The sequence below is a fragment of the Lissotriton vulgaris genome, chromosome 8 (genome assembly GCF_964263255.1).
Source record: "Lissotriton vulgaris chromosome 8, aLisVul1.2, whole genome shotgun sequence".
NCBI lineage: Eukaryota > Metazoa > Chordata > Amphibia > Caudata > Salamandridae > Lissotriton > Lissotriton vulgaris.
The window spans coordinates 798,565,839-798,710,017 of NC_141696.1; positions in this window are offsets into that span (position 1 = coordinate 798,565,839).

Here is a 144,179-nt window from a genome sequence, read left to right on the forward strand (position 1 = left end):
ATATGTTTTTCAGAAAGACACACATTCACTGGATGGTGTCATCAGTGATGTCATGAGTGATGTCACTGACCATGTCATGAGTGATGTAATATGTGACGTCATCAGCAGTGCATTGCAGGCGCGCAAGTTATAGTGAGTCCAACTAACTATAATGTGGAATTTCATTGGTTTTATGTCAGTAAAATTTCCAGCTAACTATAACTGGTGTGAAACCTATGGTTTTTTCACTGAATATATATATGTATATGACATTCATAGTTACCTGACCTAACTATAACTTACGCCCCTGCAATGCGCTGCTTATGGCCTCACTGTTACATCACTTATGACTTGGTCAGTGACATCACTGATGAAATCTCGAATGACATCACTGTTGACATCTCAAATGACATCACTGATGACATCATCCAGTCAGTGTAAGCGTTTTCTAAGAATTTATGAGTGTTAAAAATGTATATTAAGCTACTACAAAAGTTTAATTAGTAAATTAGGTGTACTACTAGTTAGTGATACTACTTTTAACATATAATATGTGAGTGGCTGTAAGTTTCCATGTATGAATGGGTGTCTGAGTAGTTATATGCATGAGTGAGTTGATGTGTGAGTGGCTGTGTGGGTGAATGAATGTGTGTTTCAGTGGCTGTATCGGTAGGTGAGTGGGTATGTGAGTGACTGTCTGAGTGAGTGACTGGGATTGTAAGTGTGCCTTATGGGTGAGTAAGTGGTTCTTTGAGTGGAAGTTTGGTTAAGTGAATTGGTGTGTGAGTGGCTTTATTGTACAATATATGTCTGTCTGAATAGCTCTTTTGGGTGAGTGAGTGGATATGTGAGTACTTGTATGGATGTGTGAATGGGTATGTTAGTGATTGTGTGGGTGAGTGAGTGTGTTATGGGTTCTATGGTTGAGTAAGTGGCTGTGTTGAGATGCTGCATAGGTGAATGAGTTGGTGTGTGAGAGGCTGTACAGGTGAATAAGGGGGTGTTTAGTAGCTGTATGAGTGAGTGTGTGACTGTGTGAGTTGCTGTATGGATGACTGACTAGTTGTATGAGTAGCTGTATGGGTGAGTGAGTGGTTGTGTGAGTGGCTTTATGAATGAGTGAGAGGGTGTGTGAGTGGCTCTATAGATGAGTAAATGGATGCATGAGTACTCGTATGGATCTCTGCATGGGTATGTGACTGTCTGAGTGGGCGTACGGGAATTTGCATGGGGATGTCAGTGGGTGTATGAGTGGTTCTGTGGATGATATCATCAGTGATGTCATTTGAGATGCTATCTGTGATGTCACTAACCATATCATGAGTGATGTAATATGTGAGGTCATAAACAGTGCATTGCAGGGGCATAAGTTATAATTAGCCCAGGTGACTATAACTGCTGAATTTTAATGGTTTGTATGAGTGAAATTTGGGACTAACTATTACGACCTTGTAACCTTTGCTTTTTTCAGTGAATTTGTAAGGTTTTTAATTCTATTTCCTCACTAAAACGTCCCTGTAATCTTCTGGGTTTTTTTCAAGAGAATTTCTGTGTTTTTTTTAACTAGTAGTCATGTTTGCAGAGTGATGGAGAAAAGAGGTGGGGCCTCTGACCAGTTCTCATCAATCGAGCTGTGTTGGAATTACTGGCGGTAACAGGAAGGGTTCTTGGTCCCCAAGGACCCTCAGCATCCAAGGGGACTTTATCCCACAACCAGAAGTGTACCAGAAGGCGCATTTGCACTGTGATGGACAAAGGGGACAGGGTCTCCGATGACCTCTCAGCCATCCCACTGTGTGGGACATGCTGGAGGTTACAAGAGGGGATCCTGGCCCCAAAGGACCCTCAGCATCCAAGAGACTTTATCCCCTAACTGGTAGTGCACCAGGAGGAGTGTTTGCAGAGTGGTGGAGAAAGGAGGCATGGACTACGATGACCTCTCAGTAATCCCCCTGTGTGGGGCTTACTGGAGGTAACAGGAGAGGTTATTAGCTCCCAAGGACCCTCAGCGGGCAAGGGGACTTCATCACTCAACATGTTATGTGCCAGGAGGGCCCTGTGCAGAGTGGTTGAGAAAGGGAGTGGGTCCTCTGGCAACTTCCCTGGCTGTCCTTTTTATTTTTATTTTATAATGGGGAGGGGACCCGCGCAGCACCCCAGGCAGATTTTGGCCCTGGGGATGCCAACTCCTGGGGTCATCCTTTTTATTTTCCTTCCTTGGCCGATTTTGGCCTCTAGGGCCCCAACTCCCGGGACCTGACCACTAACCCTAGGTGCCCCCAGGGCACGCAGTTCAATTGGGACCATGGAGGAACCAGAAGGCTCCCACAGTCCCTGCTGGGTCCCCGCCTTCTGTGAGAGCCGGCATTGCTGTCAGACATAGGGAGCTGCTAAACATGCAGCTCCCTGTGTCTGTAAGGAATTAATCTGTTTCCCTGCTCGCTTAACAATGAGCAGGAAAACAGACGAATGCTCATGTTACAGCAAGCAAGAGCATTCTGTCAGCTCTCACTTGCTGGAAGTGAAGTGTTTGTTGTAACATGGTGGGAACAGTGAATCTCCTGCCAAGTCTCCGGGACATAGCAGGCACAGCCCTGGGGTGTGGCATTCCCTAAGGTCATATATGGCTCCAGGAGGGGGAATACATGCCCCCCTCTTTTGTTGTTGTAGTGCCTGCCCCTGGGAGGTGGCAGTCCCTGGGCTGAGAAAAGCCCTGGAGGGCCCCACTCTCATTTGAAAAATAGAATTTTAGCTCTATGGAGGTGGTGGTGCCTGGGGGGGTTGTGAGTCCTCCCATTAGAAATGCAATAGCCCCAGGTAGATGGTGGTCTCCAGGGCATTGGGGGTCTGTGAGGGCCCCCAATTTCTTTTGTGGTAGCCCCAGGAAGGTTGTGGTCCCCAGGGCTGTGGGAGAAGCCTTACATTTGATAAATAGCCCTGGGGAGGCCCTGGGGAGGCGGTAGTCTCCGGGGCATGGGGGTCTGCGAGGTCCCCATTACTTATCAATAGGCCTAAGAGAGGTGGAGGTCCCAAGGGTACAGGAGGTCTGTGAGACCCCCCACTTCATATGAATGACCACATGCCCCAGGACCTGGCCCACCTGGGGGGGGCTAAACAATAGAGAAACGCGAGAACCCACCCTTCTCTTTTTTCAGTTTTCAGCAGGAGCCACGGCTCCAATGTGGCTCCCACTGAAATTATTTTTTGTTAAACATCTTTGTTTGCTCTGGGTGGTCCCTCTGGGCTCCCCAAGAGGCCTATGGGGTCAGGGTATTTCTACCCTGCCCCCTTCTATTTTCTTTTTACATTTTTGGTGAGACACAGGCCAAGCCAAGTCCCAAGATGACTGTCAACACTTCCTGGTTTAAAATGTTTGTATCCAATCAGATCTCAGCATGAGATCGGGATGGGTCACATATCCTTCAGGTCCTTATATATACAAATTTGGATTTCAATTAATCTCTAAAACTACTGAACATATTTGCACCAAATCACAAAAAGGCATTCTCTGGATTAATAACTACCTTTCTGCCAAATTTAGTGTACTTCCTTTATGAAGTTCAGGCTGTAGCTGTGTCTAAAGTTCCTATGGATTTTAACATGGGGAATATGCATTTTGAGGCTTCCCCTTTTTTCTTGGGCCCCATTCAACGGACCACCATGAAACTTTCAAAACAGCGGATAGAGTGAGGGTTATACTAGTTTTGAAAATGTTCCACCAATGAGCCCTCGCGCTCTGAGAAGGCACACAGCACTCTCCCCACCTCCGGTGTGTTAGCCTCGCTGTCACTAGCAAATCCCTCCTGTATTGTTGGCTGTATTGTATTCCTATAGTAGGATAGAGGGTCGGGATTGCAAACAGAATCACCCCGGGAGAGCGCGCTCACCAGAAAGGAAGGTCCCTTCACAAGCCTTTCCGCGCTCAGCTGCACTTCCCATCTGAGCCGGAACCGGTGCTCTCCTCCATGGCCAACAATACAGGGGGACTGAGCCTACTTAAGGTTGCAATGTACTCACTGCTCTTGGGACTGCAAATACCAGCATGCTGCTGGGAGTCAAGACTGTGCCACGCCCACTTACCGCAGTGCTTTATTCAATAAATGGTGTAATGGAGCGAGTGGTGAATTTTTTAATTACCACTGTGCTGAGTCCATGATGACGGGGCGTACCAGCCTTGAAACGCGTCGACTATGGAAGTAATGTTATGAAGGAGGGATTTGCGAGTGACATCGAGGCTTACACACCGGAGGTTGGGAGAGCGCTGTGTGCCTTCTCAGAGCACGAGGGCTCTTTGGTGGAACATATGTATATGTATATATATATTCACTTAAAAAAACCATAGGTTTCAGGCCTTATATAGTTAGGAATTAGCATTTAAAAAAGCATTGAAATTGCTCCAATATAGTTAGTTGTACTAACTATATTTCGCGCACCCGCAATCCACTGCTGATAATGTCACATATTACATCATTCATGACATGGTCAGTGACATCACTGATGACATCACCGATGACATCTCAAATGATATCACTGATGACATCACTGATGACATCTCATTTGACATCACTGATGACATCATCCAGTGACTGTGTGTTTCTGTAAAGTTTAAATATATTTTACATATTGAAGAATGAGTGGATGTATAAGTGTCTGGATGAAGGATTTAGTAGGTGTGTGACTGACTGTATGAGTGAGTGATTAAATGTGTCTTACTAAATGCATGGGTTAGTGACTAAACTGTCTGAATGTGTGCATCAGTATGTCTGTTGTTGTGTAAGCTGCTGCATGTGTTGATCAGTAGCTATATGAGTGGCTATATGGGTTATTGATTGGTTGCCCAAGTATTTGAATGGGAGACTGAGTGTGGGTGTGGGTGGCTGGGAGGTGTGTGACTCTGTGCATAGATGTGTGAGCAGTTGATTCACTAGGTGTATGAGTTCAAGAGTGCATGTGGAAACAGCTATATGGGCGGTTGACTGTGTGCATGGGTGTGTTGGTGAGTGAATGGATATCTCAGTGCTACATGTGCAAGTAAGTACATATGTAAAACACAGTGCATGTGAGAGTTGGCATATATAAATGACTATACATGAGAGCCAGTGAATGTGTGAATGGCTATTTGGACCATTGTGTACTTGTATCAGTGATTGTATAAGAGAGTAAGTATGTGTTAGTATATGTTTGAATAAGTAAGGTTATGTGTGTATAACTGTATAGTTGAGGAAATAGAAGTGTGATTGATTCTTTGCATGACTGACTAGGTGTGTGCGTAACTCCATGGATGAGTGGCAGTGTGTGAGTGTCTGTATAGGTGTATGAGTGCATATGATAGTTTTGTATTGATGAGTGACTGTATGTATGAGTGATTCTATGGGTGAATGAGTGAATGTGTGTGTAGACCTAGGAATCAGTGAGTGCGTATGTAGTAACTGGTATTGGTGTGTCAATGGTTTCAAGAATGGTAGTCTGTATTTAACACTGGGTGTATCAAAGGTTATATTAGAGTGTGAGGAGGTGCATCGTATTATCACATGAATGATATCATCAGTGTGTGATCAGTGATGTCAAATGAGATGTCATCAGTGATGTCATCAGTGATGTAATTTGAGATGTCATCAGTGATGTCATCAGTGATGACACTGACCATGTCATGAATGATGTAATATGTGACATCATCAGCAGTGGATTGCGGGTGCGTGAAATATGGTTAGTACAACTAACTACATAGGAGCAATTTCAATGGTTTTTTAAATGCTAATTCCTAACTATATAAGGCCTGAAACCTATGGTTTTTTAAGTGAATTTGCAAGGTTTTTAAAATGCTAATTCCTAACTATATAAGGCCTGAAACCTATGGTCTTTTAAGTGAATTTGCAAGGTTTTTTAAATGCTAATTCCTAACTATATAAGTCCTGAAACCTATGGTTTGTTAAGTGAATTTGCAAGGTTTTTTAAATGCTAATTCCTAACTATATAAGGCTTGAAATCAATGTTTTTTTCAGTGAATTTGCAAGGTTTTTTAAATGCTAATTCCTAACTATATCAGGCGTGAAACCTATATTTTTTTCAATAAATTTCAAAGGTTTTGTAAATGCTAATTCTATTAGTGGATAACGTTTATATATGTTATTATCCTCCTGGGACCACCTGAGCGGCCATCTTGTTTCTCAGGAGAAGTGAAGCACAAGAGAGCACAAAAAAAGAGTGGAAAACGTGAAAAGGGGGCAGGGTTGAGACCCCCTGACCCCCTAGCCCTTCTCAGGGGGTCCCAGAAGGACCACCAAGTGCAAAAAAATAGTTTTTTTTAAAATCGCGGGATACGCGCATGGTACGCGTACCCTACGCGGACAGTGCGCGTACCCCACAATTTAAAAAAAAAAATAATTTTGCCCTTGGGGTCCTTTTGGGACCCCCAGAGAAGGGCTAGAGGGTTGGGGGGTCTCTACCCTGCCCCCTTTTTGTGTTTTCCACTCTTGTTTTGGGCTCTCTTGTGCCTCAGTTCTCCTGAAAAACAAGATGGTGGCCAACACTTCCTGGTTTGGACAGTTTGGAATGTTGACAGTCGACTGCCAGACAATCAGAAACTTGCTTGCGCACGTAAGGGTACGAGCACGTACGCGTACGGTACGCGTACGGTGAGCGCATATAGATATATAATTTGATCAAATTCAATGTTCTCAACAACTACTGGAGGGATTTTCACCAAATATAGAAAGGGCACTACTGCATACCTGTCCCTACCATTTTGCCAAGTTTGGTGTAATTCCGTTCAGCCGTTCTGGCTGTAGCCGTGTCTAAAAGTCCCATAGAAAATGCCATTTGAAAAATTTCAAATTCAATTTTCTCAAGAACTACTGGAGGGATTTTCACCAAATATATCAAAGGCACATCTGCATACCAGGCCCTACCATTTTGCCAAGTGTGGTGTAATTCCATTCAGCCGTTCGGACTGTAGCCGTGTCTAAAGGTCCCTATGGAAATTAACATGGGGAAACAAGTTTTGGGACCCCCCTTTTGGCCCCCGCTTGACGAATCCCCCAGAAACTTTCAGGGAAGGAGCGGAGCGGAGCTGGCCAAAATTCTGAAAAATTACCCACAGATTCCTCAATCGGCGCCAAAGTTATTCCCAATAGAATGTTGAGCACATATAGATATATAATTTGCTCAAATTCATTTTCTCAACAACTTCTGGAGGGATTTTCACCAAATATAGAAAAGTCACTACTGCATACCTGTCCCTACCATTTTGCCAAGTTTGGTGTAATTCCGTTCAGTTGTTCGGGCTGTAGCCATGTCTAAAGGTCCCATAGAAAATGCCATTTGCAAAATTTCAAATTCAATTTTCTCAAGAACTACTGGAGGGATTTACACCAAACATACAAAAGGCACTGCTGCATACCAGTCCCTACCATTTTGCCAAATCTGGTATAATTCCGTTCAGCCGTTCGAGCTGTAGCCTTGTCAGAATGTCCCTATGGAAATTAACATGGGGAAAACATGTTTTGGGACCCCCCCATTTTCTCAGCCCCCTCTTGATGAATCCCCCCGTAACTTTCAGGGAAGGAGCGGAGCGCAGCGAGGCAAATTTAAGGAAAATTACAGGCAGATCCCTCAATCGGCATCAAAGTTATTCCCAAAAGAATGTTCGGAATTTCCTATGGTAACTAGGTCCTAAGTATATATATATATATATATATATATATATATATATATATATATATATATATATATATATTTATACCCCCAAGCCGACATCATAGGACGATAGGAGCATTGCCTGATCGCACAGACACGGGCTTCCGGATCCTTGTTCATGCTGGAGGGCATCCAAGTGTCCAGGTAAGCCTGTGAGTGTGTCAGTGGTGTTCTGTTAAGTCCTATCCAAGTAGCTGTTGGGAGAGGTAGTCCGTTTTGTATCACTTAACGGCAGTGGGATTCAAGGAGGATTAAGTATTTTCCTAAATAGAGGATGGCGGAGGAGTGGGTGCGTGAACGTGAGGAGGCTGCAATAAGTATCTTCAGTGATATCGATCAAAGCACGACTCCTGCTACTTCAGAGGCTGCGGGTCAACAACAGACCAATGGCTCAGACATGAAAACACTACTCAGAGAATTTGAAAAATTTCGCAAACAGGAAATTTCCAAATGGTGGGAGCACACCTCTCTGCGCAGATACTTGGAGGTGGGCCGAGTACAACGAGGGCTAAGAGTATTATTAGCCCCAACGTATGACAACTCAGATCCAGCCATGCTACAGGAATGGGCAGACAATAATTCCCAATCGTCAAAAAACATGCTTGAGATCCTAATAAAATATGCTGCATCAGACCGAGAAAAACTTTTAGCCAAACTAGAAACAGTAAGAAAACAGTTGGAAGAAAATCCTAACCAAGTTGAGATAAATAAATGCATGATCGAAATAAAATCCAGAGTTGCAAAATACGAGCAAACAATCAAAGACCGTAAAGCTCTTAAATACCAACGCAATAGAAATGATTATTTAAAAGGGAGAATCTACACGTTTGCCCGCAAGTTTGACAGCATAAGACAACGGAAACTACCCATACCCACCATGCAGGAAGATGCAGTGCCGAGTGAATCAGAGGTCAGCTCAGGAGCAGAATCAGACCCAGGGACTTCAGGCAATCAAGGCCAACAACGCACAGTTCAAAAGCCAGTAGAAGAATTTGCTTTTTTACGGGAGGACCGCCTGAAAACTCTCAGGCCAAGACTGTCACGCCAACAATATTGGGCAAACAAACCCCCATATCAAGGACAAGAAAGCGAAAAAACAGGAGATGGGGCAAGCACAAACACAAACCAACAACAGAAGAAACAGAAAAAACAAACATACAGAAAAAACAACAGACAATGAATGACGCAATAGAACAAGAAAAAAACACAGTCATTAACCTTTCTAATATGGCTTTGACACCAAAAGAAGAAGAAATACTGACACTTGGCCTTTTGCAAGAGAACAAACTTTGATTATACACAAACACGTATAGACCTGCACCAATTTATCAGGAAACTCAAACTACGTAAATACTTTTTTAATTCTAAAGACAAAAGCATCATCCCCAATTCAGAAGAGAGTGCAAAGGATTCTCAATGCGACTGGAACATAGTAGACATGGAATTCATCGGGGAAATGGCAAAACTTGGTGCTGGGGAGCCAACACAAATCATGGAAACACAAGAAGTTGCAACTCACACAGGTCTTACAATAGGAGGAACTATAAAAAATCTGTTTAAACCAAGATCTACATTCTATCCGTTAATGCCAAAAGATAACATCGACATTTTCTCAGAAAGAGTAATAAAAGATTTGAAAGAATTATCCATTGAAAGCAGCAACAATTTCACCAAAACCCGGCGTAACGAAAGAATGGAATACGAAAACGTTATGAAAAAAAATCAAAGACAGAAACGACATTATAGTACGCTGGTCAGACAAGGAAGGAAATGTGGTCTTATGGCCACAGGAGATGTACAATAATGAAGCACTGCTGCAGCTTTCTGACAGGGACTGCTACACAAGAATTAGTGCAACCAACATTGTAAACATACAGGACATTTACCACAAATGCTTGTATAACTGGAAATCAGCAGGAACCATTAACAAACTTGAATTTGAATTTTTGAAAAACAATTACCCTGTAACTCCACATTTGTATCTGACCCCAAAGATATATAAAAATGAAACCTGCCCCCCGGGGAGGCCAATCATATCGGCGATAGGCGGATTATTCGAGAATACAAGCAAGTATGTAGATTACTTTTTGCAGCCCATTGTGAGAGACTTGCCTTCATACATAAGAGACAGTGGAGACTTTTTGAGAAAAATATATGATGTTAATTGGCACAGTGAATATGTTTTTATGACATTAGACGTACAAAGCTTGTACACAAGTATCCGACACAGAGATGGGCTGAACGCCCTAAAATACTTTCTAGAGAGAAGAAACATTGAGTACTACCACCATGCCCAAATGCTCTTGCAGATGTCTGAATGGTGTCTAGAGAATAACACTTTTATGTTTAATAAATTGCTCTACAAACAGACACGGGGGACGGCCATGGGTACTTGCTTCGCCCCCAGCTATGCTAATTTGATTATGGGCTGGTGGGAGGAGCAAGTACTCATGAGAACATATGGCACCCAAATGTCAGAAAATGTGGCACTGTACAGTCGCTACATAGACGACATTTTTCTGATATGGAAGGGGAGTGAGGAAAGTGCGGCTGACTTTGTGGAACAATTAAATCAAAACACACTAAATCTAAAATTTACCATCACAACCAGCAAAACTGCTATCACTTTCCTAGACTTGGAACTATCAATTTCCAAAAACAAGATACAGTCCAGAACTTTTTTGGAAACCTACTGCAGGTAACACCATCCTGCACGCTTCAAGTTTCCACCCCTCCAGTCTGATTAATAGCATCCCCTATGCCGAATGTCTCAGGATGAGATGTAACTGCAGCACACAGGAGAGCTACATGGAAGCCAAACAGGGATTATTTAACTGACTCCGTACTAGAGGTTACCCCAACAGACACTAGAAACAGCAGAGCAGAAATGCAATGGAAAAAACAGGGAGAATTTAATACTCAAATCATCAGCAGAGTCTTCCCAACCCAAAAAAACAGAGGCACCACGCATGATCACAGGATATAACGCTTACCACAGTAAATTGCGTAGAATCCTCTACGGAAACTGGCCCATAGTACGCAATGATCCCACCATAGGTAAAATCTGTGCCAAATTCCCACAGCTAACTTTCAGAAGGGCCAAATCGATGAAAGAAGAATTAGTGTCGAACATACCACGCAAAGCACCAATGAAAAATCCTTGGCTTAAAAGTGCAAATGGGTTTTACAAATGCACCAAGTGCAAAGCGTGTCGACATGGTGTTAACACGAAGAAAGTTCAGTTGCCACTTAGGAAGTCTCCCCTTGACATTCAAGAGAACTTTTCTTGCAAAACAGATTTTGCGGTCTATGTTCTACAATGTAGCTGCAACAAAAGATACGTTGGCAGCACTATACACCCTGTCCACGTAAGAATTCTACAACATCTAAGGGCAATCAGCAACGATGACCCCACATACCCAGTTGCCCGACATATCAACACCTATCATGAAGGCAAAGCTGAAAACATCCAATACTTTGTGATAGATAGTGTCAAGAAAAATGTCAGAGGTGGAAATAGACAACTGGCACTCAGGAGGCTGGAATCAAGATACATTCTTTTACTCAATTCCAAGGCTCCCAATGGCTTGAACGCCGACGAAGCCCTTAGTGTGCACCTGTAATTTTGCACTGTAGCTTATTGCAGTCTCCCCTGACATAAACCCACTCTTCCAGAACATTACTTACTTTATGTAATTTCAGTTCACTTTATTCACTATCAACAACAGGTGAGAGAAGACACACATCTTGTAGTCGGCTAGTGTCTTATTAACCTCTAGTAACACCATCCTCGACAATGGACAAGAACCTCCCTACAGCCATCACCAATGGCACAATAAAGGTTGTAGTTAATGCAGATGGTTTGTTCGGGCACTAGTCCCTTGATAGCAGCAATTGGCCAGATCAGGAAAAAACAACTATCAGTTAGTTAAATACGCACAGATATTATTCCCTGACCAGTTAAGGCCTGACCAAGTTAACACTGTTTGCGCATTTATGCGCTACATTTAAGCAACATGGCAAACAACAAACCTGCGCATCGCTAGCCGATACCACACTGGGCTTATTTAATAGAAAAACACATTCATGTGTTTGATCGTTAAGGTTCTTGTTATGAAACACTCTGCCGCAATACACCTTGCAGTAAGACTTCACTGGGAAGTCGTTCTCAAAATGTAATTTGCCATAAAAAGTTATTATTTGTTTTTCAATTTGGTTTGTTATACATTGTGAAACGTAACATGCATAACGTTACAATATCCTTTTGTTAACATATGATTTAATATGTTTTAGTAATTCAACATCATGTTCCACAATGACATCTTGTTCTGAAAACAGACTCCATGAGCTGTCATGACACAGTACATGTAGTGAGACCTAACTTTTCTATGTTTATATGTTAGGAAGTTACCATGGCAATGCACTCTCTCAACTCGTAACCAATCACTTACCTTTATGTATATATGTCACTTTCACTGAGTTTGTAATTGTTGTGAGCAAGGCGGTTTTGCAGCCGAAACGCGTCAAACCATCCTAAACGGAATAAAGAAAACTTTTCCTTGATTTACAATCCCACGGTGTCAGCGCCTGTTTGTATTTTCGGATCCAGGATTGGAAATTATATATATATACATATATTATGACACCTTCCCCAGCTGGGAGAGATTGAGTCGCACAACATCACGCGGGGTTTCAAAATGTATTCAAGGCAGACGTGCATGCTATTTTTCCCAATGCATTTCGGCCACTCTCTCGGCCTTCTTCGGGGGACAAGAGTCTTTCAGACAACAATGTGCTTCGCCTTCGGAACCAGTGCTTGTTTGATCCTTTTTAAGTACTTCCCTCTGGTGGGCGTTACAATAAGCAGTTAGCAAGGCTTTCTGGTATCCGTAGGTTTGATGTCTGTGTGGGTCCGCCTTTGAAGTGCTGCCGTGATTTCCCCACACGCCTCTTTAGTGCACGTTAGGGACTCCAACCAGGCTCCAGTTCCTGGCGGCGGCCGCTGCCCTGAAGCTATACATATATATATATATACATTCCCTGAAAAAACCATAGGTTTCATGAGTGTTATAGTTAGCGGGACATTTCATTCGTACGAAACCATGGAAATTCCTCTGTTATAGTTAGTTGTGCTAACTATAACTCACGCATCCAATGTACTGCTGATGATGTCACATATTACATCATTCATGAAATGGTCAGTGACATCACTGATGACATCTCAAATGACATCACTGATGACATCACTGATGACATCATCCAGTGAATGTGGTTTCGTTTGAAATATACATATCTATTATATATATACCAATCTGTATTAAAGATTGAGTGGATATATAACTGTCTGGATGGAGGATTTAGCAGCTGTCTGACTATTTGTTTAAGTGAGTAATTAAATGTGTCTCACTAAATATATGGGTTAGTAACCAAACTATGTGAATGTGTGTATCACTGTCTCTGTTGTTGTCTAACCTGCTGCATCAATTGGTCACTTACTACATGAGTGTTTATATTAGTTATTGATTAGTTGGCTGAGTATTTGTAATGGAGACTGAGCGTATCTGTGGTTGGGTGGGGGAGTTGTAACTCTATGCATAGATGTGTGAGTGGTTGATTGTCTAGGCATATGGGTTTAGGAGTGTTTATGGAAACAGTTGTTTGGGTGTCTGAGTGTGTTTATTTGTGTATTGGTAAGTGAATATATGTGTCAGTGGTACATCTCCAATAAAGTAGAAAAGTAAAAGGCATTGTATATGAGAGTTGGTGTATATAAATAAGTATATGTAAGAGTCAGTGATTGTGAGAGTAACTGTATGAATGATTTTTTAACATGGTAACTATGATTTACTATTTGTATGTATAAATCAGGTGTTTTGTGTATAACTGTGTAGGTGAGTAAATGTAAGTGTGATCGATTCTTTTCATGAGTGAGAAGCATCACTGCATAACCGACTAGGATGACTGCTGATGTGTCAAGGTCTATATAGGTGTATGAGTACATTTGATACTGTTAACATTGATCAATGACTGCATGTATTAGTGATTCTGTGGGTTAATGGACAGTTGTGTGTGTAGACTTAGGAATCAGTGAGTGCATATGTAGTAACTGGTATATGTTAAATGGTAAATGTCGTATACTTGTACAGCGAACAGCTGCCCCAGCAAAGGGGCGTCCCGGCGCTGTATACCGCTGGGGAACCCATCCTGGCTTTACCTTTGAGATGGTCCCTCCTGGTCATCTCCAAGGTGGAGACAAGCATCCCCGGCGCTGATGGGGCCGTTAGTAGAGATTAAGCAAGCTATTGCCCAGAGTTGCTGAGTGGGACCCATGGTTGGAGTAGGCACGAGGCGAGAATTATCGAGTCCGCTGGCCATGGCCCAAGACCTTGCCGTGTCGGGAATCGAACCCTGGTCCCGGGCCGACCTCTGCTTCCGGGTCTGCCGCCTCTAACCAGTGAGCCACACGACTGTGTGTCAATGCTTTTAAATATGGTACTCTGTATTTTACAGTGAGTGATCAAAGGTTATACTAGTGTGTGATGAGGTGTATCAGATTGTCACATGGATGATGTCATCAGTGATGTCATTTGAGATGTCATCAGTGATGTCATCAGTGATGTCGCTGACCATGTCATGAATGATGTAATATGTGACATCATTAGCAGTGCATTGCATGCACGTGAGTTATAGTTTGCACAACTAACTATAACGGAGGAATTTCTATGCTTTTGTACGAGTGAAATCTTCAGCTAACTGTAACACTCATCAAACCTATGTTTTTTTCTGTGAATTTCAAAGGTTTTTTAAATGCTAATTTTTAAGTGCAATAGTCGTTATACCTATTTTTTTGTACTGAATTTCTACAGTCTTTTTACTGTTTTTTTGAAAAAAAATATTTATTAAACAACATTATATATTTTTCTGAAAATTACAACAAAAATTAAAACTGAAATATTTGTAATTATTTTGTTTTTTTTGTATTTTAATATATTTATATAATTTTATTTTCAAAATTTTTGGGGGAGTTGCGCACCCAATGGGTACCTACCGCAGTGGGTCCCCGTATTCTAGCTGCCATTTTGGAAAAGTCGTGAAGGATCCACGTATGGTGAGCGACGAGTGCATGTTTTTTTTCAGTTTTGTCATATACGTACATTGTTACGTGGTATGCGACTGGTCCGCGACTTCTGCTCCCGGGCATTCGCAACACATGCATATTACGGTATTCTAAGCTTGCGCGGTGGCGGGCCCCACGAGATGTCATATACATGTCGGGGCACGCTGGTTGCGCGACTCCCGTGAAATGCTTTATGTTCTAAAATGATATGTACGTGTCTTTAATGTACATATTAGGGCAAAAGATTATCTAAGGTATTCATAAAAATAATATATTTCTACTTGTAATAATCCTATATTATTTTTAAATATATTTTCGCAGTCATGTCGGGTGCGCGCTTCGTGAGCGCACAGTGCGCGGAACCCATGTTAGCTCAAAAAAAAGATTTGATTGGTTCATGAAATTTCCCACTGTAACTATTGAAGGACCCCACACATTTCAAAACTTCTTTTTGGAGCAGTTGATGAGAGACATCTCTTCTTCTTCCAGAGCTGGTTTTGGAATTTTTTTGGTGTTTTTAAAAAATTGCATTGGAGAAATGGCATCTGGTTCGCAAGCTCCTCATCATTCTTCAGATGAAGATATCTTGGAGAAAGATCAGCCCAAGCAGAGGGCTGAATCAGTGGTATGGACATTTTCCACCTTTCCTGCCGGAGAAAAAAAGGTCAACGCAAGGAAAGTCACATGCTTGCTGTGTGACAGGGTCCTGTCGCGAGGCAGAGACAAGAAATACTCCTGTGGAACAGCGAGTATGTATAAATATCTGCGTACCATTCACCCGAAGAATCTGGCACGAGAAGAAATGAGGCGTGCAGCAAAGAATCCACCACCAGGCATTGCTAGCACCTCCAGAGTGCCCACTTCAGTGCCACCAGTAGACATTTGCCCAGAATTTGCTTTTCTGCAGCAGCACGTCACTAAGTGCAAAACCATCATCTGTTATGGTGAACAGTCAGTGGACGCTATTTGTGCAGCTCAAAGGAACCACAAATGCGCACTTTTTTTTTTTTTGGTTTTTGGAATGATCTTGAATTCCAAAAGCTAACTGTTTACTTAGTTCCTTTCTTGTTCAATTTTTAAAGAACACCAAAAAAAGTACAAAATTGTTAAAAAACTACAAAAAAAATTGAAAACAAAAAACAGAAGAAAAAAAAGTTCAGAACTACCTTATCTGGTTTAAAAAAAAGAACTATATTTGCATGATAATGTCTGAAAGTTTGGTTGAATGCATGTGTAGAGCATGATTGACTGAAAGAATGCATTAGTACTGTATAGTGAATTTATAGGGGCAGATCTATGAGGAAGTGCTGCAGCGTGACACTGCAAGCCCTTTAGCTGCACCGCGCAGCGGCACTTCTGAAGCACATGGATGTGACATATTTACATGAATATATCGCAATTCTTTGCTCCCTCTGCACTAGCACACAAACTGCAGCCATACAGTGTCGCAGGCACCCTTGCACCATGGTGCAAGGATATCTGTGTTGTGGGGAGATTGTTTTTGTGCAGGAATGGACAACTTCCTGCACAAAAAACAATCATCACTAAAGGCATTTTCCTCCTTCAATGTGTGCTGTGGAATGCAGCATGCATTGAAAGAGGAAAAAACAAGAAGAAATAAAAATATTTCTCCTTGTTGTGCCTTGCTACACCACCTCTAGGGTGACGCACCATTCACACGTATCTACAGATTTACACTTTCTCATAAGTCTTGAGATGTGTTATTCAATGGGTGTTGTGTGGGAACAGACACAGCAAAACCCATGGAATGCCCCTTCAACGCAAAGTGTTTTGTTTGAATGGGTCGTATTTTCAAGGAGATGAAAAGCCACGCAGGGTGGCTTTTCCTCTCCTTGTAAATATGGGGGAAATCCCAGCGCCATCACTACATTACAAATAGTGACTTACTGGTAATGAAGGGGGCTTGTAAATCTGCCCCATACATGCTTAGGTATTGGCAGAGTGGAACAAAAGGAACATAGTGCTGGATTGCTGATTGTCGAACTGCATGAGGCTGACAGCAGGTATCCTAGGCTGCATGAGTACTACTTCAGTATTTAGTGGAGTGTGCCAATAGTATGTATCTGCTTAGAGGTTTGTAGGGATTGTGCAAAGAATATTGTATGTGTACTTGTTTTGGTGCCTAGGTCATTCTATAAGAACATCACTAGTAACTATAATGATGACAGTGCTGCAAACAGAGTGCTCAGTTATTTATAAGTGTTTAGGTATTGTCTCAATGCCTGAGTCATTCTGCAAGTGCATAGACAGTGACTGGATTCCTAGAGTGCTAGTAGTTGACAGCAGGATCAGTGTATAAGCGCTTATTTTCCAGCAAAGAGATTATATACGGCCATGTTTCTGTCAAGATGATTGTAGGAGTGGACACAGACTCACAGTGTGATTCCAGATAACCATGACTGTTACCAGGACTTTTGCAGGACTTACTCAGTAGTCTGCAAGGGGTTAAGGGACCGCATGCATTGTGCACATTTGACTGTACCACTGCTTGTCTCAATGCCTTAGTCATTCTGCAACTGCATGGACAGTGACTGGGTTCCTAGAGTACTAGTAGTTGACGACAAAATACGTTTTTAAGCACTTATGTTTCAGCAGAGAGATTAAATAAGGACATGTTCCTGTCAGGATGATTGTAGGAGTGGACACCGACTCACAGTGTGAATCCAGACAAGCATGACTATTACCTGGACTTTTGCAGAACTGACTCAGTAGTCTGCAAGGGGTTAAGGAACCACATACATTGTTCACATTTCACTGTACCACTGCTTGTCTCAATGCCTGAGTCATTCTGCAAGTGCATAGACAGTGACTGGGTTCCTAGAGTGCTAGTAGTTGACAGCAGGATATATTTATAAGCACTTATGTTTCAGCAGAGTGATTAGATAAGGACATGCTTCTGTCGGAATGATTGTATGAGTGGACACAGACTCAGAGTGTGATTCCAGACAAGCATGACTATTACCTGGACTTTTACAGGACTTACTCAGTAGTCTGCAAGAGGTTAAGGGACTGCATACATTGTGCACCATTGACTGTACCACTGCTTGTCTCAATGCCTGAGTCATTCTGCAAGTGCATAGATAGTAACTGAGTTCATAGACTGCTATTAGAGTCAATGCCTGACTCATTCTGCAAGTACAAAGACAGTGACTGGGTACCTACAGTGCTAGTAGTTGACAGCAGGATAAGTTTAATAGTGCTTATGTTTCAGCAGAGTGATTACATAAGAACATGCTTCTGTCAGGATGATTGTAGGAGTGGACACACACTCAGAGTGTGATTCCAGACAAGCATGACTGTTACCTGGACTTTTGCAAGACTGACTTAGTAGTCTGCAAGGGGTTAAGGGACTGCATACATTGTGCACATTTGACTGCACTTCTGCTTGTCTCAATGCCCGAGTCATTCTGCAAGTGCATAGACAGTGACTGGGTTCCTACAGTGCTAATAGTTGACAGCAGGATCAGTGTATGAGCGCTTATGTTTCAGCAGAGTGATTAGATAAGAACATGCTTCTGTAGGGATGATTGTAGGAGTGGACACAGACTCACAGTGTTATACCAGACAAGCATGACTATTACATGGACTTTTGCAGGACTGACTCAGTAGTCTTCAAGGGGTTAAGGGACCGCATACATTGTTCACATTTCACTGTACCACTGCTTATCTCAATGCCTGAGTCATTCTGCAAGTGCATAGAAAGTGACTGGGATCCTAGAGTGCTAGTAGTTGACAGTACAATAGGTTTATGAGCAATTATGTTTCCGCAGAGTGATTAGATAAGAACTTACTTCTGTCAGTATGATTGTAGGATTGGACACAGACTCACAGTGTGATTCTAGAGACTATTGACTAGTACCTGGACTTTTGCAGACCTGACTCAGTAGTCTTCAAGGGGTTAAGGGACCGCATACATTGTTCACATTTGACTTTACCACTGCTTATCTCAATGCCTGAGTCCTTCTGCAAAGACATAGACAGTGACTGGGTTCCTAGAGGGCTAGTAGTTGACAGTACGATAGGTTTATGAGCAATTATGTTTCCGCAGAGTGATTAGATAAGAACATACTTCTGTCAGGATGATTGTAGGAGTGGACACAGACTCACAGTGTGATTCCAGACAAGCATGACTATTACCTGGACTTTTGCAGGACTGACTCAGTATTCTGCAAGGGATTAAGGGACCGTAAACATTGTGCACATTTCAGTGTACCACTGCTTGTCTCAATGCCTGAGTCATTCTGCAAATGCATAGACAGTGACTGGGTTCCTAGAGTGCTAGTAGTTGACAGCACAATAAGTTTATAAGCGATTATGTTTCAGCAGAGTGATTAGATAAGGAAATGCTTCTGTCAGGATGATTGTAGGATTTGACACAGACTCACAGTGTGATTCCAGACAAGCATGACTATTACCTGGACTTTTGCAGGACTGACTCAGTAGTCTGCAAGGGGTTAAGGCACTGCATACATTGTGCACATTTGACTGTACCACTGCTTGTCTCAATGCCTGAGTAATACTGCAAGTACATAGGCAGTGACTGGGTTCCTAGAGTGCTATTAGAGTCAATGCCTGACTCATTCGGCAAGTACATAGACAGTGACTGGGTTCCTACAGTGCTAGTAGTTGACAGCAGGATAACTTTAATAGCGCTTATGTTTCAGAAGAGAGATTAGATAAGGACATGCTTCTGTCAGGATGATTGTAGGAGTGGACACAGACTCACAGTGTGATTCCAGACAAGCATGACTATTACCTGGACTTTTGCAGGACTGACTCAGTATTCTGCAAGGGATTAAGGGACCGTAAACATTGTGCACATTTCAGTGTACCACTGCTTGTCTCAATGCCTGAGTCATTCTGCAAGTGCATAGACAGTGACTGGGTTCCTTGAGTGCTAGTAGTTGACAGCACAATAAGTTTATAAGCGATTATGTTTCAGCAGAGTGATTAGATAAGAACATGCTTCTGTCAGGATGATTGTAGGAGTGTTTGCTAATCAAAGGGGGAGGAGGAAATACTGATCCTTCAGTTTCCTAATTTCTTTTTTTGTTTTATTGATTTTTTGTTGCAAACAAAAACATATTAGTTTGATTACAATTTACATAGATAGAATTCATAACAACAGGTTCGCCAATAAAGAACAAGAAAGAAAAACACAACACCGAAAAAGAAGATAAAAGAAACAAAAAACCAAAGAATTTCTATAAAAAACCAATGAGATTTTGACATAAGTAAAATCGGGAAGATATTTAAGTAGTTTCCTCATGGATCCATTGTTGTATCGGAGCCCAGATTTTCATCCCTAATTGTTTCTTCTTTCTTCCTTTTGTTGCATATATAGCAAGTTAAAAAAAAAAATTTGGCTAGTAAACGAGCCCTCCACATAGAAAACGAAGGTGGTTCCGAATTAATCCATTCCTGAGTGATACATGCACGAAATTCAGATATCATAATAAAAATCAAGTGTTGTTGTTCTCTTTCTATAGTCTCTATTTATAGTCCAAATAAAATCAATTCTGGTGAAAGAATTATTGTTCTCCCTGTGATTTTTTCGATAAATATTTGAATTTCTGATATAATACCATGTAATTTGGAACAAGAAAAGAACATATGTAATGCATCTGCTCCAATCAGAGTACATCGATTGCAGGTTATACCAACAGTAGCCCCCCATTTCAAAATTTTAGCTGGTGTGTGATAGAGATCAAACATAGCCATATAATGTTGAGTTCGTGATCGCCCTGAAATTAAAATAGAATTGGCTGTCTTAATTGATTCTTTTATCATAAGGTTGTTTACGCCCAGTTTCTCCTCCCATTTATGTTGGATCAAGGAGAGATCATCTGCAAGAAAGGTTATAAATAGGTTATAGAAATAGCCTATTTTTCTTTTCATATAAAGACTGTCTATCATCAGAATCGTTTTAAGACCTTGTCGATCATTAAGAGAGAGCGAATTTAGAAAGCTAAAGATCTGTAAGTATTTGAAATAATCATGAAAAGGAGTCTAAATTTATGTTGAAGTTCAGAAAAGGTAGATATAGTGGTAGAATTAGCCGAGTACAAATCGCTCAGGTAGCGGATACCATTATGATTCCACCTTTTCATCACCGGATCTCTAAATATAGGGGGAAAACAGTGTGGTGAGTTTAAGGGAGTATATCTTACAATCTTTGGAATCCCAACCAATTTTTTTTATAATTCTCCATGTTTTATATGCAGCAGAAATAATCTTAAATTTAGTTTTTTTGTAGTAACTTGGTTCTATTATTCTTAAAAATTGATTGTTAGCTTCCGTACCTAGTACTAGTTCGTATATCGATGGGGAGTGTGCATGTGATATGGGAGTTTTGTTGCCCACAATCAGAGGAGATATACATTGTAACACTGTAGCCAGATAATAGAATAAGAAGTATGGAACGGCCCATCCTCCTCTATTCTTTGGTAGGATCATTTTTTTATAAGCTCTCCTAATGCCTTTATAGCCCCATAAGAATCTTCCTGACATTCTTTCAAGTTGCTTAAAAAAATCAAGCGGGAATTCCAATGGAACTGTTCTAAATAAATATATAAATTTTGGGAGGATCACCATTTTTAGCACATTGTTCCTGCAGTGTAGTGATAAATGTAAATGATCTATTCTTTCCAGGGTTGAATTGGCTTTCTTCAAAATCGGAGCATAATTAAGATTAGGAATCTTCGCGATAGGTGTTGTTAGTTTAATCCCCAAATAGGTTCCTTCGGAGACTATATTATTAAGAAGCGGAGGATTTTGACCCACGAAAATTATTTGTGTTTTGGATCAATTTAATTTATATCCTGAAAAGGAACCAAAATTTGCTGCTAATTCTTCGATCCTAGGGAAAGCCCTTTCAATATCCTTGGTAACTACTACTAGATCATCTGCATAGGCAAGGGCTCTGTAGGTAATACCGCCCACCTCCACCAGAATTATATACTCATCTTGATTTAATTGATTAAGAAAGATGTCAATGTAGATAGCAAAAAGGAGAGGGGAAGAAGGACATCCTTGTCGTGTTCTTGGTTGAATAGGGAATAAGGCTGATTTTGTGGACCCAATTTTTACAGCTGAGATTAGATTTTTGTACAAAGCCTTAAAGGTGGTTACTATCCCTGGACCAAAGCCCTTTATGATTACCAGATCCCAGATATAGGGCCATGCCACCCTATCGAATGCTTTTTCGGCATCCAATAGGGTGATCCCAATTGATGTTTTAGTACCCTCAGCCCAATCCATCATAGCAATAACTCTCCGAATATGATCTGCTGTATCTCTATTTGGGATAAACCCATGTTGCCATCGGGATACAATTGTTGATATTATTTTTGACAGTCGTGTAGCTAGTATTTTTGAATATATCTTACTATCAGTATTTATTAATGATATTGGTCTATATGATGCAGGGTTTAATGGATCCTTATCTTTTTTAAGAAATGTCATTATTACTGATTGGGCCCAGGACTCCGGTGGAAAACCTCTCTGTGCCTCATGAAAAGTAATAAGTATATCTTGTTTTATGATGTTCCTAAAAATCTAATAAAATTCCAGTGGGATACTGTCAGGTCCCGTTGCTTTGCCTATTGCTAGCGATGGTAGTGCATTTTCAATTTCTTCCCAGGTAATTTCTGTTTCTAGAGCTGTTTTTTGGTCATTTGAAGGAGATGGTAGAGCATTAACCCTGGCAAAGTTCATACATTGTTCTGAAGAATAAGAGTCATCTTTATATTGATATAATTTAAGATAAAATTGGCGAAAAACTCCAAGAATTGATTCAGGGTTAAAATGTATCTGCCCTGTTTCGTCTTGTGTTGAGTCTATAGTATTGAATACTTCTTTTTGCCTGGTTCTCTTTGCAAGAATTTTCCCCGCATTTTCAGCCATCTCATATAATTGAGATCTGTAGGTTGCTATTTTTTCCGCCAGATTAGATGCAAAAGATTCATATAAGGCAGCTTTATGAATCGCTAGATTTGTTTCGATAACTGATGTTGGTTGTTTTTGAGTAATAGCTATTAATAATTTCTTTTCCCAGAGTAAGACATTTTTGTACCCTTGATCTACCTTTTCTCTGATAATTTTTTGTTTTTTAATAACATACGATAGTGACTCTCCTCTAATCCTTGCTTTAAAAGCGTCCCATATATTTTGGACAGAGGCCGTTCCTCTATTAATATCAAAAAATTCTTTTATCCATTTTGCCATCATATCTAAATATTCAGAGTCAGCTAATAGTTTTCGATCAAATGTCCAAGTCCTTACATGGGGAGTTGATATGTTAGTTTTAATTTCAATCACTATTGGGTTGTGATCCGAGATTATTCGTGGATATAAATCAAATCTATTATCACAAAGTAGTGCCTTCTTAATGAAAAAGTAGTCAAGGCGTACAAACTTTTTATGGGGAAAAGAAAAGAATGTAAACCCGGGTACTGATAAATGTTTTTCATGAGCAACATCAAATAGACCATGGTCCATTATCAAAGAACGAAGAGGTTTAAATGATTTTTTTTTTGCCCCTTGATAATCCAAGGTGTTACGTATATTCCGACTAGGGTCTAGATCAGGGGTACTCATAGTACGGCCCGAGGGCCGCTGGCGGCCCGGCAAGCCTTCCCTGGCGGCCCGCGGACCTTTCAGACATCGAACCCGAGTTTTTTTTTTTTTTTTAAAGGCTGTCTGCAACCAGAGCTCGACTCCGAGATTCTGCTGCCTTTGGGGGCCGGGCGATTTCCGCCGTAGTCAAAGTGGGGCTGCAGGGGCGCTGAGAGGTGAACATAGCCCCATTAACATGCTAATGGTCTTTTAAAGACCTGTGACATGCTTTGGTGCGGCTGTGTGCGCACGCCTGGAGTTGTCTCACATGAACACACACAAACCTGCCAGTCACACATGAACTCCCTCGTATCTGTTAGATCACTGCCCTCGTCCAGGAATTTTATCTCCCCTCTATTATGTGTATATGTGCATGTTTGGGACCACCAATGCTTCCTTATACAGTGTCATGCTAGCCTACATTCAGCACTTTCCCGTATTTTGGATTCAGAACGACATGTCCCAGGACTCGCACCATGGAGGACAACTTGTTTTGGCAGTGCCCACATAAAGATGCCACAGCAAATGTATGCTATTAAGTATTGAGACCAGAGCTTGGTTGCATTACAGCTGGTCATCACCAGCTCGATTCTGCTTTGTGCATCATTGTGACTTTATTAATGATCGTCTTTTAGCTTGAGGGCTTTACTGGTGCTTTACAGGACTTTTGTGGCCATCAGACCCAGTGCGAGGTACTCTCCCTGTGCCTCCCAATTGCCGGTACTCACCAATACAGAAACTTCAGACTTGGCAAAGACTCTCCGTACTTTGGGTAAAAGGTGGGGCCTTACCGATAGACAATAAAGTACTATATTGCGGTGTTTAAATAGTTCTGAAGACATTCCGTTTTGCCTAAATTTTTCCGTAACGTTGAAGGGGAACATTCCAGAAACTGCTAGAACTTGCCACTGAATTATTTATAGAGCTTGTTAATGGTGAAAGGAGCATTCGGAAATTACTAGGACAAAACGTTTTAATTTTTCTGAATCTTGGTACAGAGTTGAAGGGAATATTATTGAAACTTACAGAACATGTAGTTGACTTATCTAAAATCTACGAGGAGAAAAACTAATTGAGAAATGTGCTCCTTTCGTAACCTATTAATGTTGGTTTGTGAGGGAGGGAGAGCGAGGGAGGGAGGGAAAGGAAGGTAGAAAGAGGGAGGAAAAGGGAGGGAGAGGGAGACAGAGGGAGGGGGAGCGAGAGGGAGGGAAAGAGAGGTAGAGGGAAAGTGAGGGCGGGAGAGCGAGGGAGAGGGAGGGAGGGAGAGAGAGGGAGGGAGGGAGAGCGAGGGGGGTTAGAAAACGAGGGAGGGAAGGAAAGGGAGGCAGACGGAGGGAGACAGAGGGAGGAAAAGGGAGAGAGAGGGAGACAGAGGGAGGGGGAGCGAGAGGGAGGGAAAGAGAGGGAGAGGAAAAGTGAGGGCGGGAGAGCGAGGGAGAGAGAGGTGGAGGGAGAGAGGTGGAGGGAGGAAGACAGAGGGCGACAGAGAGAGGGAGGGAGACAGAGGGAGAGCGAGGAAGGGAGGGAAAGGGAGCGAGAGGGAGGGAGAGCAAGGGTGGGAGGGAAAGGTGGAGGAAGGGAGACAGAGGGAGTGAGACAGAGGAAGAGTGGGAGTGAGAGAGTCAGAGTGAGTGAGACAGAGGAAGAGAGGGAGTGAGAGAGTCAGAGTGAGTGAGACAGAGGGAGAGATGGGGAGAGATGGAGAGAGAGGGAGTGAGAGGGAGACAGAGAGTCAGAGGGAGACAGAGAGTCAGAGGGAGACAGAGAGTCAGAGGAAGACAGAGACAGAGAGACAAAGAGAGGGAGAGGGAGAGGGAGGGAGAGAGAGAGAGAGAGAGAGAGAGAGACAGATGTGTCTATGCCAGGTCTGGTGGGTCTGGTGGCTCAGTGGACTTCGTCCACTCTAAGGACCTATGATCAACCTCCACTGCAAGGACCTATGATCAACCTCATGGTCACAGTTTTTTTTGTTGCTCCAGCCCCGCCCCTTCCCCACTGACCCCGCCCCCACCGGTGCGGCCCTCGGACACAAACCAGACTGTAAATTTGGCCCCCGAGAGAAAGTTTGTGAGTACCCATGGTCTAGATGAAGGTTGAGATCGCCGCATAGTATTAGCGATGGAGCCCAGTTAGCTAATTCTAAATTTAAAGAGTTCAGTATAGTTGGATCGTCTAAATTTGGGGCATATACAGCACAAAAAGTCCCAACTTTACTGTTAATTTTTACTTCAGCAATTGCCCATCTACCATATTGATCTGCCTTACTTCGGATAAGAGTCCCTAGACCTTTTCTAAATAAGATTGCCACTCCTTTTGTCTTTGTACCTTGTGATGTGCATACTATTAATTTCATCCCCAGGTCTTCATACAATCGTCTATCATTCCACATAATATGTAATTCTTGAATACATAAGATATCAAGTTTCATAGTCTGTATAATTTGTGCAGCAACTCCCCTTTTTTTATTATTTATCCCACATATATTCCATGAACATATTCGTAATTTCTCCATTTCAGTAGATATTTTTCATTTTCCCCCTCAAAGCATAGCCTATATAAGGTCGAAGTGAAAACATATACTCCGGTACACTCCAGCAATGCAGCTTATATCTCAATATATATCTCAGAATATCGTAGACATTTAGAGAACAAATAAAAACGAAGAAAAATTTCCATATAGACAACTTTAGGTAATTTCTGATTTTGTTTGCAACCCCTTTTCCCCTCCCTACCCTCCGAGAGCTCGGCCCGAGCCCACCCACCCCCTCTACTCCCCCAAACTATCAGGGCAAAGGGACTTACTAGTCCCTCGCATTGATGATGTGATAGGCGCTTAGTAGCTCGCGTCCCGTGGCTCCACACCATGATTATTGTTCCATATCAAATCGAAATCAGATCAGACCCAGTATCTAAACAATGTATTAGAAACAAAGAATATAAGAATATAAGACCGTCGTAGAAGCAGCCAGAGTCAAGAAAACAAAATAGATACTGGTTACAAAAAAAAAACATAAGCGCAAAATACCAAAAAGAAACCAGAAGTTTATCTCTTCTCCAACCCTTGAGATATAGAAAGGTATTGCACTTATATTATATTGAAAATATTGGAACAAATTGGAACATTAAACTTACAGAAACCGCTATAGACTACACTAGACCCCCCCTTTATTTTTTTAGGATACAGTAGCATTTTCAGAGCGAGACTAATAGGTCTTTAGCTGCCCCCTCTGAAGTTAGGAAATAAGAGCGCTCTTTATAAATTATTTTAAGTTTTGCAGGGTTTAGCAGAAATGCCTGTACTCCTTTAGCCTGAAATAAAGGAATGAGCTGGTGAAGCTGCCAGCGCAACTGAACCATAGCATGACAATAGTCAGGACGCACAAAAAATTCTATACCTTTACCCTTGCGCTTTCTATTTGGCCTAGCCAAGTCATAGAGGGCTTCCCTAGCTAGAAAATTATTCAAGGAGATCAGAATAGCATGTGGTTTAAGAACTGAGTCTTGTCAATTTTTTGGGGAGGGAAATCTATGAGCCCTCTGAATTTCAGTCTCCCATCTCCATTGATTTAGATCTGGGAAGGCTTCTGAGAAAAGTTCTGTTATATACTGCCGAGGATTTGTCCCTTCATTCCCGTCCGGAACGCCAAGGACTCGAAGGTTGTTCCGGCGTGATCTATTTTCTAAATCGACAAGTTTCCAGTTAATTTCTTCCTTTATTCCTTCCATTGCCTTTAATTGAGAATTTTGCTGAACCATTGAATCTTCTAATTGAGAGATCCTAGTTTCTGTTTCAGTTACTCTTGGTACTGTGTCATTAGATACTTTCATCACCTTCCTCAGATTATTTTGCAATTTCCGTACTGCCCCTTGGGTACGAAGATTCTCTGCTTTTGTCTCTTCTCTATGGTGGAGCATAACTTGATAAAGAACTTCTAATGTTATCTCCAGTGTTTCAGATCCTTCTTTAGTTACTTTAGGCGTGATAGAGACAAGAGGAGGGGTAGGTCCATTATCATCTTGCCTTAGTCTATTGGGAGACTCTTCCGGATCCGAATCTTCCGGATCACTTAGATCATTTTGTCCCAGGTCAGAAAATGATTTTTCATAATCTTGTAAGGATTGAAGCCCCCTGCTGCCTCCATATCTTCCGTGCCATCCGAATCTAAAGCTTGAGAAAGATCGGTCATGGAATAAAAATTTCCAGCAGGGTCTGTAGAGTCCATATCTTCTGCTAAGTTTGAAGGTGCTGAATCCAACAGTTCTGATACCCCCGAAGTTTGATCATTTTCCACGGTAGTTACGTCGTTAGTAGATAACTCAGTAACATGTGATTGTTTATCTTTAATTAGATTTGAATTATCAGGACTTTTAGAAAGATTGGCTGTAGTAACCGTTTTTTTCATAAACATCCCTGGTATTTTTGGAATGGCACCCTGCCTACAACTCCCAGAATTCACCGCATTTGAATTTTGTATATCGGATATTGCAGAAACTTCTACAGGAGCCGCGGTGGAAGAAGGACATTTTTCAGTCATATTTTGAGTCGTATTAGTACATGGAGTTTCAATAAGTACCTCATTAGTTACATTAGTTGCATTAGTTGTACTCACAATGCCAGAATATGATGAAACTGCTATTAGCCCCATTGACTGAGTCGATTCCTGTGCAGCCGCGGTAACCGCCCTTGTTTTCGGCTTTTGTTGTCTTTGAACGCCAGTTGTTGGATTTTTTGGTGCCATCCCCGGTTCAGAAATTGGAAAATCCTGTTGCTCGATTCGATTTCGCCGGTAATGCTGCTTTCCCCGTTCCAACAGCTCCGGGCGTGTGTTCGGATCAGGTGTGCCGCTGGAAGGGGAAGGGAGAGAGAGAGTTGGGCGTAACCACGCCGAGCGAAGAGAACGCGAATAGCTTTTCCACAGGTCGAGTCGCATAACAGCCCCCGGGACAGAATCCAAGTCCGTAAGTCTTTGCTTTATTTATCAAGAGATGTCTAGAAAATTTTTACTCCATGGAGCGTAAGCACCGCGGTACAGGATCAGTACGCTAGCGGAATAGCTCGGAGTAGAACCGGACGGGACGGGAACCTCCTTCAGCGCTGCTCACTCGGACACTGCTGCGTCTGCCATCTTGCCCCCGCAGTTTCCTAATTTCAATCCAAATAATCAATGGGGAAGGATCAATTTTCCTGCATGAACCAGGGTATGCAAGAGAAAGGTAAAGTGTCTCTGATAAAAAACCCTCATGCACGTGTTGGGAAGTGTGGGTAGCGGTATATCTTGATTCTCCGCTCTTCATACACGTATGTGGATAATCATAGGGTTAGTATTTAGGTATGCAGCCTCCACCAGGAGTATCTTACCCATGGTAAAAACAGTAGTGACCCAGTGATGTGGACAGTGTTCAATTAAAAATACCCGTACAACCAGATATTGAACTTTATTAATTCTGGGTTTGGGTAGCCCCTCTAGGGGAATGCTCCAAAAATAGTGTGTTCTGTTGAAAAGGTTAGGATTTCAGAACGCACTGGCATTTAGTGAATAATAAAAATGGCCGAAATGTTTCAGCCCCATTTGCCGGAATTCGGACTTATGGCTTTCTTCAGGACCAATCGTGGTGAGTACGAGTGGCGCAAGTCTACAGTACTATTGCAATTAAGTGTGAGAAAAGGGAAATTATCAACCTGCTTCTTCTTAATGGTCTCAATGTACCGGTGGAAAAATAATGTGAACAAATAAAATAACATAAAACAAACATGGGTAGGGGTAAGTGGAGACACACAAAGTAGTAATTCACTACTATTCAGGAAGTCAATTTTGACGCAACTTAAAATGACAATACTTTATAAGCCCCCAGTAACTGGCAGTGTCAACTCTCTCTTTCTCCATTCAACTCTCTCGTGTTCCATGCAAAGGATTTTGGTTATATTGGTGTTGCTATATTCTTTTGTGGTCATGCAGGATCAAAAAACTCACTCGTCTCTAATCAATCACAAATGCTTTTCTGATAGTGTTCATATTCTGTACAGAAGGTAGCATTCGCATGCGTGCATAAAGGTATGCTAATTGTGTGGTCATGCAAGGTCAATTTTTTCATGCGCTGTTGAAAAATGTATTTACAAAGCCCTCAGTATTTAAAAAAACCGCAACTGATAACATGCATTCTCATAACACGTGTGAAGCTGCTAGTGCGAGTGATGTTGCAATTTCACATACCTGAAGTGTAGAGAACTTACACCTCCTTCGGGTATTACAATGGCTTCCAGGGGGCTAGACCCGAAAGAGAATTGAGTATTTTAGTTTCAGATATCAAAATACTTGCTGTTAAGTCGGGATGTCTCAGCTGATGCCGTATACCTAACGCTCCGCTCCTCGCGCCTCGCATTACGCTGAAGCTGCCTCTTGTTACCCGGAAGTAGCCGTGCTGTGCTACCGGGTTGATTTTGACCGCTCAATGATGATAGAGCTAGAGATAGGACTAGCGGAATACGCGCTAGTTCATAAATGTAATTGCACCTTGAATGCTTATGTATAATAATAGTTTATAAGCGAATCATTATTTAAATGATCGCATTTTTCTAAGAGTAAATTTGTGGTCAATTTTAAAAAAGGTTCCAGAAACGAGTTTCTTGTATCTTCCATTGCAATATTAGAGCGAGGGAGGGAAAGAAAAAGAAAAAGGACTTGCATGCAGATGTTTTTTTTTTAACCTTTATTCATGGAGAAATCAGGAAAATACATCCCTTACATATGAAACACATACATACATAGTACAGATCTGCAATGGTTGAACAATACCGAGTGGCTGTGCTATCGGACCCAGCATCCATGTCAATACACAGTATCACATCCATATTCATAGTACGCATTGTGCAGTAATGCAGCCATCGTGAAACCCGGCAGGGGCCAGCAATTATAACATTGAAGTCATGTTCAGTGCAGCATGTATCATAGTAGAGCACCCAGGCAACGTGATATCATCATGTCTCTCAGAAACACCATCCTGTCTTCATCGGATAATCTTACATAGTCAGAACAGAAGCAGCTCCGGCCTCAGCAGGGTAAGCAAAAGCCCCCAGTCCTCATCATATGCTGGATCCAGTTATATCTCCCATCGGCATGCAGTGAGTACAGTGTAACATACCCAACCTTGTGTGGTGTGGGGATCAGTCTATGTGCGTGATGATGACACCCCCGTGCCAACTTAGAACGCCCGCAAGGGGTACTCTACCCGTGCTCCGACCCACAGCGCCTAGGGAACCTTCATGTCGCAGCTGCGCAGTGAAGTGTGTTGTCAGTAGCCCCCTCAGTGTTCCCAGGACAGCCGCATAGCAGTATTATGTCTACACCCGATGCACAGCGGTAGGGCAGGCAGGGTCCCACCCGCTACCCCAGTGAGCTGTAACCCAATCCCTAGCCAGGTCCCTGTTCAGGACTCACCTCTCAAACTATCGTCATCAGAACTCCCACTCTGGTTCGCTTGAGACAGCCAATAAAGCTAAAGTGGACTCCAGATATCCCTAGGTCGACAACGCACAGGCATAAGCTCAGCATAGATATTGTGTTGGTCCTGACAGTACGTCATATCATCAATCCATTCCTTAAACTTCGGAGCCCTGCCTCTCCCCCATCTGCAAGCCACTCTCCTTTTTGCCAATAAGAGTGCTACGTCCACAAATCTACGAGAGGCCCTAGGGACATCTTTAGTATAGCCTAGTATCATCGTAATGGGATCCAGTGGAACCTCACCGTCAGTCATGACTTGAAGCGCCGCATGTACCTGGGTCCAATACTCCTGAACCGCTCCACATTCCCAAGCAAGGTAGAGAAATCCTGCTCCTTCTGCGCGGCAACGAGCACATCTGTCATTATCCGCTAACTTTAGCCTCAACTTCCTGACCGGTGTAAAATAAAATCTCTGTACAAATTTGTAGTGGATAATTTTGAGTCTGCAGCTAGACGAAACGTTCGCTGTGACGGAACAGCAGTATTGCCACTGTTCGTCAGTTACTTCAGTGCCAAGTTCTGCACTCCAACTAGCACGCGCTCGGGGTGCAGCAGACACTCTGCGATCTGATGTTGGTGTACAGCTTCGACACCAGGTGTCGGCCATCCGATATCAGTAGCACATGCAGGGGTAGTACCACACCCGGCTCATCTGGAAAGTGTGGGAGGATCTCTCGCATCCCCTGTCTAAGTCTAATGAAATAGAAAGTCTCCAGTGGCGTCGGGGAACCCCTCTGAAATATCTGGTCTTTAGTGCGGAACTGCCGATTGGTGAACATATCCCCCCACGTGTTCAAGTTGATGCGTTTGCACATTAAACGGAACCCAGGTTCCTGCAACAGGGACAGTTGCGGATGGTACGTGAGCGACATAGCCGGAGAGTATAGCAAAGGGGCGTCAAGGGCCCGTGTCACTCTCCTCCAGGCGTCCACAGTGCACGTAACTGTGGTAGGTGGCGTCTCAATGTCTCCTGTTCTGCCCTGTAGCATGCCGTTGAGCGGGAGGGGGTGCACAATCCATTCCTCGGCCGCAACCTGTGGCATGAAGGGCTCAGGATGAATCCAGTGATATGCATGTTGCACCTGCGCGCTCATGTAATAGGTTTCAAAATCTGGAACGTCAAACCCGCCTTTGTCATATGGCTGCGTCAGGGTGGACCAGGGCAGCCGTGGCTGTTTACCCCCCCCCAGAACAGTCTCAGTAGTTCTGTCCGCAATCTCTTGAAAAGATATGAGACCGGGTAGTAGGGTACATTTTGAAAGATGTATAAAAAGCGGGGGAGCACCACCATCTTTATCAATGAGGTCCTGCCCGCCATTGAGAGCGGCAGGGCCGCCCATCGTGTTACGTTATCAGCCAGTTGGGAGATAGCCACACCATAGTTAAGTCTAATCGTTTCCTCTCTATTGAGCAAGATCGTGATGCCAAGGTAGCGTACGTCCGAACTGCACCATTCCAGGGGGAAGTCTAATTGGAAGTGCTGCAACGCAGCCGTGAGGGGGAAGAGTTGCGATTTCTTCCAATTAATGTGTATTCCGGACAGCCTGCCAAAGACAAGGAATTCCCGTAGCAACGGGTTGAGATTCTGTTGTGGGTCTTTCACATAAAGCGTCACATCGTCAGCGTAAAGCGATATCCCTATCTGCCTCTGGAAGCAATTGAATGCGCTAAGTTTGTGCAACTGCCGAATCCGGCACGCCAATGGCTCAATTGATATGGCAAACAGGAGGGGAGACAGTGGGCACCCCAGCCTGGTCCCTCTCGTGATCGGCATTTGGGAGGAGAGCACCCCATTAATAACAAATCTGGCCACAGGTGCGGTATATAACAGCTCCACCCATGCAATGAATAACTTGGGAAACCCCATCCTGCCCAGTATGGCCATGAGGTATTTCCATTCCACCGAGTCGAACGCCTTAGTGGCGTCAAGAAATATCGCAGCCATCGGTATCTCAGGGGCTATGGTGGGGATGAGCGAAAATAGGGTGCGCAGATTGTGCGATGTGGCCCGTCCCGGCACAAATCCAGCCTGGTCCGGGAGCACTATTGTGGTCATGAGTAGTGACAACCTAGCCGCCAACACTTTCGCCAGTATCTTCGCGTCGCAGTTAAGGAGAGATAGTGGTCTGTAAGAGTCAGTATCTAAAGGGTCCTTGCCTGGTTTCAACAGCGAGGTAATCGCCACCTCTCTCATCGACCCCGGCAGTCTCCCTACCTCCAATGATTCTTCAAAAACTTCCTTGAGGACTGGCGCCATCGTGTCCACATAACATTTATAAAATTCGGCCGGTAGACCATCTAGCCCTGCCGCTTTTCCATTGCTCAAGGACAGTATGGCATCCCGTATTTCCTCCACCTCTAGAGGACCTCCAAGAAAGGCCCGGTGACCATCTGTGAGCCAGCAAAGTGCAATGTCATTCAGAAAGTCCCCGAAATCCACTTCGCCCTCCTGCTGTGTGGTGTACAGTTGCTGGTAGTGATCTAGGAAAGCCTCCTGTATCCCCCAAGTGTCCTGACATCTCTTGCCCTCCTTAGTGGTGATTTCTAGAATATGAGTGCTGAATCGCTGGTGTCGGGTGATGGCAGCTAGAACTTTACCTGGTCGTTCCCCTTCACAATACCTCCTGGCTGTCCAGTATTTTCCCCTGAACTTCACCTCCCTGGCTGCTTCCTCCTCAAACTCCGACAACTTCTCCCTGAAGGCCTGCCTTAGAGCCGGATCATCCCCCCCAACCATTCCATCCTCGAGAGCCTTAAGTTCCGACTCCAATCTGGTCAGTGTGCGAACTATGTCCCTCAATATCCCACAGCTTTTAGCGATTGTTACCCCCCTTATAGTGACCTTAAATGCCTCCCAGATCACCTCAACGCTATCCACCGATCCCTTGTTTCTTGGGAAAAAGGCCTCTATCTCTTCGCCAAGCTCAGTCTTAAAAACCAGGTCAAGTAGGGCCGATGGGAACAGACGCCATGGTGGACAAACCCTATTCAACCCCGGCACAGCTAGTGTAAGCAGGACCGGGCAGTGGTCTGAGTATGTCCTTGGCAAGTGTTCCACCTTGTGTATTCCACCCCCCAGCCCCGCGATATAAAGCAATAATCAAGACGTGCCCATGTTCGCGCATGTGCTGTGAAATGAGTGCCCTCTCTGCTCTCAGGATGGGTAAACCTCCAGCTGTCTAATAAGCCCGCCTCAAGGAGTATCCCCTGTAGTGCATCGCGCGCTTGGACATTGTACTGTCCGCTTCCTTCTGACCTGTCTGCGCCCGGCCTGAGTGCAAGGTTGAAATCTCCACCCCAGAAAATGTGTGTGGCATCAATTTCGAGTATGTGCCCCCAAAGCGTCGTGAAAAACCCTGGTGTATCAACGTTGGGTGCATAGCAGTTTACAAGTATCACAACCTCCGTACCCAACCTCCCCCACAAAACAACGTATCTCCCCTCAACATCCAACTTCGCCCCAAGTTCCTGAAATGCAAGTGATTTCTTAATCAGCACTGCTGTCCCTCTAGCATATGTAGAGTATGATGAGAATTTCCTAATGAGGGCCCATTTACTGGCAAACCGGGGTTCACTTCGTGGACGGAGGTGGGTTTCTTGCAATAAGGCTATTTGCACCTGATGACGATCTAGATAGGCAAGTACATTCCTACATTTCCTCGCATCATTGAGGCCCCGCACATTCCAAGAAATCACTGAAATTCTATTCAATGCACTATCCCCCATCATACCAGATGAGACTCAAGTTAGCCAGCCCTCTCAGGCATCCAGCCCGCAAGCCACCAACAGCACCAACCAGCCGCGATGTGACATGCATCTCTTGCAGTTTCCAGTCTGTACCCCAGCATGATCTTTGAGAAACATCCCCCCCAGACTCTCCATGGTCAACTCCTGCAAACCAACAAAAACGGAGCAAGCATGCCCCACTACGAGACAGCACCCTTGCCCCCCCCCCCAAGAACAGTCAAACATCCCCCTGCCCAGGCCTCCCCCCTCCCACTGAAGCAACCTCAACTTGCCAGCACTCCATCCCCACCCTCCGCCCCCAGATCCCACTTTCAGAAATAACAGCAAACAAAGAGGGGAACTCCCTTCGAGGGACATCCAAGGTGGGCACCGACTCACCCCCACATCTCCGTCCTGCCCCCCACATCTCATAAGGGAACATTTGGAGAGGAGGGGCGGTGCCTGGCTAGCATCACCACCTGCAGTGGCATACCCGTCAGTAGCCTTTCAGTCTCTCATGGCTCCTCCTGTCCAAGAAGAACCACAGTATAGTCTACCTGAGTGCGCCGCTGCAACACCATGCCAGTACAGTCTGTTACCAGGACTCAGCTTTCTTCTTGTTCCGCTGAATGATCCTCAGCTTCGTCCTCGTCAGCATTGCGCCACCCACCTCCAGTTCGCCTCAGTTTCTTGACGTAGTCCTCCACTTGTTGCGGGGTCGTGAAAAAGTGTTGCGTGCCCTGATGAGTGACCCTGAGTTTGGCCGGATAGAGGAGGGCATAGTCTATCTGCATATCTCTGAGCTTCCGTTTGACTTCGAGGAACTCCCTACGCTGCTCCTGCACGATGGGGGTGAAGTCCGGGTATATCGAAAAATTCACTCCATCACATGACAAATGTCTATTCGCACGCGCCGCTCGGAGTGCAGTGTCGCGATCTTGGTAGTTGAGTAGGCGGGCAATTATAGGCCGCGGTGCGGCTCCCGGCTTGGGGCGCGGACCAAGGGACCGATGCTCCCTCTCAACAATGAATTGGCCGGAGAAGGCGTCCTTCTCCATACGACCGGTGTTGGTCGATTCCGGCACACCAAGGACCCGTATGTTGTTGCGCCGACTGCGCGCCTCCAACTCCTCATTTTTCGCAGCGATTACCCTCAATACATTGTCCATCTGTGACAGTCGCGTTTCATGAGACACAGTTGTGTCTTCAGTTCCCGAGATGCGCCTCTCCGCCTCAACCAGGCGCTCCTCATGCACTTCTATCTTTTGAGCGACGGCATCCATCCTCGACGACAGGCGGTCTACCTTATCGACAATAGTGGCGAAGCCTTGTCTCATCTCCTCCATCATTAACCGCATCTCCGGGGATGGCGACGTCGTAGAGCCGGTTGCAGTGGCGGGCCCACGCTCTTCTCCGCTCTCAGCAGTGTTACGCGTGACTTTCTTAACAGCGGCAGGTTCAAAGGACAGTCTCGGCTGCCTATTATCTTGTTTCCCCATGGCGCCCCTTTTATAGGGCCTGAACGCCGCCGGTGAGATACTGCCGGTGCAGTCCTCCCTACTAGGTGAGGTGTGTGGTTTCAGGTCCAGGCGCAATCTCTGATGAAGCTGCTGGTCGAAGGTCCCTGTGGAAAGGGCTGAACTGTGCGCGTTGTTCCCAACTCGAGCAGCCCTTTCTGTGGCCACAAGCCCTGTCACAGGATGATTGCAGGAGCCCCTCGTGTGCAGTGTCTCGAGTGCCAGAGAGGGATCTGTGACAAGCCCTCGCCGTGCACATTCACCATTGGTCGTCCTCGCAGCGTGGGTCCACCGTGTGTGGTCAGGAGGGGCGCTGGGCAGTGCTAGTACGCTCTCCTTCCCCCCCCCCCGCCGCCTATGACAGGTCTGCGTGCAGGGGAAATTCACCGCAGCATCCGCCAGTATTTCGGGGTGATCCGCAGGTCCCTCTCACCAATAGGTGTAGCGCAGCTCTCCGCAGCAGTCCCGATGCCCCCGAGCCGCCAGTCGCTCCGATATGCCACACTTTAAGGGATCTCACAACAGCCTGGATACGGTATTCCGCTCCTCACAATTCGGGCGGCTGGTCTCCCACAGAGCGGCCATCGGTGTCGGCAGGGGACAGCAGTCAGGTCCACATACGCTTGCGGCCCCAATCGAGCAGCTCCGACACCGCCCGTATACCCAGCGCGGGCCCGCCTCACCAGCGCCGTGGCGTGTGTCCTACCTCCCCTCGCAGCTCTGTCAGGGAGATGCGGGTCTCGCTCCGTGGGATCGCTCCCCGCCCAGGCCTCTTGCAGAATGAAGGTCGGAAGGTTCCGATCCCCCGTGCTGTCCCACAAGGTCCGTAGTGCAGGCCAGCAAGCCACGCTCGCCCCCCCCCCGAGGGCTCAGGCCAGGTGTCCTCTCCCCGCGTGTTGAGGGGGTGCTGGGTGTATTAGTAACGGGGGGGTGCGTCATACCTTTATGGCAACGAGCAGTCACTCCGACGGCCTCAGCTGAACAGGGCTCCGCAGGCGCCTCTGCGGCCTTCCTCCTCGTGGCAAGCCCCGGCCTCACGTGAAAGTCCGCCCGGCCAGGTGCAGCACCGAGCTCCAGAGGTAGGGTGCGGCCAGATTTCAAGCAGCTCTCATTCCGCCGCCCTGCAGCGCTGGAACTCCAGAGTCACACCGAGGCCGTATCTCATCTCCGTGCACACTCAAGCCAATTCGTAGACGGGTAGCTACAGGCTAATAGGATACATTTCGGATATGAACAGCCAGGCGGCTGGAGCCTCACAGGAGTGCGGCCATTCAGCTCGTGAGCCCTCTAGCGCCCCCCCCTTGCATGCAGATATTGATGTCTTTGGATACTATGCCATTAATATCGTTCTTCTTTAGATATAAGCATGGGCAGAGGGAATAATGTTGATTCGAGACTCACTAGCTTTAGGTTCATGTTTCATTCACAAATACAGAGCTCTGTTTAGGTGCAATTTCATGCACGAGGTGAAATGAGCAAAGTTGATTATGATGCAGTACCGATCATATCTCGCATCGCTGATATGTGGAAATGGAGGATTTCATTGTGGACCCTTATTGAATGCTGGCAATCATCAAGAGGAGAGATACCTTGAATCATGGGCTCCCGTGTCATGGCAATTCTCTTATGTTTGGTTAAGGTGCGGTTACGGTGGGCAGTGTTTTGGGCAGAACCTGATATAGATTTCAAGGTTTTTGCTCAAATGGTCAGGATACCACAGTTGTACTCGAGTTATGTCTGGGGAACTTCCCGCTTTTGTGTTGGAACTCTGGCGGTCTTTATCTCGACAGACTCAACCAGGGGATATTGTCATTCAGACCTCTGGTATCCGTGCCCAGACGATGGATCCAGCGCTGTTCCTCTTCAAAAAGGATTCTCTCGGCATTGCTGTCCTTATTCTCTAGGGTTTCTAAAATCACACAGTTAAGTTCCTCCACTGTATGGCCCTTTTCTAAGTAGTGACTGGCCATTTTTGTGGTGCATCTTTTACATTTTACATTGCTCCGGTGCTCTCCGATCCTTTGTTTAACTTTTCTGCATGTCATGCCGATGTATCTCAAATGACAGGGGCAGGTGATCATGTACAGCACATGACTGGTGTTGCAATTAGTGTGTTTTAGTATCTTCAACTTGAAGTTTGTGAGAAGTTGTAGCTCTTTTGTTGGTTGAGTTAAGCTACACACTGAACAAGAGCCACATGGGTAGTGGCCAGTGATTGGAGCATTTCCCCATAGGTTTGCTCTTTTACGTTGTTTGGCGGGTGGTGGTCTTGTGTGGACAAGTATGTCCTTCTGGCTACGACTCCGTTTGTTGGCAAACCTGGGTTTAGGCCATGAGAGTGCCCCAGACGTCAGGATCCTCCAATTCTTGTTGACGATCTTTTTTACTTGATCAGCCACTGGACTGTAAGTTGTGACACACGTCGTCAAACCCTCTGGTTCTTTTCTGGTAGATGTCTCCAAAAGTCCCTCTCTGTTTTGATTGCGAGTTCGCTTTTTGCACTTATTGATCACTCGTCTAGGGTAATCACGGTCTGCCAATTTTTCACAGAGGTCTTCTGCTTGGGCTCTGTATTCAGTATTTTTGCTACAGTTCCTTCGTAGCCTAAGGAACTGGATGTAGGGAAGATTCTCCCTTAAAGGACGAGGATGAAAGCTTTTAAAGGATAACAGACTGTTTTTAGCTGTTTCTTTAAAGAAAGTGCATGTCTGGAGGAGTCCTCTTTCTGCATAGATGGTAATGTCAAGGAAATCCAAGCTCTGTCTATCAGCACTATACGTGAATTTCAAGCAGTCATCCTTTGTATTGATCCAGGCATGGAAGTCCTTCAGGCTTTCTTCATTACCACTCCAGATTACCAGAATATTGTCTATATACCGCTTCCAAAGCAGTATATGACGAAAATAGGGGTTGGCTTCAGTGTGAATGTGTGTCTTTTCGAAGGTACTCACATATAACCCTGCCACACTAGGTGCAAAGGTACTGCCCATCGATGTTTCGTGGCATTGCTAGTATAGAGTCTCTTTGTACTGGAAGTAGTTCTCTGTGAGGGCGAGACGACAGCATTCCAAGACGAAGTGTCTTGGTGTCTTGTGTGGCCAGTCTGAGTTGAAAACAATTGTCTCTAGCATATCAAGGGTCTTTTGTTGGGGCAAGCTTGTATAAAGACTTTCCACATCGACCCCCACCAGCATCATGGTGTCTGGTGAGAACTCGACGTCTTTGAGTAAATTCAGAAGATCCCTGGTGTCTTTCAGGTAGGTCGGCGTTTTCTGTACGGTTTCAGATAATAATCTGCGAATTGAGAAAGCGGCTCCAGGACTGACCCAATTCCCGAAACAATTGGCCGTCCTGGGGGTGGCATTCGCGCTTTATGCGTCTTCGGTAACGAGTAGAAATAGGGGATCCTTGGAGCTCGAGTCTCAAACCCAGAATTAATAAAGTTCAATATCTGATTGTACGGGTATTTTTAATTGAACACTGTCCACATCACTGGGTCACTACTGTTTTTACTATGGGTAAGATCCTCCTGGTGGAGGCTGCATACCAAAAAACTAACCCTATGATTATGCACACACGTGTATGAAGAGCAGAGAATCAAGATATACCGCTACCCACACTTCCCAACACGTGCATGAGTTTTCTTTTATCCGAGACACTTTACCTTTCTCTTGCATACCCTGGTACATGCAGGACAAGTGATCCTTCCCCATTGATTATTTGGATTGCAATTAGGAAACTGAAGGATCAGTATTTCCTCCTCCCCCCTTTTATTAGCAAATGTTAAGCAGCGCACAGCTGTGGGAGTATAACAAGAATCGGACTCTCCTGAAATCTATCTCGGATTGAATCCGTTGCCCTGGTAAGAACCAACCATGGCAGAAAACTTCGGATTGAGTTACTCTACCGAAGAAATCGACACAATACTAGCAAGACCCCTACGGTTCCTGGAGAGTGACCTCACTCAGACTCTAGCAAGCACCACAGACTGGGACGAACTTACTGAAATAAAAAAGAGCAAGTAAGAACTGCTGTTCATGGCATAGTCATGACAGAATATCTAAGAGTAAATGCAGCTCCCAGAGGCCTATGGGTGACTAATGCTCCCCGCATTTTTTTGAAAGATTTGGCGTTCAGAAAGGATTGGTCGGCCATATCCTGGAAGTGCACAAGGGACTATTTAGTCCTAATCATCAAAACTGCAACCAGACTAACAGATGAACTCACCATCAAAATTGAAATTCTAGAAACAAAACTAAATAACACAGTCAATGTAAGGATTTACAAAAAGAGACTTAGGGAAATAAATAAAGAGATGGAAGATACTCAAGAATATCTCACCCAAACAAAGCTGCAAAAATTGGCGAAGGAACTTAAAAGATTCTCCCTTGAACGTGTACACCCTTATCGCAATAAGGATTACAAATTTAATGACAATGCATCAAACTATGGGTCAACTAGCAGATCCTCAGGAGATGGATCGGACCAGAGTGGGGACAAATTCCCCAATTACAACAGAGGAAGACACCAGAATAGGAGAGGGGGAGTATTATGAGACAGAGGAGACGATGAGGACAGAGAAGTAATATGAGGACAGTGGGGACTATGAGGACAAGGAGCACTATGAGGAGAGAGAAGTGAGAATAAGAAAAGAGGGGGTATATCAGAAGAGAGGGGAAAGTATAAGCAGAGAGAGGTAGACTGTGAGAAGAGACGGGGAAGATTATGGAAAAAGGGCCAAGTATAATCCCTAATGTATAAAGACGCTCAGTGTGATTCTAGGCAAAAAATATGAAACCATACATTTTACAAAAACACATTTACAACACTAAAACGTTGAAGTGACTGCACGCATTCCATGTATATAACTACTACATTTCAGTTGACAACCGTGACTCATTTTGCAAATACATTTCCAATCTGCTGCAATATTTTTGCCAACATTACATACAAAAAGAGACACAATAGAACAACAAAGAGGCACAAGGGGCTTGTAAATCTGCCCAAGAGTGTATACAGCAGTGTATGTATACTGACTGGGGAATTTTTAGGGGGTAAGGTATGATGAGAGAGGGAGAAGTAAGAGGACAGAGGAGAGAGTATAAAAAGAAGGGAAACTATTAGGAGACAGAGGAGACAATGAGGACAGAGGGGGAATATGAGGACAGGGGTGACTATGAGTACAAGGAGCACTATGAGGAGAGAGAAGTGAGAAAAAGTAAAGGGGGGGAATATCAGAAAAGAGGGGACAGAATAAGCAGAGAGACGTAGACTGTGAGCAGAGAGATGGGAGATTATGGAAAAAGGGGCAAGTATAAATCCTTAATGTACACAGATGCTCTGTTTGATTCGAGGCAAAAAAAATGAGACCATACATTTTACCAAAACACATTTACTACACTAAAACGTTTAAGTGACTGCACACATACCATGTATATAACTACTACATTTCAGTGGACAACCCTGACTCATTTTGCAAATAAATTTCCAATCTACTGCAATATTTTTGCCAACATTACATCCAAATAGTGACACAATAGAACAACAAAGACACACAAGGGGCTTCTAAATCTGCACAAGAGTGTATGCAGCAGTGTATGTATGCTGACTGGGGAATTGTTAAGAGGGAGGTATGATGAGAGAGGGAGGAGTAAGAGGACAGAGGAGGGAGAATACAAAGAAGGGGGAGTATTAGGAGACAGAGGAGACAATGAGGACAGAGGGGGAATATGAGGACAGGGGTGACTATGAGTACAAGGAGCACTATGAGGAGAGAGAAGTGAGAATAAGAAAAGAGGGGGTATATCAGAAGAGAGGGAAAGTATAAGCAGAGAGAGGTAGACTGTGAGGAGAGAGGAGGGAGATTATGGAAAAAGGGGCAAGTATAATTCCTCAATGTATAAAGACGCTCAGTGTGATTCTAGGCAAAAAATATGAAACCATACATTTTACAAAAACACATTTACAACACTAAAACGTTTAAGTGACTGCACGCATTCAATGTATATAACTACTACATTTCAGTGGACAACCGTTACTCATTTTGCAAATACATTTCCAATCTGCTGCAATATTTTTGCCAACATTACATACAAAAAGAGACACAATAGAACAACAAAGAGGCACAAGGGGCTTGTAAATCTGCCCAAGAGTGTATACAGCAGTGTATGTATACTGACTGGGGAATTTTTAGGGGGTAAGGTATGATGAGAGAGGGAGAAGTAAGAGGACAGAGGAGAGAGTATAAAAAGAAGGGAAACTATTAGGAGACAGAGGAGACAATGAGGACAGAGGGGGAATATGAGGACAGGGGTGACTATGAGTACAAGGAGCACTATGAGGAGAGAGAAGTGAGAAAAAGTAAAGGGGGGGAATATCAGAAAAGAGGGGACAGAATAAGCAGAGAGACGTAGACTGTGAGCAGAGAGATGGGAGATTATGGAAAAAGGGGCAAGTATAAATCCTTAATGTACACAGATGCTCTGTTTGATTCGAGGCAAAAAAAATGAGACCATACATTTTACCAAAACACATTTACTACACTAAAACGTTTAAGTGACTGCACACATACCATGTATATAACTACTACATTTCAGTGGACAACCCTGACTCATTTTGCAAATAAATTTCCAATCTACTGCAATATTTTTGCCAACATTACATCCAAATAGTGACACAATAGAACAACAAAGACACACAAGGGGCTTCTAAATCTGCCCAAGAGTGTATACAGCAGTGTATGTATACTGACTGGGGAATTGTTAAGAGGGAGGTATGATGAGAGAGGGAGGAGTAAGAGGACAGAGGAGAGAGTATAAAAAGAAGGGAAACTATTGGGAGACAGAGGAGACAATGAGGACAGAGGGGGAATATGAGGACAGGGGTGACTATGAGTACAAGGAGCACTATGAGGAGGGAGAAGTGAGAAAAAGTAAAGAGGGGGAATATCAGAAAAGAGAGGACAGAATAAGCAGAGAGACGTAGACTGTGAGCAGAGAGATGGGAGATTATGGAAAAAGGGGCAAGTATAAATCCTTAATGTACACAGATGCTCTGTTTGATTCTAGGCAAAAAAATGAGACCATACATTTTACCAAAACACATTTACTACACTAAAACGTTTAAGTGACTGCACACATTCCATGTATATAACTACTACATTTCAGTGGACAACTCTGACTCATTTTGCAAATAAATTTCCAATCTACTGCAATATTTTTGCCAACATTACATCCAAATAGTGACACAATAGAACAACAAAGACACACAAGGGGCTTCTAAATCTGCCCAAGAGTGTATGCAGCAGTGTATGTATGCTGACTGGGGAATTGTTAAGAGGGAGGTATGATGAGAGAGGGAGGAGTAAGAGGACAGAGGAGGGAGAATACAAAGAAGGGGGAGTATTAGGAGACAGAGGAGACAATGAAGACAGAGGGGGAATATGAGGACAGGGGTGACTATGAGTACAAGGAGCACTATGAGGAGAGAGAAGTGAGAAAAAGAAAAGAGAGGGTATATCAAAAGAGAGGGGACAGTATAAGCAGAGAGAGGTAGACTGTGAGGAGAGAGGAGGGAGATTATGGAAAAAGGGGCAAGTATAATTCCTCAATGTACACAGACGCTCTGTTTGATTCCAGGCAAAAAATATGAGACCATACATTTTACCAAAACACATTTACTACACTAAAACGTTTAAGTGACTGCACACATTCCATGTATATAACTACTACATTTCAGTGGACAACCCTGACTCATTTTGGAAAAACATTTCCAATCTGCTGCATTATTTTTGCCAACATTACATCCAAAAAGTGACACAATACAACAACAATGAGGCACAATGGGCTTGTAAATCTGCCCAATAGTGTATGCAGCAGTGTATGTATACTGACTGGGGAATTGTTAAGAGGGAGGTATGATGAGAGAGGGAGGAGTGAGAGGACAGAGGAGGGAGTATAAAAAGAAGGAGGAGTATTAGGAGACAGAGGAGACAACAACTACAGGGGATGAATATGAGGACAGGGGGGACTATGAGGACAAGGAGCACTATGAGGAGAGAGAAGTAAGAATAAGTAAAGAGGGGGAATATCAGAAGAGAGGGAACAGTATAAACAGAGAGAGGTAGACTGTGATGAGAGAGGGGGGAGACTATGGAAAAAGGGGCAAGTATAATTCCTTAATGTACACAGACGCTCAGTGTGATTCTAGGCAAAAAATAGGAGACCATACATTTTACCAAAACACATTTACTACACTAAAACGTTTAAGTGACTGCATACATTCCATGTATATAACTACTACATTTCAGTGGACAACCCTGACTCATATTGCAAATACATTTCCAATCTGCTGCATTATTTTTGCCAGCATTACATCCAAAAAGTTACACAATCGAACAACAAAGTGACGCAAGGAGCTTGTAAATCTGCCCAAGAGTGTATACAACAGTGTATTTATACTTACTGGGGAATTGTTAAGAGGGAGGTATGATGAGAGAGGGAGGAGTAAGAGGACAGAGGAGGGGTTATAAAAAGAAAGAGGAGTATTAGGAGACAGAGGAGACCAAGAGGACAGAGGAGGAATATGAGGACAGGGGGGACTATGAGGACAAGGAGCACTATGATGAGAGAGAAGTAAGAATAAGTAAAGACGGGGAATATCAGAAGAGAGGGGACAGTATAAGCAGAGCGAGGTAGACTGTGAGGAGAGATGGGGGAGATTATGGAAAAAGGGGCAAGTATAATTTCTTAATGTACACAGACGCTAGGTGTGATTCTAGGCAAAAAAATGAGACCATACATTTTACCAAAACACATTTACTACACTAAAACGTTTAAGTGACTGCATACATTCCATGTATATAACTACTACATTTCAGTGGACAACCCTGACTCATTTTGAAAATACATTTCCAATCTGCTGCATTATTTTTGCCAATTTTACATCCAAAAAGGGACTGTTTTCTTGTTCCTCCATCTTGGCCATTAGGCCAAGATGGAGGAATAAGAAAATCGACAACGCAGGAATAATCTCTGTCTACTTGGCATTCCGGAAGGGAAGGAAGGGGAAGATCCTAGACAATTCATAGTCAAATTGCTACACAACTCCTTCCCTGATTATCCTGGTTGGGGCTGGAACCGAGAAGTACAGCGAGAACACCGCTTCCCTTTTTTTCTAAAGCGGCAGCAGAACGGTGGCAGCTGAGACGGAGGTCAGCCCAGGGTGTTCCTGGTGTATTTTGGCAACTTTCTTTTAAGGCAATTGATATATGACCAGGCTTGTCCAAACTCTAAAAAAGGGGCCAATGGGATTACGTTTTTTGCCAAACCTGACTTTTGTCATCAAACTGTGGAGCGGAGGTGTCACCTGAGGCAACTGATCTCCCCCTTTCAACAGCAGCGGGGAGAAGTATATCTCATGAACCCGGCCAGGCGGAAGGTGATCCTTAGAGGCACCACCAGGGTCTTCCTGTCAGAAATCAAGGCCAGAGAGTACCCAGAAGAAGTCAAGGCTAAGAAGGGACATAAGGACTAAAATAACACCCTTACGTTAATAACTTACTCTGGCTTTCTGATATATTCTCAGCTACCTGTTTACTTGTTTATTTGCTTTGGCTAATTAAGGGGAAAATTGGGATGCTATTCACTCACATATTTGCACTTGCACTCACTATTTTGCAAACGCACGAGGCAGCACCAATGGCCGATCACAGATTGGGCTTTCTTCTTATCTGACTGGCGTTCCCAGCAGCCAAGGCTCATGACTGATCACCATCATTCAGGCCCTGCCTGATTGCTCATGCAAGGGGGTGGGTAGGGGGGTGGGGGGGACGGGGGAGGGGTGGGGGGACGGGGGAGGGGTGGGAGGCTACACTGTAAGGACACTTAGGCGCACACAAAAAAATCCACAACATTTCTTCAGACGTACGATTACATTACCTTATCAAGATCACTGAATCTTACCATCTCAATCCGAAGAAAAGCGTAAATGCAAAAAATAAAGGAGAGGAAGGGGAAGGGAGGGGGAGAGGAATGGAAAAGTAGGGAAAAAGGTATACTCCACAGATCACCAACCTTACACTCTCAGATGGCCAGTTTAGATTCTTTACGAATTGTATCAGTCAATATTTGTGGACTAAAGATGCATCTAAGAGACAGAAGGTGGCTCTAGGGCTACGGACACTTGGTGGGAACATCATATGTGTGCAAGAGACACACATAGAACAGTCACAAAAACAGCTGTTAGACACCTTAGGGTTCAAGGTAATGGGTGCGACAACACAGGGGGCTTAAACAAAGGGAGTGGGAATCTTAGTCGACAGAAGACTCCCTAATAGCAACCCTCTAACTAAATCTGACCCTTTAGGGAGGTGGGTCATCACAGAGATTTTACTTCCCAACAATTCTCCTATTACTCTCTGTTCAGTATATGAGAGCAACGCAGACGATCCTGGGGTTATTAATTAGGTTTCTGGGGAGTTAGCACACAGGCCCACCCCAATAGTACTATGCGGGGACCTTAATATACATCTACCCTGTAATTGGGCCCCGAACTCAACACGGGAGTATAAAGGCGGGAAACCCCAAGTCTTTCAGGCCCTAACCAACCTCATGCAGACTCACGGCCTGATAGATGGGTGGGCAAATAAAAATCCCACGCAACCTGGGTATACTTTCTATTCTGCTCCACATAAAATTCTAGTTAGACTAGACTATTTTTTTATCTCAGCCTCACTAGTGAATAATTACACAATTGATATTGCACCCCGCGTTTTATTAGATCACAACACTCTCATAGTTACCATCAAGGGGCTTGTGCAACAGAAAGAAGCCACAAAGTGGAATTTTGAGAAAGCGCTGCTACACGACAATAACTACGTAACCCACATGCAGGGATGGATCCAGGAGTTCCTGGAGATAAACAACGGATCTGCCCCTCAAATGATAGTTTGGGACACCCTAAAGGCAGGGATTAGAGGTGAGACCATGAGGTTTTCTGTTCAGAAAAACAAAAGGGAAAGAAACTTAATTAGTGAACTACAAGATAAACTAAGAAAAATTGAGATTAAACTAACTCAATTATTACAAACAGGACTAGACTGTCAGTCTATACAAGAGGAAGCAGTCCTAGCCAAAGCCGAGATAGGAGCTGTCTTCATGGAAAAAATTGCAGCAAAATGGGCGGCCACTCGGGAAAAGAACTACGAGTGTAGTGAGAGCATTGGGCACCACCTTGCCGTCAGGACAAGACAGCAGGTCTCTAATAGCGAAATACACGCAATCAGACTCCCATCTGGCGTGGAGACCACTGATCCTACTCTTATCCGGACAGGATTCCAGGAATACTATTAAAACTATACACTGAGGAAGACTGCCTTGGGGGGGATGCCTTAGATAGCGAGATCTCTAGCTATCTTAGTGAGAGCGAATTGAGGCAACTCAACCCAGTAGACAGAGAGCTTTTAATCATATCCCAACTTGGGAGGAAATCCTGGAAGCTCTCACAAGGCTACCGGATGGAAGGCTTCTGGCCCTGGCGGCATCCCCGCAGAATTCTATAAAATTTTCGCCCCACAAATCAAAATCATTCTCACAGAGGTAACAACATCTATCTTCAACGGGGCTCCCCCCCCCCCGGCCTCATGGGCAAGTGCCAGAATCTCAATCTTCCTTAAAAAAGACAAATCCCCTTTGGACATGAGCTCTTACAGGCCTATCACCCTTATCAACAGCGACTCCAAAATATTCTCCAAAGTGCTAGCCTCCAGGATTTCTCAAGTTGTGGAAACTCTTGTTTCTGAATGGCAGCATGGGTTCATTCCCATGAAAGGGACCACCGAGCACGTCAGGAGAGTGATTACCCTGTTCGACGCCGCACAGGCCGCCGGAGACCCAATGTCACTCATTTTACTCGACGCCGAAAAGACCTTTGACCGAGTTTCCTGGCGATTCCTGTGGAGTGTAATGAGCAAGATGGGGTTCAGGGATAAAATCATCCGGGCAGCACAGGCATTCTATTTCAAACCATGGGCTAGTGTCACTATAAATGGACAACTTACTGACCCCTTTAATATCTCCCAGGGCACCAGACAGGGTTGCCCCTGCTCGTCTTTACTGTTTGCTCTATACCTGGACCCCTTCATTAAGCAGATAGAGAAAAATGAGGACATTCCCCCTGCATGCTACCAGCATAACAACTGCAAAATCCTGGTGTACGCTGACGACATCGCCATTACCTCCCCAGACCCCGCTAGCACCATACTGGCACTGGAACTGGAGGCTCAGAAATTCGGGAAACTAGCCGGATATGCTCTGAATAAAAATAAAACGCAGATCTTAGTAAATAGTAAAATCACATGGACTAGACAATAGGGTGGTGCCTAAAGCTAAATACCTGGGGATGCTCGTTTTGCCTAAGCTTGAGGAAATAGTAACAGACAATCTGGTACCCCTCGCCGCCCAAACAAAGAAAGCATTAAAACAGATCGATAATCTGCATTTAACGCTGGTGGGCAGATGCAATGTCGTCAAAATGACGTATTTTCCAAAGTTACTGTATTTTTTCAGTAGTATACCCTTAGAATTCAGTAAAAACAACTCGTTTAAATTTCAACACATTTTTACACAATTTATCTGGGCATACTCTCAACCCAGACGAGCCCTGAAGCAACTTACCCTCTCAAAAGAAAGAGGAGGTTGGGCTCTCCCCAACATCATCTTATACTACTTGGCGTCTGTATTACAGTACAGCTCAGAATTAGTAAGGGAATCTACTCATTCTACTATGACCGGGCTTCCCTCTAGTTTCCAGCTCCTATTGGGGGAACAACACTGGGGTTGTCTACTTCGTGAAACATCATATGGATATTACAACTGCGTAAAATTCAAGACATTAATGAACACTGCAGCACTCACCAGGGTTGCCGCATTTCTCGGTGAGAAAAGAAGGACTTTCGCAGACTGTCTGCAGCCGCTGCACTCTCTACCACCGAGTGCCGCCGCAGAGCAGAGACCAGGAAGCGGGGATTCAGGGACCACATCCCCCAGCATCCATAGCGGCCGGAAGCCACGCACTGCGATTTGGCGCCAGGCAGCGCATAAACAGCAGCACCACCCCCGGCAGAGCGGGGGACACTGCAGCACTCACCAGGGTTGCCGCATTTCTCGGTGAGGAAAGAAGGACTTTTGCAGACTGTCTGCAGCCGCCGCACTCTCTACCACCGAGTGCCGCCGCAGAGCAGAGACCAGGAAGCGGGGATTCAGGAACCACATCCCCCAGCATCCATAGCGGCCGGAAGCCGCGCACCGCGATTTGGCGCCAGGCGGCGCATAAACAGCAGCACCACCCCCCGCGACGCGGGAGCGTGCGGGAGCCGTCCGGGAGAAGCCCGGGACAAGGGCGGGACAGTCCTAGACAGTCACAGACAGGAAGAGGCAGGGCGGGCCATACACCTTGTCTTTCTGTACCGGACTACCAGGATTCTGAAGACTTCTCCACTGGTAAAGTGTTCGCTTGGTCTATTGTTCATCGTCAAGCTAGTGGAGCCACTAATATCCCAGTCGCTTTACATCCTTGGGAATTGTTGCCTGTTTTTACAATGCCTAATGGAGCTAAGGAAACATTTACTCCGGGTTCAGGTCCTCTTGATAACTATTTGGTGAAAATGGTAAACAAAATAAACAGTGACCGAAGGGCTTCTCTGGGAAGGGATAGTCCATCAAAAATTACTCAGGCTCTTCTGACTCCCGAAGAGAGTCCACCGGAACATGTTACCTGTAATCCGGTCTCTTTAGTTGTCCCCACGGTCACAGCCCAGGTCCATATGGATTCCTCAGCATCAGACATACATATAGTGAGTGAAAATAATGATGAAGCCAGCCCTGCTGCTAGACCAGTTAGAAAATGCAGGAAGCAACAAAGCAAAGGGGGGGGAAGCATTCTAAAAAAAGGGTTGACATCACTGAACATGTACAGGTCAATCTAGATGAGCCTTCTAACTCACGGGTTGACAGTGATGTTGAAATAATTTATTGAATTCTGAACAATTTTCCGAACTACTTGGCTCCTTGGAAGTCATGTTTGAAGCCAAACTAGAACAGTTTGTGCAACCCTTAGTACGGAAACTTGACAGTGTGGCTGCCAAGGTTAAGAGGTTGGGAGGATTATTAGCAAAACATCTACAATCGGCTGATAGTAATAAACAGGGGGAGTGCCAGCGCAGGAAGCTAGAGTAGCGCAGGTAGCCGGAGTAGAAAGTCTACTAAAACCAACTCACCCCCTAAATATTATCAATCCAGCTATACCAGTTGCACCAGCGCCCACTTCCGCACCAAGTGCAGCTATTCCAGTAACAACAGGGTCTGATTCAGTACTCAAAAGTTATGGGGAAAGGAGAAGTAGACCTACGAATTTACCCTCAGCCTGTACCCCCTATGTTGTGATTCTAACAAATGTACCGCCTCAGGATAGTTCTTCAGCCCAAATGCTCAAGGAATCGCACGACTCCCTTAAGTACAAAACTGTCTCCTGGTTAAACAGGAATTGTGGATTCCCGACAAAATTTGCCCCTGATATTCTGAGTACCAGACGAGCAAATTGGATTGGGCCCTCGAGAAAATCCTGCAAAGGAGATTGTATAATAGTCAATTTAGACACCCTCAACACGTGGCTACCGTCTTGCTGAGGGCAGCTTCTTTGGCGCACGATGAAAATAGTATTCAGGTGCGTCCCCTTGGTTTCTTTTATAACCATCCCCCCAGAGGGCCCTCACATAATACAAGATTGAGACCGTACACCCCCGTGACGGCAGAGACGCCGTTTTTTCAACAGGGATCAGGAGGAGAAAATTACTTCAATTATGGGCCTAATATTCCCACACATAACAGATTTGAAGTATTTTCCTCTCTGGATATGTGTGATTGACGAGAGGCTAGTGAGGGAACTGGGGAAGAGTCTTGCACCGGTTTTGTACCTCAGGAGTTAGTTCCATCATCTATGAATCCTAGTGCTAGTAACCGTACGCAAGTAACCCACGGTAATCCTAAGGGGTCAACGATTAAGATAGTAACCTGGAATGTAGCGGGTCTACGATTCAAGAGAGATAATACCTCGTGGCTAAGTTTCTTGAAACAATATGACATTATGGTTTTCCAGGAGACTTGGGATATAGAATGTGATTTTTGGATGGACGGTTTTACGTCATACTTTGTTCCAGCTTTAAAATCAGTGGCCGGGAGAGATATAGGGGGTTTGGTGGTTCTGGTTTCTGTGAAGTTAAGAGGGTCAGTCAGCAGGATAAATTGTTCATCTAATAATTTATTTATCCTGGAATTTAAACTTACTGATAATACGAAATTAATCTTGGTGAATTGTTTTAACTCCCAGCAAGGGGATTCTCCGAATGCAAATTTGTTATGGCTATCGATTTTTTTAAACACATACACTTTGAAGCAAACCACTTTCTGCCAATATATTTTGTTAGGCGATTTTAATGTGCACTAATGTAGTCATAATTGTTCGTTAATTGACATTGATGGGCCAGATTTTACATCCCCGCAACACTTTGAGCATTCAAGTAAAGGGGAAGCACTGGAGAAACTTTTATCTAACAATGATTTGTACGAACCAGGCTTCTTCGATCATAGCTCTCGTGTTCCCACATTCACAGGCAGGGGGAGTGACACAATAATTGACTACATATTTCTGTCCCCCGGACTTTTAAAATATGTAGTTTTTTATAATGCTATACCGTCAACCTTTAGCGACCATAATCCAGTGGCAATTGAAATGATAGATGGATTCTCTTTTTTAAACACATCTACCCCTAACATGGCGGTGGTTGAAGTGAATGCAAAAGATCAGGGGAGGAGGCTAAACTGGAGCAAGGTAATCCCAGACGAGTTTTTTAACACCATCACATTAAAGGCGGCTCTAGATTTAGAAATCTGTGGTGACCAACACTCTACGGGGGAGCAAGTAATATCCTCGTACGAAGCTATCTGTTCCAAAGTGGCCAAAGAACTTACCATTAAAAGCAGACCTGTTACTAATAGCTTAGCCATGGGTTGGTTTGATCATAAATGTACCAAATCCCATAACCTCCTCAAAAAAGCTCTCCAGGATCGCCCCAGGAATAAAGTTCTGGTGGCACAGCTTAGACGAGAATATAAAAAAATAGTGCAGGAAAGGAAAAATGAAATTAAACATAATGCTTGGCTCGAACTTATGGATAAAGCTACATTAAAAGATAGTGCAAAATTTTGGTCTATCACTAATACGCCCCTTTTTTCTAATATTAAAAATAATGTGTTGGAAACTAACATTGCGGAAGAGGATTGGCTGAGCCATTTTGAAAAGATCTACGGCAGCCACCTTGATATAGAAATTTTTGCGGGTCAAGCCTCAGAGTCCCCCGCCATGCCAGTTAGCTTCCATATGGGGGAGGTTACAAAATCAATTGAAGATTCTGCAGGGAGGAAAGCTCAAGGCCCAGATGGAGTCCCTGCGGATATGTATAAGGCCAACCCATTGTATTGGGCCAACATCCTGACAAATGTTTTTAATACCTCGGCTACTGTAGGATTCCCTAAATCTTGGTCCCGGTCGACAATTATCCCGGTGTTCAAGAAAGGCCAAAGGGCAGACCCTAGATGTTATAGGCCCATATCCTTGCTGGACTCCTCTATAAAAATTCTAGGGAAGGTAATTGTAGCAAGAATAACAGGGTGGGCCTCTGACAATAACATACTGTCAGATGCCCAATATGGCTTTAGAGCGGGGAGGAATACGGAGGACCAATGTCTGAACCTCCATCTAATAATAGCCAAATACACCAAAGCGGCCAGGGGCTCCATTTACCTGGGTTTTATGGATTTGTCCACAGCTTTTGACCTAGTTAATAGGTCAAAGCTGTGGACAATGCTCCTGGATTTGGGACTAGATCGGTCTCTCGTGTACTTCCTGGCCGAGCTCCACAAAGATCTGAATGCCTCCATCAGGATGACGACCGAGGGGAAATGTACGTCCAGCTTTAAGTCCAGTAGAGGGGTACGACAAGGATGCATATTAGCCCCTATGCTGTTTACATTATACATAAACGGCCTGGAACAAAATCTGTTGGCAGCATCGCCGGACATCCCGCGTATGGGAGGTACCTCGATTCCGGTGCTCCTATACGCGGATGATGCTGTCCTTTTGGCTAGGTCCCCTCTAGGTTTGCAAAGACTGCTGGATTCGTTTGGGGACTTCATGAAAAGCCTGGACCTGGTGGTAAACAACGGCAAATCACATGTTATATCGCTGGGGCCTGCAAAAAACAAAGTTAAGACCTTCTTTTGCGGTGGTGAAGAAATTTCAAGAGTGAAGGCATTTACCTACCTGGGTGTAGTATTCGACGATAAAAGTTCTTGGTCCCCCCAGCTTTTACTAAAGGCAAACTCCGCGAGAAATTCTTCAGCGGCAGTACTAGGTTTTGCCAAAAGGTTGGGAGGGAAGCCGTTAGAGGCAATAGTAACAATTTATAAAGCCAACACCATTTCTATCGTAAGGTATGGGCCGTCGATTTGGGGTTACATTAAAAACGACATGATCCAAACGGAAGAAAATAAATTCCTTCGTTCCCTTCTTGGCCTTCCAAATTCAACCGCTTCCTACTCAGTTCATTTGGAACTTGGGATTGGTTACATAGCAGATATAATTAAAATAGCCCCAATACTGCTATGGATTAAAATCTGGATAAATTAGAACCTCTCCCTAAATCATAAAATCTTAAAGGATTGCATTAGGTTAGAAAATAGGAACAAAATTCAGTGGTTGTCTAACATAGAAATGTTAGCTGCATATATGGGGAGACCAGACATTTTTTCTAATCCAGAATCCCTATGTATTTGGAGTGGGTAAAAACCAACTTCATCAAGTTAAGAGAGGCCGAGCGGGAGGGAGCAGAACTCTGTAAATCCTCTGTCAGGGGGCATGTTTTGGTAACCCTGTCTCCAGCAATGTCACTATATCTGACAATAGTAACCAATCCCTTCCATAGATGGCTGTTGACAAAATTACGGTTTAACCAAATACATATGCTCCTATGGGACGTGGAGGGTTGGAGTAGACCTGAAGATGTTCCCCCCTGTAAGTGCGATGACTTTTCACCTCAAGACACTACGCACTTTATGTTTTTCTGCCCACTATATAAACATGCCAGGAAAAGGTTTATCATTCCATTGTTAAAAAGTATGAACTTTATTCAGTGCAAGCCAGCCTTAATGTTTTTACAATTGGTAGAATATCCATTAAGTATGTTCTGTGTTGCCAGCTTTCTTGCAGCGTCTGTTAGAGAGAAGAGGGTCAGACAAAAAACTGTACAAGAGACTGATCCCCTCTATTAATCAGACAATGAATTTGTATTAACTGCATTAGGTGGCTATGGTCGATTATGAATTTTTACTGTTAATGAATAGTTTTTATCTGTATAATAGTTATTTTTAAGATTTTTAATATTATGTATATGTATAGCATACTTTTATGATTTTAATTAATCGAATAAAGTGGTTTTGACTTGACTTGACTTGACTTGAACTCTTTCAAAGTTTTCCGCAACATCCGGAGAATCTACGGAATTGGCAGATTTAATTTTTACTCACCCACTCTCAATAACAATAATTTACCAGCTATTTTTGGTACATCTTATTTCTCAGAATGGTACAGGGCTGGGATTGTTAAACTTGGGGATCTGATCACAGCCGAGGGAATTAAATCTTTATCAAGTCTTCAGTCCAAATTTAACCTGAGAAGCCAAGGCACTTTCAAATACATGTCCATTCATGGATTTCTCTCTAGGAAAATTGGAGGAACCTCGGGGTTCACAGAAGTTGAATTTTTACACATTTTGCGTAACACTGTTACCCCTCGTATCGGCTGTATATACAATATGCTCAATAGACAAACCACTGACGATCTAGAGGTAATCGCCTCCAAATGACAATGCAAACTTAACTCATCCGAAAGTATTTTTTATAATTCTCTAACTTTATCACAACAGATTTTAATCTCCGCCAAATTACAAGCGCAACATTTCAAAACTATTTTTTTTCTGTATATGACACCTAGCAGGATTATTAAATGGGGATCTGGCAAGGGAACGCTATGTCCACACTGTTCTGAAGTAGGGGCTGATTCAGTACATATCTTTGCAACTTGCCCTATATTAGCTCCGACACTACTTAAGGTACAGAACTTACTCAGCGAAGTAGCAAATCACCCAATCTCTTTAAATCCCACAACCATCCTCTTAGGGACTCAATCTGATTCACCGAGAATTAAGGAAGAAGGGCTGGTTTTTATTGCTATGGCAGTATGGAGGATATGTATTTCCTCTGACTGGTTAGACACAGATTCCCATTCCTTCGCCCAATGGTTGGCCAGGCAGGTTGCCACTTTCCACTTACAAAGAGCGGTCTATGCTAAGAAAGGACGAAGAAAAAAGAAAATAGGGTTGGAGGTCTGGGGAAGCTTTTCTCTTTGGATTGAACAACGGGGACAACACGGTCAAGTGGACCCCTAGGGGACTCCTCCGTGCAAACATGACTGCTTTTCCTTTTACATTCTGTCCCTTTTTTTTCCTCCCTCTCCTTTCTCTCTTTCACACTCTCTGTTTCCTCTATTACTCCTATATGATGCTTCTTTTTGGCCAATCACGATATTCCCTGTGCCTCTTTTCTCCTTTCTCTGGAATCTGACTCTTTTTGCATCAGCACTGACGGTCCATCGGGTTTCAAGGGGCTGGGGGGGCGGTATTAATAATATATACCTGTTTGTAAAGATAGTTCTTTGTTGTATTATCACTGTGAAAAAATAATTATAAAAATAACAAGTAATAAAAAAAAAGTGACACAATAGAACAACAAAGAGGCGCAAGGGGCTCGTAAATCTGCACAATAGTGTATACAGCAGTGTATGTATACTGACCGGGAAATTGTTAGGAGGGAGGTATGATGAGAGAGGGAGGAGTAAGAGGACAGAGGAGGGAGAATACAAAGAAGGGGGAGTATTAGGAAACAGAGGAGACAATGAGGACAGGGGACGAATATGAGGACAGGGGGGACTATGAGGAAAAGGAGCACTATGAGGAGAGAGAAGTAAGAATAAGTAAAGTTGGGAAATATCAGAAGAGAGGGGACAGTATAAGCAAAGAGAGGTAGACTGAGAGGAGAGCGGGGGGAGATTATGGAAAAAGGGGCAAGTATAATTCCTTAATGTACACAGACGCTCAGTATGATTCTAGGCAAAAAATATGAGACCACACATTTTACCAAAACACATTTAATACACTAAAACGTTTATGTGACTGCACACATTCCATGTATATAACGACTACATTTCAGTGGACATCCCGGATTCATTTTGAAAATACATTTCCAAACTGCTGCATTATTTTTGCCAACATTACATCCAAAAACTGACACAATACAACAAGAATGAGGCACAATGGGCTTGTAAATCTGCCCAATAGTGTATGCAGCAGTGTACATATACTGACTGGGGAATTGTTAAGAGGGAGGTATGATGAGAGAGGGAGGAGTAAGAGGACAGAGGAGGGAGTATAAAAAGAAGGAGAAGTATTAGTAGACAGAGGAGACAATGAGGACAGGGGACGAATATGAGGACAGGGGGACTATGAGGACAAGAGGCACTATGAGGAGAGAGAAGTAAGAATGCGTAAAGAGGGGGAATATCAGAAGAGAGGGAACAGTTTAAACAGAGAGAGGTAGACTGTGAGGAGAGAGGGGGGAGAATATGGAAAAAGGGGCAAGTATAATTCCTTAATGTACACACACGCTCAGTGTGATTCTAGGCAAAAAATATGAGACCATACATTTTACCAAAACACATTTAATACACTAAAACGTTTAAGTGACTGCATACATTCCATGTATATAACTACTACATTTCAGTAGACAACCCTGTCTCATTTTGCAAATACATTTCCAATCTGCTGCATTATTTTTGCCAACATTACATCCAAAAAGTGACACAATAGAACAACAAAGAGGCGCAAGGAGCTTGTAAATCTGCCCAAGAGTGTATACAGCAGTGTACGTATACTGAAAGGGGAATCGTTAAGAGGGAGGTTTGATGAGAGAGGGAGGAGTAAGAGGACAGAGGAGAGAGTATAAAAAGAATATGGGAGTATTAGGAGACAGAGGTAACAATGAGGACAGAGGGGGAATATGAGGAGAGGGGGGCTATGAGCAAAAGGAGCACTACGAGGAGAGAGAAGTAAGTATACGTAAAGAGGGGGAATATCAGAAGAGAGGGGACAGTATAAGCAGAGAGAGGTAGACTGTGAGCAGAGAGAGGGGAGATGATGGAAAAACGGGCAACTATAATTCCTTAATGTACACAGACGCTCAGTGTGATTCTAGGCAAAAAATATGAGACCATACATTTTACCAAAACACATTTACTACACTAAAACATTTAAGTGACTGCATACATTCCATGTATATAACTACTACATTTCAGTGAACAACCCTGACTCATTTTGCAAATACATTTCCAATCTGCTGCAATATTTTTGCCAACATTACATCCACATAGTGACACAATAGAACAACAAAGACACACAAGGGGCTTCTAAATCTGCCCAAGAGTGTATGCAGCAGTGTAAGTATGCTGACTGGGTAATTGTTAAGAGGGAGATATGATGAGAGAGGGAGGAGTAAGAGGACAGAGGAGGGAGAATACAAAGAAGGGGGAGTATTAGAAGACAGAGGAGACAATGAGGACAGAGGGGGAATATGAGGACAGGGGTGACTATGAGTACAAGGAGCACTATGAGGAGAGAGAAGTGAGAAAAAGTAAAGAGGGGAATATCAGAAGAGAGGGGACAGAATAAGCAAAGAGAGGTAGACTGAGAGGAGAGCGGGGGGAGATTATGGAAAAAGGGGCAAGTATAATTCTTTAATGTACACAGACGCTCAGTGTGATTCTAGGCAAAAAATATGAGATCATACATTTTATCAAAACACATTTACTACACTAAAACATTTAAGTGACTGCACACATTCCATGTATGTAACTACTACATTTCAGTGAATAACCCTGACTCATTTTGCAAATACATTTCCAATCTGCTGCAATATTTTTTCCAACATTACATCCAAAAAGCGACACAATAGAACAACAAAGAGGCGCAAGGGGCTTGTAAATCTGCCCAAGAGTGTATACAGCAGTGCATGTATACTGACTGGGGAATTGTTGAGAGGGAGGTATGATGAGAAAGGGAGGAGTAAGAGTACAGAGGAGGGAATATTAAAAGAAGGGGGAGTATGAGGAGACAGAGGAGACAATGAGGACAAGGGATGGTTATTCATGGAATTTTCGAATAATCTTATAGTGGATATATATATATATATATGAAACAACCCCTTTCAGCGAGAAGGAAATGAGCCGCACACAACTTGAGAGACCAGGTAGGTATAATTGCATTTCTTAAAAGCGCGCTGGCATTTATTTTATTCCCTGATGCATTTTGGTCTTCCTAGACCTTTTTCAAAGGGGTGAGCCAGAAGCATCAATGAGGCTGAGAGAGCACGGAAAAAAACATATTTGCATTTTAAATTGTTTCTCCCCTGGTGGGCGTCCCGATGGACTTTCATTTTCGGCATTATGGGTCTTGTAGTCCTTTCCCAGTCTCGTAATTGGTCCCCTTCCGTGGGTGATGCTGTGAAATATACGGCTTGTTTTGGTCTTTCGTGATCCCCGTACACACCTTCTTTTGAAAGTTTATTGGGGCCCAGAACCAAGGTCCAGTCCCTGGAGGTGCAGCTGCCCTTGTTTGCTCTCACAAGTCCACAAAGTTGGTCCATTTAGGGCAGTGATGGCGCTCTTTGTAACAGGCAGTGCGTCGCTTGCGGCCTGTCCCAGCCATACAACATTAAACTAACCAGGTTGCCAGTAGGTAGTTATAGTTAGGACCTAGTTTCTAAGGGAAATCCGCAACATTCTATTTGGAATAACTTTGGCGCCGGTCGACAAATTTCTCCAAGAAAATTGCCTGCTCCGCTTCGCTCCTTCCCTGAAAGTTTTGGGGTTATTCGTGAAGCAGGGGCCAAGAAAAAAGGGAGTCCCAAAACGTGTTTTCCCCATGCAATTATCCATAGGGTTCTTTAAGTGAGGCTACTGCTGTACAGAATTACACTAAATTTGGCAAAAAGGTAGAGTTCGGTTAGCATATTACGCTTTTTGCTAAATGGTGTAAATCCATTCAGTAGTTCCTGAGAAAATCAAAAGTAATATCATACATATATCTATAGACGAAGTAAAATGTACAATTATGAGCACGAGCTGCACGAGCTGCATGCTGATTGGCTGTCAACTGTCTGTCAACAATCCAAACCAGGAAGTGTTGGCAGCCATCTTGTGCCTCGGTAGAACCAAGGCATAAGAAAGCAGTGAAAGAACCGCAAAAAAACACGCGAAGGGGGCAGGGTAGAAACATCCTGCCCCCCTAGGCCTGCTCAGGGAGTCCCACATGGATCCTTAGGTCCCCCAATTTTTCTTTTTTTTAAATCGCGGGATACGCGTATGGTACGCGTATGCGGTGAAAAAGACAAAAAAAACTCTGAAGCCCGCTTTAATATTAATGGGCCCCCCGGGGGCAATTTTTCTTGATAATGGGGGGCCCAGAGGGGCCCCTCTGCCCCGGGGACCACCACCCCGGGGCTTCAACTATATGTATGTGGGGCCTCATGGCCCCCCCGCAGCCCCGGGGACCGCAAACCCCCGGGGCCTCTTTTTATTAAAAAAACCTGTGTGGGGGGCTCAAGCTCCCCCACATGCCCCGGGGACTGCCACTTCCCTAGGGCTCTAATATAGAAAATAGGGGGGTCCGTGACGGACCACCCAGCCCCGGGGACCACCACCCCTTGGGGCTTTTGAATGTTGGGAGGGGGGCCACGCAGCTCCCCTCCTGGAGCCTTTGATGGCCCTGGGGACCGCCAACCCCCAGGGCCGGCTCCTGCAGTGTCCCGGGGTGCCTACCCCTGGGACACTGCTGTTTGCTATGGTAGGGCGGGAGCCCCGAGGCTCCCACCCTACCATAGCAAACTGCTTTCCTATTTGAAAGAGAGAGCAGGTTAAGCTGCTCTCTCTTTCAAGTAGGAAAGCAGATTGCTTTTCCTCAGAGAGAGCAGCATGTAAGCTGCTCTCTCTGACGAAAAGCAATGCCGGTTGCCGAAGGTCGCAGGGAGCCGGCTGGGACTGTGGGGGCATTGGGGCTTCCCCCACGGTCCCCAACTTTATATTTTTACGGTAGATTTAGCATACGTGTACCATGCACGTACGTACGACGTATGGTGCAAAGTCTGTAAATCGTCCCATAAGCGTACCTAAGCATGAAAAATAAAAAATAAATTCAGATGTTTATAAAGTGTATGTGTTTACATGTTGGGTGGCTCTTAAAATGGAGAAGTGTGGCTCACTGGTTAGAGGAGGCAGACCTGGAAGCAGAGGTCAGCCCTGGACCAGGGTTCAATTCCTGGCTCGGCGGGGTCTTGAGTCCTAAAATGTCCATGGACTTGACAATTCCCGCTCCGGTGCCTACTCGATTCACGGGTTCACACTCTGCGACTCTGGGCAATAGCTTGCTTAATCTCCACAACGGCCCCTCGCGGCGGGATGCCTGGCTTTCACCTTGCGGATACCCTGCCAGGGTTATCTCACAGGGGAATACCAGGACGGGTTCCCTAAGCAAGCGCTTAGAAACCGGTTGGTGATTTGCGCTATATAAATCCCTGTACATTTACATAAAAAGAGCCCTTGTGTTTATTGGAAGATTTTAATACCTACACAAGTAAGTACCGATGCAGAGTCTAAAGTTCAAGAGGAAGACTTTGTTCCCCTCATCTGTAAAATGGACACCATCTCTTCCATAGATTTCTTGCATATTGAAACACAGATTGTTGTTGTAAATGGACCCCATTCTATAGTCTCTGAGAAAAGCAGAAACAGATTTATTCACATGTTTCCTAACTTTCTCAATTTGTGGACAAAATTGCTTGGACCAGTTCCAATTCTGCCTTTGGCATATATTAGAATAGACAAAGGAAGTTTGGGGGAAAAGTGACATCAGTTCAGTAGAGGTGTCCTTCATAAACATTTCCAGACCTACCCCAGTCAAAGTGCCTAGGTCATTGCCACCACAGTGCACAATTATGAGGTCAGGGTGTTGGAGATGCAAAAAGGGTTTCACCAATGGCATCAATTGGTGCCACTATAACCCTCTCTGTCCAATCCATTTCATGTCTACATTTGGTAAACCTAGGTCTTTGTGAATTCCTTTCTGTTCTGCGTACCTTTGACTCCAGAAAATATAGCTGTGTCCCACAATCCACACACTTAGCATCTTGAAGAGAGGTCCTGATGCACTCAGATGGTCTCTGTAAATGAAAGGGCAGTTTGAAGATTTTTTTTCTAAAATGGTGGATAAGTGGAGTTTTGAAAAAAGCAAAGAAGTGATTGCTTGTTTGAAAACTTTTTATATAGAAAGCTAGGGTGCAATATAATGTTTTTTAAAAGCCTGGTATTTATTGGTTAAAAAAAAAAGTGATAGAAAAGAACATTACTTATGATAAGCTGGTAAATTGACAAGTCAAGCACACTTTCTGTTTTGATTTGCAACAATGTATGATGAACTTTTCACCTGTGTGCTCAGTTAGGTGTTCTCTGAAGTGTTTCTATGTTAACTGGCAGAATGTGGAATGGGGGTAGGGTTGAAAGGTTTGTTAGTTGGAAAGGGTTCAAAAGTTCAAGTAATAGAAATGTTTGTTATGTTTTGATTTAATGTGGGAATAAATGTGATTTGTTTTTTATTTCTATATGTGTGTAGATTGAGTGTGTAGATTGTCAGGAAAAGTTTTTATATTTGCTGTAGGACTTCCTAACCCCCAAGGGTTGTTTAGGGGGTTTCAGAATGATCCCCAAGGTCAAAATCTTTTTTTTTTAAATCACAGAATACGGGTATGGTACGCGTACGCTGTAAAAAACAGGAAAAAACCGAAGCCTGATTTATTGTTAATTAGCCCCCGGGGGCAATTTTTTTGACAATGTGTCGCCAAGAGGGGCCCCCTTGCCCCGGGGACCAGCACCCCCGGGGCTTTAACTATATGTATGCGGGGGGCTGACGGCTCACCTGCAGCCCCGGGGACTGCCACCCCCGGGGCTATTTTTTATTAAAAAAACCTGTGTGAGGGGGCTCAAGCTCCCCCACATGCCCCGGGGACCTTCACCTCCCCAGGGTCTAATATAGAAAATAGGGGGGTCCGTGAAGGACCCCCCAACCCCGGGGACCACCACCCCCCGGGGCTTTTGAATGTTGGGGGGGGCAACGCGGCCCCCCTCCTGGAGCCTTTGATGGCCCTGGGGACCGCCACCCCCCAGGGCCGGCTCCTGCAGTGTCCTTGGGTGCCTACCCCTGGAACACTGCTGTTTGCTATGGTAGGGCCTACCATAGCAAACTGCTTTCCTATTTGAAAGAGAAAGCAGGTTAAGCTGCTCTCTCTTTCAAGTAGGAAAGCAAATTGCTTTTTGTCAGGGGGAGCAGCATTTAAGCTGCTCTATTTGACGAAAACCAATGCCAGCTCCTGAAGGACGCGGTGAGCCGGCTGGGACCGTGGGGGCATTGGGGCTCCCCCCAAGGTCCCCAATGTTATAATTAAGACCCGGAGATTATAAAAATAAGTGATAGAGGCTATTTTTTTACGGTAGATTTACCGTACGCGTGCCATGCACATTCGTACGACATACGGTGCAAAGTCTGTAAGTCGTCCCGTAAGCGTACCTAAGCTAAAAAAATCAAATAAAAAATGTATTTAACAGATATCTATCAAGTTTATGTGTTTATATGTTGGTTGGTTCTAATGAGACCTTTTCTCTTCATTGGTACTTATAAGTAAGTACTTATGCATAGTCTAAACTTGTTGAGGAGCAGTGTTTTATAGAGTGCTGAACTTTTTACCTCTGTGTACAGTTGACTTTTGCATTACCTGTTGGGGGTAGGGTGCAAAGTTATGTCAGTTGGAAAGGGTTGAAATGTTGAACCAATAGAAATGTGTGTTTGGTTTTGAATTAATGTGTGAAGGAATTTGATTTGTTATCGCCATGTATGTATGAGTAAATTGAGAGGGAAAATATGCCATTCTTTGGTTTTGCTGCAAACACTGAAGTAGAGAGATTCTGTATAAGAATATCTGCTGTGTGAGTGACATTCTTCTTAATCTACAAATCAGTTTGAGAGGTGAGTTGATAACTTGTAAGGGAATGTATGTGGTGCATTTTATTTTTAGTAAGAGTACTGTGTTTATCCTTCTAAAGTTTGTAGAATCATATTCTGAGTTTGTCTGCATTTGGATAACTATTGTGATTAAATTATTTGGTAAGTTATTGTGTTTAGTGAGTCACCTTTGTGCAATAAAGTGCAGTACTAAAAAATGTAGAATGTGTGCAGTCACTTTTTTAGTTGTAGAGTAGTTAATAATGTTGCTTGCTTAGAATTAGACTTGTGTTCTAAATCTACAATTTTTCAGTCGGTATACATACACTGCTGTATACACTCTTGGCCATATTTACAAGCCCCTTGCGCCTCTTTATTGTTCTATTGTGTCACTTTCTGTATGTAATATTTGCAAAAATAATGCAGCACATTGGAAATGTATTTGCAAAATGAGTCAGGTTTGTCCACTGAAATGTAGTAGTTATATACATGGAATGTATGCAGTCACTTAAACGTTTTAGTGTAGTAAATGTGTATTGGTAAAATTTATGGTCTCATATTTTTTGCCTAGAATCACACTGAGCGTCTGTGTACATTAAGGAATCATACTTGCCCCTTTTTCCATAATCACTCCCCTGTTTCGTCATAGTCTACCTCTCTCTGCTTATACTGTCCCCTCTATTCTGATATTCCCCCGTCATTCCTTATTCTTACTTCTCTCTCCTCATAGTGCTCCTTGTCCTCATAGTCCCCCCTGTCCTTATATTCGTCCCCTGTCCTCAACTCAGAATCCATAAATCTAGGTTTATCCTGGATCCGGATTTCAAAATGCCCACAGGGCTTACTAATGGGGAGGAACTTGCTACCCATATAGGCCTATAAAGAACTGCGATATTCTCTCCAGTCAAATAACAGTATTGGGAACCTCCTAAACAGAAGTATGTTAGGATTTTAATTAAGTTGATTTGCTAGTTGTAAAGCTTTCGTATTTGTCACTTTAATTTAGACAGGATAGATATCATGAATAAAGTTGTTTTTTTCTGACTATAGGTGATTTGCCTATTTAGGGAAACATATGAGCCTCATCCACAATTGTGGAATCTCATTAGGAAGCTATTTAGTCTTCCATAAGCACCAAATGTCCCCTCCGTACATCCTGGCACTATATACTCATAAGACACTTTAGCAATTAATATATATATTCACACGCTTACACTGTCCCTTCACATCCCTTATACCCAGCACTTTGAAAAGGATACAACCTGTGTTTCTTGGAGAACAGTTGCACGTTGGGCAAATGTTGTGACATAAATATAGCAGGAGTATTATTTAAGCGCTACATTAGTGGATAAGAATGCACCATGAAAATGGTCATTGGCGTGTAAATGGCAGCACAATACTATTACCGGACAAATTAACTTCTGTATTATTGCGAATTTACAAAGATTAGGATGTAACATATTGGCACATCATAATGCTGGATAAGATGATAATAATTCCAACATTTGTGCCGTGTTTGATGTCAGTGTAAATGTATTTTGGAATTAACTGTTAGAAATCACGCTACAATTATGGCCAGGTGTATTCCGCCTGCAATGCCTACATTGCCCACAATGCTGCTGTCAGTGTCATGCTGCAATTATGGTCACGTGTATTCTACCCGTAATGCCTATAATGCCTGCAAAGCTGCTGCCGCTTTCATCATCTGCTCGGTCGTGCCACAATTAATGTTTTCACAAATGTATTTCACAATTCATTGCTAGCACTACGAAACAACTATGCCCATACGTATTTCGCCTACAAATGTCCGTAATATTATTGCTGCTTTGTAAAATGATTGAATATATGCCTTAATTGATGAAATTTCGATTATGGCGATTTATGGTATGATTCGATTTTTACCAATGAATTTCAGTTTTGCAGTGATTCATGTTGAATGCAATACAAAGCGTAAGATAAAGTATCTTTTCTATTGCCATGAACTGTGTAAACGTATTTCTATGGCGAATAGAGACACAGGAAGTTACTTGATAAAGGCAAACGCCAAAACGTGTCGTCCTTGATAACTAGTGCACAATAACGTTTTTTGTGCCATTTCCTTGTGTGCTGTCCTTCGATTCCAGTGAATTGCTTTGGAGTAGGTGAAAACTTCACGTAACGAGGTGGCTGCTGCTGCCAGATGGCATCAACGTTGCAGGCAGGGGACTGCTCGAGCAGCATCTTGACAAGTATATATATATATATATATATATATATATATATATATATATATATATATATATATATATATATATATATATATATACACACACAAACACATATATATATGTCAAACGAATGAGCTCACTTCCATCACAATGTGCTTTCGCGAATATCTTTCACTCATGTCTCAGACAAACAATTAGTTTTTTTTTTAAAACCTCACCTACCAACCTAGTTGGTGGCAGACTTGTCAATGTCAATGTCAAAGGCTTTTGTATAGCGCAACAATTCACCAGAAGAGGTCTCAGGGCACTTGGCAAAAAGAAGGCATCAACCTTGAGGGAAACAGAAATGGTTGTGAGGGGAATTAATTAGGAAAGAGCCAGGTTTTCAGACTCCTGCGGACCACTTGGTGGTTACAGAGGGACAGCAGATGGGAGGGCAGCTTGTTCCATAATTGCGGTGCCAGGTAAGAGAAAGCCCTGCATCCATTTCTGGAGGTACGCGCCTTTGGCTGAGAGAGAAGGGAATTCGAGCTAGAGCGTAGAGTTCTGGAAGGTCTATACCAGACTAGTTTTTTTGCCAGGTAGGAAGGGCCTGTGCCATAGAGGAGTTTATGAGTGAGAGTTAAGATTTTAAATTGACATCTTTGGCGCACGGGGAGCCAGTGCAGTTCTTTTAAACTGGGAGCAGAAGAAGACCTCAATGGTAGTCCCAGTACCAATCGGGCGGCCGCATTCTGTAATATTTGAAGTTTGGTGAGCACACACTCATTGATTGACACAAACATGGCATTTCCATAATCTAGACGGCTTATAATAAGCCCCTGAACCAGAGGCTTTCTTGCCTCTAAAGGAAGCCATTTGAAGATTTTGCGCAGTTGTTTAAGTATTCCATAACTAGTACCAGATAGTTGGTTGACATGTGCCTTCATCGAGAGAGCACTGTCAAGCATGATGCCCAGGTCACGCACCACTTCTTTAGGCTCCGGGCAGAGTCCAAGTTCGTGAGGCCACCAACCCTGGGACCAGATGGTTTTAGCTTTGCCAAATAGCAAGATTTCAGTTTTACTATAATTTAGTTGGAGCTTATTATCACTCATCCAACCGCTAATATGAACCATGCACCGTTTGAGCCTAACACAGGTATCAAGAAACTGAGAGCTGCAGGGGATTAACACCTGCATGTCATCTGCGTAGGACACTGTGGAGAAGCCATAAGATTTTATAATATTGGCCAACGGGTCAAATATAGGTTGAACAACAGGGGACTAAGAATCGACCCCTGAGGCACCCCCACAGTGAGAGGCATGTTCCTGGATACAAGGGTGTTCATTTTGAGATAGGTATAGCGGCTGGCGAGGTAGCCTTCAAACCAGGCTAAGGCGCTGCCCCTGACACCAATCTCCCACAGCCGATGTTTCAGAATGCTGTGGGAGATGGTGTCAAAGGCCGCCGATAGATCCAACAGGACCAAAATGGCTGACTCCCCTCTGTCCAGGGAGTGCCGAATGTTATCTACTATCTCAATAACTGTGGTCTCCGTACCATGGGCGGCATGAAAACCTGACTGTGAGGGATCAAACAATGCATGAGTCTCAATGTAGGTGGTAACTCGTTTATTTACTAGATGCTCCAGTACTTTTCCAAAGAATGGTAGAAGGGATATAGGTCTGTAATTGGATAGGGTGGAGGGGTCGCTGTTGGGCTTTTTGAGAATGGGCTTGACCTGGGCTAGCTTCCAACTGCTAGGAATAGAGGCAGTCTCAAAGGAGTAATTAATGATGTTAGTCAGCGTGCCGGCCAACAGAGGGAATATCCCACTGCATCTGCGAGGGGGTAATAAATCTGTGGGGGAACCCGATTTAATTTTCTTGAGGGCGCCAAAAAAAGGGTGCCAAAATAAGGTGTAAAAATCCTGGGTACAATGTTAACAGTGCAAATATGAAACAGTTTGATAGCATTGATAGACATGCAGATTATGCATCCTATTTTGTCCATATATTCGGAGGAACCTCAAATTAATTATCAACAGCAAATTGGACATGACGTCACAAGTCACAAGTTAACGCTGTCACTGCATTCTGCTTCCAGACCCTGAAGTTGCTGAAGACGTTCTTCAAATGGCACAAAATCAACGCTAGAAAAACTGTGACTAACACCCAGTCACCAGCAGGTTGGAGCCCTTCAAAGCTTGGATCAACAAGCAACTCACTAGGAGACTATAAACCATCAAGAATTCTCCAGCCATACTCCTCTTCAACCTCTCACACAGAGCTCATACCACACCTCAGGGAGCTCCACATGCTCCTTATACATAAAAACACTTATTTCAATCTCCTTACACACAAATTCAAGGCACTACACAACAGAGCCCCACTGTGCGGGTCAATTAAGAAATTAACGGTGGAATCGGTAATTCTGAGCCTGGTTTTCCCAGTAATTTCTAATATTCCCTGGACTTCGACAAAGAGATTTTGACAGCTAATGTAATCTCCATGTGAAAGTAAAACATTAGAGGACCACCTGTAATGATGGCCAGAGTCCTTATTGGGTACAATAGATCTGTTTGTTAACAGACAGCTTCACAGACAGCTGACGCTGTCTGTAGGAGAAACATAAAAATCAAGTGTGAAATATAACAGAGACCTGCTGATCAGACCTTCTGAACTTTGCTCATAAGAGGCAATATTCTGCCTGGCTGGAACGCTTTCAGTGAAGCAAGCCTGCGCCAAAACATCAGAAAGCAAGCACAAAGTCATTTCTATTGCATGATGGGTGTGCAAAATGTATGCAATATGCTTTCACCAAAATACGTGAAATTTCATCAAATTGATTTTAAATTACTCGTTAGTCTGCATAATGCAAACCCATAATTTAGTGCTCTGTTTTTGCATGAAATGTGTCCTCATGTTGTTTTAACGCAAAGATGTACACCATGTTTAAAAATAGTGCAAAAATAAAAGTGCCTTGAAAACAGCTGCTCATGTTCTGTTTGCGTGCATTTGTGGTACATTTGTAGTTCAAATGGTGCATTTCGCAGTAAATGTTTACGTGAATGACTCGAAATTACGAAATGTGGCATATTTGCATGATTTTGGACATTTTTAATGCAAGCATAACACGAAATTGCCCAAGCTACGTGATTCACGCTGGTGAAATAAAAATTTAGACCAGGGCTAGCTAGGAGCTCAACAAATTAGAAAATCAGCATTCCACTGCTCACGACCTAGCCCATATTGCCTCCTTTATTTAGGGTTTGGAATAGACATTCTGCACAGAGGCTTTTATAAATACCTGAAACATTTCAAAAATACCTCTAAAAAAGAATAGTGTTTTCCAATGTACTTTTCAGTGTTTAAAATGTTAAAAATAAAAGACACAATAGCAGAAATTTCGTTATACTGCTTCATTGAGAGAATCAGAGATGTAGAGCGATAAATAAGTTTGTGGTATGCATCATGCAAATACATTTAAAAACGAAAAACTGGGACTTTGGCTGGAAGAAGGGGACTTTGCTTTTGCAAAGGGTTTTCAATTTAGTTTAAAGGAAAATTTTATTTTACTTGTTCACATTGCAGCAGGATTACCTGACAAGATTTAAATGGAGTAATAAGTGCGAAATTAAGGAAAACTTAGGGAAATAACTGAGCAAACACGATTTCTAAGGATTACCCTCGTTTCCAGAGCAAACACGCTTAATCGTTAGACAATCATGAATTTATTAAATACATTACACAGGGTTATCCTAAGTACTGGATGCAGAGTTTCTGATGGGATTACCTCAATAGCTGAAATGAAGGCCTGATTCGTTAGCACTAGGGGTTATAAAATGGTGGAAGAATGGGCTGCTCAGAAACACTGAGCCGGTTGTAGCTTCATATGTCTAAGATTATTATTAATCTAAAGCACAATCTCCCAGAATTTCCGAGATAGCCTGTGCACCAAATCAGGGGCGTCTCTTCGATTGGTGCAGCAGGTTCAATGGCGTATGTAAAAAATTCCTAGGCAGTCTCACTAGTAGACGACAAATTGTTTGGGCCCAGTGATAATAGGAAAAGGCAGACAGATTTTAAAATAATAGAAAAATCATTAATTAAAAAGTAAACATGTTTTTAATATATATTTGATAAAAATCATATAAAGAACAGGAAGTTCAAATTATATGACAGTACAGTAAAATTATTTGCAATTAATACATACATTAACACAATATACAATCTTTATACATAAAAAAGGGGGGACACCCTTTAATAATAAGTGGTGCCCATAACCAGGGTGAAGAAACAGTACTCGACGCGCGTTTCGGCGAAACCGCCTTCTTCAGGAGCCACAAGTATATAATTACTGGAACCGGGAACAAGTAACACACTGATATCTTCTAGTAGGTGACAAGAACACAATGTACCTGTTAAACAAGGTTCACAATGTTCTTGATTGAAGTAGCACAGAATAAAAACATCTAATTTTCAAGGGTTTCTTGGTTGTGACCTTTTGGTGATGTATTCACGGGGTGTAGTTCTTCGTGTTTATACCGTGTAAGTCCAGTTAAAAACAGCAATATATGGTGCTATACAGGATCTGTCATCATCCTACTAATCATTGCAACCTTCTATTTTATAATTCTACGGTTGGTCTCCGTATAATACCGACTACGTCTATTGATCTTTCAACTCAGATCCTGTATAGCACCATCTGTGCTACTTCAATCACGAACATTGTGAACCTTGTTTAACAGTTGAATGAAATCTTAAGAACAGTATTGGACAAAGTCAGATTTACAAGGAGATATCACAATGCACAAATGATATGAATCAAAAGCTCTCAATGGTGATGATTTTTATCTCCTTTCATGCCGACGCGTTTCGAACTCCAAACAGTAGTTATGGGTTCTCTTCAGGGCCGTGTCACTTCTGTCTGTATGTGTGTAAGAGAAAGGTAACAGTGTGTAAGTGTAACTTCCTATGGCCTCATTGTAGGGAGAGCCCATACACGGACCACAAAACAGTGAAAGGTACGTCCCGCAGTGTTTTGGCAAGAGGTTACCGTAGGGCTAGCTCTGAACCTTACGAGAAAATGACAATTTGATTTTAATTTCCTTTAGACTGCAGCTCCAAAAGATGCACAAACATCCATAGGATAACTACGGCTACAAATAAGGTACAATGGTATTTGAATGCGGGATACCAGTAGCAGTATAATACAATGAGGCCATAGGAAGTTACACTTACACACTGTTACCTTTCTCTTACACACATACAGACAGAAGTGACAAGGCCCTGAAGAGAACCCATAACTACTGTTTGGAGTTCGAAACGCGTCGGCATGAAAGGAGATAAAAATCATCACCATTGAGAGCTTTTGATTAATATCATTTGTGCATTGTGATATCTCCTTGTAAATCTGACTTTGTCCAATACTGTTCTTAAGATTTCATTCATTGATGGTTATTGAGGCTTGAAAATCTGACTTGCCTTTTTTGAACAGTCTGAAACTGGTATAGATGTTTTGTTGTGTATAGCCAATGTATGTTTCACTTTGTGATTTTTTTCATTTGATAAATGTTGTATTTCAGTTGATGTACATATATGTTATACGTGCAGTGTTCCTTCTCTGTCATGTGAATTCATGATTTTTTTCATAAAAAGATTTGAAAACAAAGGTAAATAAATATACCTAACATATCCAACTAAATATCTTCCCAGGCCTGTACTGGTATCCTGGTCTGCAGATCACCAGGATCGGTGGGCCTGTTTTTGGAAGAACTACAGGCAGCCCTATCAATACCATGCCTTAGGTCTAATCATTGCATTTTATTAGGTAACTTAAATATCCATATGGATAATAGTTCAGATCCGGACACTCTAAAACTGCTAGATATTACTTCCGTGTTTGGCCTATCTCCTTATGTGGCAGGACCGTCTCATAATAAAGGCCACACGCTTGACCAGATTTTTTCTACCGTTCCTATCTGTGTCGACCCTCCCATGCCAGTTTTGTGGTCAGATCATTTTCTCATCACTTTTTCCATCTCTGTCATGGCTCCATCACGGTCCCAACCAGTAGGGTCGCTAAAGCCTCTCTCCAAACCTTTCCATCTTCTTACTAGAGAGATGCTATCAAATGTTCTAACTAGCTTCCCGTGTCCCACCTCTAACAATGTAGAGGAGTACATCGATCTCTTCCAAAATTGGTTCACAGACCGTCTAGAGAGCTTGATTCCAGCCAAGAAACATACTACTGCAGACAAGAGAACATCTGCTCCTTGGTTTACCCCTCACCTAAAAAAAGCACGACAAGATCTCAAGAAAGCAGAAAGAGCATGGAGGCGATCCTATGATCTTTCTGAGAGGTTAAATTTTAAGACGCAGACTCGGGCCTACCATAAATTAATTTGGGATGGTAAAAAATCCTATCTGGAATCCAGAATCAATGAAGCGGAGCATTCTAGCAAGGAAATTTTTAGGGTGGTTAAGGACTTCACCTCTCCCTCTGCTTACACTCCGACCCATGTTCACTCCGAAACTTGGTTGAAGGAATTAGCTGTATATTTTGTACAGAAAATTACCTCTATTCAATCTTCCCTCCAGGCAACTTTCCAGCAGTATACGACAAGTCTGGGATGTCCCCCGCCAGACTATGGCCCCTTTCTGTCCAATTTTCCCCCATTAGATCTAGAGAGTTCTCTTGTTATTCTGACAAGTCTCAAATCCGGATCTCCACAGGATCCTTGCCCTGCCAAGTGTCTAGCAAATATGGCACCTGTTCTTAATGACTTGATAAATCCCATCTTGAATCTGTCACTCTCTTCCGGGATAGTTCCCAAAGCTTGGAAGAGTGCCATGATCTTACCACTTATAAAAAAAACGGCGCTCGACCCTGCAGTTCATGCAAACTACAGACCCATCTCCTTACTCCCTGCTCTGGCGAAAGTGACAGAAAGGTTTGCTCACAGATCTATTTCCAACTTTATCGAAGAAAGGGGTCTGTTGCATGGTACTCAATCCGGCTTCCGTGCAAATTTCAGCACGGAGACCGCGCTCCTTGAAGTCACAGATGCCATCAGGGAGGAGTTGGATGCTGGTAAAAAAGTGGTACTGATTATGCTGGATCTGTCGGCGGCTTTCGACACCGTTCCCCACGCACTTCTTCTCTCCAGACTCTGGGACTTTGGTCTGCGGGGAACGGTGTGGAACTGGCTTAAGTCCTTTCTATCCGACCGCCGGCAGACAATCTGGGCGCCACCTTTCTCTGCTGAAATGTCACCGCTTGAAGTGGGGGTCCCGCAAGGTTCCATCTTAAGCCCCCTCCTGTTTAACATCTTTATGGCCCCCCTGGCGGTGACGGCGGAGTCTTTTGGCGCCCGGATTGTCAGCTATGCTGATGACACCCAGCTCCTCTTTGTAAGTAACAGGGATGGTCAGTTTGATGGTGTCCAGGTCAACGGATGTTTGAGTGCTATTTTTGAGTGGTTTTGGATGCCATGGGCTGAAGTGCAACGCCGACAAGTCGGAGTTGCTCTTCTTTGGCTGTACATCTGAACCCGATTGGAAAACCTGGTGACCGAAAGACATGTCTCCTCCCACTAGCTCGTCTGTGAAAGCCAAAAATCTGGGAGTGGTGATTGACAACAAGCTATCTTTCGGACCACATATTGCATCTCTCACTGGGAAATGTTTCGACATCCTGCGGATGCTTCGCAAATTTCTCCCCCTAGTCTCTATCCAGCACAGAAAAATTATTGTCCAGGCACTGATCTGCTCCAGGCTGGATTATGCAAACATTCTGTTTCTGGGACTTCCCAAATATCTGGTCAGGCGTTTGCAAATCGCCCAGAATTCTGCAGCCCGAGCCATTTTTGGCCTTCCAAGGAAAGCCAGAGCCACGGATCTTCTCGCCACATTGCATTGGCTACCAGTTGCAAAAAGGATTTTATTTAAAACACTGACCACGACTTTCAAGGCCTTGCATGGCATAGGCCCCAAATATATCTCCAAACGACTGTCTTGGTATACCCCTCTCAGATCTCTTAGATCCTCGTCCTTATCAAAAATGAGTGTTCCCACTATCAAACGGGCAAGAGTAGGAGGACGGTCTTTTCGGCACTTAGCCCCTCATGCATGGAATGATCTTCCAATCTCCCTAAGACAGACTTCCAGTCTTCTGTCTTTCCGCAAGGCCCTTAAGACCTGGCTCTTCCCGTAATCTTGAGGCTGTTTTTATGTCTGTATGCCCTTTTGGTGTTATGTTCTTTTTTTTCCCCATCTTCGGTTGGGAGTCTTCGTCAAAGCGCCGGGATACTCCAGTGGAGTGGCCGTGCGCTATAGAAGTGTACAAATAACATAACATAACATACCAAGTTGATGTGTTGCCTATAACTAAGGGCCAACGGAACAAGTGGGGTGGCAATGTTTTGTGTCAAAATATCAAAGGTCCACAGCAGATGCATTGCACTGTGCATTCGTGGAGCAAAACGCTCTTTAACATTATCTGCGTTCATGTACACCAACCTGAGGTAAGTTGTCTGAGAGTGGTTTGACCAGCTAAGGCCAGCAGTGGGAGTACCTGCAGGGCGGTGACATGGGGAGGGGCAGGGTGGGGGTAGTAATGTATGGATTACGGAGTTTTACAGGTAAGTAAACATTTAAATAAATAAAATGAATGTCGTTGCTCGCACTGCAAAAGATTTGGGGATGCAGTGCACTCAACGAAATTCGTTTTATTTATTTAAATGTTTACTTACATGGGAAGCTCCGTAATCCATACATTGCTACCTCCTCTCCACGTCACTGCCCTGCGGGTACTCCCACTGCCGGCTGCGGCTGGGTTTGACATGCTTCGGGCATATGTACAAGGGAATGGCGGAGTGTGACATTAAGCACAAAATTGTAACGCCACACTCGGCCATTCCAAAAATGCAGAGATGAGCTGTATTTTCAAAGATACGGCACATCCCTGTGCTTTCCCTAGCTTTGGCGCTAAAATTAGCTGCCTAGAGCCAACGCAGGCACCCTTGCACCATTGTGCAAGGGTGCCTGGGTTGAGGGAATGATTGTTCATGTGCAGGAAGCTGTCCCTTCCAGCAAATAAGCAATCACAAATGGCATAGTGCAGCGCACATAGAAACAGCAAAAACAAAGAGAAATAAAGAATTTCTCCACGTTTTGCCATGTTAAGACCAGCTTTTCTCTTGTCATAATTTTGCTGCTGCCTCCTATTCACCCCGCCCTTGCAAATAGGGGGCAGCATCAAAATCAATGGGTGTTGGGGCAGGACACACACCTCAACACTCATTGCCCACCCCTTTCACGCTAAGTATCGCTTGCGAGGGTGCCTTATTTACAAGGTGGCGTTTAGCGGCTTAAGGTTGCCTTGTAAAAAGAGACGTTCCTGTGACGATTGGGGCTTGCAAATATTCCCCTTCGTCCTTGAATGGCTCCACATTATATCTTGTTCGTCGCCGCTGTTTGTATCTTTAATACGTACTTAGTTTGCTCATATCATCGGAGCAGACTAACAACAAAACGAAAGAAATGCTATCAAAGAACATCCGACCCCCATGGGGACTCTTTCTTCATTGGACGCCATTTGTCATTTGCTGTTCCAAAAGGAAAACGCTTCTTAACACACAGATCGATACTCCCTTAACCCAGACCTAATCTGCGGGGAGGCCGGCAGCGCCTCACCCAGGCCTTCCCAAACACGCTCCACTTGCCCTTTTTTCAGTAATAATTTTGTCTGTGTAAAGGCAGCAATTTTTCATCCTTTGGTTAAAAGTGGTGACAAAAGAGGGAGTAATAGTTCCCGACACTCTAAATGATAGATCTGACACGCGGCATGCTGAGCTGGGAGCTGTCACGTGCCAAAAGAGAACGACAGATAAGCAGCCTAATGGGCCTCTTGACATTGCTGCCTCTTTTCCTTGATAGACCAGGTCCGACCATGCGTTTTCTTTTTTTCCCTCAGAAGAAGTTATTCTTCAAGTCTGAGCAGCGGAACTGGGAAATCCACTGCGCTTACCACGCGGCCCAAAATAAACGTTTCCCCGTCCTGCAAAGTGATCAACCCAGGCCTATTTCCCTCTGCGCAGTAAGGGCAACACGACATGCTGCCTGAGGAAACACTAACGTACATACAACCGGCGAGAGGGGAACAGATGGGGCTCAGAAATGAAACCAGCAGATTTCTGGAGAGTGTTCAAAGAATATGCCACTTCATTTTAAAATAGAAGCACTCTGAATTTTTCAACATGAGCCATTGAGAAAAAAAAACAAATGGTCTTTCTGTTAAAGAGCATGCTGGAAAAACACAAAGCTGGGCACGTAATGCTCATCTCTCTTGCGTACGAGAAACCGTTCCCGCTGTACAAGAAAGGTCATATTCCATCCTTTACAGACAAAAGGTGCTATCAAATTCTAAACTAACAAAGCAATATTCTTTTGTACATTTTTTCAACACAACAATAGTTCATTTAACCCGCAGCACACACTGTAATAGTGAGTGTCAATCTAAGGATTGCCAATTCATATTTTCATATATGACATGGCAGTGGATATATATATGCGGTCCAATTATATGCTATTTAGAACAACTGTACAATTAAACACACATTAAGACATTTATTACCACCGTGTTCAGTCCAATTTCCAGTTTGTGTTCCCATTAGAGCAAAATTCACATGAGAAAAACACAGTTTATTCCTCACAGGTTGCATATTACTGTTACTTTACAAATAGAAACAGTCTCCCAACAGCTGCAAGGTCTCCATTGCGATTTTACTTTACTGGATACATGTAACCCCTTGCATAAATACATTTTGTCAAAACAAATACACATGGCATAAGCAATGCATGCAGATAAGCAGAGTGTAGTCTGTTGTTCATTACCATTGATGAGGGTGAGGGGGGCTCCATGACTCACTCGAGGCTTCCTCTTTTATGAGTCATAGCCGCTATAAATATACATGTGTGTGTGTATGTTTTCGCTGAAAAAACGCTGTTAAAAGTCGGTTATAGTTCAAGGAACACAAAGTACAACAAGCATTGGCATAGACAATAGGTCTCGCTTTTGGGACCTTAAGTGTTTATTTAGAAGTCTGTGCTATGTTGTAGAGTATTGTGGTTGATGTGTTTTTTGTTAAAAATCTGTACCTAAAAGTGTTATATGTGGTAGTTAGTTGTATTATGCGTAGTGTATTGATGTTGCTTAGAGATGTTCTAGCTAATTATTGGAATTTCATCATCTTCATAAAATAAACTTCTTACCTATTTATGTCTGTTGTGGGTTGCCCAACAAATCTCGAACTTTGAAATTTGAACTTGAACTATTTCCACAGCCCGTGAATAAACTAGAAATCTGGCATGTATCTGGTGATTGTGGCCCACATTAAACTTGCAGCTGCAGTGAAAGCAGGTAAATAAATTAAAGTTTTCGCTAATGGCTTCACTGAGATGAGGCGGGGAGATTAAGGGCCAGATGTAGGTAGGCCGTTACCGATCAGTAACGGCCGAAAATACCGATTTTGGGCCCTTACCGATCGGTATACTGCCATCGAGATGTAGGGCAAAGAAAAAAGTCCAAATCGGACCGAAAACCGAATCGGAATGAGTACCGAATGGAAAATAATCCGATACGTACATACCGAAAATCGGATATTCAACAATTCGGTAACACACCGAATCGGATGAAAATACCGATTCGGTCCATGTACCGAATCGGTAGTGACACCGAATCAGAAAATATCCGATTCTGTCCATGTACCGATTCGGTAGTGACACCGAATCGGAAATAAGCCGAATCGGTCCATGTACCGAATCGGTAGTGACACCGATTCGGAAATAAGCCGAATCGGTCCATGTACCGAATCGGAAGAGACACCGATTCGGACATAAGCCGAATCGGAGAACCTACCGATTCGGTAGAATCACCGATCGGGAGAGTCCCCGATTCGGACAGATGGGGAGATGTAGGGAAGCACAGAAACACCGATTTCGGCTCAAAATCGGTAGTATTCACTCGGTATTTACCATGGATTACAATCAGGTGGTAACCAACTCCAACCCATAAAAACAGCCCCAAAATGCATTGCAACTTGCAGGATGGCAGCTTTTTATGTCATTGCGAGGCGGCTACGGCTACAGCAGGAAGGACAGAGGGAATGGCAAAGAGATGAACAGGTCTACAGACAGAGGACAACCCTGTTCATGCTCACAGAGGCAGAGATCCTACAGAGATACAGGCTGGACTCTGACACCATTCTTGAGCTCATCAGGGACCTCAAACCATTGTTGGACCACCCCACCCCAAGGGCACACGCCATCCCAGCACACGTCCAGGTGCTATGCAGCCTACACCTGCTTGCGTCTGGCAGCTATCAAAGTGGAGTTGCAGCGGTAGGAGGGGTGACCCAGAGCAGCCTGTCAAGGTTCTTCCACACATTCCTTGACGCCATGATACACAGGATGGACCAATACATCTCTTTCCCTGCAACCCACGCAGAACTGCTACAAACTAAAGCTGACTTCTACCAGATGGCACAATTTCCCCAAATCATTGGCTGCATAGATGGCACGCACATTCCGATTTGCCCCCCAGCTGACACAGAATACATATACCGCAATCGGAAGTCTACGCACACCATCAACGTGCAGGTGATCTGCAATGCGAAGTGCACCATCACAGACCTGGTAGCAAAATTCCCTGGGAGTACCCACGACTCCTACATTTTCAAACAGAGCGGCATCTATGCACAGCTGATGGCTGGCGAATTTGGTGAAGGATACCTCCCAGGTGAGACACATCATCAGACCCCCATAACACAAAGTAGCTAGGTGTAATACATGTATGCATGTGTGTAATGTTACCCCTTTTCCTTCCATTCGACAGTGCATATGCCCTCCGCTCTTTCATACTCACCCCCTAGCTCAACCCCTCCACACCCAGCCAAAGGAGGTATAACCGGGCCCACAAAAGCACAAGGAATGTCGTCGAACGGACCTTTGGCATCTGGAAAAGTAGATTCAGATGCCTGCACAAGAGTGGAGGTGCAAGGCAGTATACCCCCATCACCTGCTGCAAGATCATAGCTGTCTGTGCAATGTTACACAACCTTGCGGTGAAGAAGGGCACTGAGGTGGAGTTTTCTGACTACGAGGACCATGACGACGACGATGCTGTGCCACTAACACAGCCAGCTGGGGTGTCTACGCCAAGTGATGGCAGATACGGACGTGAGGAGATTACAGAAAACTATTTCTGAGTGAGTACAGATGCACAGACAGGTAAATGGTTGTGGTGAAAAGCAAATTTTAATACTGTTGCAACACCGTTACTGCACTGATGTGCAACAAAATAAAATGTAAAAGCTAAGAAAACAAAAGTCTAAGGTCCGGGTTGCCTCACCCGCCCTGGCAAGCCTACTTCTTGGAGCGCTTGGCAGCCCCACTGGGGTGCCCCTCACCCCCTTCAGAATGTCCTGCGGCTTCTGCGGAGCGCCTGGTGCTCCTGCGTGGCTCTGACGCAGCGCTGGCCGGGCTGCTGCGGCTGCTGCTGTCCCCAGCATCCCCCAGGTCCAGGGCTGGATTGGCGGCAGTGTTGGAGATTATCATAGCCTCCATTGCTGTAGTGATGCGGGCCATTCCCCTGGTTATCTCGGCGGTGTTTTGGGTTAAACTTGCCTCCATATTGGCACCGCGCTGACACAGTTGCGCCGTTGCAGCAGCAAGGCGGCTAATAGAGCGGTTTTGCACGCGGGCATCCCGCCTGCGCGAGAGCTCATGCTCCTCAAGTCTGCCGCATAACTGTGTTATGGCTGTGGTCAGCCTGCCAAGACCTGCAGCTACCTCCTTGTTAGTGTCTACAAAAGCCTTGAAACCTTTCACCATCTCGCCCCTCTGCAGGTTGTGCTGGCGGAGCTGGCGCTGGCAGGCCATGATGGACTTCGCCTGCTGCCGTTGGATTTTTATCATGCTCCCTTCAAGGCCCTGGAAGACACTGCCCTCCGGTGCCAGCGCTGCAGTGCTGGGAATGGCACGCCTCCGGGTACTGCTGCTGCCGCCCTGCTGTGTGGGCTGGGGTGCCACTGGTGTGGGTGTGGTGGTGGCCGGGGCCTGACCCCCTGCTCCCAGGATAGGGTTTACTGGAGCCACAGCCATAATCGTGGCAGGAGGTGGTGTAGGTGCAGGGTGGGCCCTTGTCGGAGAGTTCTCTGGGGAGAACAGCAAGGGGGGTGTGCCTGGCATTTGTGGGGAGTGAAGTAAGTCATAGTCATTTGCCAGGTCTCCCTCAATACCCAGCCCAATGGTGTTGTCCTCCTCCTCCTCGGCAGCCTGACTCGTGCTAGGCCCTTCGACTGCACTGGTACTTGGTGCTGGTGCCTCTGTTGCCTGTGGTCCTCCGCCTGATGGTGCCCCTAGGTATACAGAAGCATTTGTAAATTGAGTGCCGATGTATTACAGTCAGTACAATTAAAGCATTGCACATGTCTTTGCATCTCCTTTGAATGTGTTCCACTGTTTCCTATCTTGTGATTCTGCACTGCCATATTTTGCTAACTTCTGCTGACTACATATACCATGATGCTTATCTCTTGTATGTTGGTTACAGTACTGGGCTGGGGTTTGGCTGTGCATTGTGTCTAAAGGGGAGGTGTCTGGTAGGGTGTGTCATGATGCGCATGCTTCTTACCTGTAGCTGTGGCTCTGGCTGAGCTGTCCAGGGTCCCGATTCCTGTGACGCACTCCCTCTCGATGGTGCTGGACACCAGTTCCTCCAGCTCAGTGAGGGGTGGCGCCGGGTTCCTGCCTCCACCTGTCACTCCAGCTTGCCTCTGGATCTCAGCCATCTTTCGTTTGGTCAGGCTGCGGATATCGTAGAAGCGTTTTTTAAGCTCATCAAGGGACCTGGGGGTGACACCTACAGCGTTGACCTTTTCTGCTATCTCACTCCAGAGCCTCCTCTTAGTGCTGTCCGGCACAGTGAGGGACAGCCTCCCGAATAGCTGCCTGTACACCCTCACCACCTCCTCCACCAACACCTGCAGCTCCATGCTACTGAACTTTGGCTTTCTCTTCTGGCCAGCCTTCTGGCTCTCACTGGTGTTTGCCATCTTGCTCTCAACAGTTCTCTGCCTCCTGCTCCCACTGCTGCTCACTGTGAGTGTTCAGCTCAGGCTGGCTCTCCAGAAAGTTCTTAATTAGCTGCACCTGCCAGGGTTGCCACTCCCTGCTTGGGTGGGGGAGGGGGGATCCACCTCATTGGCTGTATCGGCTTTTACCGATTCGGATTTTATCGAATCGGATTTTACCGAATCAGATTTTACCGAATCGGATTTTTCCGATTCGGATTTTACCAATTCGGATTTTACCGATTCGGTTTGTTCAATGCATTCCTATGGGCTTTTTGGCCATGGGTGTGTTTTCAAACCTCCGATTCGGTAATTGCCGATTCGGATGTTACCGATTCGGCTATTTCCGATTCGGTGGTAGCCGATTCGGTACTTTCCGATTCGGTCCGTGCCGATTCGGTACGTAGCGATTCACAATACCGATGCCTACCGATTCGGTATTATTTCGCTGTTTTTTACCTACATCTCGTTTTCCGATTTCAGAATACCGATTCGGCCCGCCTCGGTATTTTGAAATCGGAAAATCCCTTTTGCCTACATCGGGCCCTAAATGATTTGCCCAGAATCACATGATGTGGACGCGACCCCTAGGCTCGAACCCTGAGATCCAGCACCAAAGTCGGCTGTCTAGCCGACAGACCACATCCTCTCCCCATGTGGTGCTTGTGTCCCAGTCGAGAGAAGAGCGGGTTGGTTACCTACGTTTTAGATTCCATCTTGTCAGTACTAACATGCAGTTTTTGCTTATTAGAGTAACTGTCTCTGGGAACTCTTACACCGTGCTTTAAAACTGATAAACCGATTTGAAAATTAAGAGTTGTGGCCTAGAAACAGCAAGTTGCTGATTTTAAACAAGTACATTATTTCGTTTCCGTTTAAGTCATTTTTATGCAGGAACCAGCCTCTTTTAATTAAATGGTGCCTAGGAAGATGAAATGCTCATCCTACTCACACCCACACAATTACTTGCAGGCGACACACTATGCCGGACAGCCTCTTACTGCCCCTAAAACCTCTGATTCAGAGCAGGGACATCAGCAGCGCAGCCCACTTGCTGTTGAATAAGAGCAATCGACCTGTGAGCAGTCGGTGTGCCTGTCAAGACATATCTCATGCCTGTCATGACATATCTCAAACCTGTCATGCATCTAACCTGGTGACTCAAACCCGCTCATCTCCTGGCACTTCCTACCTAGGTGTCCTTGTTCAAGGTTAAGAGACAGATTCTAGATTAATTTTTAGTTTCAGGCTTTTTCTGTGGATGGATCGTTTCTGATTATTGGAAACGTGTTGGAAAAAATTCAAATTAAATATGATGATTTCCTAGGCAGAAAGAGACACTAGAGTTATGCTCAACAAACTGAAAAGGGTCTGTTCAAAATAGCAGTTGGATACCACAGAAGCGAAACAGGGCTATATCGTGAGATAGCGCAAGTCTTGTGATACTGTCACAAACGCTGGGAGAGGGATACGGGTCAGCCGGCTACTTTCAAGCGTGGATAGCCGGGTTCCTCAGCCCATCCGTTTTTGAAAGTTGGCCAAATGAGAAACACAAAATGTTCCTATATGCGCATACATGATCCATTGCTGCAGAGAAGGGCTGGTTTTCGCAAGAGCACTAGACAATAGCAAAGTAAAATATTTTAGGGGTATCCTTTATCATGGATTATTTATCCAGTGTCTTTTAGCTGATAGTTATGAAAAATTCTACTGCAAACTAGAACCTGTGGCTCCCTTAAAAAGAAAAGAATCAGAGAGGAACTGCCCCAAATCTTCATATTGAAGGTTGGACTCGATTGGTGCAATACAGAGTTAATTTTACTACACAAAGTTAATTTTACTAGCATTATCAAGGTGTGTGTGCCCCATCTGTACATGCTTACGACAACTTCAGGACATATGTCTTTATTTGTGACCAACCACACACATAACTCCTGTTTACTGTGGGCTGTACGGACCGGCGCCCTACTTCGATGCTCTTAAACATATTGAATGCTCCTGCAGTTCAGCATTGTCAACTCCAGACACAGGGAAGTTACAAGGCAATAGACGAGAGAACTGGTGACAGGATGTGGGGCATGCAGTCCCCTGGGGTGCTATCCGCTCAAGCGTGGTTGCAAAGGGGAAAGAAAATAACTATTGCACATAAAAGAGCTGATGTTTGTTCCCTGTCCAGTTTTGTACTAATAAGGAGTGCATACCACAGTAGATGTGCTTAAGACACCGTTCAAGAATGTGTGTGACTCTTTGTGACCTATTCAAAATAGGCAGCACACAGCTGTTTTGATGTGTTTGAGTTCTTATTAAATTTAAGTTTAAATCAGTTGGGTGCTCCACCAGGTAACGTGTCCGTCCTAGGCACGTCTATCCAACAAGTATAAATCATGCGTCACCATGAGACCATGGTGTCATCCCTGTACATTGGGCACTCCTTTGGTTCTCATAAAAGCGAGACTCCAAATATCATTTGACAAATTATTTAATCATTCATCTGTATCATCATTATGATTCATTTAAATCAGTTCAAATCGTATCAATTGAGTTTTTACAACATAAGTACATCCGATTGCTCCAATGCATTTCGTGCGGAACATGCCCTTCATCGGGGAGCTTCTGCAATAAAGCGAAAGACACAGCGCTAAGGATGGGCGTCCATTGTGTAATCTAAATAAAGTTATCAAAACGGTGTGCGAGGTCATGGTGCTTATAAAAATTAACTCGGGTGAAGGAGAGTGCAGCATGCTTGCGAATCTATGCAAATATTAGCTGTCCGTGATTATTTAAAAGTTAACCGAGGTGAAGAAAACAGGTCTGTGCAATCTACAAAAAATAGATCTGTACAATCTACGAGAAATATTAGTTGTGCGTGTTTGTTTAGACGTTAACCAGAGTGAGGGAAAACGGGTCTTGTGCAAACCTTCTGTGGCCGTTAGCGTGGGGTGTGCTTTAGTGCTAGGTGAACTTGACGTCGAGTTGCCAGTGCGAGTGAGCTACATACATAACGTATAGTGAGTCTAATGGTGGATCTAAGACGGTGGTCTGCGTAGGAGAGACCTAAAAAGGGCAGAATTTCTCAGTTGTGCTGTGCAGTGCATAATGCAAACAATCCATAACTCGCCCCCCACCATATTTTTCTCTTTGTGGACAAATTCATACACGTCACGATTACGGGTTGTACTGAGCCTGGTCGGGGAGGGAGATAAGTGTCTTATCTGTTGCACAAAATAACTGCCAAATTTCAAGGGTTTTTGTTGTTGTTTTTGTTGATCGATAAATAACTTTCAACAGTTTTTTATCTGTGAATTTCACACATTATTTTATGCTGTACTACACTGAAAGGCCATGCACTGATTCTGCACTGTGCGCGGCATTCTGACAGGCCCTACACCCAATACACTTCCGCTGTGTTCAATGGGGGTTGGTCGCCAGCTTTGTGCTGGGCTTCATTTGTTAGCAGCCAAGTTTCATGGAGATTCATCAAACAGCACCGAAGTTATCTGTAAATAAATCTTTCCTGTCCCCTCATTTATCTTTGATTCCAATGGATCTGCTAAAACTTTGACATTAGCATAACAAAGTTAAACATTCTGAACATCTGCGAGATTTTGTGCAGATTCGTCAAACAATGCCAAATTTATTAGCAAAAGAACACATCTATGGTCCTCCTAGAACTCTGCCGCGCCCCCTTAATGTACCTGCATGAGATTGTGATAACTAAAAGTAGGTTAATCATGCTCAGTCTCTGCAATGCTCTTGTAGAACCATCAAATGGAGCTAAAGGTCATAGTAAAGCAAAATTGTTTTGATTCATCCCTTTTTACTCTCCCCACTCCCCCACTGGATATTCATGAAACCTGAAATACCTACACTGGATAACACGTGCTAACTGCTTGCCCAATATGATGTAGATTCATCAAAAAAGTGTGCAAGCTACAGGTTAAAGAATATTTTATTGCCCTGATAGAGCGCGCAGGGACCAACTAGCTCAGTTTTACCATACTCACCTGGGCCCATAAAACATTCACACTTTAAACTAGTTGTCCTGCCTAATTAATTACTCATTTGAATCCCCTATCAGTGCTTTGAGTCCTTTTAGGACTTATACCTGTAAATCATAACTTACCAATCCTTGTCACCTTTGCTATAAGTCCTAGGGATCGAAAGGGAGTTGAGTTTAAATAGGCAGTATTTAAAACACTTTTACTTTCCTGTAATAAACCACTGACTCAGGGAAAGTTTTAAAACCTTTATCTATGAGAGATTTTCTGAGTCAAAACAATAGAGCCACAATCTTGTGACTATTAATTTTACAAGCAAGAATATAGCCAGTAGGACATAACGTTTGTAAGAAATTATAGTAACACCTTTAGACATTGGTACCTGGGAAGGGTGAGAAAGGGAAATAGCACAAGGACATACTGCAGTGTAGTTCCTATGTTCCTAATAGGCTCTGCGCATTGGAATAATATATCCTATAGATTTTACGTAGGACTTATGTCAGTAGGTCTCTATCGAATATACTAAACTTAATTGTTTGTGTGCCAGCTAACTCAGAGGACACTGAAACTTTCACGAATACACAAGAAGGGAATAGTTTCTGATAACCGAGTAAACATGACAACTTTGTTTCCCAAGAATAAGAATAAATCTCTCAGAGTCGCGGAAACAATAGATAACTAGTTCACCTAGTCAATCGTGCATGCTTAGTTTCTACAGAGTTGAAGAGAAATAGTGAGACGGGCGTTTTCAGTAAAAGGGTTAATTGAACAGTCTTCTTTCTAATGCAAGAGAAGTGAACTGCAACAATCGTTAGGCAGACTGCAAATTATAATGCGTAGAGCGTAAACAGTAATATGAAATAATACTGTAAGAGCATTGTATGGTTTCTAAGCCATATAAAAATACATACATAAATAACATAGACTAAAATACTCAACTGGTGATTCTAAAATACACCTACCCCAATGTACCTAAACTAAGTCTAGTACGAGAGAAAAAGTAAGTATTGTTTAGCATAGGTTTAGTTTTTGCAAAGAATCTACCAAAGGTTTCTCTGGGTTCTAATCAGCTCCATATCTTAGAATGAAGGAGGTCTGGTATCTCTGTCTCGGGAACTCGATTTCCCAACACCCCGCAAGGGGACCCTGCAACACTGGAGCTGGATTCTCGGCAGGAGAAAAGCAGCTTCCTGATCAGTGCACCAGCTGGAGAGTCGGCTTCCTTCAACACTTGCTGTAGCTAGCTGCGTCTGGCAAGTAGGTTTTCAAACTGCTCCGAACCACCGTATCTTGCTAAAGCAAGTGAAGGTATATTTATACCTTGAAGGTGTTTAGGAATGCCATAGTTTGACATAAAGTCAGGCATATGAACATCATAAATGAACCCCTGGGGAATAGTTGTTCATTGTAAAATAACTCAGTTCCTAGTGAAATCAATATTCAAGCAAAGGGAAGTTCCCTAACGGCTTAAGCTGGTTTTCCAAGAAATCATTGTGACGTTTGGTGAACGGATGGAAGTAGCCATGCCTATATTTGGGTAGCATGGGCTATGCCTAAATAAGGGCTGGATTTCTATGCCTATATAAGGACAACGTGAATTTTACCTATATAAGGGCATGAATTGGGAAAATCAATCGGAGCCTAAAATGCCACACAACACCCACTCCACTTTCTTATGTATGACATTACTAAGTTCTACACACGTTAAACATAACTAAACATGATGTGTTAAAAACTCACCCAAAATACATAAAAATGCATTGGTACTGGTTGCCCACGAAAAAAGCATATGTGCTGTACGCATTTAAAGCAATGTTTCATTCAAAGCATATCGTTTGTCATTTGAAAATGCTAACCGAATGAATCATGAAAAAATACATTTATGAAAGGGCTCTTAAATACAGAAGAAAAAGTCAAGACCATTTCATGACAGATTATATAAACTGTATGAATGTGGACAAGGTCAAATATAGTCTCTGGAAGTTTTCAAATAATTCTAGTTCTCTATGATAAGTTCTACTTTAAGCAGATTACTTTTGTGTGACAAAAACAAAAATCAAAAAATTAACATTTGGAAAAACAAAAGTTGAATCATAGAAAAAAGAGTCCCAAAGTCAGAACTTTGTTTTAAAAACAATGAAGGACAAATTTAGAGTCTCTCAGAGCACTGCGTGCCAAACTCAAAAGTCACTCCTATTGTTTGGAGAAAACATCATAAGTCTGTAAAGAATTTGTCTACCATTGTAGGTAAAAGTTGGATTACCTCGTTAAGAAGATCAACCGCACATCGATGTGAAGCATTCCCAATATTCGTATTGGATGATACCTGTGTCCCTGTTTCCTCTCAAACCTCACCGTCAGCATTTTGGGTCTGTGAGATCTCAATGAATGCCGTCATCAGAATTGGTAGCTGCTGGGGACAACACAGTGCATGGGCCGTTACTGGTTCAAGCAAAGTATCAACATCCGTTGGCATGACTGATGGGAGCGTGAGACAGATGTCTAACACGCATTCTTCTCCGCATAGCAGGCATCGTAGAACAAGTAAGATGCAATCTTGCCAAATTGGTCTGAATGATTGAAACCATGTGGTATTCAATTCTCTAAAACGAGGTCATCCCAAAATTTGGACTATGCGCTCATGACACTTCATCGCCTGTAGAGTTGTCTCCATGGTTTCCTGAGAGTCGCTTGTGGATTGGTTTGCTATATTGAAGCAGTAGGAGCAAAAATAGTATCCCTGCAGCGAGTCCCAAAATGAGAGGCAATCCGCCAAATAGAGAGTGCACGAAGTTTGGAAATATTCCTAGGACTGCTTCAAAGGGTGCTAACAGTCCCTAAAAAACTGTCTTAAATACATGTACAATACAGCTCGTATAAGACATGTTTAAGATATGACTTAACATTTCTGAGAAATGTATAGGGCAATTTGTAGTTAAGAGGGCATGTATCCATGCAGAAGTCCTTGCGACTTGCAGATCATAGGTCTCTTTGGCCGAGGTCAGTGGCACAGTTTTCTGTAAAAGAATAGCTTTCATTCTGCTTAAAGTATCAATTCATATAGAAGAGATGTTCAGTGAAAGCCATAACGGTGACTCCCGGTTTGTCTTGGTTTTAGGAAACAATACTTGCATACAGCAAGTGACCCTGGCTGACACAGTTACGAGATAGGGAAAACCTGGCAACATGCCACAGAAGCTGTGATGATTCAACATATTGTAACTTCCATTGGAAAGCTGCCTAAAAGTTGGATCAAACACTGCAGCTGGTGAGCCTTGCAGGTGGCAGGATAAGTTGTTAGAGGACGCTAGAAAAGGATATACACCCTGTCTTGGTTGTTTTAGGTAAGATATCCTAAAGCCTAAATACAGAAATAAAAATACTTTGGATACCTATAAAAAAGGAAATTACGCAAATAGTACTTAAAGCAGGGCAGTGCTAAGTAGACAAGTAGACAGAATGAATATGAAGAGATAATAACACCAAGTGAACAAAATATATCAGGATGTGAACATAAAATTTATTACCTCCCGAGCGGGTTACAATCTAAAAAAGATTAAAAACAATTTTATACTGGCCACCAAAAGGTGGGCAGTTCTTCTAGCAAAAAGGATTAAAACAGTCAATATAATCAAGTGAACACAGTGACTGTTTTCCTTTTTAAAGGTTTTGTAACGTCCAGCCTAATAGCATGATAGACCGTAATTGCAACTGACCATGTTGCAACATTACCAAGTCCTGTTCCATTATGTCTATGGCAGAGGATACTATGCTGTACAAAGAACATATCCTGGACAACAGAGTTGTTAACCCATTGTCAACTACAGAGAGAAATTTCTCTAAGTGGATACGATCAATTTCTCTTATTCGTTCTGCAGTCTCTGCTCGCTTAATCTTCAATGGTTCATTATACAATGCATAGATACCGGCATATATGAAACATTTATTGCACGGTGTTCTTGGTCCTAGCAAGAATTCCCTAAGATCAGCGCCATCTTTAAGTAAAGATAAGTGTTGTTTAACATCCTTTAGTGTAGATCTATGTAACCATTCAAGGCACAGTTTCCTTACACTGTATGTTGTTACTATTTCTGGATGCTGCCTCTGAACATATCTTGGGTCTGGCCTAGTGAATGTGAACCCTTGTGTTTTATTCAGGAATCTGTCCTTGACAGGTGTTTGTGTCTGCGGGCCAGATTAACCATTTTTTCCAATCTGGTTCTGTTCTGTTGTGAAACAAAATAGTATGTACGTCGACCTCCCCATCGGAAGTGTTACTGCTATCCGGTGTAGGTGTAGGTAGGGTCGGTTTGTTTAACTCTTTGATCTTGGCTAACCCAAGACAAGATGTTGGACAGTGTCATTCAAAAACATTATTTGCTCTGGGATGGTGCAGGCTCTAAATAAGGCTTCCAATCCCTGCACTCACCAGTCTTTTGTGCCCCAGACAGTTTTTGTCTCAATGTTGTCTTTCCAAAAGTCGAAACCTAACGAAGACAGCTGAGCATAAAAGGCCGCAGAATACATTTGTTTGGTATTTGTCATCATACTTTTCATTCCTGTCCTATTAACATTTTTAAAGTAAAATGATTTTGGATTGGATACCTTAAAACCTGAAAAGTATGGAAATTAACATAAAATATTTTTGAGCTACCCTTTGGTGGCGTCGGACAATGTTCCCATTGGTTATACATCAGTACATTTCTAGGATTTGCAGATTTGTGCAAGAAATGATGACCATAGTGATTATAATAATACATTTGTTCATAATCTGATGAACCGTCTAAGTATTCATGATTTGTAAATACAGCAGACATTTCTAAGTCTGACATCATATTAGTAACAGTCTCAAAGTCCCAATCATCAGAAAAGGTACTAGATGAAATAAAGTCATTCAAGGAAATCTTGAACTGGTGTGGAATCTTCAACAGCTCCGCAGGGTCAAAAATGTCATAATCAGTTCTTATTCAATCTATACCACCAGGTATAGGAACGGCTGTGATGTTCACTGATGACAAGTCTCTTTGTTCACGATGAGATGATTTGTGTGGCTTGAGGAGTAAGCTGATGTTCTTACTTGCTGTGTCCTTTTTAACACATCTTCCATTTATCAGCATTCCCAAAGTTATTACCAGAGTCAACCAAAGTAGAAGAAAAAGCACACTCAACACAATCCGAAGTTCAATCCATGGTGAAACCAGATAAGTCTTTTCCAGGTGATGAAAAAGGTCTGTTGCTTGTTCTTTCAAAGTTCTTTTTACTGGCACTGTTTCAGGTTTGCTGGGATCCTCAGAAAATGTATCAACATTAATGAAAAAGCCAGAGACATTTCTGTCAATTGTAGGAATTGCATCAGCATTTGTTGAAATCGCTGGAACAACTTGATTACTTGTTACATTTGTATAGTCAGATGCTATTTCATTGTAGACAGGTGTTTCTTGACAAACTGTTATTTGGGTCTCAAGAGGTACAAGTTCCAGAGCTTTGTTGCTTAGTCCTTCATTTCGTACTGCAGATTCTTCAAAAGTGATGAGTCTTTCAGTTTGAACCTCTTGGATAGTAGCCAGATTAGGGTGTCTGCTACATTGGCAGAGTTCACTTGGCCTACTGCTTATGATCGGCCACATGATGTGGTTTGACCAGGTCGATGGACACAAACCTGTTCTCCTTTTTACCAGCAAGGGGCAGCAGTAATACTGTTCTTGATCCGTGGATTGCTGGGACAGGTACAGGTAAGAAGGTTTCTAGACCAATCCTCAAGGGACAAGGGTCTAAGGGACAGTTTACCGACCAATTGCCAGATTTAATCCCAGATTCAACTATATTCAATACATAAAAATCTGGCGGTCAAATACACGTCTAAGATGTAAAAAGTGGCCGTATAATAAATTGTCTCACAAAGACTTAGGATGTTGACTATCGTAGCGTAGGAGGGAATTACATGCCATCGGTTTATGGAACAGTTCACTCTCCAATCCTGTAGATGTCACATAGATTGATAGATCTAAAAAAGCAAGCTTCTCTTTGTTTCCTTTAGAGTAAACCTCAAGAATTCATTGTGAGAGTTTAGCCATGTTTGGAACTGTATGACTGTTTCCGCATCTTCACGCCAGATTACTAAAATGTCATCGATATACCACTTCCATAGTCTGATAGACTGATGGAAGTGGTTATCGACTGTCAGTACATGTTCTTGTTCGAAGTTATGAACATATAGGTTCGCCAGACTTGGCACAAAAACGCTCCCCATACTAGCTCCAGAGACCAGGAGATATATAGTTTCTTCAAAATTGAAGACATTTTTCTTCATGGCCAACTGGGCTAGAGTCATAATGAAATGAACTGAGGTAATTGAGTCCGGGGGACTCTCGCTCAAAATGGTCAAAATAGTGTCAAGCGTCGGTCTTGGGGAATAGTTGTATAGAGAGATTCGATGTCGAAAGAGACCAATAGGTCTTTCTCTGAGTCAAAATCAACTGTAGGTAGCAGGCGTAACACATCCTTTGTGTCCTGTAGATATGTGGGCATTTGTTTAACAAGAGGCTTAAGAAAAAATCAACAAAGGTTGATAGAGGTTCCAACAGTGAGCCTATTCCCGAAATAGTCGGTCTACCCGGGGGAGGTGTATGGGTTTTATGGACCTTTGGCAAGGTGTAAAAGTAAGGCATCACAGGGTGTGCCATTTGGAGAAATGCTGATTCATGTGCAGTTATCCAGCCTTTATTGTGGGCCTCTTCAACTATTTTTGCAATAATCTTGCTTAGCCTTCCAGTGGGGTCTTCTTTGAGAGGGCGATAGGCTTCCTGTCGTTCAACTGTCAAAGACATTTAGACCGGTACACTGTGGTATCTTGAATCACAGTTGCACCGCCTTTGTCTGCGGGCTTAATTGTAATAGCAGGATATCCAGTCAGAGCACTAAGAGAAAGTTGTTCTTTCTGTGTAAGGTTGCTGTAATGCCTTTTCTTATTAGAACACATGGTGGTGATTTGTTCCTGTACCGCTATTTCAAATGCTAGTACTTGCGGTGGTACGCTGTTTAACGGTGGGTTAAAAGTAGAGTGATTTCTGAGGCCAGTATTGCTGATGTCCACTAATGGTTCTACTTGGTCTTTGTCCTTGAAAAAGTGATGGAGGCGAATCTTGTGTAAAAATTGTACCAGTTCTCGCTGAACTGTAAAATTATCTCCAACAGAGGTAGTCACAAAACCTAAACCTCTATTGAGAACCATCACTTTACATAAGCGTAAAAAGGAGTAACACTGATGTGAAAGAATTGATAGTGCAACACTAATAGCGGCAGAACTACAGGTTTGTCACGTCTGACGTCATCCTGTAGTCCGTTGCGCGAGGGTGACGCTCAGCGATGGGAATGAATGAGTTAAAAGAACAAACAAGATGGTGCCTCGGGACTTCCCATGCACGAAGGTGAGGACTGAGGCACTGACGGAGAGTCGAGAGCATTTGAACGTATGCTCTCTGTTTTGGGCTTGTTTTAGCTATGCGAGCAATGGTAGGGACACTCTTGAAATAATGTCAAACCTGGCATATAACTGTTGCGAAGCGGTGACCCTTACTCAGTTTGGTGCGTTTAGTTCCTTGCCGCCAAATTGATGTGCTAAATAGAGTATCTCTCGCATAGTTGTTGAACCTTGTATACACCATAAGACAACCAACTTTATAGCGAACAAAAAAGGCTACCGTAATATCTATGAGAGTTGTCCCTATGAGTGCTACGTAAACATCAGATGTAACACGAGTTTGAGATCATCCATATACATACAGTTTAAAGCCAAGCTCTCCTGCATCTATGAGACCAGCCATAGTATGAGATTATCTTGCTGGGACGTGCTCTTTCCAACTGGAGATCAAGAGTAAGCATGGGCGAATTTTGCGAATTCGCGAGCCGCAAATTTGCAGATTTGCGAATTGCGATCCGCAAAATTCGCGAATTTGTGCGAATTTGCAGATTTTTGTTTTTTTGCGTGTTCGCAGGGTTTTTTGCTTGTTCGCAGGGTTTTTTGCGTGTTCACGGGGCTTTTTGCGTCTCCGCGAGCCGCTTGCATAGCGAAGTTACCCATGCAGTCGTTTATGGGAGAGGGAGAGAGAGATAGATAGATAGATAGATAGATAGATAGATAGATAGATAGATAGATAGATAGATAGATAGATAGAAAGAGAGAGAAAGAGAGAGAGGGAAAGAGAGAGGGAGAGAGAGAACAAGAGAAAGAAAGAGAGGCCGGATCTCCGAAGGGCCAGATTCCTGAGTTGCCCCTACAGAACATACAGCTTTTTAATTTTAGCAAAAAGGTCTCTTTTAGTTTAACCCCTCCTGACAACTCAAAATGGGTGTATTTGCCATCCTCTTCCTTTGTCCTGTTTTTTATATCTGTAAGTGCTTCCTGATGAGGTTTAATTCCTTGGACAGGTGCCTCGTTGCCTACTTGTAACTATTCTCTGACCCTGCTTCAAGGGTCAGAGCAGGGTCAGAGAATAGTTGCAAGTAGGCAACGAGGCGCCAGGAAGCAATTAGCAGCAGGTGTCCAAGTTGAAGTTAATTTGTTTGTAACCCTTTTATAAAAGGTTACAAAGAAATTAGGTTCAACTTTTGCACCTGCTGCTGTAACCCTTGCTTGGCTGAAAATTCGTCCCCGCTGATTCGCGGATTTTACCGCGATTCCGCGAGATTCGCGGATGGCGAAATCGCGGAAAATCCGCAAATTAACCCGCGAAACGGATTTTACGCCCACCCTTAATCAAGAGTTATTTTACATCTATAACTTATTGATATACACACAGTTTTAAGCCAAACTCCCCTGCATCTATGAGACCAGCCACAGTAGGAGATTATCTCGCTGGGATGTGCTTTTCCCAAGTTGAGATCGAGAGATATTTTACATATATACGTTTTTTTTTGTATTTGACCCCTAACATTTGTAGTGTTTGATCCCCCCTAAAAAACATTTGTTATCTTATTTACAGGGCGGGGTCTCACACACCTGATTGGTTACCGGGTGAGGTGAGTCTAACACCTCATTTAGAACAGGTTAGTGTACCTGTTCTTATATTGAATAAACCGTTAGGATCAGCATCTAAACGAAAAAGAGTAAACAATCCACTCAATGCCATGTATTCTCATGAATGGTGTTATATGTGTGTAAATTCCATCTTCTAGGTGTGACATTCACCCTGCCTATATGAAGGTAATATGATTAACTCATAACTATTTGTTTTCACTAAATGTTTTCACGTATGCAGTAGCGTATTGTCACAGAAGGTCCTGAAGAAAGCCTGGGCTACAAGCCCATTTGGGCTGAAACTAGTGGACCACTTTTCACACGCAGCGACATATTTGGTTCACGTCATATCTGCAATTATTTTATTAAGTTTGTGAGAGATGTTAGAATAAAAGGTTTTTCTCTCACATATCCTTTTTAGATCACTACTTCACTTGCACTGCACTCAATCATTTTCCATCACATATTTTAGTGGATATCCTTCAGATGCATCAGCTGACTAAGTAGCAATAATTGTGATTGGTTTCTGCTGTGCTACTCCATGTAAAGGTCACAGAGACCGATACCAAATTCAAACCACACAATCTCCTCTCGTGCAGTGTGTTGAGTGGGTAGAAAAAAAGGATATCCAGATGATGACACTGGCCATGAGGGGCAGTTGATGGAAATCTGACTGATTCGTAATGGTCTTTGTGTTAGATATCAGTTTTGATTATGGAATAGAATACTCTTTTTAGAATTCTATTTGATAACAGTAAGTGGGATGGCTGATGGTTGCTATGTCTCTTTTTCCTAATGGTTTTTCTTAATGGTTTTGTATTTGACCGCCAGATTGTTATGTATTGAATGTCTGTAAGAAGGCCCAAATTCCTTCTTGTCCGCGATCTTTTCTCTGACTAGATCCCCAAGCTGAGGAATCCAGACAGGCCTTGCTGGGACGGTCGGTTTCTCTTCAGTGGTGCTTGGCTTCAGGAACACATTACTTTGTTTCGTTCCTATTTCATTTAAGTCCTGTAAAACAGCCAAACGGTCTTTGATATCAAAGCTTTTTTGGGCTACCACTTAAGTCTGATAATCGAGATCCAAAATTATCATTCTGGTTCCAAAAAGGACTTCATATGGAGTGATACCCCCTAGAGAACTTCTTGGCAGATGTTAAGACCATGTTGGACACTTATTAGATGTTTGACCCACCCTTCACCCAAGCCTAATACCCTAATACCCTAGCTGTTATAGATTACTTTATGTCCCGGTTTTTTCTCTCCACTTCCAAATTTCCCTCAGGATGGAATGGACTAGAGTACCGCAATGCAACGCCCATTTGGGCCATGGCCTCCTTGTAAGCTCGAGAGCTAAACACAGGACCCTGGTCAGAATGTAGCGTGCCGACTGCGTATGTGCCAATAAAGACCCGCAAATCTTTTATAACAGTTCGAGCGTCAGCCGAGCGCTGAGGTCACATCCAATTGAATCTTGAACACAAATCCACTGCGACCATGATCTATTTATAGTTACCATCCCTCTGTAAGGGACCACAGTGATCCAGGTAAACACAAGCTAATGGTTTATCTGAAATTAACAGGGGCGTCTGCGCAGGACGTTTCACTGTAGAGACTTTCATCTTTTGGCAGATTTCACATTCCAAAACATAGTTTCTAGTCTGTTTCCTCATGCGTGGCCACCAGTATCTCTGTTTTAATAATGACACTGTGGCGGAAACACCATTTTGAATCCATTTCTGCAAGTAATCATTGAAAGATTGAACACAATAATACGAATCACACACTATGGGTGTGGGGAATTCGCGATTAGTATTTTCAAGCACCATCTTGAATGCTTGTAGTTCAGCTCACTGAGCTGTACAATCTCTTAGAGATTGCGTTTTAGTGACCATTGGTCGGAATTTACCATCACGCCAGCGACCTTTAACGATTATGCACGCAGCACTATAGGCTTGTTTTCCCCCCCCGTAGCGGGTTGAGTTGATCCGTCAGTATAAATTATACATTCATACTGCTCTTGAGGCAGAATTTCAGTAGGTAGAGGACATTCTTGTTCACATTGTAGAAATGATTGTGTTTTCAAATATGGAACAAAAACGTATTGAACGTCTGTTGCAGCAAGAGAATTAACCCATTGTATCCATCTCGGATGTAAAGTTTTAGCATTCGGAATGCTTGCTTTAGTTACTTTCTCTAAGGCAGGTACAGGTGTAATGACCATAATTTGTTTTCCCTGTGCCAGGGCTCTTTCTTTTGGTACTGCAGTTTGAACAACTGTCAGAATTTTTTCTGTTGAAGTGAATTTCATTTCTGCTTGTGTGTACAAGTGTAATTTGTAAGCTATTGGCACTTTTTCTCCTTCATTTAAAGTTAAGTACATGAATCCGCATTGTCCTGGAATGGTTTGGATCACTAAGTTGCGTACGTTTTCGCGTGTTTGCAAATGTTTTGTTGCTAACATGTCTGTTTGGATTGAACGCAAAATTTCTGTCTGTTTTTGTGTCCAATTAACTGTTTTAAAATCAGGTTTGATTAATTCGTATAGTGGTTTAACCCTTTCTGCGTAGTTTAGAATGTAAGTTCTTCCAAAATTTAGAAAACCTAGAATTGACTGTAAGTTTTTCAGCGTTTTTGGAGGTTGGAGCAGTGCACATTTCTCTAGAAAGGTTTCTGCCAGGCTTTTGCTTCCACTTGATAATTCATATACCAGAAAGAGGACGTTTAAATGGGCAATTCTCAATTTCTTAAAATTGTCAAGCTAAGTAGGATAGTGTTCACCCTGTTCAAGTGCCTCTCCAAGTCATCGTCTGTTAGATAGATGTCATCGACATATGATAAATCCTCATCATCATAGGTTTGTAGTAACTTTGTTACTCTGGCTGAAAATAACGCTGGACTATTCTTCAATCCCTGAGGGAGACGACAGAAATGACGCTGTGTCATCATAATTGAGAAAGCTGTCAAATACCTACTTTCTGGTGCAATGTTTTGACAGAAGAAATTGCTAGAAATATATAATGTGGTTTTATACTTTTTACGCACAATGTTATTCATTAGTGCTGCACTATGTGCAATTTGTACTGCATACGTTTTGCAATAAGAGTTTAAATGTCTGTAATCCAATACTAGATGATATGTATTGTCTGGTTTGGAGACAGGAAACAATTGTTCATTGACAAGATGCATGTTTCAATCACCCTTTGGTATTCAAGTTGATCTATTATCTCCCTGACCTGTTTTTTAGCTTCTTGCTTAACTGGGTACTGCCTTTGTGCAGTTGTTTTTTTTTTAACTGGATTTTATGGTGAGGCGAATCCTCATCCCATCCTACATGATTTATATATAATGCAGGAGCCTGAACAACTGCCCATTTCCTGGCATAAGTATATTTTAAATTATTTGGAATGGGGTTGGAGAAAGCTGGCATAATGATGTCTTTGCCATGTGGGCACTCCCTGACAAATTGCGGTGGCCAGTCTATTTCAGCAAGAAGAATGTCATAACCCTTAGAAAGCCGCTCCCAAAAGAGTGCTCTTATTTTTCTTGTTATGTCCCCCTCCATCCGGTGTGTTACTTCATATAACTTATGTGGGACACTAACCCTGGTTTTTGCAGTCTCAACTTGAATGAACTCATTCAAGTCCACTGTCTCCACATGATCCTTCAATTTCTTGCTAGCTATGGTGACTTTTGCTGCTCTGTCCAACATCGTTTGAGCCCATTCCCAGTTCTTGAGTTGTTTCCTCAAGATCCTCGGCATGTCTAATTTTTAGACCTGCTACTTTCTTTTTAGTGAATTGAGTTTTCTTATTTTTCTGAATGTGTTGATCGTCTTTGGACTTCACGCGTTCTTTCTTGTTTTCTGACCGTCCTCTTCTTTTGGATTTCTGTGACAAAGTCTGAAAGGTACAAGAAGAACGTGTATCAGTATCTTGATATCTATCAGTTTTTCTCAAATTATCCCAATTCCTGAGATTATACCTCTTTTCAAAGGGCTCCTTTTGAGGAGACCTACCTCGGGATTGAGAATGCTTCTCTTTAGAAGTTTGTTTAGGTTCTCCCACTTCTTTTTGGGAGGAGCAGGAGTGTTTTTATCAAAGACCTTTAACTGTGTAATTCTAATAATCTTTGTATATTATTTAGTAATTCATCCTCTGACATTGCGTCAATATCAGGGTCAGGACTGTAGTTGGCTAAAGCTAGGCATGTTGCTCCTGGTCTACCTAGTAGACCGAGCCTGGTAATGTGATTTATATGTTTCAGAGTGCCTTTAAACCAGAGCGCATGCTCCAGGTAAGTTAGTGGAATTTCAATATCCTCGAAAAGAATGTATTCCTCTGGTGGTTCATCTTCTTTGTAGAAGTGAAACACTTTTGTTCTTGGATCTGCTTCAGGGAAGACTATCCATGAATAGAATAACTCTTTCTGGTGATATTCATGTGCCTCTATCACAAAAACTACCCTACCACCTCTTGCTGATAGGCCATTTCATATGAGTTTTATAGTGATGGCTTTCCTTAAATTTTCTGGAATGCTAATAGCATCCTTGTCGGTCTCTTGGAGACCTGTAAAGTTTAAAGTTTGTAGGGCGTTGTCACCTGTAGCTCCACCGGCCTCGGTATTATTATTGATGGACATTTTTGTTGACTGAAATTTTGCAGAGCAAGTTTCAAGGAAACAAAGATAAGGTGCACAATATTTTGGAACACTGTATCCTTCAACGTTGAATAAACCAAAAACGAATACATAGGATTTTTTGTCCTACTCAGCTATGGCGGATATTATCCTTTTACCCACTCCAGACGTCTATTGGAGTATTTTATGGAAAAAGGGATCTCTGAGAAAAGCACGACTGAGTTACTTTAGTATCCAGCGTTACATTAGTGCCTTACCAAACGTTGGGCACCCTGTAGTGTAGTTCCTATATTCTCAATAGGCCCTGCGTATTGGAATAATATATGCTATAGATTTGACGTACGACTTAGGTCAGCAGGTCTCTATCGAATATACTAAACTTAATTGTGTGTGTGCCAGCTAACTCAGAGGTCACTAGAAACTTTCTCAAATACACAAGAAAGGATTCGTTTCTGACAACCGCATAAACATGACAACTTTGTTTCCCAAGAATAAGAATATATCTCTCAGAGTCGCGGAACCAATAGATAACTAGTTCACTCAGTCAATCGTGCATGCTTGTTTCTACAGAGTTGCAGAGAAATAGTGAGATGGGCGTTTTCAATAAAAGGGTTTATTGAACAGTCTTATTTCTCATGCAAGAGAAGTGAACTGCTACAATTGTTAGGCAGACTGCAAAGTATAATGCATACAGCCTAAACAGTAGTATGAAATAATACTGTAAGAGCATTGTATGGTTTCTTAGCCTTATAAAAATACATACATAAATAACATAGACAAAAATACTGAACTGGTGCTTCTAAAATACGCCTACACCAATAAACCTAACCTAAGTTTAGTACAAGGGGAGAAGTAAGTATTGTTTAGCATAGGTTTCGTTTTTGCCAAGAATCTACCAAAGGTTTCTCTGGGTTCTAATCAGCTCCATACCTTAGAATGAAGGAGCTCTGGTATCTCTGTCTCGGGAACTCGATTTCCCAACACCCCGCAAGGGGAGCCGGAAACACTGGAGCTGGATTCTTGGCAGGAAAAATCAGCTTCCTGATCAGTGCTTCAGCTGGAGAGTTGGCTTCCTTCGGCACATGCTGTAGTGAGCTGCGTCAGGCAAGTAGGTCTTCAAACTGCTCCGAACCACCTCATCTTACTATAGCAAGTGAAGGTATATTTATACCTTGAAGGTGTTTAGGAATGCCATAGTTTGATGTAAAGTTGGGCATATGAATGTCATAAATGAACCCCTGGGGAATAGTTGTTCATTGTAAAGTAACTGAGTTCTTGGAGAAATTAATATTCAAGCAAGGGTAAGTTCCCTAACGCTTAAGCTGGTTTTCCAAAAAATTGTTGTGACGTTTGGTGAACAGATGGAAGTAGCCATGCCTATACTTGGGTAGCATGGGCTATGCCTAAAGAAGAGCTGGATTTATATGCCTATATAAGGACAACATGAGATGTACCTATAGAAGGGCATGAATCGGGAAAATTCAATCGGAGCCTAAAATGCCACACAACAGTACCACATAGGTTATATTTACCTAGAATGGTGCATTGACCAATCCTGGTCACGGGCTGGGGCAAGAAGACCAGGGCGAGGCTCCCAACTAATCAGGTGCCCACGGGACAAGACAGGTGAAAATCAGGACAGGTGACCTCCTCTAAGGGCAGCACCAGCCTCACACCCCTCTCTCTAGGATAAGCCAATTAGTACCCCGATTGGGTAATCGATTCTTCTGACAGAGTGCTCCGCCAGCACCTCTGCTCTCGATCGCCTATTGAGTGCGTTGTGTCAGTGACAGGTCAGCTATTTGGGAAAGTCAGACAATTTCTCTATCTAAACCTACCTTAGTTATACCATTCCGATGGCAATGTACCACCCCTAAATGTTGCAAATCTATGTATTCCCCTTCAGTGATTGGTTGGAAAGACGAGGAGAGGTCATCACACCATACTAAGATGAGATCATCTAAATTGACTTGAATTGATCAAGTTTCCACCCACAATTTACTTTCTCACGTCTTTATTCCGCTCACCGACATTATTTAATTTTTGCATACAATGTTAAAATAAATTGTAAGTCTTCTTCCTTTTCCCAGGTCATGGGGTGAGGTTCTCAGGCATATCGCGGGTAAGATGCTTCTTGGCCGAGGTTCAATGCCAATGCTTCAGCAATTTCGGAGTGTGACTTGCCATGCGTAGCTTTCAAAGATGGGGTTTTTCAAAGTATTCAAGTCCAAGTACGAGCTAGCAGTAAAGTCAAAGAGAAACATATTAGAATACAAAAATAAATGAATGCACTGTATAGCACTCAGCTCTACTCTAACCCCATTACTTTATTTTGTCTTTTGCATTAATAGTTAAGCAAAACGAACAAGCTTAGTACAAGCTGCAGCATAAGCCTTAGCATGTGAGGTCTAAAGCAGCCATTTCTAGCACTAGTGCGCAGAAGCAAAGATTTCCCACTAAAGCAGAAAAGAAGTCACACCACGTGAGTGTGGCAGATGCATGCACATTGAAAATCCTGCATTGCAACAGCCATTTTAATTCATTTGAGTGACTGTTAGTAAAAGCACATACGCAAGCTTCCCCTAGATACTAGATATGTCGTGTAATGCAAATAAATGTAAATGTGTTGTATTTGTATAGCGCGAACAGTAACCCGTAAGCATCCCGGCGCTTGTACTCCTACCACAAGGGAACCCCTCCTGGCTTTTCCTTGTGAGGTGTCCACTCCTGGGCATCCCATGGTGAAACCAGGCATCCCTTGTGTATCGGGGGCCGTTGTGGAGACTAAGCAAGCTATTGCCCAGAGTTGCAGCGTGGGGCCCATGCTTAGATTCGGCACTGAGGCGAGAATATCCGGTCAGAGGAATTTAAGCCCGATCCCGCCGAGGCGGGAATCGAACCCTGGTCCCTGGCCAGCGCTCTGCATCAAGGTCTGCCGCTCTAACCATTGAGCCACACTTCTCCACTTATTATATTATATTAATGGACACAACATGTTGAATAATATATGATATGTTATTTTGAGAGGGTTGAATACAAGCAAGTCTCTGTATAAATGAGACCTTGCTCAATCAATCCCCTCTTTGATGATATTTTATATCATCACAAATTAAGGAACCAGATGCCAACTTCAACACTCTCCCAGTTCAATTTCTGCAATTACTTTGGGAGTTCTTTTCCCACTCTCATTCTGGAATACTTTAATTCTTTGGTATATATACCCCCCTTAATTCTTCCATTTGAATCTCATCAAATTTTCTTTTCTTCATTTACTGTATATCTCTTTCTATTTCTATAGCATTTGCACCAAATCGTTATCACTAACATTATCAGTGATATTCCCATTATTGGCATCAGTACTTTACCTACAATACTTCTACCTCCATTAGATACCAATTACCAATAGAAGAGAGACCATCAGTTAGTCTCTTCCATGCACTATCAACTTCCAGTGGTTTTAGTTCTTCTTCCAAATGAGTAATGTTCTTTACATACCTTCCAATTTCAACACTTTTATCTGGTATGTAAGTGCAACAATGTTGCACTTTCAACATTCTACAGACTCCACCTCTTTTGCTAATAATATATCAAGAACAAGTCGATTTTGTTAAACCATTGATCTGATTGCAACCAATTCGGTATTGATCAATAAGATTCCTCCAGCAGTGTCAATCAATAAGCGTTCCACCACTGTAGACAATTTACAGATTCTTTGAGTATTCAGAATTACTCCCACTGAAAGTATCAATGCACTAAATATATCACGTACAATTTCTGCAAAACTAGCTCTTTTATATCGGGTTAGTTCATTTTCATGTTCATTGCTTCCAGTGATTCTTTTTACATGGTATACCTTGGAAATACTATTCCAAAATAGAAACTTCCATACCAATGATCAGGCAGCTTAAAGTAAGCTTTGTTCCCACAAATATAATAGACTCCAGGAAATACTGGATCAGTTCCCCCTTTTAGTCCCCAACCCCGGATTATGAGGAAATTGTGTTCACATTCACTGGAACCGATGAATGCATTGTTATACTCAGCTTTCTTTCTATGGAGACAGATGTTCCCCTTCTTTTCAAAGTCCAAAGACGTAGCAGCATGAGGTTTGCCAATTGCCACAAACTCCTACCGTTATGCCCAATTGAGTATCTGGGGTTTCGGTTAATTGGCCTTCTTATGGAAATCCTGTCTCCTTTTCTCTACTAAATTTAAAAATATCTTCTTTTCTTCGTGTAGTTTACATGTTATATTATCTTTGTGTGCATCAGCTAAATCTATACTTTCCATTGTTAGAAAATATTCACCCATGAATTGTGAGTCTTTACTACTAAGGACAAGATTCATTCTTCTTTGGATAGGAATTTCAGAGAAAACGACATCTATGTTAGAATAATAATACTGTAACTTTCCAGTTTTATAGAATAGGCTAGTTAATATGCTACAGGAAATGCCATAGGTCAAGAGTAAATGATGGTAGGTAACACCTTCAGCTACAGAAGAGGGTAGTTTCATACAGACATAACAATCACTAATTTGCATAGTCTCTACATAATGTACTAATAGACTAGCAAACACATTCATCTCAATTTTATTTCTGTTTCTAACGTGATGTAATTCTATCTCATCTGGTGCTTCTAAGTCTACTTTATCTTGTTTGTGGTGCGCTATCTTTCCGTGTATACTAGTGTCATTCTTTTTAGTAGCCATCAAATACGGTATTGCTATTGTCAGCCCTAACCATACTACCAGTACTGTCAATACACTAGATATACATATCCTACAGCATGTCTTTATACAACTTATTTTCGAATTTCCTGCAACTCTTTTATCAGCCATTTTTTTCCCAAGGAGGTTTAACCCCTCTTTTGAGAACTTTACACAGAATACACCTGTGTTTTGTCTCAAGTTGGCCTCACTTCTTCAATATCTTGGTCAGCAATCAATTCTTCATCACTGTCATCACTGATTTCCAGATTTTCGAAATCTTCAAGGATGATGTATGTCCATTCATGGCCTTTGAATGTATTGTTTAGCTTTTTCAGGCTTGGACTCCTCCTTCTTTGATTACTTGTAGACGGTTCAGTTTGACTTGTCACTGTATCTACTTGTTCTGGCTCATCATCTATTATGACTAGGTGATATTTTAGTCTTTTAACAAAACCAGGCCATTTATCACCTTTTCAGATTCTTTTAGCTGGCACTGTGCTTTCTGATTCTTCAAATGTTCTTTTGTTTTCTTTAAGTTGTGGCACAACTTGATTTTCATCAACTTCAGGTTTCCTCTCTAACTCACCTTGTCCAGGGCTTATTACTGTTGACTGTTCTGCCTGGATGGATTCTTCTAGTCTAATATGTCCTGATTCTGGATAGGACTTTGTTGGGCCTGGAGTTTTTTCTTCGTCCTGAACCCATTTTACTAATCCTGTCTGGTCTTGCACAGGTCTTGCAGATTCTTGATTGTCTTCCGCCTGTGCATTTTGACTAGTACTTATCTGTCCCTCCTCAGACAATGGAGTTCTGGTAGGGTTTTGTTGGTCTGAGTATATTGCTCTTTCCTTATCTGGTCCTCCTCATGATTACCATTAGCTTGTATTTCTGTAATCTGAGTAAGTTCTTCTATACCTATCTCATCCTCGCTAGTAGTCTGACTATAAATATGTTTGACTTCTTGTTCTCACTCTGATTTCAGATATGTCAACCACTGGAATCCATTTAGCCTGACTGGTGCTCGGTTGCTCTTTGTCAACTACTTCAGGATCAACTTCTTGATACCCTTCAGCTGCACAACTTTCAGCCTCAACTTCGTCAGGTTCTGGTATCCGTTTAGTGTGACTGGCGTGGATCCAGTTGGGGATTGCCTTGCACTTTACAGCTGTGGTGGTGACCAATATTACTTGTTCTGGTTTTCCCCACCCTGGTGCTAGGCAAGATTCCCGGGTGTGATTCGTTATCACTATCCAATCTCCTGGGTTCAAATCATGTGCTGGAGTTGAAGGTCTGGCTTCAGCGTTTTCCCCAACCTGGTGAGAGATAGAACGCACTTGGTCAGCCAACTCTTTGCAGTACTCCAACACTAAATCATCAGATATAGTTAACAGCTGATGTCCTGGCACACATGCTTGCCTCATTGCCCTTCCCATGAGTATATCATGGGGACTCAAGCCTGTTTTCTTGTCTGGAATGCTTCTGAGTCCCATCAGAGCCAGAGGTAAAGCATTAGGCCATTCTAATTGGGGAAATTCACACATCTTTCCCAATCTTGCTTTAATCGTGGCATTCAATTTTTCTACCACTCCAGAAGCCCCTGGGCAATATGCACAGTGCATTTTTTGCTAAATTTTGAATGCTTCACAGATCAGACTAATTATTTCATTATTAAAATGTCTTCCTCTGTCTGATTCAATTGTTACTGGAAAACCGAATCTAGGAATGAGTTCTCTCAAAAACACTTTGGCTACAGTTAAGCTATCATTCCTGTGGGTAGGATATGCTTCCAACCATTTTGAAAATAAGCAGACAATGACTAAAATATACTTCAATCCTCGACAAGCAGGTAACTGAATGAAGTCAATTTGTAATCTAATAAAAGGGCCTTCTGCTTTCCCAATTGTCTCAGGTGACATTACCGTTTTCTTACCAGGGTTTAGTTGCTGATATGTTAGGCATCCCTGGCAAAGACTCTCTGCTACGTTCCTGAACTTTACATTGAACCAGTACCTTCTAAACAACCTCACCATTGCATCTCTCCCTATGTGTGTGTCCGCATGATACATTCTGGCCATTGGTGCAAGCATACAGTCAGGTAACACGTGTCTCCCATCTGGTAGACTATTATGCCATCTTCAGGTCTCATCTGAAACCCTATTTTCTGCCAGTCTTCCTTTTTTTGTGCTCTGCCTCACCTTGCAAATCTCTCACTTCTTCCCATGTATTCACACCACTCAATAGCATACGTTGGCAGCTGTTTCCACATGCTTCAATTTTCTTGTTTATTGCCATTTTATACTTGGCACAATGTTGGGCCACTTGGTAAGTATAATCATTACCAGCTGTCACTTTGTCATGTCCAGATTGGTGAGCAGAGCATTTGACCACAGCCAATTCTTTAGGCAATTGAATAGCTTCAAGTAATTCTTTTACAAACTATCCATTTTAAATAGGGGTTCCTGAAGAAGTCATGAACTCCCTTTGCATCCATAATTGGTCAAAGTCATGTACAACCCCGTAACCATATTGGCTATCAGTGTAAATGGTTACTCTCCAATTTTTCCCAATTTGGCACGCTTTTATTAAACCAATCAATTTGCTACTTGTGTAGACTTGACTCCTGGTAAATAGAATGCTTCGACTATATTAGATAGTGTGCATACAGCAAAAGCAGCGCTTACAGGCACAAACATCAATGTTGGCTTTTGCGATTCCTTCATTGCGATTTTTAAGGAATCGCAATTAAGGAATCGCAAAAGCCTATGCATGTAGAAATTGCTTAAAAAATAGCGATTTCTAAACATTCCTAAATTGCGACTCGCAAATTGCGAATTGCAATTAAGGAATACCTCCCCATTCCTTCCTAAGGGCCTAAAGGCCCATAGGAATACATGGGAAGACATTCTCAATTTGTGATTCTCAATTAGAGAATCGCAAATTGAGAATGCAATTTCAAGGGTGCCAGGGTGTCTAAAGGACACCCTGTTGCACCCCTGAAATCGATTGGTGCACATATGTTGCGCACACACATGCCCTAAGGGCATGTGTGTGCGCAACATGAAACTTTGAAAAATGCACAAAAGTGCATTTTTCAAAGTTTTTGCAAATTACCATGAAGACCGGTTTTTAGCTTGATGCATGTGGCTGATAGTCCTCCTTCCTCATGGCGCATACACGAGCCATCTACAAATAACTCCTGCTCTGGGTCTTCCTGTATGTCTGCGCAAGGTTTAGTACTGAATTCAGTTAATTTGGTACAGTCATGTTCGACTTCCTCTGTTACTTCCTCAAAGTGAGAATTTGGCAATAAGGTCGCTGGATTTAGACTAGTCCATCTCACTATGAGCTATTGCAGCAAGGTTTTTAGTGTCAGCAAAGCAATTGGCGCACTGCCAATGATATCAGCCGATCGTACTCTGTCGGCAGAGACCGTCTCTCCTGTCCTGTTTTCACTTGAATTGGTCACGGGCCCCACCGGGTCGGAAGTATCACCGGCGGAGCAACCTTCGACATATACGCAGTCGATTTTGAGCCCTGAGGATTCGCGGAAACGATGAAACACGTGTCGGCTGGCTGCTGTTGTGTTAATGAAAATTAAAGAACTGAAGACTACCTTTTCTGTTCAGGAAATCACTGTTTTTCTGCAGCCTTTCTTGTTTTGCTTGTTGCATGTCCAACTACATACGTTTATTTTTGGTACTAGATGTGTGTGCGTAGGGTTTCCTTTCCTAGTCCATCTCACTATTGTCACATTTTCTGAGCCAAGAATAATTCTCTCATACTTAGTCATCCGACTAGGTGTTAGGTGCTGAGTTTGTGTTCAGGTTAACAGAATCACGACTGAATGTAGAACATACACTGTTACAGGATGTCCCATGACAATGGATTCACTTTGCTCAAGGCTCATGCACATTGCAGCTACCACTTTCAGACAACCTGGCAGTGCTGATGCCACTGGGTCCAATGTGGCAGAAAAATATGCTACAGGTCGTCTCTCAATCCATGGGTCTGGGTTAGAACTGAAAGAGCACAATTGTCTCTTGTGTCACAAAATAGTGCCAACTCTTTTGAATAATCAGGCATCCCTAATGCTGGAGCTTCACATAAACTGTTACGCCGTTTCATGACAGCAGTCATGCTTTTATCGACTCACTCGACTGGGTCTTTTGCTCGTTTCTTTCTCATTTGAATCAATGGCTTTGCAAGTACTGCAAATCCCACAATCCACTGCCTACAGTAACCTACAACCCCAATAAACATTCTGATTTCTTTCTGATTTTGGGGTATTTTCATGTTTTGAATTATTCTGATTCTTTCAGATGTCACTTTTCTGACCCCTCTTTTTATCTTGCGTCCCAGATACTTCACTGAGGTTGTAGAGTATTGTAATTTCTCTGGGGATACTTTATGTCCACCTTTTGATAAATGGTTCAGTAATGCAATGGAATCAATTATACAGTCACTTCTTGTTCTCAATGCCAACAATAGGTCATCGATATACTGCACCAGACCAGAATTTCCAGGCAGCACCAGTGATTCTAGGCACTTTTTCAAAATCTGGTTAAAGATGGATGGACTCCCTGTACCCCTGAGGAACACGATTCCAAACGTAAACATGGTCGTCAAACTTGAACGAAAATAAAAATTTGCTTTCTGGATGCAGCAGGATGGAAAAGAAGGCATGGCATAAATCAATTACAGTAAACCATCCGGCTCCCCAGGGTATTTGGTACAGAATCACAGCTGGATTTGGTACTACTGGTCAACATGGGATGACAATCTTATTAATTTTACGGAGGTCTTGGACCACCCTGTACTTTCTGTTTGGTTTCTTTATGCCAATTATAGGTGAATTACAAGGACTGCTCCTTATTTCTTCCAGAATGCCTTGTTCAACCAAACGCCCTATTTCTTGTGCAACTCCTGCTTTTATTTCAGGACTCATTTTGTACTGTTGAATATTTGGGTAAGTTGCACCTTCCTTTCCTGTCACTTTTATGGGATCGACATCTGCCATTAGGCCTTCTTCTTTTCCTGTAAAATCCTATAAATCAGGATTCACAAAAGTTTTTAGTTCTCCTGGTAAGTCTTCTAGGCAAAACCTTTTAACTTCTGTTTCTTGTCTGGCTAGCATAATTTTATACACTCCATCTTCATCTGGAGTCTGAATTTCAACACAATTTGGGGTACAAAAGATTGTGCAGTTCATTTTACACAATAGATCCCTTCCTAGAAAGTTTACAGGGCTAGAATCGCACACTATGAATTTGTGCATTTTTCTGAAGTTACCAATACAAACTTCCATAGGTTCTGTGACAGGGGTCCTAATTTGTTTATTAGAAATGCCCACTACTTGGATCGCTTCTCCCGAGAGGGGTAGGTTTGGGATGTCTGCTATTCTCACAGTAGAACGGGTAGCACCAGTGTCCAACATAAAGGTTACATCATTTCCCTCCACTTTCCCTTCAATGTAAGGATCTGACTGATCTAACGGTAAGTATGCGCCAAGTACGCAATCCTCTCCCCCCCTCTCAGGCACCATCAGTATGTATCATCCTCGAAAAATGTGTCCTGTAAAAGAAATTGTGGTGTTACCGTATTTTTCTTACCACTTCCCTGCCGAAATCCGGTGTCCACAATGTATTTTGGGTGACTCACAAAATCTGGCATAGGGGTTTGCGGCAACTGATCCTGTATTACCTGTTGGGGCTGTCTCATTGACACTTCATTCTGCGTCTGTGGATTCAAATTTTGATTTTGGACATTATTATTCTGCATTAATTTACACTCGTTTCTCCAATGTCCCAATTTTCCGCACCCATGACAAGGAAACTTTTTTCTTTGCCTCTTCTTTACTCAATTTCCCTCTAGATTTGCCCCCACTTCCTTCACCTTGGCCTTTCCCTCTTTTCCAATTATTTGTTTGCTGACTTAATTGAAGTTCCTGTTGTTCTGCCATTTTTTACTTGAGCCCACATTACCTTTTCTTCTAATTTCTTTTGTTTATTATCAATTTCGTCCTCACAGTATTTCGCATACTTGAGAATTTCATCGACAGGCTTTGCTTGCCAACACAGTTCATGGTCTTCAATTGTTTGGGAGATTTCAGGTTTTAGTCCGGACACAAAACGATAAATAAAATGTGTCATGTCTTTATTATCAATGTTTTCTAAACCACTGTACTGTTTAAATACCTGCAAGAGGCTTTCATAATATCCATGTACAGATTCATCTTTATTTTGGCTGGTTCTGTCTATCTTAATCCAATCTGTTTCTTTTGGAGGAATTTTTCCCTTTAAGTAAGTTATCACCTGATTTTATTTTTTTATCACATCATCAAATGGTGCTCCTGTTTTAGGGTCTCTAGGGTATTCATCATTTGGCCAATCTACTGTAATTTTACACAAGGTCCATAAATTAGCTGGAACAACAATGTCAAACAATCCATCTAAATCTTTTAACAGTACTTTCGACACCTTCACAAACCTTTCAACTTGTCGGTACCATTCTACAGCTTTTTCTCTAACTTTAGGAAATCATTAGTAAATGATACAATATCCTGTTGGGAACATGTACATAACTTCCTCCTGGCACTTCTCTCATCGGACATAACCTTTTGACTTTTTCTGCTCTTTTAGTAAATACTCAGAAGATGTTTTATTTGCCTGTGCCTCTTCCATTTTCTTTGTCCATCTAGCTTTCCATTTGTCTAAATCGCCCCATTTTTGTAACAACGACAACAATTCCTTTATCTGCAATTTTCGTCTGGACACATTCATGTTTTCTAAATCTTTATCAGAAATTCAGCTCTATATAGTTTCTTTAATACCTTTGATTTGCCAATGTCAATTCCCATTTCCAAAGCCAAATTCATTAACTTTTCATGGAATATTTTTGTATTTTGAGTAATACTTCTGCATATGAACAATAATTCATCTTCATCAAATGAGTTCAGTCTGTCCAGTCCCACATTTCCTGCTACCATTTCTTCTAATTCCACCCTCAATTTGAATATGTCCAATACTTTCGACTGTGATTTTGGCTTCTCTATGGTTCGGGTCCATCTGTCTTATTCTTCTGGACTTACTACAGTTGCATGCCTCGTTCCTGAGGATGTATCAATCAGTACCTCTTTTGAACATGGGGTGTAATTTTCCTGATCGAGTCATTTATTGGTTCACGTATAGGCAAATCCATTAGGGAAATTACCGACTCACACTTACTTGCTTGATCATCAACTATTACGGTTTCTTTTCTCGGCTGAACTATGGTTGTAGTCAGAACGGGAGCTTTAGGATTAGCTTGCATATCTCCATTTAAGGGAACTACTGGACCTATTGTTACGGGTATTGTCAGTGCTTCAGGACTTGTATTTAATTTGGAAATTTTCTGAATTAATTCACTACTCTGTTTATTCAAAGCTTCCTTTTCTCTTTCTTGTAGTACCTTTTCTAATAAGGTTTCATGTATAACCTGTGGAACTAAAGGTGGTTGTAAGAAAGGAGCACTAGAAGTAACCCTCTGAGTTTCTTCTTGGTAAGGTGGCGGATTTTTCATTAACAAGTCATCTAAATGATCATCATCCGAATCACCAATAGTCATTACATTTTTTGTTTTCCCTGTACTTTTACTTGGCACCATAAGCATTGAGACTGTATCAGCCTGTGATGGTGCTTGGTGTGGACGGCCTCACTGAGAGCAATGTGTGTTGCCTACTGGACTGAGTCATGTGGAATCAAGACTCTATCTGAATTGTGAGGCCTGCTGACCATAGTGTAGGCCAGAGGTAGTGGTGAGGAAGGGCCCACAGCCACGTTCATACGTTTGTGGCCCCATCGGCCTGTGTAGTGCAGGTTCAGTGGCACCACGTGTCGCCGGCCTTCCATATGCAAATAGCTCCCACTGATCGAAGGGAGTCTGGTGCTGTGGTTGCTGTCACGAAGTTCGGGTCACAGTCATTCAGGACTCAGGTCACAGTTGCACATGTGGGATCGGCTTGTGTTAAAGAGGGTTAGTGGGACTACATGTCGCCGGCCTTGCATATGGAAATATGCCTCACTGATCGAAGGGAATATGGTGCTGTGGTCGCTGCCACGGACTTGGGGTGACTGCCATTCAGGACTCAGGACATCGTTACACATGTGGGATTGGCTTGTGTTAAAGAGGGTTAGTGGGACTACATGTTGCCGGCCTTGCATGTGGAAATATGCCTCACTGATCAAAGGGAGTCTGGTGCTGTGGTTGCTGCCACGGACTTGGGTTCACTGCCTTTCAGGACTCAGGACACAGTTACACATGTTGGATAGGCTTGTGTTAAAGAGGGTTAGTGGGACTACATGTCACCGGCCTTACATATGGAAATATGCCTCACTGATCGAAGGGAGTCTGGTGCTGTGGTTGCTGCCACGGACTTGGGGTGACTTCCATTCAGGACTCAGGACATAGTTACACATATGGGATCAGCTTGTGTTGAACAAAGTTAGTGGCACTACGTGTCGCCGGCCTTGCGTATGGAAATATGCCTCACTGATCGAATGGAGTCTGGTGCTGTGGTTGCTGCCATGTACTTGGGGTCACTGCCATTCAGGATTAAGGGCACAGTTACACATGTGGGATCGGCTTGTGTTGAACAAAGTTAGTGGCACTACGTGTCGCCGGCCTTGCATTTGGAAATATGCCCCACTGATCGAAGGGAGTCTGGTGGTGTGGTCGCTGCCACGGACTTGGGGTCACTGACATTCAGGACTCAGGACACAGTTCCACATGTGGAATCGGCTTGTGTTCTACAGGGTTAATGGCATTGTGGGTCGCCAGTCTTGCATATGGAGAAATGCCTCACTGATCGAAGGGAGTCTGATGCTGTGGTCGCTGCCACAGACTTGGGGTCACTGCCATTCAAGACTCATGACACAGTTACACATGTGGGATCAGCTTGTGTTGAACAGGATTAGTGGCACCACGTGTCAACAGCCATGCATATGGAAATATGCCTCACTGATCGAAGGTAGTCTGGTGCTGTGGTCGCTGCCACGGACTTGGGGTCACTGCCATTCAGGACACAGTTACACATGTGGGATCGGCTGGTGTTGAACAGAGTTAGTGGCAGCACGTGTCGCCGGCCTTCCATATGGAAATATGCCTCACTGATCAAACGGAGTCTGCTGCTGAGGTTGTCACAAGAAGTTGGGGTCACTGCCTCTAAGGACTTAGGACACAGTTCCACGTGTGGGATTGGCTTGTGTTGAAGATGGTTAGTGGCACCATGTATTGCCGGACTTCCACAGTGTAGGCCAGATGTAGTGATGAGCAAGGGCTCACAGTCATGTTCATATATTGGTGGCCCCACTGGCCTGCGTGGTGCAGGTTCAGTGGCACCACGTGTCGCCGGCCTTCCATATGCAAATATCCCTCATTGATTGAAGGGAGTCTGGTGCTATGGTCGCTGCCACGAAGTTGGGGTCGCTGCCATTCAGGATTAAGGACACAGTTACACATGTGGGATTGGCTTGTGTTGAACAGGGTTTGTTGGTACCACATGTCGCCGGTCTTCCACAGTGTAGGCCGGAGGCAGCGGTCAGCAAAGGCCCACAGCCACATAACGTTGACTTGAGCTGCACAGATTGGGAGCATTTGGTCTTCTTAACCCATTATAGTCTCTTACACAATTTGCGTCTCTACTAATCTTGAATTGTGAACCATGCTAACCCCAGTGTATGGCAGAGGCAGTGGCCAGGATGGGAGCACAGCCACGTGGCATTGAGTTGAGCTGTACAGTTAGTGGCACCTGGAGCACTCAGCGTGTGCGCACCTGCGATGATACATGGTCCGGGCGGGCCGAACTGGGAGCAATGTCTTTTGTCTAATGAATTCTGCCTTGATAAGGCCACCTGGCGATTACTTATGGTATAGTGAGTTAGTGGCACCTAAAGCACACAGCGTGTGCGCAGCCTGCGATCATGCGTGGTCTGTGTGGGCCGCACTGGGAGCAATGTGTCTTGCGTACTGGACTGCATCATCTGCAATCGCCACTGCATCTGAATTGTGAGCCCTGCTGCCCGCAGTGTAGATCGAAGGCAGTAGACGGTACACGTGCCAGGGTGAGGGCCGTGACTCTGGCAGACACGTTGGTCTTCCCACAAGTGAACCACACCCATGGCCTGGTCTAACTCTATTTATTCTTACTCCTACTGTGGAGTGGCGTATGTTGGACCAGCCCACTCCGCTTCCATTTCCATGGGGGACAACACAGCTACATGACCCAGATATTCCCCACTGTCTGAGGTAACATGGTTGTGTCCACTGTACACTACACTACAAGTATCAATAGTGCATCTCCACAAGGAGAGGTTTGTGTTTTGAATAGTGAGGTCTGTGCAGCACATCAGCCTTACACTTGGCATTTTGTGCATTAATATTGATGGGTGACTTGCCTCCATCATATATAACTCACTAATTCCTAGGTCTACACACACATCCATTCATTTAACCATACAGTCACTCATATATACAGTCAGCCATCAATACAGCATTATAATATCTAGTCACATATCTATACAGGCACTCGCACACCACCTCTCATTCATAGAGTTATTCACACACCTAGTCAGTAATGGAAATAATCAATCACACTTTCATTTACTCACCTGCACAATTATACACATACCACCTCACTTATTTAAACATATACTAACAAATACTTACACTCTAATATAATAACTAATACAAGCACACACTGATAAATACAGGCACTCTCACAATCACTCACTCTCACATATAGTCATTTATACAGTCCAACACTCACATATACTGCCTTTCACATATGCAGTTACTCACACATTTACCACTGAGGCATCTATTCACTCACCAACACACCCATACACACACTCACCCAGCCATAAAGCCCTTCACAGACACAGACTTGAACACATATACCCAGTGAATTACCCACTCACACATCTATGCACAGAGTCACACCCCCCACCCACACAGACACTCAGGCACTCATACAGATACTCAGTAAACCAATCAATAGCCCATATAGATCCTCATTTAGCTGCTAACCAACCCATGCAACTGCTTACACGCCAGCTGACAACCTAAACTGTGTGAATGTCTGTATCAGTCGCTAACACATGCATTAAGTAAGACACAATTAATCACTTACTTATAAAGTCAGTCACAGACCTACTTAATCATCCATCCTGACTTTTATACACCTATTCATTCTTCAATACACCTTGGCATATATATATATAAAACATATTTACATTTTATAGAAACACATAGTCGCTGGATGATGCCATCAGTGAAGTCCTCAGTGATGTCATTTGAGATGTCATCAGTGATGTCACTACCCATGTCATGAATGATGTAATATGTGACGTAATCAGCAGTGCATTGCTGGGGCGCGAGTTATAGTTAGCTCAACTAACTGTAACAGGGGAATTTCTATGGTTTGGTATGAGTGAAATGTCCAACTAACTATAACGCCCCTGAAACCTATGTTTTTTTAGTGAATTCCTAAGGTTTTTTAAATGTTAATTTCTAACTATAACATATAATATATTACCTACTGGCGGTCGCCAGTAGGTATATATAGTTAGGATTTTTTCTCTATGGGATTTTTGAAAATTCCATGTCTAATAACTTTGGCGTTTGTGGACGGAATTGGCTGAAACTTTTAGGAAAATTGAACATTTTGTTTCTGAGCAGCCCCTGACAATTTGGGGGGGTTTCATCAAGGGGGGGCTGAGAAAAAAGGGGGGTCCCAAAACGCGTTTTTCCCATGTTAATTTCCGTAGGGCGGTTGGCCTCACTTTTAGCTCGAACGGCTGAATGGATTTGCACGAAACTTGGCAAAATTGTAGGGACTGTTAGCCCGATGTGCCTTTGCTAGGTCTCAATATATGTGCTCCAGTGGATTTTGAGTAATTTAGGTTCAAAAAAAGATATATATCTGGGCGGAGCCTAACCACACATCTGATCTGATTGGCTGTCAGCACTTCATCCAAGAAGTGTTGGCAGCCATCTTGGGACCAATATACATGATAGCACCTCATTAAAAAGCATTGTAGTTAATAGATGGTTTTAGGACTTTAGTTACATTATAAATCATTTGTTGATGGTACCATACTCGTTTTAGGAATTGTGGTGGGTTCTAAGGTGATTTTACCATGTGAAAAAACCTTCTGCTGTGATATCATGAATATTGTTTGAAAGAAAACTAATATCTCATGATTTTCCCACAGTGGTTTGGAAGGGGATCTATAAGCTAAACTGAAAGCATATTTTCTGTAAATTCACATTATCTTTCTCAGTCATGTGAAAATGAAGTCTGGCATTCTCAGTAAAACATGTACATCCAACAAGGACAGAGACTGTCAGTTGATTCCTTTGTGTTCTACTGCAGCCTCCTAGAGTGTTCTAAAGAACAACTAGAGCGCTAACAGTCCTACTTATTACAAAGGTATGGCACACCTGAAGCCATCTTGATTGGAATAAAGTGGTAACTCTTAAAACATTTAATTTAAAAAGAAACAACATGAGGGGGTATATTTTGCCATAGAAAGTATGATTAGTGCTGCAGAATGAAAAATTAGGGCACATTTTGAGTAACTTCTCAAATCCTTTTCTATTTCATTAAAACATTCTGACATGCAGTCTCCCAAAATGGCCACCAGAGACAAAAGAGCCCAAATGTAGCCCAAATATCACCCAGATGTAGCCCAAGTATAGCCCAATGACAGAATGTCCCAGAGTGTTCTAAAGAACAACTAGAGCGCTAACAGTCCTACTTATTACAAAGGTATAGCACACCTGGAGCCATCGTGATGGGAATAAAGTGGTAACTCTTAAAACATTTAATTTAAAAAGGAACAAAATGAGGGGGTATATTATGCAATAAAAGGTATTATTAGTGCTGCAGAAAGAAAAATTAGGGCACATTTTGAGTGACTTTTCAAATCCTCTTCTATTTCATTAAAAAATTCTGACATGCAGTCTCCCAAAATGGCCACCAGAGACAAAAAAGCCCAAATGTAGCCCAAATATCACCCAGATGTAGCCCAAGTATAGCCCAATGACAGAATGTCCCAGAGTGTTCTAAAGAACAACTAGAGCACTAACAGTCCTACTTATTACAAAGGTATGGCACACCTGAAGCCATCTTGATTGGAATAAAGTGGTAACTCTTAAAACATTTAATTTAAAAAGGAACAAAATGAGGGGGTATATTTTGCCATATGAATTATGATTAGTGCTGCAGAAAGAAAAATTAGGGCACATTTTGAGTGACTTCTCAAACCCTCTTCAATTTCATTAAAAAATTCTGACATACAGTCTCCCAAGATGGCCACCAGAGACAAAAGAGCCTAAATGTAGCCCAAATATCACCCAGATGTACCCCAAGTATAGCCCAATGACAGAATGTCCCAGAGTGTTCTAAAGAACAACTAGAGCGCTAACAGTCTTACTTATGACAAAAGTATGGCACACCAGAAGCCATCTTGATTGGAATGAAGTGGTAAGTCTGAAAACACTCAATTTAAAAAGGAACAACATGAGGGGGTTAATTTTGCCATAGAAAGTATGATTAGTGCTTCAGAAAGAAAAATTAGGGATCATTTTGAGTGACTTCTCAAATCCTCTTCTATTTCATTAAAAAAATTCTGACATGCAGACTGAAACATGCACTTTGAATACCAGCAGCAGACGTCCCTGGTGAGCAGTAGCTTTACTACAGTGATCTAATGTGCAACTAGAGTGCTAACATTCAGAATTTATGGCAAATGTGTGACACATCTGAATGCCTTCTTGATGGAACCAAAGTAAACAAGCATTGAAAATGCAATAGATCTCGCCCTCGTTTAAGTTAAAGCCATTCTGTTTGTAATGAGGTGGCTTTTTAGCTTTGCTTTTATTAGTGTTTTTTCAACTTTCATGTAAATAACATGCATCTGTATGCATATAAGTATATGTATGCATGCATTTATGTTTGTATTTATATAGATATACAGATGATATATGTTTATATATGTATGTATATATATATATTCACTGAAAAAACCATAGGCTATAGACCATATATAGTTAGGAATTAGCATTTACAAAACCTTGAAAATTCACTGAAAAAACCATAGGTTATAGACCATATATAGTTAGGAATTAGCATTTACAAAACCTTCAAAATTCACTGAAAAAAACCATAGGTTATAGACCATATATAGTTAGGAATTCGCATTTACAAAACCTTATTTTACTCACACAAAACCATTGAAATTCCATATATAGTTAGTTGCACTAACTATATATCGCGCACCCGCAATCCACTGCTGATGATGTCACATATTACATCATTCATGACATGGTCAGTGACATCACTGATGACATCACTGATGACATCTCAAATGACATCACTGATGACATCTCAAATGACATCACTGATGACATCACTGAAGACATCTCATTTGACATTACTGATCACATCACTGATGATATTATTCATGTGATAATATGATGAACCTCTTCAGACTCTAATATAACCTTAGATACAATCAGTGTAAACAGACACTCACAGACTGTCACTCATCCATGGAGTTACTCACACACCTAGTCAGTCATGCAAAGAATCAATCACACCTCCATTTCCTCAACTATACAATTATACAAACTTTACTTATTCAAACATATACTAACACATATTTACTCTCTTATACAATCCCTAATACAAGTTCACAATGATCCATACAGCCACTCACACATTCACTGGCTCTTATGCACAGTTATTTATATATGTCAACTCTCGCAAGTACTGTGTTTTACATATGTACTTACTTTGACATGTAGCACTGAGATATCCATTCACTCACCAATACACTCATGCACACAGTCAACCGCCCATACAGCTGTTTCCACATGCACTTTTGAAACCATACATCTAGTGAATCAACTGCTCACACATCTATGCACAGAGTCATACACCTCCCAGCCACCCACACACACACTCAGTCTCCCATACAAATACTTGGGCAACCAATCAATAACCCATATAGTTACTCATATAGTTACTTATCAACACATGCAACAGTTTACAGAACAACAGACATAATGATGCACAAATTAAGACAGTTTAGTCACTAACCCATGCACTCAGTGAGACACATTTAATCACTCACTCATACAGTCAGTCATGCACCTACTAAATCCTTCAACCAGACACTTATACATCCACTCATTCTTCAATATGTAAGACATATTTTAACTTTACAGAAACATACAGTCACTGGATGTTGTCATCAGTGATGTCATCAGTGATGTCATTTGAGATGTCATCAGTGATGTCATCAGTGATGTCACTGACCATGTCATGAATGATGTAATATGTGACATCATCAGCAGTGGATTGCGGGTGCGCGATATATAGTTAGTGCAACTAACTATATATGGAATTTCAATGGTTTTGTGTGAGTAAAATAAGGTTTTGTAAATGCGAATTCCTAACTATATATGGTCTATAACCTATGGTTTTTTCAGTGAATATATATATATATATATATTCACTGAAAAAAACATAGGTTTCACACCAGTTATAGTTAGCTGGAAATTTTACTGACATAAAACCATTGAAATTCCCACATTATAGTTAGTTGGACTCACTATAACTTGCGCGCCTGCAATGCACTGCTGATGACGTCACATATTACATCACTCATGACATGGTCAGTGACATCACTCATGACATTACTGATGACACCATCCAGTGAATGTGTGTCTTTTTGAAAAATAAATATTTTTTTTATATGTATATGTAAAGGTCAATGGAAGAATAAATGTTTAAATAAGTGTTTTAATGAATGTTTTAAAAAAAAATTGATTGGTTAACTGGCTTATTAAGTGTATCTTACTGAATACATATATTAGCGAGTAATGTTGAATTATTTAAATATATGTATCAGTGTTTCACTTTGTGTATAAGTGGCTTCATGGGTTAGTGAGTACCTACATGTGTGTGTATATGGGTTATTAGATGTTTTTTTTAGTATCAGTATGAGTGTCTGTATGGTTTGGTGGGGGTATTACTTAGCACATAGATGCATCAATGACTGACTCACTGTTTGTATGTGTTTTGAAGACAGCATATGTGCAGGACTGTATGGGTGGATGAGTGTGTATATGTGTGTGTTAGTGAGTGAATGACTGTCTCACTAGTGTCTTTATCAGTAACTACATATGTTTTAATCTAGTATATGTGAGTATTGATGTATATAAGTGAGTATATGTGAGAGTGAGAGTGAGAGATTGTAAGAGTTCCTGTTTAAATAAGTATGTGTTTCTATAAGTGATTGTTTAAGAGAGTAAGTATGTGTAAGTTTCCTTAGAAGTAAGGAGGTAGTGTGTGTATAGCTGTATATGCAAATAAATGGATGTTCAATAGTTTATTTGCATGTGTGTGAGTAACTTTTGGATGACTGTCAGTGTGTAACAGGATGTATATGTGTATCACTACATATGATGAGTGAGTATATGTATGAGTGACTATATAGAACTGTTGGTGAATGAGTGGATGTGTATATAGATGGTGGAATTACTGAATTGGTTGTTGTAACTGGTATGGGTATCTCCATTTGTTAGAACATTTTAGTTTCTATTTTTGAATATGTCTTTCAAGGGTTACATTACATTGAAAGGAGGTCTGTCACTCTGTCACAAGGATGGTGTCATCAGTGATGTCATGAGTGATGTCACTGACCATGTCATGAGTGATGTAATATGTGACGTCATCAGCAGTGCATTGCAGGCGCGCAAGTTATAGTGAGTCCAACTAACTATAACGTGGGAATTTCAATGGTTTTATGTCAGTAAAATTTCCAGCTAACTATAACTGGTGTGAAACTTATGGTTTTTTCAGTGAATTTAATAGGTTTTTTAAATGCTAATTCCTAACTATAACTGGTGTGAAACCTATGTTTTTTTCAGTGAATTTCTTAGGTTTTTTAAATGCTAATTCCTAACTATAACTGGTGTGAAACCTATGGTTTTTTCAGTGAATTTGATAGGTTTTTTAAATGCTAATTCCTAACTATAAGTCTCATTTTATAAGTAAGACTATTAGCGCTCTAGTTGTTCTTTACAACACTCTGGGACATTCTGTCATTGGGCTATAGTTGGGCTACATCTGGCTGATATTGGGGCTACATTTGTTTTTTTTTGTCTCTAGTGGCCATCTTTGGGCTACATTGGGCTACATTGGGCTACATTTGGGCTACATTTGGGCTCTAACATATATATAGCCCAATGTAGCCCAATATATATTTTTTCAAAGTTAATTTGCGTAAAAACCACTGGAGCATATATCTTGAGACATAGCATAGGCACATCGGGCTACCAGTCCCTACAATTTTGCCAAGTTTGGTGGAAATCCATTCAGACGTTTGTCATTGTAATATTTTTGAAAATGAATGAATCCTTATTTTTTTTGTATTTAAAACAATTTTTTTAATGTATATATTTTATTTTTTTTATTTTTTTTCACTTTGGAGCGCTCCCGGTGTGCGCCCCGGTTAGCGCCCCGGAAATCGTAGTCTTTTGAAGCGCCCCGGTACGCGAACCGGGAAGCGTCCCGTTAGCACCAATGTCACGAACGAAAACATGATCGTGACGTATCGCGTAGCCGCGTCCGCGTGATACGCAAGGCGTAAGCGCACCCGGAAGCACTCGAGCGAATACAATCGCGCAAAGTAAACATCCGACGCACTTACGCGACGCGACCCGGGGGCGCGTCGCGTAAGCGGGTCGGTCATCTGACCTAAAAATAACACTTTTTATTGGTGCAGAACAGTTTTAGTTTCATAATGATGAAATCCCTGGTCTTGTGACCTGAAAATAACACTTCTCATTGGTTCAGGCCTTTTTTTTTCCAAATGATGAAAGACCCCACCTTTTTTCCTTATTCTGACTTTGTCCTTTGACTTAGGAAGACCTGTTTTGCAATCTTTGAGATATATATTGTGTACTTTGAAATGGCTTCAGTAGCAGCAGCAGCTGGAGCATCAGCACCACCACCACCACCACAACCACCAAGAGGACCACCACAAGATTACATTGGTAGTCAACAAGAGGAGGAAGAGGAAGAGGAGGAGGAGGAGGGGAGGAGAAGATGGCTGGAAGAACACAATACCCCATACCAGCCAAGACCACACATTGTATGGGAGTTTTTTTCGATCCCAGAGGGCAAGAAAAAAGTCAATGCGGCCAAGGTGACTTGCCTAATCTGTGGCATGGAACTTTCTAGGGGGAACCCTAATAAAAAATATTCATTTGGAAACAACACCATGATTAGACACATGCAGCGCAGGCATCCAATCAACTATTCTGCTGCAGAGATGAGGGAACTGGCCAGTAACCCTCCCCAATCTACAAGCACCACCTCCAAATGAAAGCAACCCACTCCGTCGGGACCAGAGGCAAGAGAGACGATCCCTTGCATTCGGCCACGGTTTGCGGATTTCCGAATTACCTGTAAACATTGTGGGAAGACCATCTCCTACGGTGAAAAGAGCATAAAGCTCATCGTTCTTGCTGGGGACAACCACAAATGCCCCAAAAAACCCTAATTATTTCTTTTCTTTTTTTTTTGCTCCAGTTAAGCCATTTTCAATTCCCTGTTTTTTCGTTTCTCCCCAAATACAAAAAAATATAAAACTGTTCAGAAAACCCAAAAATAGTAAAAAATGTTCAAAAAAAACAATAAAAAAAACTCTGTCATTCTTTTTTCCCCATGGTCCGCTCCCCGGTGCGCTCCCCGGTGCGCGTACCGGGCGCTCCCCCCGCGCAAATCAAAAAAATATATATATATATATTTTGCACCGCGTGGCCCTTTTATAGCCCCCACATCAAACCAAGGGGGTCAGGGGGGATCTACCCTGCCCCTTACGGTCATTTTCCCCTTTTTTTTTCCACCTCTTGTGTCTCTATCCTACCGAGACACAAGATGGCGCCCGGTCCGGACTGTTTCGAATGTTTACAGACACCCGAGAGCCAATCAGCTTTTCGTGCGCAAGTTGCGTGTCGCGCCCGCTGCGCTCCCCGGTGCGCGTACTGGGGCGCGGCCATAGATATATATATTTTTTTTAACCTAAATTACTCAAAAACCACTGGAGCACATATCTTGAGACATAGCAAAGGCACATCGGGCTACCAGTCCCTACAATTTTGCCAAGTTTGGTGGAAATCCATTCCGCCATTCGGGCTAAAAGTGAGTTCGACCGCCCTATGGAAATTAACATGGAGAAAACACGTTTTGGGACCCCGCTTTTATCTCGGCCCCCGCTTGACGAATCACCCCCACATTTTCAGGGAAGGAGCAGAGCAGAGCGGGCCACGAACTTTGAGAAATTCGCGAAGATTCGTCCATGGGCGCCAAAGTTATTCCCCATAGAATGTTGCGGATTTCCTACGGAAAGTAGATCCTAACTATAACTACCTACTGGCAACTGCCAGTAGGTAATATATATATATATATATATATATATATATATATATATATATATATATATATATATATATATATATATATATATTCACTGAAAAAACCATAGGTTATAGACCATATATAGTTAGGAATTAGCATTTACAAAACCTTATTTTACTCACACAAAACCATTGAAATTCGCATATATAGTTAGTTGCACTAACTATATATCGCGCACCCGCAATCCACTGCTGATGATGTCACATATTACATCATTCATGACATGGTCAGTGAAATCACTGATGACATCACTGATGACCACTCAAATGACATCACTGACAACATCACTGATGACATCATTCATGTGATAATACGATGAACCTCTTCAGACTCTAATATAACCTTAGATACACTCAGTGTAAACAGACCCTCACAGATTGTCACTCATCCATGGAGTTACTCATACACCTAGTCAGTCATGCAAAGAATCAATCACACCTCCATTTCCTCAACTATACAGTTATACACACCTTACTTATTCAAACATATTCTAACACATATTTACTCTCTTATACAATCACTGATACAAGTTTTCAATGATCCATGGAGCCACTCACACATTCACTAGCTCTTATACACAGTAATTTATATATGTCAACTCTCACATGTACTGTGTTTTACATATGTACTTACTTTGACATGTAGCACTGAGATATCCATTCACTCACCAATACACTCATGCACACAGTCAACCACCCATACAGCTGTTTCCACATGCAGTTTTGAACCCATACATCTAGTGAATCAACTGTTCACACATCTATGCACAGAGTCACACACCTCCCAGCCACCCACACACACTCACTCTCCCATACAAAATACTTGGGCAACCAATCAATAACCCATATAGTTAATCATATAGGTACTGATCAACACATGCAGCACTTTACAGAACAACAGATATAATGATGCACAAATTAAGACAGTTTAATCACTAACCCATGCACTCAGTGAGACACATTTAATCACTCTCTCATACAGTCAGTCATGCACCTACTAAATCCTTCATCCAGACACTTATACATCCACTCATTCTTCAATATGTAAGACATATTTTAACTTTACAGAAACATAGTCACTGGATGATGTCATCAGTGATGTCACTGACCATGTCATGAATGATGTAATATGTGACATCATCAGCAGTGGATTGCGGGTGCGCGATATATAGTTAGTGCAACAAACTATATATGCGAATTTCAATGGTTTTGTGTGAGTAAAATAAGGTTTGGTAAATGCTAATTCCTAACTATATATGGTCTATAACCTATGGTTTTTTCAGTGAATTTTCAAGGTTTTGTAAATGCGAATTCCTAACTATATATGGTCTATAACCTATGGTTTTTTCAGTGAAAATATATATATATATATATATATATATATATATATATATATATATATATATATATATATATATATATATATATATATATATATATATATTTATATATATATATATTCACTGAAAAAACCATAGGTTATAGACCATATATAGTTAGGAATTCGCATTTACAAAACCTTATTTTACTCACACAAAACCATTGAAATTCCATATATAGTTAGTTGCACTAACTATATATCGCGCACCCGCAATCCACTGCTGATGATGTCACATATTACATCATTCATGACATGGTCAGTGACATCACTGATGACATCACTGATGACATCTCAAATGACATCACTGATGACATCTCAAATGACATCACTGATGACATCACTGATGACATCTCATTTGACATTACTGATCACATCACTGATGATATCATTCATGTGATAATACGATGAACCTCTTCAGACTCTAATATAACCTTAGATACAATCGGTGTAAACAGACACTCACAGACTGTCACTCATCCATGGAGTTACTCACACACCTAGTCAGTCATGCAAAGAATCAATCACACCTCCATTTCCTCAACTATACAGTTATACAAACTTTACTTATTCAAACATATACTAACACATATTTACTCTCTTATACAATCCCTGATACAAGTTCACAATGATCCATACAGCCACTCACACATTCACTGGCTCTTATGCACAGTTATTTATATATGTCAACTCTCACATGTACTGTGTTTTACATATGTACTTACTTTGACATGTAGCACTGAGATATCCATTCACTCACCAATACACTCATGCACACAGTCAACCGCCCATACAGCTGTTTCCACATGCACTTTTGAAACCATACATCTAGTGAATCAACTGCTCACACATCTATGCACAGAGTCATACACCTCCCAGCCACCCACACACACACTCAGTCTCCCATACAAATACTTGGGCAACCAATCAATAACCCATATAGTTACTCATATAGCTACTTATCAACACATGCAACAGTTTACAGAACAACAGACATAATGATGCACAAATTAAGACAGTTTAGTCACTAACCCATGCACTCAGTGAGACACATTTAATCACTCACTCATACAGTCAGTCATGCACCTACTAAATCCTTCATCCAGACACTTATACATCCACTCATTCTTCAATATGTAAGACATATTTTAACTTTACAGAAACATACAGTCACTGGATGTTGTCATCAGTGATGTCATTTGAGATGTCATCAGTGATGTCATCAGTGATGTCACTGACCATGTCATGAATGATGTAATATGTGACATCATCAGCAGTGGATTGCGGGTGCGCGATATATAGTTAGTGCAACTAACTATATATGGAATTTCAATGGTTTTGTGTGAGTAAAATAAGGTTTTGTAAATGCGAATTCCTAACTATATATGGTATATAACCTATGGTTTTTTCAGTGAATTTTCAAGGTTTTGTAAATGCTAATTCCTAACTATATATGGTCTATAACCTATGGTTTTTTCAGTGAATTTTCAAGGTTTTGTAAATGCTAATTCCTAACTATATATGGTCTATAACCTATGGTTTTTTCAGTGAATATATATATATACATACATATATAAACATATATCATCTGTATATCTATATAAATACAAACATAAATGCATGCATACATATACTTATATGCATACAGATGCATGTTATTTACATGAAAGTTGAAAAAACACTAATAAAAGCAAAGCTAAAAAGCCACCTCATTACAAACAGAATGGCTTTAACTTAAACGAGGGCGAGATCTATTGCATTTTCAATGCTTGTTTACTTTGGTTCCATCAAGAAGGCATTCAGATGTGTCACACATTTGCCATAAATTCTGAATGTTAGCACTCTAGTTGCACATTAGATCACTGTAGTAAAGCTACTGCTCACCGGGGACTTCTGCTGCTGGTATTCAAAGTGCATGTTTCAGTCTGCATGTCAGAATTTTTTTAATGAAATAGAAGAGGATTTGAGAAGTCACTCAAAATGATCCCTAATTTTTCTTTCTGAAGCACTAATCATACTTTCTATGGCAAAATTAACCCCCTCATGTTGTTCCTTTTTAAATTGAGTGTTTTCAGACTTACCACTTCATTCCAATCAAGATGGCTTCTGGTGTGCCATACTTTTGTCATAAGTAAGACTGTTAGCGCTCTAGTTGTTCTTTAGAACACTCTGGGACATTCTGTCATTGGGCTATACTTGGGGTACATCTGGGTGATATTTGGGCTACATTTAGGCTCTTTTGTCTCTGGTGTCCATCTTGGGAGACTGTATGTCAGAATTTTTGAATGAAATTGAAGAGGGTTTGAGAAGTCACTCAAAATGTGCCCTAATTTTTCTTTCTGCAGCACTAATCATAATTCATATGGCAAAATATACCCCCTCATTTTGTTCCTTTTTAAATTAAATGTTTTAAGAGTTACCACTTTATTCCAATCAACATGGCTTCAGGTGTGCCATACCTTTGTAATAAGTAGGACTGTTAGCGCTCTAGTTGTTCTTTAGAACACTCTGGGACATTCTGTCATTGGGCTATACTTGGGCTACATCTGGGTGATATTTGGGCTATATATATATATATTACCTACTGGCGGTCGCCAGTAGGTATATATAGTTAGGATTTTTTCTCTATGGGATTTTTGAAAATTCTATGTCTAATAACTTTGGCGTTTGTGGACGGAATTGGCTGAAATTTTCAGGAAAATGGAACATTTTGTTTCTGAGCAGCCCCTGACAATTTGGGGGGGTTTCATCAAGGGGGGGCCGAGAAAAAAGGGGGGTCCCAAAACGCGTTTTTCCCATGTTAATTTCCATAGGGCGGTTGGCCTCACTTTTAGCTCGAACGGCTGAATGGATTTGCACCAAACCTGGCAAAATTGTAGGGACTGTTAGCCCGATGTGCCTTTGCTAGGTCTCAATATATGTGCTCCAGTGGATTTTGAGTAATTTAGGTTCAAAAAAAGATATATATCTGGACGGAGCCTAACCACACATCTGATCTGATTGGCTGTCAGCACTTCATCCAAGAAGTGTTGGCAGCCATCTTGGGACCAATATACATGATAGCACCTCATTAAAAAGCATTGTAGTTAATAGAGGGTTTTAGGACTTTAGTTACATTATAAATCATTTGTTGATGGTACCATACTCGTTTTAGGAATTGTGGTGGGTTCTAAGGTGATTTTACCATGTGAAAAAACCTTCTGCTTGGATATCATGAATATTGTTTGAAAGAAAACTAATATCTCATGATTTTCCCACAGTGGTTTGGAAGGGGATCTATAAGCTAAACTGAAAGCATATTTTCTGTAAATTCACATTATCTTTCTCAGTCATGTGAAAATGAAGTCTGACATTCTCAGTAAAACATGTACATCCAACAAGGACAGAGATTGCCAGTTGATTCCTTTGTGTTCTACTGCAGCCTCCTAGAGTGTTCTAAAGAACAACTAGAGCGCTAACAGTCCTACTTATTACAAAAGTATGGCACACCTGAAGCCATCTTGATTGGAATAAAGTGGTAACTCTTAAAACATTTAATTTAAAAAGAAACAACATGAGGGGGTATATTTTGCCATAGAAAGTATGATTACTGCTGCAGAATGAAAAATTAGGGCACATTTTGAGTGACTTCTCAAATCCTTTTCTATTTCATTAAAACATTCTGACATGCAGTCTCCCAAAATGGCCACCAGAGACAAAAGAGCCCAAATGTAGCCCAAATATCACCCAGATGTAGCCCAAGTATAGCCCAATGACAGAATGTCCCAGAGTGTTCTAAAGAACAACTAGAGCGCTAACAGTCCTACTTATTACAAAGGTATAGCACACCTGGAGCCATCGTGATGGGAATAAAGTGGTATCTCTTAAAACATTTAATTTAAAAAGGAACAAAATGAGGGGGTATATTATGCAATAGAAGGTATTATTAGTGCTGCAGAAAGAAAAATTAGGGCACATTTTGAGTGACTTTTCAAATCCTCTTCTATTTCATAAAAAAAGTTCTGACATGCAGTCTCCCAAAATGGCCACCAGAGACAAAAGAGCCCAAATGTAGCCCAAATATCACCCAGATGTAGCCCAAGTATAGCCCAATGACAGAATGTCCCAGAGTGTTCTAAAGAACAACTAGAGCGCTAACAGTCCTACTTATTACAAAGGTATGGCACACCTGAAGCCATCTTGATTGGAATAAAGTGGTAACTCTTAAAACATTTAATTTAAAAAGGAACAAAATGAGGGGGTATATTTTGCCATATGAATTATGATTAGTGCTGCAGAAAGAAAAATTAGGGCACATTTTGAGTGACTTCTCAAACCCTCTTCAATTTCATTAAAAAATTCTGACATACAGTCTCCCAAGATGGCCACCAGAGACAAAAGAGCCTAAATGTAGCCCAAATATCACCCAGATGTACCCCAAGTATAGCCCAATGACAGAATGTCCCAGAGTGTTCTAAAGAACAACTAGAGCGCTAACAGTCTTACTTATGACAAAAGTATGGCACACCAGAAGCCACCTTGATTGGAATGAAGTGGTAAGTCTGAAAACACTCAATTTAAAAAGGAACAACATGAGGGGGTTAATTTTGCCATAGAAAGTATGATTAGTGCTTCAGAAAGAAAAATTAGGGATCATTTTGAGTGACTTCTCAAATCCTCTTCTATTTCATTAAAAAAATTCTGACATGCAGACTGAAACATGCACTTTGAAAACCAGCAGCAGACGTCCCTGGTGAGCAGTAGCTTTACTACAGTGATCTAATGTGCAACTAGAGTGCTAACATTCAGAATTTATGGCAAATGTGTGACACATCTGAATGCCTTCTTGATGGAACCAAAGTAAACAAGCATTGAAAATGCAATAGATCTCGCCCTCGTTTAAGTTAAAGCCATTCTGTTTGTAATGAGGTGGCTTTTTAGCTTTGCTTTTATTAGTGTTTTTTCAACTTTCATGTAAATAACATGCATCTGTATGCATATAAGTATATGTATGCATGCATTTATGTTTGTATTTATATAGATATACAGATGATATATGTTTATATATGTATGTATATATATATATTCACTGAAAAAACCATAGGTTATAGACCATATATAGTTAGGAATTAGCATTTACAAAACCTTGAAAATTCACTGAAAAAACCATAGGTTATAGACCATATATAGGTAGGAATTAGCATTTACAAAACCTTGAAAATTCACTGAAAAAACCATAGGTTATAGACCATATATAGTTAGGAATTCGCATTTACAAAACCTTATTTTACTCACACAAAACCATTGAAATTCCATATATAGTTAGTTGCACTAACTATATATCGCGCACCCGCAATCCACTGCTGATGATGTCACATATTACATAATTCATGACATGGTCAGTGACATCACTGATGACATCACTGATGACATCTCAAATGACATCACTCATGACATCACTGATGACAACATCCAGTGACTGTATGTTTCTGTAAAGTTAAAATATGTCTTACATATTGAAGAATGAGTGGGTGTATAAGTGTCTGGATGAAGGATTTAGTAGGTGCATGACTGACTGTATGAGTGAGTGATTAAATGTGTCTCACTGAGTGCATGGGTTAGTGACTAAACTGTCTTAATTTGTGCATCATTATGTCTGTTGTTCTGTAAACTGTTGCATGTGTTGATAAGTAGCTATATGAGTAACTATATGGGTTATTGATTGGTTGCCCAAGTATTTGTATGGGAGACTGAGTGTGTGTGTGGGTGGCTGGGAGGTGTATGACTCTGTGCATAGATGTGTGAGCAGTTGATTCACTAGATGTATGGTTTCAAAAGTGCATGTGGAAACAGCTGTATGGGCGGTTGACTGTGTGCATGAGTGTATTGGTGAGTGAATGGATATCTCAGTGCTACATGTCAAAGTAAGTACATATGTAAAACACAGTACATGTGAGAGTTGACATATATAAATAACTGTGCATAAGAGCCAGTGAATGCGTGAGTGGCTGTATGGATCATTGTGAACTTGTATCAGGGATTGTATAAGAGAGTAAATATGTGTTAGTATATGTTTGAATAAGTAATGTTTGTATAACTGTATAGTTGAGGAAATGGAGGTGTGATTGATTCTTTGCATGACTGACTAGGTGTGTGAGTAACTCCATGGATGAGTGACAGTCTGTGAGTGTCTGTTTACACTGATTGTATCTAAGGTTATATTAGAGTCTGAAGAGGTTCATCGTATTATCACATGAATGATATCATCAGTGATGTGATCAGTAATGTCAAATGAGATGTCATCAGTGATGTCATCAGTGATGTCATTTGAGATGTCATCAGTGATGTCATTTGAGATGTCATCAGTGATTTCATCAGTGATGTCACTGACCATGTCATGAATGATGTAATATGTGACATCATCAGCAGTGGATTGCGGGTGCGCGATATATAGTTAGTGCAACTAACTATATATGGAATTTCAATGGTTTTGTGTGAGTAAAATAAGGTTTTGTAAATGCGAATTCCTAACTATATATGGTCTATAACCTATGGTTTTTTCAGTGAATATATATATATATATATATATATATATATATATATATATATATATATATATATATATATATATATATATATATATTCACTGAAAAAACCATAGGTTATAGACCATATATAGTTAGGAATTCGCATTTACAAAACCTTATTTTACTTATATATATATTCACTGAAAAAACCATAGGTTATAGACCATATATAGTTAGGAATTCGCATTTACAAAACCTTATTTTACTCACACAAAACCATTGAAATTCCATATATAGTTAGTTGCACTAACTATATATCGCGCACCCGCAATCCACTGCTGATGATGTCACATATTACATCATTCATGACATGGTCAGTGACATCACTGATGACATCACTGATGACATCTCAAATGACATCACTGATTACATCTCAAATGACATCACTGATGACATCACTGATGACATCTCATTTGACATTACTGATCACATCACTGATGATATCATTCATGTGATAATACGATGAACCTCTTCAGACTTTAATATAACCTTAGATACAATCAGTGTAAACAGACACTCACAGACTGTCACTCATCCATGGAGTTACTCACACACCTAGTCAGTCATGCAAAGAATCAATCACACCTCCATTTCCTCAACTATACAGTTATACAAACTTTACTTATTCAAACATATACTAACACATATTTGCTCTCTTATACATTCCCTGATACAAGTTCACAATGATCCATACAGCCACTCACACATTCACTGGCTCTTATGCACAGTTATTTATATATGTCAACTCTCACATGTACTGTGTTTTACATATGTACTTACTTTGACATGTAGCACTGAGACATCCATTCACTCACCAATACACTCATGCACACAGTCAACCGCCCATACAGCTGTTTCCACATGCACTTTTGAAACCATACATCTAGTGAATCAACTGCTCACACATCTATGCACAGAGTCATACACCTCCCAGCCACCCACACACACACTCAGTCTCCCATACAAATACTTGGGCAACCAATCAATAACCCATATAGTTACTCATATAGCTACTTATCAACACATGCAACAGTTTACAGAACAACAGACATAATGATGCACAAATTAAGACAGTTTAGTCACTAACCCATGCACTCAGTGAGACACATTTAATCACTCACTCATACAGTCAGTCATGCACCTACTAAATCCTTCATCCAGACACTTATACATCCACTCATTCTTCAATATGTAAGACATATTTTAACTTTACAGAAACATACAGTCACTGGATGTTGTCATCAGTGATGTCATCAGTGATGTCATTTGAGATGTCATCAGTGATGTCATCAGTGATGTCACTGACCATGTCATGAATGATGTAATATGTGACATTATCAGCAGTGGATTGCGGGTGCGCGATATATAGTTAGTGCAACTAACTATATATGGAATTTCAATGGTTTTGTGTGAGTAAAATAAGGTTTTGTAAATGCGAATTCCTAACTATATATGGTCTATAACCTATGGTTTTTTCAGTGAATTTTCAAGGTTTTGTAAATGCTAATTCCTAACTATATATGGTCTATAACCTATGGTTTTTTCAGTGAATTTTCAAGGTTTTGTAAATGCTAATTCCTAACTATATATGGTCTATAGCCTATGGTTTTTTCAGTGAATATATATATATACATACATATATAAACATATATCATCGGTATATCTATATAAATACAAACATAAATGCATGCATACATATACTTATATGCATTTTAGGGTTGTTAGGGCGTTTTCGTGTGTATTATGTTGCTTTTTTAGGGCTTTTGGGTCAATTAAGTAGGGTTCCCGGAGCCTAGGGCTGAGGGGCCGGTTCAGTTTCGTGCGTATTGGTGTTGGCAAGGTTTTGAGGGATTTTGGCGGTTTTTGGTCGAGATTTGGCCGTTTTATGGCTTTTTTTGTGTTTGCGGGGGGCGCGTATTCGGGTTGAAATTCGTCCCCGTTCCAGTGGATGGATTGGGCTGAATTTTGGTGAGATGTTAGGGAATCGCTGGAACTAGTGTCCAGCCAAGTTTGAAGCGGATCGGAGCAGTGGAAGTGCTTCAAAGAGCAATTTTTGTGCAGAGTAGTGAATTGCCATGTTATTCAATGGGAGTTTTTGGTGCGCGTGGAGAAGGTGAATTTGGGGTGTTCCAGTTGCGCTAGAGGGACGGGGCTTGGGTGAGCTGTAGGGAGAGTGGATCGGCAGGTGTGCCGAATTTTTGGGTTTTGTTGGCCGAAGGGAAGGGTGTGCTTGGGCAAAGTCGATTTGGTGAAAACGGTGCGTTATTTACATGAAAGTTGAAAAAACACTAATAAAAGCAAAGCTAAAAAGCCACCTCATTACAAACAGAATGGCTTTAACTTAAACGAGGGCGAGATCTATTGCATTTTCAATGCTTGTTTACTTTGGTTCCATCAAGAAGGCATTCAGATGTGTCACACATTTGCCATAAATTCTGAATGTTAGCACTCTAGTTGCACATTAGATCACTGTAGTAATGCTACTGCTCACCAGGGACGTCTGCTGCTGGTATTCAAAGTGCATGTTTCAGTCTGCATGTCAGAATTTTTTTAATGAAATAGAAGAGGATTTGAGAAGTCACTCAAAATGATCCCTAATTTTTCTTTCTGAAGCACTAATCATACTTTCTATGGCAAAATTAACCCCCTCATGTTGTTCCTTTTTAAATTGAGTGTTTTCAGACTTACCACTTCATTCCAATCAAGATGGCTTCTGGTGTGCCATACTTTTGTCATAAGTAAGACTGTTAGCGCTCTAGTTGTTCTTTAGAACACTCTGGGACATTCTGTCATTGGGCTATACTTGGGGTATATCTGGGTGATATTTGGGCTACATTTAGGCTCTTTTGTCTCTGGTGGCCATCTTGGGAGACTATGTCAGAATTTTTTAATGAAATTGAAGAGGGTTTGAGAAGTCACTCAAAATGTGCCCTAATTTTTCTTTCTGCAGCACTAATCATAATTCATATGGCAAAATATACCCCCTCATTTTGTTCCTTTTTAAATTAAATGTTTTAAGAGTTACCACTTTATTCCAATCAAGATGGCTTCAGGTGTGCCATACCTTTGTAATAAGTAGGACTGTTAGCGCTCTAGTTGTTCTTTAGAACACTCTGGGACATTCTGTCATTGGGCTATACTTGGGCTACATCTAGGTGATATTTGGGCTACATTTGGGCTCTTTTGTCTCTGGTGGCCATTTTGGGAGACTGCATGTCAGAATTTTTTAATGAAATAGAAGAGGATTTGAAAAGTCACTCAAAATGTGCCCTAATTTTTCTTTCTGCAGCACTAATAATACCTTCTATTGCATAATATACCCCCTCATTTTGTTCCTTTTTAAATTAAATGTCTTAAGAGTTACCACTTTATTCCCATCACGATGGCTCCAGGTGTGCTATACCTTTGTAATAAGTAGGACTGTTAGCGCTCTAGTTGTTCTTTAGAACACTCTGGGACATTCTGTCATTGGGCTATACTTGGGCTACATCTGGGTGATATTTGGGCTACATTTGGGCTCTTTTGTCTCTGGTGGCCATTTTGGGAGACTGCATGTCAGAATGTTTTAATGAAATAGAAAAGGATTTGAGAAGTCACTCAAAATGTGCCCTAATTTTTCATTCTGCAGCACTAATCATACTTTCTATGGTAAAATATACCCCCTCATGTTGTTTCTTTTTAAATTAAATGTTTTAAGAGTTACCACTTTATTCCAATCAAGATGGCTTCAGGTGTGCCATACCTTTGTAATAAGTAGGACTGTTAGCGCTCTAGTTGTTCTTTAGAACACTCTAGGAGGCTGCAGTAGAACACAAAGGAATCAACTGACAGTCTCTGTCCTTGTTGGATGTACATGTTTTACTGAGAATGTCAGACTTCATTTTCACATGACTGAGAAAGATAATGTGAATTTACAGAAAATATGCTTTCAGTTTAGCTTATAGATCCCCTTCCAAACCACTGTGGGAAAATCATGAGATATTAGTTTTCTTTCAAACAATATTCATGATATCACAGCAGAAGGTTTTTTCACATGGTAAAATCACCTTAGAACCCACCACAATTCCTAAAACGAGTATGGTACCATCAACAAATGATTTATAATGTAACTAAAGTCCTAAAACTCTCTATAAACTACAATGCTTTTTAATGAGGTGCTATCATGTATATTGGTCCCAAGATGGCTGCCAACACTTCTTGGATGAAGTGCTGACAGCCAATCAGATCAGATGTGTGGTTAGGCTCCGCCCAGATATATATCTTTTTTTGAACCTAAATTACTCAAAATCCACTGGAGCACATATATTGAGACCTAGCAAAGGCACATCGGGCTAACAGTCCCTACAATTTTGCCAAGTTTCGTGCAAATCCATTCAGCCGTTCGAGCTAAAAGTGAGGCCAACCGCCCTATGGAAATTAACATGGGAAAAACGCATTTTGGGACCCCCCTTTTTTCTCGGCCCCCCCTTGATGAAACCCCCCCAAATTGTCAGGGGCTGCTCAGAAACAAAATGTTCCATTTTCCTGAAAATTTCAGCCAATTCCGTCCACAAACGCCAAAGTTATTAGACATAGAATTTTCAAAAATCCCATAGAGAAAAAATCCTAACTATATATACCTACTGGCGACCGCCAGTAGGTAATATATATATATATATATATATATATATATATATATATATATATATATTCACTGAAAAAAACATAGGTTATAGACCATGTATAGTTAGGAATTCGCATTTACAAAACCTTATTTTACTCACACAAAACCATTGAAATTCCATATATAGTTAGTTGCACTAACTATATATCGCGCACCCGCAATCCACTGCTGATGATGTCACATATTACATCATTCATGACATGGTCAGTGACATCACTGATGACATCACTGATGACATCTCAAATGACATCACTGATGACATCTCAAATGACATCACTGATGACATCACTGATGACATCTCATTTGACATTACTGATCACATCACTGATGATATCATTCATGTGATAATACGATGAACCTCTTCAGACTCTAATATAACCTTAGATACAATCAGTGTAAACAGACACTCTCAGACTGTCACTCATCCATGGAGTTAATCACACACATAAGTCTGTCATGCAAAGAATCAATCACACCTCCATTTCCTCAACTATACAGTTATACAAACTTTACTTATTCAAACATATACTAACACATATTTACTCTCTTATACAAACCCTGATACAAGTTCACAATGATCCATACAGCCACTCACACATTCACTGGCTCTTATGCACAGTTATTTATATATGTCAACTCTCACATGTACTGTGTTTTACATATGTACTTACTTTGACATGTAGCACTGAGATATCCATTCACTCACCAATACACTCATGCACACAGTCAACCGCCCATACAGCTGTTTCCCCATGCACTTTTGAAACCATACATCTAGTGAATCAACTGCTCACACACCTATGCACAGAGTCATACACCTCCCAGCCACCCACACACACACTCAGTCTCCCATACAAATACTTGGGCAACCAATCAATAACCCATATAGTTACTCATATAGCTACTTATCAACACATGCAACAGTTTACAGAACAACAGACATAATGATGCACAAATTAAGACAGTTTAGTCACTAACCCATGCACTCAGTGAGACACATTTAATCACTCACTCATACAGTCAGTCATGCACCTACTAAATCCTTCATCCAGACACTTATACATCCACTCATTCTTCAATATGTAAGACATATTTTAACTTTACAGAAACATACAGTCACTGGATGTTGTCATCAGTGATGTCATCAGTGATGTCATTTGAGATGTCATCAGTGATGTCATCAGTGATGTCACTGACCATGTCATGAATGATGTAATATGTGACATCATCAGCAGTGGATTGCGGGTGCGCGATATATAGTTAGTGCAACTAACTATATATGGAATTTCAATGGTTTTGTGTGAGTAAAATAAGGTTTTGTAAATGCGAATTCCTAACTATATATGGTCTATAACCTATGGTTTTTTCAGTGAATTTTCAAGGTTTTGTAAATGTTAATTCCTAACTATATATGGTCTATAACCTATGGTTTTTTCAGTGAATTTTCAAGGTTTTGTAAATGCTAATTCCTAACTATATATGGTCTATAACCTATGGTTTTTTCAGTGAATATATATATATATACATACATATATAAACATATATCATCTGTATATCTATATAAATACAAACATAAATGCATGCATACATATACTTATATGCATACAGATGCATGTTATTTACATGAAAGTTGAAAAAACACTAATAAAAGCAAAGCTAAAAAGCCACCTCATTACAAACAGAATGGCTTTAACTTAAACGAGGGCGAGATCTATTGCATTTTCAATGCTTATTTACTTTGGTTCCATCAAGAAGGCATTCAGATGTGTCACACATTTGCCATAAATTCTGAATGTTAGCACTCTAGTTGCACATTAGATCACTGTAGTAAAGCTACTGCTCACCAGGGACGTCTGCTGCTTGTATTCAAAGTGCATGTTTCAGTCTGCATGTCAGAATTTTTTTAATGAAATAGAAGAGGATTTGAGAAGTCACTCAAAATGATCCCTAATTTTTCTTTCTGAAGCACTAATCATACTTTCTATGGCAAAATTAACCCCCTCATGTTGTTCCTTTTTAAATTGAGTGTTTTCAGACTTACCACTTCATTCCAATCAAGATGGCTTCTGGTGTGCCATACATTTGTCATAAGTAAGACTGTTAGCGCTCTAGTTGTTCTTTAGAACACTCTGGGACATTCTGTCATTGGGCTATACTTGGGGTACATCTGGGTGATATTTGGGCTACATTTAGGCTCTTTTGTCTCTGGTGGCCATCTTGGGAGACTGTATGGCAGAATTTTTTAATGAAATTGAAGAGGGTTTGAGAAGTCACTCAAAATGTGCCCTAATTTTTCTTTCTGCAGCACTAATCATAATTCATCTGGCAAAATATACCCCCTCATTTTGTTCCTTTTTAAATTAAATGTTTTAAGAGTTACCACTTTATTCCAATCAAGATGGCTTCAGGTGTGCCATACCTTTGTAATAAGTAGGACTGTTAGCGCTCTAGTTGTTCTTTAGAACACTCTGGGACATTCTGTCATTGGGCTATACTTGGGCTACATCTGGGTGATATTTGGGCTACATTTGGGCTCTTTTGTCTCTGGTGGCCATTTTGGGAGACTGCATGTCAGAATTTTTTAATGAAATAGAAGAGGATTTGAAAAGTCACTCAAAATGTGCCCTAATTTTTCTTTCTGCAGCACTAATAATACCTTCAATTGCATAATATACCCCCTCATTTTGGTTCTTTTTAAATTAAATGTTTTAAGAGTTACCACTTTATTCCCATCACGATGGCTCCAGGTGTGCTATACCTTTGTAATACGTAGGACTGTTAGCGCTCTAGTTGTTCTTTAGAACACTTTAGGAGGCTGCAGTAGAGCACAAAGGAATCAACTGACAGTCTCTGTCCTTGTTGGATGTACATGTTTTACTGAGAATGTCAGACTTCATTTTCACATGACTGAGAAAGATAATGTGAATTTACAGAAAATATGCTTTCAGTTTAGCTTATAGATCCCCTTCCAAACCACTGTGGGAAAATCATGAGATATTAGTTTTCTTTCAAACAATATTCATGATATCACAGCAGAAGGTTTTTTCACATGGTAAAATCACCTTAGAACCCACCACAATTCCTAAAACGAGTATGGTACCATCAACAAATGATTTATAATGTAACTAAAGTCCTAAAACCCTCTATTAACTACAATGCTTTTTAATGAGGTGCTATCATGTATATTGGTCCCAGGATGGCTGCCAACAATTCTTGGATGAAGTGCTGACAGCCAATCAGATCAGATGTGTGGTTAGGCTCCGCCCAGATATATATATTTTTTTTAACCTAAATTACTCAAAATCCACTGGAGCACATATATTGAGACCTAGCAAAGGCACATCGGGCTAACAGTCCCTACAATTTTGCCAAGTTTCGTGCAAATCCATTCAGCCGTTCGAGCTAAAAGTGAGGCCAACCGCCCTATGGAAATTAACATGGGAAAAACGCGTTTTGGGACCCCCCTTTTTTCTCAGCCCCCCCTTGATGAAACCCCCCCAAATTGTCAGGGGCTGCTCAGAAACAAAATGTTCCATTTTCCTGAAAATTTCAGCCAATTCCGTCCACAAACGCCAACGTTATTAGACATAGAATTTTCAAAAATCCCATAGAGAAAAAATCCTAACTATATATACCTACTGGCGACCGCCAGTAGGTAATATAGAAGGAAGCTAAGGTGATATATATATATATATATATATATATATATATATATATATATATATATATATATCACCTTAGCTTCCTTCTCCTACGAGTCCTTAGATAAAGACACGGCACAGCAACAGTTTGATTTTCTCCACGATTTATTTACACACCATGTGCAAAGGAAAGTGCATCAAATGGACGGTCTACGCGTTTCGGCTTCCTGCCTTCAACTGGACCATATATATATATTCCAGCTCCAAGGTACCAAACGTACAAAGGAGCACCCGGACCTCAGTTGCACACAAGGAGCCTTGAATGGTAAGCACGCCTTCAGCACAACGATATCCTTTGACTGTTCTAATTTCCCTGGATGCCTGACGCGTTTCGAAGTGTCCCCACTTCTCTTCAGAGGCTTTGGCAGTTATGAAGGAGCGCTTGAGGCACAACACCCCTTCTTGCTTAGATGCACGCCCTAGATGGGACTTATGGGACTTGTAGTGCCTCACGTCGCGCTAATGTTCAGTTGGTCACTTTTCAAGCCCACAGATGGGCCTCGCTGTGTGGAATGCGCGCAGAATCCATACGCTGCTGTCCCATGTTCTCGGCTCGTAGTCAAGACCGCATGGCCCCCGGTTCTTTCAGGGTGGTGCTCCTTCCGCGGCATGGGCCGCCGTGTAAATATTCCAGCTCCGAGGTACCAACGTACAAAGGAGCACCCGGACCTCAGCTGCACACAAGGAGCCTTGAATGGTAAGCACGCCTTCAGCACAACGATATCCTTTGACTGTTCAAACTGCCCTGGATGCCTGACGCGTTTCGAAGTGTCCCCACTTCTCTTCAGAGGCTTTGGCAGTTATGAAGGAGCGCTTGAGGCACAATACCCCTTCTTGCCTAGGTGCACGCTCTAGATGGGACTTATGGGACTTGTAGTGCCTCACGTCGCGCTAATGTTCAGTTGGTCACTTTTCAAGCCCACAGATGGGCCTCGCTGTTTGGAATGTGTGCAGAATCCATTCGCTGCTGTCCCATGTTCTCAGCCCGTAGTCAAGACCGCATGGCCCCCGGTTCTTTCAGGGTGGTGCTCCTTCCGCGGCATGGGCTGCCGTGTAAATATTCCAGCTCCGAGGTACCAAACGTACAAAGGAGCACCTGGACCTCAGCTGCACACAAGGAGCCTTGAATGGTAAGCATGCCTTCATGTGACCAAGCTCCGTTCGCGGAGCGAAACGCGTCAGGGAGGGCACTTGCTCTGACACATTTGAAAATAAAATTTGCACTGCTGGCACTATGATTAGTGTGGTGGCTTTGATGATTTAACATCACATTGAATGGTGGAGAGGAGGTCTACGCCTGCTTAGACCGCTGTAAGAAGCGGTCGGGATTCTCTTTCATATATATATATATATATATGAAGGCTCCAGGAGCACCAAATGACGAGTCACTCAAGCAGCGGGTGCCGTTTTTCGGGGTGGTGCTCCGCGATATTCAATGATTGCTCAGCTTTCCCAAGAATAATCTCAGCCGGGTTTGGAAAAAGATACAGCACTCTCGGGGTTCCTGTTACTCAGCAGCAAGGATTTATTAGTCCAAACAGACGCGTTTCGGGAGAAACTCCCTTCGTCAGTGTTTACATGAAAACGCGCGAAGTGGCAACATTATATCACATTTTTTTCTTTGGTGAAAGACATAAACATAAAAATAGGACTGACGTGAGTATTTTTGTCAGCGCCATCTTGTAATGTGTAATGTCCTATATACCAGTGTGGATGTTAAATTAGCCTACATTTACCTCGATAGAAAATGTTCGCAATTCTTTTGTGAACATGGATATGGTGCATCTGGTACTCCACTAAGGCCCCTGGAGGGCTGTATATGGGGGAAGAATTATCATCTCACCTGGGCTGAACCTTATTTGTTGGTTTTCGTGTAACTGTACTTGCATGACCTTTGTATTTTTTGGTTTTTGCTAATTTGAATTTTATTTAACTGAATCTGGAGAAGTAATGTATTGGATGAGGGGATTTGAAATTGTCTGGATGGGTGTTTGGAGCTAGCCTTAACAATGTGATTATGTGAAGATCCATGGATGTGATGTATTCCCTGGTAATTAGCAGCCTTATTGGCTGCAATCGCCGATCCACAGCAAGATTACGATGAGTAGACCGTTTGGTCTTCAAGTTGATATGCACAATCTTTTGTGCTTTAAATTAAAGGAATTTCCCACACAAAAGTGTGGAGTACCAGATGCACCATATCCATGTTCACAAAAGAATTGCGCACATTTTCCATTGAGGTAAATGTAGGCTAATTTAACATCCACACTGGTATATAGGACATTGCACATTACAAGATGGTGCTGACAAAAATACTCACGTCAGTCCTATGTTTATGTTTATGTCTTTCACCAAAGAAAAAAATGGGATATAATGTTGCCGCTTCGCGCGTTTTCATGTAAACACTGACGAAGGGAGTTTCTCCCGAAACGCGTCTGTTTGGACTAATAAATCCTTGCTGCTGAGTAACAGGAACCCCGAGAGTGCTGTATCTTTTTTCAAACCCGGCTGGGATTATTCTTGGGAAAGCTGAGCAATCATATATACTTATATATCCAGGACCCATCCTGCCTCTATCACAGAAACTGGTCTGACACATGCTCTGGACCTCTCCAGGTAAGTTTTATTCACAATTTGGATATAGGTATAAAGTCACAAAATAAAACACCTGGCAGACACGTTTCGGCGAATGCCTTCTTCATTGCCAGCATTGTGTGTCACAGAGTTGATTTGTATGGGGCTTTTCCTACTATTTGATGTCATCCTATTGGTGCACATACAACCAATCAGGGAGCTAGCTATATGTATATTTAGAAAGACAGTAAGCACTCCCCTTGCACGCCCCCTGCCAATCTTCTTGGCCAAGAAATAGTTATCCTTATAGCATGGCACTGCATCATGTGCTTCTTGTCAACCCCTTTGCACACATATATCATGGTGCAAATTGTAAAGATGTAATACTTTCCCATTCAATCTATCCAATCTTGTAGCATTCCTATAATATCATTGCCAGTGGATTTTCTGCCTTTAATTTACTCTGTGAAATCTCAACAATTTCTTTGTATATAAATAGTTCAGTCCATATTTAGTGTTCCATAATCTCCTTCTCACTTTCATGTTTTTAAAAAAAATAATCTTTATTCAGTTTTTTCAGAAAAAGAAACAGCCAAACCCTCTATCCGCCCTCCCCTGTCAGACCGGAATATACATTCAAATTAATTATTCATTATTCATTATAACATTATCTATCATCTTATTCCACAATGCAATCCATTATGCATTTCAAAAACAGTTACATACATCATTATCTTTATATAACATTTTACACAACATTGCTTTATTAGGAAAGAATAATATTCTTCCGCTAGTTGCAGGCTACTTTGAGATTGACACCAATCCAGTAGGGGGGTCCAGATCTTCATCTCTCTTCTACGCAATTGCCTGCCCTTTGTTTTATATATAGAAACCTCCATATTGGAGATTGCTAACAACCTGGCTAACCATTGCTAGAATGATGGGGCATTAGGGTCCAACCATGCAGAGGCGATACACATTTTTAAAACTGCCATGGCAATAAAAATAAATTCATGACCTACTCTTGCATTATTAGGATCCGCCTCCCCCTAATAAGATAACATCACTAGATGTATTATTTCAATTTGGGGTACTTCAGTCAGGAATTTCCCTATCTCGTTCTTCAATGCTGTTAGTTTGTCACATAAAGAGAAAATATGTATGCTATCGGCATTAAATAACATACATCTTGGACAAAATATCCACTTACCACTCCCCCACTTACCGATTTTATCTGGCGAATAATATAAAAAAAATGTTTTAAAAAAATTGTGCTTGTAATTTGGAAGCTATGAGAATAGTTTGTGACATCAAGTAAGCATAAATAAATTCATCATTGGACATTCCTACTTTTTCCTGCCACTTCTGGAGTGGTGTGGCTCACTGGTTAGAGGCGGCAGACCCGGAAGCAGGAGTCGGCCCGGGACCAGGGTTCAATTCCCGATGCGGCAGGGTCATGGACCAGGGTCAGCGGACTCGATAATTCTCGCCTCGGTGCCTACTCTAACCAGGGGTCCCACTCGGCAACTCTGGGCATTAGCTTGCCTAATCTCCACAATGGCCCCATCAACGCCGGGGATGCCTGGCTCCACCTTGGGGACTCCCAGTAGGGACCATCCCACAGGAAAAGCCAGGACGGGTTCCCCAGCGGTATACCACGCCAGGATACTCCGGTAGTAATTGTGCACGTTACAAAACAGCATATAACTTCTGTGATATTTTATCCTTATCATCAGGAAATAGCACATTTATAAGAGAATATATTTCCCCAATAGTACTTCTTTTAACTTGAATACATTTCCCCACGATTCTCACTTTCTCGAAATGTACCCTTCCCCCAACCTTTCATGACAAAAAAATCTCTAATTTGGAGGTATTTAAAAAAGTTCCGCCAGTCCAACTTAAAATCTTTTTTTATTTCTTCAAAGGATTGTATCCCTGTAGAAGAGAGAAGACAGCCTATCTGAACAATTCCCGCATCTTTCCATTTATGCATACAACTTCCTCTAAAGATCTCCGGGAGGATTGGATTGTCGCTTAAGGGGGTATAAAAAGAAATTCTCCCCATGCCAAGCATTCTTCTTACTGAATTCCATACCTTAAACCCACAATATAGAGATTTGTACCTGACTTTTATATGGTAACTGTCATGCAGATGACGCCAGAAATATCTTCAATTCTTACTGCCAAGGATCAGATGGCAAATAGATGGTGCACTCTCCTCTAGTGCCTCCTCACCCACATTCTGTATTAACTCTCTGCTATACAGTAGGACGGAGGCCCAATAGTATGCTTTTAAGTTTGGGAGTGCCAGCCCTCCCCTATCCTTAGAAAGGGTGAGAAATTTATAGGCCCGCCGAGGTTGTGAGTAAGCCCAAGTAAAACTAGAAAACATACGCTCTATTGACATTAACCATTGTTTTGGAAATTCTAAACAAATTGCTCTGAATAAATATAAAATCCTAGGAAAAAACAACGTCTTCACAACGTTAACTCTGGCAATAATAGAAAGATGTAAATTATCTAGACGTTGGAGATCTTTCTGCATTATATCCATCATTGGCTTTAGATTTATTTTAACCATATTATCAAGTTTGGATGAGATGCAAACTAGGGGTGAGCGTAGTGTGCGTAGTGGGG